Below are 144,179 nucleotides of genomic sequence, written 5' to 3' on the forward strand. Positions count from 1 at the left end.
GACAGAAGAGTGCCTCCCCGTGCTTCAGGTTTATGCTCTTATAATATACTAGATAATGGAGTGTGTGTCCGAGCGAGAACTTCTCTATGTTCATTACTCTAGGAATATTTATCAAAATATAATATTTCAATATTCAGCTATTTAGTCAGACGTCAGTCGCTACCCTGATATACCCTGTCTTTTGTTTTGTCCTCTGGTTTTGTAGTTTATATACTTTGTCGGGTACTTTATGACGGATAGCGTTTGACGTCTTTTGTCGAACAGTTTTATCCTTTTCACATTATTCAATTCCTTGTGTGCTGGTTCATATTCTGGACGCCAGTCTTTTCTCCTTTCAAATAAAATTCACTAAAAACAAAAATGAAGCTTAGAAATGGAAAAATATCAAATACTAAACTCGTTCAAAGTGTATCTACACGTCTCAATCTTCAAAATCGCTTATCTAAAAATACTACCATCGCTAACATTTTAAACAATAAAAATCGTGGTTACCCTTCTATAGATAAGTGTCATGCCATAAAATGACTTACATGTCCCCGTCTTTCAACCAACAATATGGTAAGGTCCACGTTTAATGGTCGCACATTTTCCTTAAATTTTGAAACTGATATAACTTGAAAAACAAACAGTATTATATATTTACTCACATGAAACAAACCGGGATGGGGTATTCAGTACGTAGTTGAAACTGGACGCCATTTATCTCAACGCACGCAAGAACACCTTTATCGTTTTAAAAAACCCAATAAATTCAAAAGTATCATTTATCAACACCTTAAGAAGCACAATCATCCTATTAAATATTTAACAGTTTAACCTTTAGAAGTAGTAAATAAGCAGCCTGATGAATCTCATTCAAAGTTTGTACGATCACGGAAAATAATTGAATTAAATTGGATTAAAAAATTACAGACAGTCTTTCCTCTCGGTCTTAATGATAATATCATGGGAATTGGTAATATATCAAGAACCGATTCTGTTAACATTTTGGATATAGTTTCAAAAACTGCTCGTAAAAACCGTTCTCATGGGCGAAGAAAAAATCGCAATCAAAGAAAATTTCGAACCAACCATAAAAATATTTCGGACCTAATTTCTATTTCAAAAAACAACGGCAGACATTATCTGTTAACCAAGCTATGTTCTTTACCTGTCAACAAATTACATAACATTTTAGAGGATTGCAACACAATTCCATATTGCAGTCCTAAGTATGAAATCGTTCAAATTATAATGGCATATTGTTATTCTAAACTGTTTCCCAAAATTGATCGCCCTGAAGATCATAAAAAACATTTTATTAAAATCAAGTATGTCAATAAAGGTTTTGATTTTGTAAATATTGCCGGTATTTTTGATGATCATTCTGTTAAAGAACAAATTCCTGGATATTTTGATAATACTGAACTCCCTCTTATTTGTTATGTTTACAAAAAATCTACTCGGAAATATGTGTTTAATTATAGCCAAGTGTGTAAAGATGTAAACATCAATGACAATACACCTACGTCATGTAATTGCAGTAATTCCGAATACATTTATGGCCCAAGTTCCCATGTTATAACATGAGACCTTAACATCGTTCGTGACCGAGAGTTGAAATCATTCCTCAGTAAAGGACCAAAATTTTGTCCCCCGTCAATTATTAATTGAAATAAGTGTCGTAATACCATCTGAGTGCCGTAATACCATCCACGACTCACTCTGTACTTACTGTTCGAAATGGGATAAAACGATAAAAAGCTGACAAGAAATCTTTGGACTTTTTTTTTAATTCAGTAATGAACATAGTTGATATACGTATACAACATTTTAAAGAACACTTTACTTTTAACAACAACCATAAAAACCCTATTTCTCGTATCAAACATCAACTAAAAGAACTCGCCAAGGAATTTATTTTTGTCCCGGCTGATAAAGCTGCTTATAATATCATTATTGTTTGACGTAAATTTTACATTGAAATTCTGCAAAAAAAGAAGCACGAATTCACCAACATTCCAACTGACTCCATTTTCGGAAAACAACATCTGTAACAAACATAAACTTTTAGCTACTTCTTTACAAGCAGAACCAAATACAATGAAAGTTCCAACTATGTACTGGCTTCCGAAGCTACACAAAACACCTTACAAATATAGATTTATTTCGTCTTCAAGCCATTGTTCCACTACTAAATTATCTATTCTACTTACTAGTATACTTGGTACAACCAAAAACCTAATAATAAATTGTTCTAATAAGCCCTTTGAAAATAGTGGAATTAATTACTGTTGGAGTGTCAAAAATTCGTTGGAAGTACTTGATAAATTGCATGCTTATATTGGTGATTTTGAATCTGTCCAAATTTTTTGATTTTTCTACCCTATATACCACTTTGCCTTATATTCTTATTAAGGAAAAATTCACACACCTAATTAAATAGGCATTTGAAAAGAAAGAATGCGATTACATATGTTCAAACTCTTTTAGGTCATTTTTTAGTAACAACAAACAAAAGAACTATGTCAATTGGACATGCTTTGATACTATAACTGCCCTAGAATTTTTATTAGATAACATTTTTATTCGCTTTGGAGATTCCGTATATCGTCAAGTTATCGGAATTCCAATGGGTACTAACTGTGCACCACTTATTGAGGACCTGTTTCTGTATTGTTATGAGTTACATTTTATGACTAAAATCATCAAAGACCCATCAAAACAACATCTGAAACAAAAATTTAACAATACTTTTAGATGTTTGGATGATTTGGCTCTCAAAAATGACGACTTCAGTATGTAAACTAAAGAAATTTATCCTGTTGAACTGATCAAACAGAGTAATCAATTTGAACATCAAATAAATAAGTAACGAAAATTTATATTGCTATAGCAGTTTCAAACAGCGTAATTGGTGAAGTTCTTTTGTCTTACTTAATTTATATAGTTTAGTTTCTTTTTCGATAATACAACAACATCGTATTGATAAAATTTTATGTTTCAGAAATGTCATAAAAACGTTTACGATATTTCAAATCATTTATTTTTCAGTTCGTTTTCAAAAGGGATCCATTATATGTAAGTAGCCTTGGCTTGGAATATTTTTTTATTTATGTTTTTTTAATGTTATAATTTGTTTAAAAATCTGTTGAGAAAAAAAAATGGTATATTATATGCAATTTGATGTTGTACCATACTTTGATAACTTAGTATGAAACACCAAATAGAACCTAAAGGAACAAATGCGGAGCTTAATTATGGTAAAACATATTCATTTGTATAATATTCCATGGCTGAAGCTCCACCCTATTTGTTTTAAATTATCCGCCTCTGAAATATAACGGAAAAAAAAGAGAAACACATTATGAACATTTATTTGTTTTCAATTAATAACAATACACAATTGTTCATTTTTAGACACAACAAAGTTTCGCACGTCTGCATTCAGTTAATCCCACTTTTTGACACAATTCTAACAATAAACCTTAGTTTAGTTACAACAAGCGCTCATACCATATCGTATTTCCAAGCAAAGGTTTCCGATAATAGCATCCATCATTACCTATCGTGTTAAGCTATGTATCAAACAGGTTGAATATACACATATAAATGGCCTGAAACAAATTTTAAATTAGAAACAATATAACTATTTTATGGTAACGTTTTCTGATAATAATCGTATATGTTGGTAATCTTAGTAAAGACGGAGTGATTAAAATATGCAACTCCATTTGAACAGCTGTCTTTTCTTTTATTTTGAGTATAATGCAAATTATCAAAATTGTACATGTTAGATGTTAAGTTAGCTATAAAACCAGGTTTAATAAATCATATTCTACATAAGGAAATGTCTGACTACGTCATGAAAATGAAAGTAGTTTTCAACTCATATGAGTTTGAGTTTGACATTTGACTGTTTGATAAAGAGCTTTCCGCTTTGAATTTTCCTTTTTACTAAACTTATTGGAGATGGGAGATAACTCTTGTAAACAATGCAGTTTATCGTCAGTCGTGATAAACTAAGAGCAAACACAAATATATTTTTGATTATTATTGATGTGTTTAGCATGTGCGGATTCAGAATTTAAAATTGAAGGATGTACACTTATCACCTCACTGTCATACAAGTTAGAGGTTTAGATAGCTATAAAACCACGTTCAATTCACCATTTTCCACATAAGAAAATGCCTGTACAATGTCAGGAATATGACAGTTGTAATCCATTCGTTTGATCTGATTGAGCTCTTGATATTTTCCATTTGATAAGGGAGTTTGCCTTTTGAACTCTTCTCGGAGTTCGGTTTTTAAATTATTTTACATTCTAGGACATTTCATAAAAAAAGAAAACTAAAAAAAAGTATATTTTTTTTATGTCTTGTATGGTTTTTGATATAGCCATATAATAGAATGATACTGTTGTATTCTAAAAATAAATCTGTCTTAATCATAATCTTGTCCTCTTCTTTTAAATTTGTTATTTTGAAGACCACCTTATTATCTTCGTCTGTCAATTGCAATGACTAGCACAACACATGCCAATTGTGAAAAAAAGAACTCCTTAACCTTTCGCCTACACGACTTTATTCCCGGTTTTGTAGTGGGATAATATAATCTATCTATTTTTGACATTTTTACCTATTATGTATGTTTGTTTTGTTCACCCGTCGTTGTCAATATAATGGAATTTGATGCGACTGCCATACAAGTGAGAGGTATTTGTTTGAGATTTAGATTTTACGTTTGATTAGGAAGTTTCCTTTTAAGATTTTAATCGAAGTTCAGTATTTGTTGTGATTTTATTTTTTTCTAAACAGATGTAGGACATGTTAGATATACAATACACATATTAATATTTGTCATTGTCCTTCTCGTAGTATGCATATACAAACTGAAATATACGGTTAACATTGAATTTCACGTCTTTCAGATATTATTGGATTATCGTATTGAACTTTTGATGAAAACAAAGGTAAGTACATGCTTTGTTAGTACGCCTCGTGATTTGTTTTGTATAAATATCAATGAAATTTAATCTGGATACTAAGTTTTGCACACGTTACCAAACATATATTAACACACATATTATGGTGTAAAGGACTAATATACATGCTGGTTGATTCAAGACTTTGATTTCTTTTGTTTTCAAAAGGCACGAAAGTCGTGATATGGTTTGATCAAAGTTACCTTTCTGAAGTGCTAGAAACTATTAACAAAGTGTTAAACAATTGTAACATTATTGACAAAAAGGACACATGTGCACGTTATTGTGAGCATGATATGCTTATCCTTTCGGAGCACCTGTGATAGTCCCAGTTTTAATTGTTGCTCCCTCTTTTATTTTTAAATTGTGTTTCGTGTACTATAGTTTGTCTGTAATTATTTTCTTTTTTAACCATGGCGTTGAGAGATTGAATGTCTCTTTGGTATGTTTCGCCTCTCTTGTAAACAACAAAATTAAGTTTGCTATCTGAATTGTTGTATATTTACGCCCATTGATTTTGTACTTGTTCTTTGAATATTTAGTATCACCATCGTCTGGTGTTGTATGTAAATTGTTATATTTGTAATAGTAAGTAAATGCCAACGTTTTTAAAACGTGCACATATTAATTTTAAAAATAATTTTTAGCTTGACGGAAAAATGATTCAAAAGTTGATATTTTGCTTATTATTTACAAGCTATAAATGTTTCTTCAATGCTGATATTGTGTTTAAACGTTGCAGGTTTTGGGTCAAAGTTAAATTTCAATTTTTGTAAGGTTCAAGACAACGTTTGTACATTGGCACAACCATGGCTCAGAGTATCTACATTCATTGGCTCCACATTGTATATGTGCAAAGTGGCCTTATGTTGGCCTAACGTGATGGTTAAACTTAAGCACAACGTTTTAAGGTTTTACATATTACAAAGGTCCAACGTTGGCCAAATGATGGAACAATACAGCTGATGTTGAACAAACGTTGGACCGACGTAGTAATACAATCGTTAAACTAACAATGACACTCCGTTGGTTCAGTTTGTAAACTTTTCGATCCATAGGTAGGATGAATGGCGTGTTCTCTGTTCTTTTACCAAATTGCCACAGCTTCATTGCAAAACTAGATATACAATCAATATATATATGTAGGGGGAGGGTTGAGATCTCAAAAAACATGTTTAACACCGCCGCATTTTTGCGCCTGTCCCAAGTCAGGAGCCTCTGGCCTTTGTAAGTCTGGTTTGATTTCTAATTTTATTTTCTTGTGTATATTTCGGATTTTAGTATGACGTCCATTATCACTGAACTAGTATACATTTTTTAGGGGCCAGCTGAAGAACGCCTCCGGGTGCGGGTGTTTCTTGCTGCATTGAAAACCCATTGGTGGCCTTCGGCTGTTGTCTGCTCTTTGGTCGGGTTGTTGTCTCTTTGACACATTCCCCATTTCCATTCTCAATTTTATTTTTTACAGAGTTTGTCATTAGTGCTTCGTGGAGACAGAAGAGTGCCTCCCCGTGCTTCAGGTTTATGCTCTTATAATATACTAGATAATGGAGTGTGTGTCCGAGCGAGAACTTCTCGATGTTCATTACTCTAGGAATATTTATCAAAATATAATATTTCAATATTCAGCTATTTAGTCAGACGTCAATCGCTACCCTGATATACCCTGTCTTTTGTTTTGTCCTCTGGTTTTGTAGTTTATATATTTTGTCGGGTACTTTATGATGGATAGCGTTTGACGTCTTTTGACAACCGTTTTATCCTTTTCACATTATTCAATTCCTTGTGTGCTGGTTCATATTCCGGACGCCAGTCTTTGCTCCTTTCAAATAAAATTCACTAAAAACAAAAATGAAGCTTAGAAATGGAAAAATATCAAATACTAAACTCGTTCAAAGTGTATCTACACGTCTCAATCTTCAAAATCGTTTATCTAAAAATACTACCATCGCTAACATTTTTAACAATAAAAATCGTGGTTACCCTTCTATCGATAAGTGTCATGCCATAAAATGACTTACATGTCCCCGTCTTTCAACCAACAATACGGTAAGGTCCACGTTTAATGGTCGCACATTTTCCTTAAATTTTGAAACTGATATAACTTGAAAAACAAACAGTATTATCTATTTACTCACATGAAACAAACCGGGATGGGGTATTCAGTACGTAGGTGAAACTGGACGCCATTTATCTCAACGCACGCAAGAACACCTTTATCGTTTTAAAAAACCCAATAAATTCAAAAGTATCATTTATCAACACCTTAAGAAGCACAATCATCCTCTTAAATATTTAACAGTTTAACCTTTAAAAGTAGTAAATAAGCAGACTGATGAATCTCATTCAAAGTTTGTACGATCACGGAAAATAATTGAATTAAATTGGATTAAAAAATTACAGACAGTCTTTCCTCTCGGCCTTATTGATAATATCATGGGAATTAGTAATATATCAAGAACCGATTCTGTTAATATTTTGGATATAGTTTCAAAAACTGCTCGTAAAAACCGTTCTCATGGGCGAAGAAAAAATCGCAATCAAAGAAAATTTCGAACCAACCATACAAATATTTCGGACCTAATTTCTATTTCAAAAAACAACGGCAGACATTATCTGTTAACCAAGCTATGTTCTTTACCTGTTAACAAATTACATAACATTTTAGAGGATTGCAACACAATTCCATATTGCAGTCCTAAGTATGAAATCGTTCAAATTATAATGGCATATTGTTATTCTAAACTGTTTCCCAAAATTGATCGCCCTGGTAATCATAAAATCATTTTATTAAAATCAAGTATGTCAATAAAGGTTTTGATTTTGTAAATATTGCCGGTATTTTTGATAATCATTCTGTTAAAGAACAAATTCCTGGATATTTTGATAATACTGAACTCCCTCTTATTTGTTATGTTTACAAAAAATCTACTCGGAAATATGTGTTTAATTATAGCCAAGTGTGTAAAGATGTAAACATCAGTGACAATACACCTACGTCATGTAATTGCAGTAATTCCGAATACATTTATGGCCCAAGTTCCCATGTTATAACATGAGACCTTAACATCGTTCGTGACCGAGAGTTGAAATCATTCCTCAGTAAATGACCAAAATTTTGTCCCCCGTCAATTATTAATTGAAATGAGTGTCGTAATACCATCTGAGTGCCGTAATACCATCCACGACTCACTCTGTACTTACTGTTCGAAATGGGATAAAACGATAAAAAGCTGACAAGAAATCTTTGGACTTTTTTTTTAATTCAGTAATGAACATAGTTGATATACGTATACAACATTTTAAAGAACACTTTACTTTTAACAACAACCATAAAAACCCTATTTCTCGTATCAAACATCAACTAAAAGAACTCGCCAAGGAATTTGTTTTTGTCCCGGCTGATAAAGCTGCTAATAATATCATTATTGTTTGACGTAAATTTTACATTGAAATTCTGCAAAAAGAAATCACGAATTCACCAACATTCCAACTGACTCCATTTTCGGAAAACAACATCTGTAACAAACATAATCTTTTAGCTACTTCTTTACAAGCAGAACCAAATACAATGAAAGTTCCAACTATGTACTGGCTTCCGAAGCTACACAAAACACCTTACAAATATAGATTTATTTCGTCTTCAAGCCATTGTTCCACTACTAAATTATCTATTCTACTTACTAGTATACTTGGTACAACCAAAAACCTAATAATAAATTGTTCTAATAAGCCCTTTGAAAATAGTGGAATTAATTACTGTTGGAGTGTCAAAAATTCGTTGGAAGTACTTGATAAATTGCATGCTTATATTGGTGATTTTGAATCTGTCCAAATTTTTTTATTTTTCTACCCTATAAACTACTTTGCCTTATATTCTTATTAAGAAAAAATTCACACACCTAATTAAATGGGCATTTAAAAAGAAAGAATGCGATTACATATGTTCAAACTCTTTTAGGTCATTTTTTAGTAACAACAAACAAAAGAACTATGTCAATTGGACATGCTTTGATACTATAACTGCCCTAGAATTTTTATTAGATAACATTTTTATTCGCTTTAGAGATTCCGTATATCGTCAAGTTATCGGAATTCCAATGGGTACTAACTGTGCACCACTTATTGAGGACCTGTTTCTGTATTGTTATGAGTTACATTTTATGACTAAAATCATCAAAGACCCATCAAAACAACATCTGAAACAAAAATTTAACTATACTTTTAGATATTTGGATGATTTGGCTCTCAATAATGACAACTTCAGTATGTAAACTAAAGAAATTTATCCTGTTGAACTAATTTTAAATAAAGCTAATACTAACAATGAACACTGCCCTTTCCTAGATCTTGATATCTATATCATTAACGGGAAACTCAATACCAAAATTTATGATAAAAGATACTGTGGATTCATTTATTTTCGTGGGTACCAATTTTCGTGGATGGATGAAAACCTGCATTTTCGTGGATATTTAATTTCGTGATTTTTCATTTCTATCGATAATTATCCATTTTTAGATGGTGACGTTCTCAACTTGTAAGATTCGCTCGTGTATGTAACAACGAATTAGATTTTAGCGAGAGAAATGTGTGTATTACTGAAAAAAGTATTACACCAGGGTTTTCGATATCACAAACTTGTCAAAACATTTACTAAATTTTACATGTATCATCGGTACAATGACATCATTCGTAAATATAATTCAACCTGCTGACATCTTATACGTTCAGGTATTTCACATCCAATTTTTTAATGGTAATATTCTTTACAAAGCACAAAAATGTCGGCATTCACCTCAAAAGCTAACAAAACCTTTAAACCGACTTATTAAGAAGGGATATAGTTACGATACTGTTGTCAGGTCATTAAAGATTGCATATTTTGGCTTTAATATTGATTCACTTATAGGGTCTTTGCATCGGAAATAAACACATTTATTCTAAAACCAGTTTTTGGCATGATACGGGTTATGTTCTTCTCATATATTTTATGAGGGTATAATACTAAACTCTAACGGGAAGGATTGTACTTGATATTCATATGATGAAGACATAATCTTTCAATCAGTTTAATTGGGGTCTGGAGCTGGCATGTCAGTAACTGCTAGTAGTCCTTTGTTAAGTTATGTATCATTGTCATTTTGTTTAGTTTCTTTTGTTACCTATTCTGACATCGGACTCGGACTTCTTTTGAACTGAGTTTTACTGTCCGTAACGTTGTGGGTTTGTTTTTTCTACACTGGCTAAAGGTATAGGGGAGGGTAAAGATCTAAAAAAACCTGTTTAACCCCGCCGCATTTTTGCGCCTGTCCCAAGTCAGGAGCCTCTGGCCTTTGTTAGTCTAGAGTTTAGTATGATGTCCATTAGCACTGAACTAGTATACATTTTTTTAGGGGCCAGCTGAAGCACGCCTCCGGGTGCGGTAGTTTGTCGCTGCATTGAAGACCCATTGGTGGCCTTCGGCTGTTGTCTGCTCTTTGGTCGGGTTGTTGTCTCTTTGACACATTCCCCATTTCCCATTCTCAATCTTATATACAGTAAAAAGGTAACTAGATGATATATTCACCTTTAATGATGTAAAACTGCAAAACGATAACCAGATAACTAGAAAAAAAACCAATCAAGCATAGCCGATACATTTTCAAGGGCGTTCACTCTTGATGCGACGTTAAGGGTTTATATTTTTCGTTTTTTCAATACCTTCATTGTTTATCTAAACATGTTAAACGTAGGGAAGCCTGTTTTGGTATTAATAAATAAATATTTAAACGTGTACATTAAAAAACTGTCAAACATATTCAAAGTGCATGACATAACAACAACATACACACAATTGTTTCCCTTTTTTCAAGTGTATGCAATATACTTGCAACCCTTTACTTCCAGTCTGATCAATAAATCATTAAGTCGTTTTTAGTTTTTCGTCTCCATGAACGTTTGTGGGCTTTGTGTTGTTTCTTTATATTGCAAAATATTATTTCGTCATGTTTGTCTTAAGCAATTGTGTTGTCTATGGTCAAACTTTTGACTCATTGCCTTATTTATCCGCTCGCTATTTGTTTCCTCTTTTTACATGTCCTACTTTTACATACTTTACGTATTTTTAAACATTGGTCCTGATGAATTTTATATATTTTAGATCAAGCATGATAAGTTGCTGGACTTGTTAAACTCCGCTGAGGTATGAAATAAATATGTTCTAAGGCAAGACTAATACATCAGTTTCATATAATAATAGTTAGTAGCTAACTTAATAACACCATGTTTTTTACATTTCCCAGACTGAAGGAAACTCGAATTTCCATTATTTTTATTTCAAGATCATGCCAATGAGTATATTGTCAATGCTTAGCGAAGAAAGACCTTGGATAGGACAATTTTCCATGTTTTAACTTGTAAATATATGTGTATCATGGTAATGTCAAATTTACCATTCTGATATTAAAATTTATGGTCGTCGTGTAATGGAAACAATGTAAATCATATCAACTTATGCATCGAGAACACATTTTATAAAAAGCAAGAACTTTCGCTTACGAGTACATTAATTCCACCTAATTTTGAAATTCTGTTTAGATGCGTGAATTTCGCGTACAGACAATGGTGTTTGCTTCGAGTACATGTTATATATTTTAGTTTATGATGTTCGCATTTTTTTTTAGTTAAAGATTTGGTTATAAAAGAGATATATCATTTTATCATTTGAACTAAAAAAATCAAAGGTATCGTGTCTTATCTTTTCTGTTTTTGTTTGTATAGATTGAAGTCCTTTTAGTTCTGATAGCTCCTCAACTGTTTCGGTTGTTAAGCATGTTAAATATCTCTTCCATTCAAATATTCAGCTTCTAGTGATTTTGATGAGTTGAATCCAGACAGCGCTACGGACGCATGACATTTTTTAAAACTTTGTCATATGTAGTGAACGATTTTGTTTTTATACTATCTTTTTACTTGTTGAAACCACAATGCTGTTTGACAAAACTAAGTTCGACTTATTGTTATTGCATTGAGTTACACACGTTTTACCATAAGTAATTCAGAAACTGTCGTTCGTCTTAGGCACAAAAGCTTCTCTCCGTTTTTCGTGGGGTTCTATGAAAGAACTAATGATGTTTTGAATTATTACCTTACCATCTTCTTTCCCCCGGTGTTATTCTTTTTCAGTTAAGTGGTTGCAGCAATATTTTAAACACGCATTTCGAAATTTTTTATATGAATTAAACAGGATTGGTCTCAATATCGCAAAAATTAAAATCGCATTTTACTCCAAAATGACAAAATCCCAATAATAATTGTACGCAATAATTTCTGAATTTACAGTATTTAAATGTTAATTCTTATTAATTTATGTCTTTCAGATCCCAACACACATGTGTAAAGAACTTTTTAATGAGTTTGAGGTATGTAAAAAGCTCTCAAATTACACCTGTTTATCTGTTTAATTATTTAAACATAAATACCATAGAAGGTGTTATACCACCAAATAATAGTACGTCACATCCGATTGCATACGAAAATTGGTCGAAAAAAATATTCCCTTGAATTTGACAGTTGTAGGTAAATAATCCAACATTTCATTGCAGTAAAACAGATCTTGGTTATAAACACATATCTTGGGTATTTCAAAGTTCCATAATTTTTATTTGTGGTTTCTATAGAATATTTTATAAAACTTGAGGTTACATGGTTTCTAAAGCTTGTACACAGGTTAAAAAAGGGGAAACATTTGATTGGTTAACTTTCAGCGATAGTTATTTTCTTATATGCAATGAAATGTAATATGAATTTGTTCTATAGAACTGGACAGGTTTAGCAAGCTATAATACCAGATTTAATCCACAATTTTTCACATAAGAATGTCTGTACCAAGCCAGGAATATGACGATTGTTTTCCATTCATTTGATGTGTTGAGCTTTGAGTTTTGCCATTCCATTAGGGACTTTCTGTGTGTTTTTTTGTTGTTTCACTTTTTTAAAGTTACCTTGAATGATTTATTCTTATTTAGTTTTTCAATGAGACATTTAAGTTAGGATGTGGTAGTATCAAATTGTTTCTTTTGACATGGTCATTTGTGTACGATTTCATTATAACTAGTTTTTGTCTTGTGTTTGTTCCTCAACAAATTTCGATTATATAATATACATAGCGGAACCATAACAATGTTTTTACCTGTGTATAATATGACGTATTTTTTTTTCAAAGTTGATGATTTTCTGAAATTGTTTCGCATTTCACAGCGGTATAATACTCTTGCTTTAATTATTCATCCCTTAATTTATTTAACTTTGTATTTAGATTGTATCATAGATCAAATTTATTCGTTCAGTGTATGTTCATTTGTGTTACTACTTTTTTTGATTGAGTAAAGCCATTCCAATTGATATCTTATAGTGTGTTTTCTATGTTGTGATGTTACACTATTGTTTCAGAAAAGGGAGACGGTTTGGTACCATTAAAACGTTTAATCCCGCTGCAATTGTTTGCACCTGTCCTAAGTCAGGAATCTGATGTTTAGTAGTTGTCGTTTGTTGATGTGGTTCATTAGTGTTTCTCGTTTCCCGTTTTTTATATAGATAAGACCGTTGGTTTACCGTTTGAATGGTTTTACACTAAAAGTCTAGTATTTTTTTTGGGCTCTTTATAGCTTGCTGTTTGATGTGAGCCAAGGCTCTGTGTTGAAGACCGTACCTTGACCTATAATGGTTTACTTGTATAACTTGTGACTTGGATGGAGAGTTGTCTAATTGGCACTCATACCACATCTTCCTATATCTATTAACAACTGGCATGTAATGTTCAGGTTTGTCTAGCTATCCATTAAGGTTTAGTTGTATATTCTTACTGTTTGTTTTTAAAGAAAGGTGTTTGTTTTATCAGGTATAAGGACTTTTGAATTCCTCTTTGATTAAGGTATTCTTTTTATTTTTTGTTTTTTTTTTTTGGGGGGGGGGGGGGGTTCTATAATTTGTTTTGGTAAGATGCACATTAAAAGCTTTACAGACCTCTAAACAGTATCGTTGTCAAGTAATTGAAGATGGATTTTTTGGAACTAATATTGACTCACTCATAGGGTCTTTGCGACGGAAATAAACAAATCTATTATAAAACCAGTTATTGGCATACTACGGGTTATGTTCTTCAAGTATATCTTTTGATAGTATGATACTAAACACCTCACGGGAAGTATTGATACCTGATTTTCATATGATGAAGACATACTCTGTAAATCAGTATATAGAGGTCTTGAGCTGACATGTAAGTAACTGACAGTAGTACGTTGTTAATTTGTGTTCTTCATGTTCATGTTGCTAAGTTTCTTCTGCTACCTTACTCAACATCGCACTCGGACATCATTTAACATAAGTTTTACTGTGCGTATTGATGTGTTTTTTATTCCAAATTGGCTATAGGTATAGGTGGGGGGGGGGGGGGGGGCTTGAGATATCACTAAACATGTTTAACCCCGTCTCAAGTTTGCGCCTGTTCCACGTCAGGGCCATGTAGCCTTTGTTGGTCTTATTTGTTTTTTTGATTTATTTATATGTTTCGGAGTTTAGTGTGACGTCTATTTTCGCTGAACTGGTTTACATTTTAAATTTGCCTGATGATGCCAACCGTTGGTGGCCTTCGGCTTCTGCTCCTTGGTCCGGTTGTTGCCACTTTGACACATTTCCTTTTTGCATATTCTATTTTATGTTTAATGAAAACCCTTAAATAAGACAATTGTCCTTGGTTAAGCAAGAAATCAAAGTTATACAGTGGTAGTGTCAAATTGACTGTTCCGAGATGAACAAAACTAAGAGCACATTGGAATGTAGGCTTGATGTTTACTTTCTTTACAGATGTGTGGATCTCGGATATAACTAAAATTGTGTGCCTGGTTGTACCTTTTTTGTTATTATCGCTCTTTTACGAAATTTTCTTTTGATCTTGCCGACTGATAATTTTCTTTCTCAGCGAAGTCGAGTGATTTGAAAAATTATCGCTAAAAACTAAGGATGCACGCTCCGCTTGTCAATGAACAATGAACAACGTCGTCATAGGTAAAATAGCGATAAACAGATTATCATTGGTCATCTCAACTCGATTGCTTTTCTCAATTTTGCCGTATCGGCTCAAGCGAGAAAATCAATCTTGTTGAGATGACCAACGATAATCTATAATTATATGTAAATTAAAGAAATGTCAAAATGACTATTTAATCATCTGAAATTCTAATTGTTTCAAGTAAAATATTTCTTATCCGGTGAGGTAAAGTTAGCGCATTTTAGTAATGAGTTGAACTAAAGAATCAAGTGTTTTATGTTTATATATTTGTATGACGAAACAATATATAGGGAACAATAATGTTGCATTGTAATGTTTAATTTGTAGTGACAACAATACTGTCAAAATTTTTCTTAATTTTTTCACGTCTGATTTTGACCTATCGCCGTTTGTGGATGCAGTGAGTGATTTTTCCCATTTATTGAGCAGAATCTGCCTATCTATTCAGAGCACAAGGGTTGCTGTCGTTTTTATTTCGATGTGGATCTTGTACCTCAATACATTGCTATTTGTCACGATTTTGATTCTGTGTGAATGTATTTTCTACCATGATACTCTATGTTTAAAAAGCCGTATGACATCCGCTTTTGCTATCTTCAAGTTTGCGTGGTCTCTCTAGATCTCTGTAAACCTCCTACAGAATTGAAAAAAAAAGGAATTAAGAAATTTGTTTCTTATGCACATGAATTAAACAAAATCATATATTTTCAATTAAATATTGTTGAATTTTTGTCTTTCAGGTCTCTTTGGAAGAGTGTAGACAGATTTTTAGGAAATTAGTGGTATGTTCCGTGTTTTGATAATACTCCTATTCGCCTGTTTTATTTTTAGATTAAAAATATCATATAGGGATCATAAATGTAGCGTTAGCTATTAACCATGCTAAAAGTATCTAGTATATTGACTTGACGAGAAGATTTTTCAAAGACAGTTCCACTGATCATGCTGGTCGAAAAAAAAAAACACATCGAACAATATACCTCAAACGTGTAAACTCTTTTTTTGTGTACTGATTTGAAATGTCAACTCGCTGAACAATTACTAATCACGTATTCGTTGGTTTTATCAACTGATACTCGAATATTCGTCGGGACTTTAATGCAACACGGAAACACATACAGATACTTTACAGTTTCATGATTTTGTGGTTTTTAATTCAACGGACGAAAAACAACCATCATCATTAGTGTCTTAGACAAGGAATTACACATTATGATTAATTACTCATTATCTACAAGTACTAGTTAAGTATTTGCAACTTTGTAAATTTAGTCTTGCAGACGAAACGCTTTGCTCTGACGGTACCGATCACCGGAGTTCAACAAATTTGTGAGCGCTCAACACTCCTCTAACCTGAGAGAGTGACCTAACAGTACGACATAAGTACAAACTATATGATTGGTTGATGATGTCATCAGATCGATACAGTAAAAAACATCAAACAAAAACTAAAACAGGACGTGGCATGGTACAAATCAATCACTCATCCATTACATAAACACAAACAAAGTACAAATATAATAGAACATGCCGTTACTGACAACTAGTTCAACGTCAATAATAACTAATAAAAAATCATGAATGGAAGACTAAAATATCAATCAGTATACATCCAACATCAAGTGTATTTTGGACTCCAAATGATATAGTGTCACACTCGCTTTAGATATTTTGTAATTTAATAACAGGCATTTGACCCAGTTTGCATATAATTGATGTAAAACATTGTTTTTAAACATAGATTGAAACAAATCTAAAGTGTGAAAATAAAAAAAAGATGTTTATTTCGTTGATTGCTGTTAATGTGATTGCCATGAGACCTTTGCTTGTGTTGTCTTTTATCACCAATAGTCATAAGACCAATAAAGTTTTAGATATGTTTCCTTGGCTATGATATTTTCATATAAACCTAGTTGAAACGCTGTCTGTGGTCGTTAATTCAAGAAAGTTATCAATTTTTTCGGGAATCTTCAAACTGTTTATGTCATTGTCCTAGTTGTTTATGGACGGCTTATGTGGTTAGCATTTCATGTATTTACTGATGTGTTTGTTTTTTCTAAGTGTTTGTAAATTAAACTTTTGAATTTCTTGGGGTCTTTGGAATCAGTCTATATCCTTGTGCTCGTTTGAAACATTCACGCCAAGTTTATCCTACATATTGATTACTACATTCAATTCATGAAATGTCATATGAAAAGTAGAGAGACAAACACTTCTTATTAAGTGATGCAAAGTTAGCGCATTTTAGTTGTAACTTAAAATAAAGAATTAGATGTTTCAAATCTTGATCTAACTTTATGAAAGTGTATGACGTAACATAATACAATGCTAACTCTGAACCAACACAATACCGTTACAGTACATATATTGCCGTATTCTTCTTGCAATGAGTTCCGTAGTTTTTGTCACTGCTGAAGCGAATACTGCTTATCTTAGAGTACATTAATCCCACTCCCCCTAGTTTTTTCATCTTTTTCGACATGTTTTTTTTTCTGTTTTATAGAACTGATAAATGTTTCTATTGCCCCCGTATTATCTTCTTTTCCCCGTTGTCTTTCGATTTTTAGTATAGCATTACAAAATAAATAATGACTTTTATTACTCTATTTACATGTATATGAAACAGACAAATTCAATCGTACTTGAAAGGTTGGTCTTCATGAATTTGTGTTTTTCAGATCCTAAACAGCCTAACGTATAAACTTGGTTTCGATACCTATACTGAAAAGGTATGTAAAGTGTTCGGATACTACACCTATTCATCTGTTATATTATTAAACCATAAATGTCAACATTGTTATTGTTAATTCTGTGTTAGTTAAATTATTGTCAACATGAGCATGGGCTGAAAATGTACTTTTCTTTAAAGTAAATGATTTATTATACAGTAAAGCAAAGTTAGCGCATTTCAGTCATAACTGGAACTAAACAATAAGATTAATTGAGTTTTTATCTTACTTTGTGAGTAAACGACGAAATATAATATAGGGAACGATGCTATTGCATTGGAATTTTAAGTTTAAAACTGGTCCAGTCCTGGGAATGAGCTAAAAGAGAAGAAGTCCAACAGTACACTTTTTGTCAGAATGGGATCAAGCAATCAGGTTTCTGATAAAACGTAGAATCAAAAAGTTGAAACGTGAAATATTTGTAATCTCTTCTTGATGAATTTATACTCTTCTTCACATGGACAAAGCTTCAAATGATATTGTGTTTGTATGTTAATCGTACTACTACGTGTGTCTTGTGATAGAATTCGGAATAAATGAGCGCCAACTGAAGGTAATCCCACGTACAGAAATATGTCATTTCACAAGGATGATATTTAAACGAATCATAAGTCCTTCATAGCTTCATAGTTTTGGTGGGGGTTGTGTTGCTTAGTCTTTAGATTTCTATGTTGTGTCTTGTGTACTATTATTTGTCTGTTTGTCTTCTTTTTTTTTTAGCCATGGCATTGTCAGTTTATTTTCAATCTATAAGTTTGACTGTCCCTTTGGTATCTTGCGCCCCTCTTTTGCAATGAACATACCATTCAACAGCAAACTTAGTGATCATTATAATTCAGTTTCCTATGAACAACATATTTTTTTTGATTTGAAGGAAGTCCTTTTCACAAATTGTTGACATTCCTATGGCAACGAACTCTGCGCCTACCGTTGCTGACCTCTTTTTACTTTCGTATGTCTCAGAGTTCATTCAGATACTTGTCAAAAACAAAAATATAAAGTAAAGCCAGATAATATAATGTACATTCAGATATATTGTCATTACTGATGATGTTCTTCCCATTGATTTTGCTAATGCTAAATTTTCCAGTCATGTATCCTCTAGAGCTAGACATAAAAACAAAATACACATCTTCCTTCGACTAATTTTCAAAAACGTATAACTCGAATTTGACATAAGTGGTCATATCAGTACTAGGATCTATGACAAACGATCGAGAGGACTTTAATTTTGAATTTATAAATTTCGCACACCTTAGCAGTTAAACACCAATTTCACTTGAATATATGGCAAATCCCTTTTCAAATTCATTTGGTAATTAAGAGCTTGCAGCTGTTATTCAGACTTTATAAAACGTCACCAGTGTCTGAACAGAACGTTGATGAACCAGGGTTATGTCAGAGAAATGTTCGTCCCTTTTCTAAAAAAGTTCAACGAAAGATATCAAGATATTGTTGATAAATATTTTTTATGAACTACACAAATAATACATAATGGTTCTAATGTATAGATTATAGGTACTGACGTTTTTAACCATTGAAGTGTTCCTTCAATTTGTCTATGTATATTTTTAACATTAACTGTTTAGTCCATTTTTGGTAATATTCTAATTGGTATGTCCAGGCTCTTATGCATTCCGCCATTGTTATTGTACTTTTGTGCTTTTGTGTATTCTTTTCTTTCATTTCTGCTGTTATTCTTTGTTTGTTGAGTGTCTTTATGATATTTAGTTTGTTGAAATATATAGCTGTTTTTTTTTTATAGTTATTAATATTATAACACAATGTTGACTGCTGCATCCTAATTTTTAACCTTTTTACTTATTACATCTCTTTGTTATACTCACACTTTATTGTCAATTTACTGGAATTATATTCGACTGGCAAACAAATGAGGAGTTTAGCTAGCTATAACACCATAATTAATCCCCCATTTTCTACATACGGAAATGCCTGTATTAAGAGTCAAGAATATGACAGTTTCTTTAATGTGTTTGAGCTTTTAACTTTGCCATATGACTTTTATTTTGAATTTACCTTGGAGTCTCATAATTTGTTATTTTACTTTGTTCTTGATTCTGACAATACTGAGCGCACAAGCTCCTCTCATGTTTTTTTCATTAGATTAATAAAACCTAGACTATTGCGTTCTCTCAGGTATTTTTTTTTTGTTGCTACCTTTTCTGACACAGAGCGTTTTGTTGTATAGAACTGAAAGTATTCTCTATTGCCATCTTCTTAGCTTCTTTCACCACTTTTTTCATATTTCAGTAAAGCGCTAGCATCATTTATAAAAAGTATAATCACAAAAATACCGAACTCTACGATAATGATGAGTAAATGATGATATTATTTTCTCTATTCATATGAAATAAAACAATTCCAAATTACTAATTGAAATATTCATGTTCATTATTTTGTGTCTTACAGATGCATATGGATTTGTTTGATACTGCAAAGGTTTGTATTGATTCTACACATATTCATCTGTTTTAAATTTAGACCATACATACCTTATCTGGATAATGAACTTGTCCCTGGTTCATTGATCATAGCAATCAATATCTTTCATAATAACTTTTTGGTCATTTCCGGGTAAATATTACACATGTTTTTCGATAATATACCTTAAATGAAATACTTCTTTTCATTAGACATCTAATTTTCAAGTTGTTGATTCTGATGTACTGATATATCAATGTTTTTCGGTAAAACATTTCCATGGTTTGGTCATACATACCGATGGTTTAAGGATCTTAGTTCACATAAATATAAACTCTGTGGTGTGGTATCCTGGGTGTATCCTGAACACATTAACTAAACTCTACTAATTTGCCATTGATACAAATCAATGTCTAAATAATGATTAAATCGGTATTTGATTACACGCAGGCGAAAGTCAATGTTGACACTGCTTAGGACAAATGAACAAAAAAGTAAATATTAAGAAAAATGAACTGCATTTGAAATATTCTAGGAAATACCATATGTATGAAATAAAAGGATTATAGCATGATCAATAATTTGATACTTTTCTAATTTATTCGTCCAAAAATTCAAATATTTATCAGTTTTTAAAAGAACTAAATGAATTTACTACCCCTTTCAGACTCAATAAAATCATCACACACATCATGGACTTGAAATTGTCGTTCCTAAATAAGTTGACTCTTCAAGAAAAAATTAATAAATATGTGGTTGTTTGATTGTTTGATTGCTGTTTGCTTTTCGTTCAGTGGCAAATATATAATTATTGTTCAGGTTGAATACGATTAATACTTGATATAATTAGAGGTTGATCATGGAAAGGTAATATTAACAATGTTACAAGAAAAAAGTCTACATTTGATAGGCTCAGAAATTAAGCCTTGCAATAGGCGAATGTGTTGCAGGCGTTCGTAACTGCATGGAGCGTTGCAAGAGACAACGTGTTTTACTCCAATTATAACAAGACGTAACTTGGAACTTATGCCTCCCACGCAGCCAGACGAAAGCCAAACTTTAGCAAAATATTATATTGCCGGTCGAAAGCAGACCAAGGCATTAACATATTCCTATACATAATTGAGTCTACTCATAGAGTTTTTGATTATGTGATTACTTGGCCGTTTGGATAGTGATTATTTTATTATCAGACCAAATATTTCATGATTATTTGATAATCTACGACTGTTTTTTTTATTATTTGATTATCTTTTTTGAAAAAATATTGTATGATTTTGTAGTTATACGTATTATATTTGCAAAACATTTGTGATTATATGATTACTTTGATACCCCAAAGATTGACCTCATAGTTAAACCGATGTATTTGATAAATTGATGGCAGCAATACCAAGAACAGAACACATAAACACATATATGTGCAGCTAATTTGATAGTGCATAGAAGTTTAAGATTGCATTAATGCTGCATTAACGAACAATTTATTTCCTTCTTTACTACGGAAAAAAAAGTACATCAAGTTAGAATAAAAAACATTTTTATAAGGGACCATCATTTATCTTTCTTGGGTTGGGTTAGATGTGCTTGGGGAAAGGGGAAGGTGTGTTTAAACAACACATTTAAAACATTTTGAAACCTCAATGTATACTTTATTTCATCTTCTCAACTATGTTTGATGGAAACAATAACATTTTTACTTCGATTCTAAAACAAACTCTTGTTTTTTTTTAAGAATTTGGAATCAAAATATGTATCAACAATAAAACATACGACTACAAAAGCGCGTGAATTGTTTCAAACTGATAAAGATAAGCAAAGCAATTCTGCAATGTTTAATACTATTCTATGTAACACAACTCTAACATGTAGTTTACACGTGTGAACAAATCTCCTGTTTAGTGCAAAAACCGGTGAACAGATGAGAACAAATTAAATGTTAAAACAGTGTACATCACATAAAACTTGAGTGATAAGAGGCTACAGTACACAACTTTTGATCTCAACACGACCTAAGTCATGAAACAAGTCATTGATTGACAACATACTTGTTACGATTAAAGGAGGTGTTTTCAACAAACGATCGGAATTACCATGGGAACCAACAGTGCACGCCTTCTTGTCAACTTATTTCATTTTTGAGATAAAGCCGAATTCATGCTAGAACTTCTAATGAAGAACAAAAAAAAGAATGCAGTACCCCTTAACTTCACTTTCCGCTATTTAGACGAAGTACTCTCACTAAATAAAGAAACATTTGGTAACGATGTCAACGTATCTATCTTATCGGATTTAAAATAAAGGATACAACAGATAAGTCAAGTCTGGCTTGTATCTCGACTCACACTTAGAAATTGAAAATGAGGGTCGGTTGAAAACAAATCTTTACGACAAAAGAGATGATGTCAGCTTCCAATTGAGAAATTTCCAATTCTATGTAGCAACATTACAGAATCGCCTACATACGAGGTTTATATCTTCTAGAAGAGAGGGGCGAAAGATACCAGAGGGACAGTCAAGCTCATAGATCGAAAATAAACTGACAACGCAATGGCTAAAAAATAAAAAGACCGACAGACAAATAATAGTACAAAAAAAACAACATAGAAAACTACAGACTGAGCAACACGAACCCCACCAAAAACTGGGGGTGATCTCAGGTGCTCCGGAAGGGTAAGCAGATCCTGCTCCACATGTGGCACCCGTCTAGTTGATACAATATTCCAGAGATTGTATTTCCTTGATTGAGAATTACTGTTCCAAGTGTTGAAATATAAATTATCCTTTCATAAAATTTACTCGTATTGTCATCAGGCGTTGGTTGCATGTTATGGAATACCTATTTCACAGATGAAAACGGACATGTTTTCATTATCGTTACTACAATGCCGTCTCCTTTTCCTCGAATGTGACCGACTGAATTAGACATATTACCGAGTTTGTAAAAAACGAGCAACACGAAGTGTGCCGCATGCATGGTTGGGGTTGTGTTGCTTAGTCTTTAGTTTTTTGTTGTTGTGTTCTTCACTGTTCTTTGTCTGTTTTTCTTTATTTTTTTAAGCCATAGCGTTGTCAGTTTTTTTTTGAATTTTTAGTTTGGATGTCCTTTTGGTATCTTAGATTATCGATGATGTCTCACGCTAAACATGTAATCCACTTACAATTTTATTTTATAATGCCGATCATTGTCATTCATCTTTGTAAATGCCTCATTTGCCTACCACATCGTCAATGAACGAGACTTCTGACCTTGTTATGCAAAAGACCTACTTTGGTGTCATATTTGATTTCATATGCTCCACCTCAGATTATATTTGGGTACGTCAGGGTGTTATAATACAGACATGAACGTAGATAACTTACGTAAGCGTCTTATGGTAATGTCATTAAAAGGATTGCGTTAAATATACTCGTTGATTAAGTAATAAGACAATTTTCCATGCTTTAATACGAAATTACATTTTTTGAAATGGAATCGTCAAACAGATCATTATAAAGCACTAGATTTGTGAATCATTTTTTTATATTGAATTGATATTCTTGAAATGATCATTCTGATGTTTTTAAATTACATGTATCATTTTTTTTTGTCAAGTTAAATCAAATGAGATACTATACGTGGAATGAGTTACACAACTTGTGACATGTGAAATCAGAACTTGCAATCTTTTTGGAGCACACCAGTTGGACTCTTTTTTTCATGTGATTTTTAAAACTCAATTTAATGTTTCGTTTTAGTGTTTTATTGTTTGTATGTTTTGCCATGGTGTTTTCAGTTTTTTAGAACAAAAATATTTTATTGTCCTTATGCTTTCTTCTTTTCCCCGTTGTATTTTGTCATTATGCTTTCTTCTTTTCCCCGTTGTATTTTTGTTTTAGTAAAGCGCTTCCAGGACTAGAAAAGGAATAATGATACTTGTTCTGATGCCTATGAAATAAACTACACTAAAATGTATATGATGATGAATATTTGTCTTTCAGGACTCCATTAAAGTGTATAAAAAGATTATAGATGAAGCAGAGGTATGTATATTTTTGTTGATACACCACCTTAAAGAATCTTTTTTGACAGAGCCTTTTCTACACAAATTGAATATGTAGATACACTATCCCTGTGGTAATAACCAGACAGATTTGGACAACAAATACACAAAAAGACATTACAATTCTGAACCTTTCCTTTTCAACATATGTGTTGAGTTTGTTGGATTGACATTTTTTGAAAGTGCGCATCATCGAGAAAATTTATCACTACATAAATACACTATACTAAGACTTCTTTTCGAAAAAAAGGGGCCTCTGTGGCCGAATGGTCTAGGTAGTTACTAATGTAATCACTAGCCAGCCAACACTGAGGTTGTTAGTTCGAACCCAGCTCGTGCGGGTGCACTCGACTCCAATCTGAATTGACTAGGATTGTCAGTTTTCCTATCGAAGGTTGGTGGTTTTCTCCGGGCACTCCGGCTTCCTCCACCAATAAAAACTGGCCGCCACGAAATAGTTTAAAAGCGTTGCTTAAAATGGCGTTAAAAACACATAAAATTATATAAAATAAAATCATTTCGAAAAAAATAGAGAACAATTCTGGATAAGGGAACTAGGTATTGCAATGCCATATGGTTGCAATGATAACACCAACGGATTCGGAAATGTGTCAAGTCTTGCCTTCAGTGATGTATTGTAATGAGCTTGTTTAGTACTACTGTGAGACACCAACATTACCATCGGCCTAATGTGAAAAAAAGTCTTCTAAATCTAGATCGCCCTTCTGGAATGTTAATGACCTTCTTTCACATCTGCATTATCCGCCATGGTTACATTACATTATAACATTTATTTTGTCACTGCTTGTTAAATTCTAAAATGTTTAACAGATTATGCAATTGACAAAGGATGCATAAATAGATTTTCTCAAATATACAGACTTAAGAGGAAATTTCTTTTTGTTCATTTTACCAATTAAGGAATTGATGCAAACAACATCAGCAACGTTCTAAATCACAAGAAGGTAACATCTAAAAGTCCATTGTATTTTCAAAATAGTATGTTCTTATTGTATTATTCATTTACACCAAACCCATTGCACCCAAAGCGTTGCAGGACCTTGGTTTAGAACAATACTTAAAACTCCTCTGACATATGTCCGTTCCTACTCGCCTAATATTTACAGCCCTCTTGTCATGTTATGACTACAGATCTAAACATAATTAAAAATGAACATCTTCAAAAGGTGATATATTATGATTTCTTATGTTTTGAGAACCCCAAGCCATCAATTGGAACCACCCAGACAGCATTTTTACGTTGGCACAACAAGGGCCCAACGTATTTACATTCATTGTCCCAACGTTATTTTAAGACGTTGGCTCAATGTATAAGTGCAAAGTGGTCCTATGTTGGGCCAACGTGATGGATAAACGTTGGCACAACGATGTAAGGTTTCATATTAGACATAGGTTCAATGTCGGTCCAATGATGGAATAATATAGCCTTCCAAGTAACAACTGAAATAATTCCTGGTTTTTATATCACTTCAAATTCGCGGAAGTATCATTTTTTTTAAATGTTGCAATAATTGCGTTTTACAGATCCACTGTTGTTTCTTACATCCTACCCTGAAATTTAGTATATTGCCACTTTAAATCTTCTCGAACTCGCATGAAATATTTGACACTGGACGTTTAAGCAACCAACAATCGATCAATCTTTCTCTAGGTGTACTTTAGAAAATATACCCATTTTTGAATGAATTCAATCAACATTCAGTCAGCATATACTGAGATGATGTATACGGTCAAACGCTGGGGTGTAACACTAGTTTAAAACTTTTATGTAATTTACTAATTCATGTGATGGTACATGTATTTGAAAATGTTTCACAAATAATTCATGTCTATCTTTGTTTTGAAATATAGAAAAGAGACCAGCAGTATTGTACAAAAGAATCGCGTAAGGCCAGCTTTAAAGGCTGTAGGATGTGGAAGGGACAAACACCCGAGATATTAGCTGATGCAGGATTTTTCTATCTAGGTATATTGTTCACGTTAATAAATATGTGAGGTATTAGCTGTTAAATGTTGAATTGATGGGGTTTATCATACAACTACATGTATGTTTACAAACACGTTGGTCAATTCGATCATTTAGACACAAAAATACAGTAGAAACATGAACTTCAGGATATCAACTTTGTTGACAACTTTCTTTCTTTGCTCAATGACTCCATACTTTATAATTAATTTACAATTATAGGATTAAACGCCTTTTTAAAGGAATTTATTGGTGTATAAACTCGACAATTTCACTCACAAACAAATAACAGTCCGAAGGACTTTTATGATAGTGAGTGACTTGAAACAGTAGATACCTCTATCACACGTAAATTGTATATTGTGTCATTGAATTGGCCTGGCGCATGAATATATTTGTTGGTTACCGCCAAAATTGTACTCCATGAAATTTGCTCTCTGATTTAAATTAACTACAAAAACTCTTTGTTGTTATTCAAAGGAATGTTTTGTGTTTATTATTTAATTAAACGATTAACTCAAAGTGAAAATAAATATTGTAACTTCAAGTGATATTATTGTCGCCATCTTGTTTACCTTAGTTACAAAAAAAAGTTTCGTTCAACGTCGTCCATCGTAAAATAAACAAAGTCAAGAACATCTGAAGTTCTCTCGACCAATCATATCAACGTATTCCCTAATATGCAAATCATATAAGAATTATTAAAAAAATATTTTTGACAGAAAGCATGTAATAAATACTAAATGTACTAATAAACTCTCCCCGAGGTATACGTGGATGTTTCTTAATACGAATTCATTGGCAACAAGAACATAATAAGTACACATTCAATAATGATTTTCACTAAACGCAATCTATTTACAGATATACTATCACACAGTTAAATTGAAATACAAAACTATCGTTATATGATGCATACTTTAAAGTCCTTCATGTTCTATCACACACCAAGGGGTGTCATGAATGATCAAATCGGAGGGAGGTTTTTCTTTAGAGAATCCTGACACCTGAAGTATGTTATACGACAAGAAAAACCTTAAGATATGCATTATCCTACTTATATACGGTAACCATAAAAATATTATATTTCGTAAAGATTTGCAAGATTTCCATCTATTATACAGACCAAACTAAAGTAGGATATTCTTCTCTATTGCGTTCTGGGTTTAATACGTTCTACGGCTCAATTGCAACGAGAAATAAAGCTCACTGAAATAATCTAGATATTAGCTGTAGGAATCGTTATATAGTTACAAAATTATATCACTAAATGCATAAAGCACGACTTAAATGAATTGCCACGGTGTAACAGAACTATAAGTCACTTTGTAAGTAATTGATTTTAAACTTAGTTTATGAAAGGGGGATGTTTTTTGTGTATTTTGTCGTGAGATTTGTATCGCGGAAAAACAAATAAATTTTCAAGCGTTTTTAACGAGCTGTACAAAATTATTGTTTTCACTTTTGAATGACATTTCATAAATCAGAAACTTAGTCAGAATTAAATATCATATTCCCCCAAACAAACCCTATCATAAAGCACTTGGATGTTTTTCCTTATAAATCAAAATAGTTTGTCATTTGATTATTTGATAGAGTAAACGGTATAGATGTAATAAATTCCAAACTGACACGAATAGAGCACGACATCGGCAATGTATGGTCTCCAAAACAGTGTGACTCAGTAAGATTTTTCAAAATCCTATACACTGATGTGTTAAATCTGGTTTGTTTTATTAGTGCTATGAAGAGTTTTGCATTATCATATTCATCTCAAATATCGTCCCTTCATTGATAGAGTAACTAAAATTTCACATTATTTGTTGTGAACGTTAAATTGTGTGTCCACGACGATTTTTGGTAATTCAGTCTAAAAAACAGAGGACATGATTGTTTATGTCTTTATCCACAGCACACGATAACTATCAAACGAATTAAATGTTTAGGTAAATTAAAGTTTGCATTGTAATCAAGGAAAATAATGACCTTACACAGGTCATTATTGTATGACTTTAATCAAAGTTCACTGAAGCTTGGTATAGTCCGGTTGATTCTTTAAAAAAATAGCGGTCGTTCTGAAAGAAAAAGAAAAAAAACCCACATAGGTATATAAATGTTTATAATAGTATGATAAACAAAATATAACACTTTAAAACTTGTGTGTATCCAGAGCGCTATTCTCGATTTACCTTTATCAGGTACGTTCACATTCATTAACTTAAAGCCAAGGATGAACATATAAAAGTACCTAAACATATCAAGAGATAATGACCGAACAGAAAAATCAATCTAAGGTTACGGTGACCTATAGTTGTTAATTTCCTAGTTCATGTATTGCCTAGCAACAAGCATGTAATAAGAAATGAGAAAAGAAAATGCACCCTAATCATTAGAAATTTTGACCCCTCAAACATCAGTGGATACATAATTGCCATTTGTGACAACATTTGTTCAGACAAGCCACATTTTGATGGTAAGTACAATGGTATATACATGTCAGTGATACATGCGTCAATATCTTTATATATAATATACAAACTCTGAAAGCTTCATCAGATCACAATACTTTTTTCTAATAATTGTTTTCATAATACAGATATTCAACTCATACATGTGTAACAATATTTGTTTTGCTATCAAAAGGAATGTTTTATTTGACATATGTATTTATATCTTGGTATTGAAGACAACACTAACAAAATACTTGAGAGTCATGCATGCGTGTTCAGCTACCAGTAATTTGAACAGTGATCAAGCAAATATGTTGTTGACTTAACCAATCAGAAAAATTAAGAATTCCATTTTATTTAAAGATTAGAAATCAAAATCTTAAAAGGTAACATTCATACATAAAATCAGCATAAAAATCCGAGGAGATTTTGACATTACACTTGATACATAAAGTAAAATCTTCAAAGGCTCGGTAAACGTTGAATTGGAAAAAAAAAGTTATCGAACAATAAAGTTAAACGTTTCAGTACTTAGCTATTAGTTGATACGATGTACTTAACTGTATGTCTTTGATTTTAAATACAAACAGAAATATTCTGGAAGATATAATCTAAACATCCATCCTATTACAAGATAATGCTTACAAAAACCAACAATAATATAAAGATAGTACTTAGATAGTGATTATAAAATTTAGCGTCTGCTGACATGGCCATTTTATAGTCTAAGGTAAGGCAACCCACATTTCGTATTTTAATGTTGATATGTCAACTCGTTCCAAGAGTAATCGTCTCATACTAAATATTTGCTGCTCTTCCTTATAAACTTGGCTACAGTTATTTTCACCATACAATTTTCACTCATGCACACAAAAATCATGAGAGAAACTAAAGAAGGTTTATAGAAAGAAAGTAAAATGTGTCAAAATATTTTATTTTTCTTAATTCTCAACTGTGAGCCAAAGTGTTTTATATTTTGTACATTTCAAACAGTCATACTCAATCATTGATTTTCATTGTTACTAACCATTTTTTCCATGACGTCATTTTATTGTTTTTACTGTAGATTGGTTTTATTACTAATCGGTTGACCACTGTCATAACAATGCAAAGGTTAATAACTCTGTTCATGATATCATTAAACCATGGGTGTTGACATCTAACAATACTTTAGTTATACTCTTAAAGCGCTTAATTTTCAATACATGTCAATAAACTGGATTTCTGTCTCATTGATAATTAGCTTTTGTAATCTATGAAATATATATTATGTCTTTGTTTGTTCATGTTCTATTCTGCAATTTGTATGAAATTGTTTTAGTCTGGGTGTTATTTATTTTTAGGAAAATTATGTTCTACATTTGAACGTTCTTGAGTATGAGTATATAGGAATATCGAAATATAAAATGACTAGAAAAAAAAAAAGAAATAAAAGCTTTTTTTTAAAATCATAAAAAAGGGTGTATTCCGGATGACAGTTTTAAACACTGACCTATTTTTAACATTGACGATTGTGACTATAACACAAAAGGTGTAATCACTATACCATCAATGAATTGTACATACCAGTACAATTCCTTGATAAAACAAACATCAATATGCCCATTGCATTTGTCATTAATGCATCGCTAATTTTTTTAGGCTTGCTCCAATTCAGCTACCAAGCATAACACTCGAGCCGGAGAATTAATACTACAATTTGTAAACAATAGACACTTGTGGAGATTTATTTTATTACATTACTGCTTTTCCTTATAAACTTGACTACAGTAGTTATTGTGACTATACGTGTGCACACAATAATCACACAAACAGAAACGGAAGACGATAATAATGAAAGAAAACAAAATGTGTCAAAGTATTTCCTTTATTTTTTTAGGTCTGTGATTTTGTAAATTTCAAACGGTCATATTCGATATTTTTCTTTATTTTCATTGTTAATAAACAATATTTGCATATGTAATAAATCCCAAGGGTAATCGTCCAACATCAAATATTTGCAGTCTTACTAATAAACTTCATTAGTTATCAATTGGACCATTCAATTTTCACTTATGCATACACATATAATGAAAAAAGAAACTGAAGAACGATTTATAGAGAGAATAAAATATTGTCCAAAATAATCTTTTTTTCTATGGTTTGTAAGCCCAATTATTTGAAGATTCTGTAAATTTCAAACTGTAAAATTGAAAATAAAAGTTTCTTGATTTAAAGTTTATAAACTCATGATAAACAATATTTAGTCAAGCCTTTTTTTGAAAAATTAAATTTTAAATGTTTTTTTTCTAGAAAAGTTAGAAAAATGAATATATTTCTAACCTTCTGTGAAATTTTGACATTTTAAATAAATCTAAACAATGTATTTGGTAGCAGGCTACACATATTACCATGACAATTCAGATTTACATTAAGGGGGCTCGAGGGTATAAATTTTTTTTTTAATATAGGAATCTGCTATTTTTTTTTCAATAAATCGTCGCTGGGCTTCCAAAATGTCGTATATAACTTTTTTGGCTAAAACTACTTTTTGACATAAATCGTCTTGGCAGGAGAAAATCTTTGATATTCAAAAGTATCACACAGTTAGACCAATCAAAACATTTGAAATAAACCATGTTACAAAGTTGCCAATCTTAGTTGTTTGTAAAGTTTGCTTCCAAAATGTTGTATGAAAACTTGAAAATTGTAAGGAATCAAATACTTTTACATGTCTTTAGTTCTGTGAAAATAAATTAAGTTTTAGGATAATCCAGAAATGTTAAAGTTTTTATTTCACTGCCTTTTACAAAAATGTTCCAAGTTCACAAACGACATTTTGGAAGCATGCATTTCGACCAAATTTTCAAAGCCAGTTTGTGAGATATTTTTTTTGGGAACAATTTGTGATTTACAACATTTTGGAAGCCCAGCAACGAAATGAACTTTATCATATACTTAATAGAAAAATAAAATGAAAAGGGGGTCACCGTTCATTTGAGCACACAATCCGCCTTCGAAAGAAGCATGCATTTTTGTTAAGGTACTTTTTTCTGTTGAACTAATAGAAGAAATTGAGGTTATATCGAAATGAAAAAAGAACTAAATTACAGAAATCGCATAAATTTTATAATTGTTTAGTTAAAAGTACAGCTTATTTGAAAAAAATAAAAATAAGAATAAAAAAAAAAATAGGTCATCGATGAGTTAAAAAAGATATTTCAATATTAATGCAAAAAATGGCATTTTTGCACCAAAGGGAGATAATTTGGAGCTTTTTAAATGATATAAAGTTTTTAAAAGAGGGGTGAAAGATACCAGAGGAGCAGTCAAACTCATAAATCGAAAATAAACTGACAACGCCATGGCTAAAAATGAAAAAGACAAACAGACAAATAATAGTACACAAGAAACAACATAGACAACTAAAGACTGAGCAACACGAACCCCAACAAAACCTGGGGGTGATCTCAGGTGCTCCGGAAGGGTAAGCAGACCCTTAAAGTCAACTGGGGCCAAAACGAATTGATGTTTTTTGTTGTTTTTGTACCATATAATAAAGTAACAACTAATAGTGTAATAAGTAAAATTTGTAGTGATAATAATAATGTTTAAATTTTGGTTGAAATTTGTATACCCTGGAGCCTCCTTAAACTATTGAGATCTTTTGTAAACACGATTTTGACAGAACGAACAAATTTTCTAGATGAATTATTGGGATTTCACAAAAAGTTGCATACATAGATATGAATCAGACATCAAATATATTATGCATGTTTTAATGGTTGCATTACTAACTGTAGTAGGATTATTTGCATTCAGTAAAAAGTCGCATTATTTCCGAATTTAAAGTATTCAAAACCTGTTCACATTGAGAATGCCCTGAACATATAATGCTATTGGGAATTAAAACAAAAAATCCTGTAGGAACCTGTGTCCGTCAGGGGTAAATAAAACAACACATTAAACTTGAGGAAAACCGACGTGTTTTAAGCCTAATAATACCTCTTTCGATTAAAATAAAAATTGTATACTCCATATGCCTTGCTCATTCTTTGAAAGATATCAATAAACGTAGTTTTAAATCGCCATTATATATGTTAAATGTAATTTTATCAGATAAAGCTTAACAAAAACGATACAATTTAATTTGCTTGTATACTTTTTAGTTTTGTTTATTTTCAGAGAGTTCCCAAATTTAGTGATAAATTTTCTTTATTATCAACCCTACGAGAATCATCCATATTAATTTGGTTATAATAATCCCCAACTTATTCAGATAATTTATGTTTCTTCCAGACGCAGAAGCGTGTGTTTCTATGCAACCATGTCAAGAAAACAGAAAAACCTGTTTGTTGCATCGGCAAACATATTTATTTAAAACATCAACAACAGAGAATGTCTCTCCCTTAAGGAACACAAACACAGACGATAAGCCTCAGGTAAGATGTCTACATTTTTCTGAATAAATAACCCTGTTTAAAATGTATCAAGCGACTTACTATTGTGTCTATTGTAAATCTTTGATCGTATCTATTAAGTCTTTTACGACTTTGTAAGTACTTTCACGTAAACACATACATTTTTTTTTCATGAAAAATTACACATAACGTTTTCCGTTCAAATTGTTTTCATCTGAATTGTATAATGTAGACTGTTGCTCCTGAACCGACTTCATTGTTTCCGATAAAAAAATTAATAAACTTTTGTATTTTGTAGCAAAGTAAGAAGAAATTACGTATTCTTAAAAAAGTCCGTACACAGGATTGGAAAGGAAATGCTTTTCCAAAAGGTAATACTTGTCATCTTCTTTATAATCATTGTAGATATTTTTGTTTATATGGAGCAGATTTAATAGCAAAATATAACGGATAAAACAATTATGATATAATATGTCAGTCCTAATAGCTATTTCTTAGACATGCAAGTATTTACAACTTCGTTCATTACAATATGATATGTCTATCAGTTCTGGTACAGGCTAATGTTTACATATTTTTTAAACTAGCAAACAGATTGTACTTAGATAGGGAGAGATTGCTTGATGACATTGAATCTGATATAGCTGGATGGGACATAACTGTCATGGGTTTGAAAACAAGCCTCATATTCAGGACGTATCAAAAAGGTCATACGTCCTTCAGGTTTATATATATATCTTTTCCGTTCAAACATGACTGCAGTTATTATTAATTATGTACACTATATCAATCAACACGTTAATAACCCATTGGTACAATAAGAGAAAAGAGCAATTGTTTTAGAAAATAATCTGTCATGTGTTCGACATTACTGTTAAAGTCTGTAAGCCAAATTACAGGAATGTAAACATAACATACGGTCAAATATCAAACTATGTGAATATGCAGGTATCAGCACGGTTTTGCATGAATCAAACAAACGAAATGTTTTCTAATAAAAGAAATCAATATGTAAACTGAACGCATGAATTTTGGGCAGGTTGATTAGTTGTTGTCAATAACTTTAGATTTAGGCAATCACTATATTCATAGACTTTCAATTTAACTTTAACATTATATTTCTACTTAGCTTTTAAAATTGTACATTTGAGACATTTGGATAGAACATATGTGCATATACACACAACATTGTACGCCTATAGATGTTTTGGTTGCTTTTAATGGTAACGCAACACTTACATGACAAATCATAATCTTTATCCTTATACATAAAATGCCGTCAACAAAACTGTAGTCGATCATGTATTGGCTAGTATCTTTTCTATCGTGTAAATATAAGAGGAATGTAAACGGGAGAAAATTGTTGCTGTAACCTATCACAAAAAGTGCAAAAAATATCTGGATTTACAGGTCATTCGTCATAAGAAATACCTTAATGTTCTTGTGCATCTGTTTGTGTAATAATATTCACAAATACAAAGAAAAAAAAACAAACTTTATCTTTGATTTTTTTCTTGTTGACTAAAAAGTCTATTAACCATTGCTCAAACCCAAAGCATATTTTTTTCAATTTTAGATTATTAATCAATTAACGCTATAATAAAGACTACTATCATTATTAAGTATTGATTTCGTGATGAATTATCAATCTAAATATTTCAGTAAGAACATCACCTTCAGTCGTAGAAGCGTGTCCTCCTCTACAGCAATTGCACGAACATGAATATGAACATCGGCAGAAACCCTCAACACAGGAAGATAATGCATATGGCTTTTCAAACATGACGAATGCCAACACATTTGAGAAGCTTAAACGCAGATGTCTACACGGTGTTCATACTACTTGCGGACAAGTTAGCTCCCAAGTAGAATGTACGATGACAACTGAAAATAGGCAAATAAATCAAAGCAGCAATATACCTTTAGATTTCAATACCAAAAACAAGGTAATTGTTTTTCCATTTTGTTAAAATTCCCCAAAATAAAGGAATTAAGACAGATACAACCTATGTCAGTATCAACTTAGTGTAAGCTTAACTATAGAAAAATAGCAGTTGAGAATTTTTATCCTCAAATATATATCAACGGAAATTAAATCTGAATTTAAAACCAAGTTACTTTCAGAAGATAAAACAAAAAGTAAAAATAGTTATCAAAGGTACCAGGATTATAATTTAATACGCCAGACGCGCGTTTCGTCTGCATAAGACTCATCAGTGACGCTCATATCAAAATAGTGATAAAGCCAAACAAGTACAAAGTTGAAGAGCATTGAGGACCGAAAATAACTGATGTCCGTTAACCTCATTCAACAGTTACGAGTAATTAAGTACAACCTTGTGTCAAGCATTTTCATTTTTAATAGTTACAATTACTGTAGTAATATAGCTTTAAATACTCGAACACTCCAACCATGACTTACGGCCATATTTGATCTACTTCCGACCTGCAGTAAAACCCTACAACGTAGGACATCCGTTTAGTTGTGCAGAAGGTGTTTATACACAGTCCCGTACAGTCAGAATTAACACACGTTATTCGGATGTCTCATGTGAGCACGCTTACATCAACATTTTGAGAGGTTTGCAAGAGGATTGTCGCAAGAGTTATTTTGCAGACAATGAAGTATAATTGTTCGGAACAAAATACATTGAAGCTATTTGATAATTTTTGATAAGCTGAATAGATTAGGATTGTCCTCAATCTTCTGAATGGACTATCATATTTGAAACGCAACAAGTTGGATTGTGTTTTTGGCGGAACTTTGATAGTATATATTTGATCTTTTCACAACTTTGTCAGTACCTAGACATAAAAACAAAAACGTGTTTAAATGATAGGATATGTAGATTATCGGCTCTGATTACAGAATGTATTATAAACAACATTGCATTAACTGTTGTACTTTGTAGCGGTGCACGATGAATCCAGGTATTCTAACAGAACTCCTAACACAAGATTGTATAGTTGATGTTTATCAAAAAGGTAATACTTGTCAACTACGTTGTCGTTATTCGTTGCTGCAATCAACGATTTTATGGAGTAAATTATACGATTTCAACGATAGCATAATATCTCAGTGCTAATTGGTATCTCGTAAACATTCAAGTATTTACGGATATGATTTGTCTAACAGTCCAGGCTTATGCTTACATATGTCGTACGTAATATTAAAGATGGTACGTAGATAGTGATACATACTTGGATACGTTGAAATTGAATTTAAGTTTCGTTATTGTTGGTTTGAACATAATAGTCATGTGGAAGAAAACAAGGTACGATGTCTTTTCACGTTCATCAGTTTATTTACAGTAAATTCATGACTGCATATATTATTTATACAGGGCACTTTACTGTCTCACACGACAATACTACAAAAAGAGAAAAAGAGATGAAATAAGAATCTGTCGTTTGTTCGAAGTTCGTTTTTTTTAAATGTCTGTTGGTCAAATTATCTACACTTACCTTTTTTTCAAATATTTCACACACTTCTTTCTTATCTGAAATAGAGCCTTAAAAGTCACTGCATGACTTTAATAATTGTCATCTTACCATAACCCTTGTTTTGTGACATGAAATGCATAAAACCTGTATCAAGCTTCTCTGATAACAAATTGAAAGCATTTCATAATACAGTAAAAGAACAGTTCGATAGTAAGTCATTCTATTTTTAAGATTATAGAAGGTATCCAATCCTCTCTGTATCTAGTCTAAATCTTACTGTTTGCTCATTTATCTTTAAAAGTTACCAATTTTTTCCTCAAATGGTCAGTTAAGAAATTGTGTCACAATTATTTAAAATATCTTACCATATATCTAACATAATTTGGCTAGCATATGAATAAGTAGTGTTCAAACAAAGCCATACTTTCTTGCAAAAGTTGTAAGTATAAAGTTTCCAGTTTGATATATAAATCAATTATATAAGTTTTATAGAACTGCATGCATAACTTTATATCAAGGTTTTTGTTTTCTATTCAAAAGACCTTCATAACAATAAAATCGTAGCCTTGACCGGTCAAATGATCTGTTTTTTGTTGTTTTTTTTTGTCTCTGGAACCTAAAATTTTCTTGATAATTCTGTTGTTTTTTTGTGAATATAGTATATACAGTATATGTTTAGGAAAGAACACACTATGTTAGTTTCATAGAGGTATTCTTGTATCTCTAGCTTGTATTCTCTAATGCCGCGTTCATAAAAAAAGCACAGTTGGTGTTACGGCTTACTAAAACACCAAAAAACAACACCAATGTTCATAAAAGATCAATGAGTTTTGATGAACATTATGAATATGAAGAATAACTGTTATTAATTATTAACAATCTAAATTACATATATGCATATATTATGAATTGTCTTTGCATGCTGTTAACTGAGAAATAGGCTGAGTCATCATATTTAAGACACAACACTCTCTCAATCTTCAGGAAATATTTATAAAACTATATATTTGAGTCAATTTCATTAAAATCTATAAAAATAAACCAGATTTGGTGAAGTTTTACATTTTCAATTTAGGTTTCACTTTTCTAAATAAATTAAGACACTGCAATTTCCTCTTTACGGATAAAATTATCTCTTTAAAGTTTCGTAAAGAACTGTATCCTAGAACAGACATTTCTGCAGTATTATTTTTCAAAGGTGATAACAAAGGACTGTGCGTATTATTTTCACTATTTATATGCCTTGAATTTCTATTAGTTGAAAGGTATACTTCAAATCTGTATTAACCCTCACCTTCATTTGGATCTTCCTATGAGTTTAATTTGACTGCTTTTCATGAGTATTCATACTTATGTCTAGTAAAATTCCCAAAGTGTGTCTCTATGACATATGAAACATAAAGATCACATCTGGGAACCAGCAGGTAAATGTGTAAATAACAAACAGTTGCATCAAAGTGTGCCACTTTAGAGCTACTCATGTTTTTTTGCAGGTATAGAACAAAATCAATTTTTTCTGACAAAAAAAGAAACAAAACATTTTGGACATAATCATAAATGTTTGTCAATTTACTTTTGTTAGGTCAATAAATATAAGCATAAAGTTTCAGATTCACTTTCAAGATACATTTTTACTTAGGATTCAAACATGTACATCTAATACTGTTTTGATAGAAAAACACTTCTGTTAAACACATTAGATCGCACGATTATTGACATTTTAAGCTTATTTTAAGTGCACCATGACGTCATGTTGGCTTCAAAAAATCGTCAGCCGACCATTTATTGATCCCTACCTATATCTTCGTGGAAATATAAGAAACAATAACTTGAGAACCATGTTGGTGTTATATATCCGTAGAAGTACAATAAACATAAGTTAGCTATTATAAGTCATATAAATCTTCAGCTTAAAAAAAATGAAATGTTATACATACTTGAATGGCTTAGTTTTCGTTTAAAAACAAATTCACATGAAACTTCTTGTAAACAGAAATCGTTTATATTACAAAAAATGTCATAAATGTTCTTCTCATACTCTAATTCGCAAATATTTACCAGTATGCAAAGACCTTAACAACGAGAACTTTTGTTTGAATTTCGGTTACCGCACAGCGCAAGTGCGAGTTAAAAACCGTGATAACAGAATGTGAAAAAAAACCCAGCGTACAAGTAGGTAAATAGTAATAACTGTTTTAAAAGAACAAATTTATTACACCAAATCTAATAATAAACTGTAGACACAGAGATATATTTCGCCTGTCGTCATAAAATTTAAAAAAAATAATCTGATGGTCAGCAACATAATTTATTAATTTAGTCAATAAAGTATTATCTAGTGAGCACGTAATAATCGTCAAACCATGGTCAATATAATACTTCCATGGTCAAACAGATATTTTCATACTTTAAGCGTAACTACCAGTTTCAATTCATTAACTAATTTACTTTATTAAAAAGACTATTTAAATTAACCAACATTGTTTCATAATGAATAAACAATATAACTATTTCAGTAAAAACCTCCCTTCTGTTGTAGAATTATGCTCTCCTGGGCATCTATGGAAAAAACATGGATACGAAGATGCGCAGAAACCGTCAACAACAGAAAAAGATGCATATCCCGTATCAAATGCCGACACATTTGATAAGCATAAGAAAAAATGTCTACACAGGGAGCAAACTACTTGTGAAAAAGTCAGTTTAACAATGGAACGTTCGAATAGTACTGTAAATGGACAAATAATTCAAAGCAGCATCAATCATTTGAATCTCAAAATCAAAAACAATGACAATCTGTTTACTTTTTGTCAAAGCAAACCACAGTCAACCAATGGATGCAGTTACAGGCTATGGTATTATCAATTTAGTGTACGTATGCTTTATCAATAGCGATATAACAGTTGAGTGTATTTTCATTCAGTAGTAAAGTAAGACTTAAAGAATAAAGGGAGAAACCGGTTTAAAACCAAGTAAAATGCAATTACTGATGTTTTAAAACCACGTAGACCAATACATGACTAAGAAGCATTAATATACAATAAATCTTTTACCATATCAAAATAATATATGGTGTTGTTGCCAATGAGACATTTATGTTAATATAAAAGTAATACAAACAATGTTGCAGTAGTAACCCGCTATCAATTCTCAATTACTACATGTCTAAGGACGACTAGAGAAATATGGTCACTTATGGTTTACTTCCGACCGTCACAAAACCCTTTTAAATATGGGACGTCCATTTTTTTTTATCGGGATGAATAAATATACAGCCACAGCCGGTCAAACCATAACTGTTTTCGTTTAAATTGTTCTAATAAATATATAATGTAGATTGTCGCTTATGTACTGATTACATTAAGTCCTATTGAAAACTCTGCATACATTTCTATACTTTGTAGCAGTTTAGAAGGACACCAGGTATTATAACAGAAGTTCTCACACTCGATTGGACAGGTAATGTTTATCTAAAAGAAATTACTGGTCATCTAACAACAATTAACTTCTAGGCAACGTTGCAAGGAATTTTTATTTTTTCATATACGAAAAAAAAGGTTTTTATTCAAGATATGTAATATACCGAATTACAGACATCGAAATAAAAAAGCATATATATAATATATGCATAAATAGACCATAACACAACTCATCCGAAAAATTATAGTAATTGAACTTAAATTGAACGCAAACACATAATTCCTTATGCCATAAAAAGAAAAGAAGATTTCTTGTATCTGTGCACATTTATTGCTACGAATACCACTGAAAAAATTAGAATATTCACTTATGTACGATTTGAATGCTGCAATTATGTAAACAATTGAGATGGCTTAATGTGGACATCATACAGATTCATGGCACACATGGTATGGGTGCAAAACAGTTCATACATCTGAGCGCGTAAGAACCATCATGACATTGCATAAAAGGCCTTAGAGTTATGTGTCAAAGGAAAACAGTCGAAATTTACCATTCAAATGGTACTGGCAATAAAGGAGATAGAATGCATATCTGCAAACAACTAGCATATGTGCAATCCTAATCGTCACAAGCAAAAGTATGTTTGTCATGCCACATTCTTTGCCAAAAAAAAAAAACAAAACAAACAAAGCATCGTCGGTCAGTTCAGTCATTGTTTAGGTACACGTATGACTGCTGAACAGCTATTGAAAACTTGACAAATCGGACTGACTTGAAGGGTATACTTTGACATAGATGTTTTATGCGCACATTTGTCTAGAACAGTTGCAATATAATCATTTAAAACCCGAGTCGAATAGAGGTGCCAATTCATGGCAGTGAGGTCAACAAGCTAGTAACTACTTATACTGTGAATGGATTTCTTAGACCCCTATACCATCGAGCAAAAAATACAATCACAAAAATACCGAACTCCTAGGAAAATTCAAAACGGAAAGTCCCTTATCAAATGGCAAAACCAAAAGCTCAAACACATCAAACGAGTGGATAACAACTGTCATATTCCTGACTTGGTGCAGGCATTTTCTTATGTAGAAAATGGTGGATTAAACCTGGTTTTATTCATAGCTAAACCTCTCACTTGTATGACAGTCGCATACAATTCCATTATATTGACAACAATGTGCCAACAAAACAAACAATTTGTAGTTTATTTATAAAAAAAACATGTGTTGAAAGATATATTTAAAAGTTCAGATCTTTTTTCGGATATTTTTCCTATGCATGGATAACGATGTGTACTCATATATCTTGTATCTTTCAAATGACTGGTTATCTTCTGTTAAAAATCCAAGGCCAATGTTACCAGACTTGGGGTTATTGTAATTGTAATCATTAATCAGCTGTAATTGATTACAATTTTTCAAGTAATCATTGTAATCATTAATCAGCCAAGAATCTGATTACATGTAATTTAATTTAATCAATTACTTTTCAAGATACCCTGTAATCCTGATTACTTTTTGATTACATTCTGAATACAATGAAGAAAAAAAATCTAAAATTAGGTTAATGGTCAATATGGCATGCCTTAAATGAAACTTTTTCTTATTCGTATTTAATAAATGTTTAACTTGTTAAAATAGTTTTGTTTAATTTAAGCATGTTTATTGATGCATTAACTTCAGTGAAAAAAATGTTACAGTATTGAAAGTCAACATTATATGTACATTTGATAATGAATGTAACTTTCAAGTAATACTTTCTTCAACCCTAAATTATAATCCTTTGTTAATATTGTGATTATTGTCACTTTTGAATTGACATTCTAGAAGACCAATTAAGGTCTGTTTTCATTGCAATTACCAATTGTATGTATCTGTAGGACAAAATATATTTGATAAAAGAAAACTTAGACATATGAAAATTTATATAATTAACACCTATAAAAGGTGTGACAAATATGTTGTTTAAAATAAACAAATGTTGGTATATTTATGGGCATGTAAATTGCAAGGATTTTTAATACTTATATTTTGTTTAGAATTTTTTAAACAATTCTATCACAATTGTAGAAATGTTTTTAACTGGTAACTTTATTTCTGTCATATTCTAACTTCCCATGACTGCACCCTGAAATACATATAAAGTCTGGAAGATCCGAGAAAGACAAAAACCAATCTTCTTTACAAACTTTCATTCGGCTGAAGTCCACATAATTCAGAGATTAATGTGGTAAAGAGTAATGGTTCCTAACTAGTGACAAAATGTTCATGTATATATGTTGTGAATCTTTGTGGTTTACTAAATTGACGAAGTTTGAAGTTATTATTCAATAACGTAACAAAAAAAATCCTTTCTCAAAAAGTGCTAGTTACATGAAACCTTTATTTATTTCCATCATTCAAATGGGTTATTTGAAATTCATTGTAATCAAATGTAATCATGATTACTTGCCAATGAAATAATTAATTTAATCATTTATTTTGAGAAATGATGTTATCATTAATTAAATTTAATCGTAAAATTGACACAGTAATTGGAATTTAATCAATTACATTGAAAGTAATCGGACCAATCTCTGAATGGTACATGCATATTCAGGAAGATAAAAGGTTCGAGTGGTACAGGAAGATAAAAGGTTCGAGTGGTACATGTATACAAATTAACACCTCTGTGTAGAAGGTCGACACACAACCTCTGATTTCAATATCCTAGTTAAAAAGCTTCAGGAAGTTCTACCGTAAAACAGTGGCTTAGATCAAAATAACAAATGCAAAAATTCATTGGCTATAAAGTCTGATCATTTAAAACCCAATACAGATACTTTCACTGTCTCAAATGTATAAAAACAATGCCCCAGTCTGTAGTTATATATGATGCCATTTATTCTATCCATGCATTCATAACAACGATATGTTAATAATTATTCTTTTTTTTAGTTTTCAGAGTAAGGACCTTTCAAAACAATCAACTTTTACAGACGTCAGTTGGACTTTCAATGCATTTGTTTAATGAAGGATTCAGACAATCGGACGTTGAGGACTTATGTGAAGTAGTTGTTTCCTAGGCTGGTATTTTTGATTTGGCATCTGTCAGCCGCGTATGCCAAATCAAAAATACCTTGCCAATTGAAGAAGACAGAAACTGTATACATATCATAGCGTTACCATCAGGACAGAAAGACACTGTAAAGGAGTTTCTTTTCAAATGGCCAGCCATTGTTGATTTGTCATCTGCCGCTGCAGAGCGCCAAATCATCAATCCTGGTCCAGGAAAGGTGATTCCTGCAAATAGCATGAGACTACGCTGCCAAATAGTCCAGTTAGGGAGAAGTTTGAATTACTTTAGCAAACTGATTGCTTTCTTACCTCAAGGAACAAAGCAAGCTGTCTGTTACGGTAACGATCTAGTTGTTATTAGTCCAGAGTGTGAAAATGTAACATGCACTCAAAACGACTGCGTTGTTATCTGTGAACGTGGAAAATCAATCTGGTGTTACAAAAACTCTCTTGCTATTTGCAGTGTCAAGTGTGACAACGTTTTACTCGAAAACAACGAAATTCAGGTTTCAGTCGATAACAGTTTTGACCATCAGAGCTTTATCAACCAGAATTTTGGACTTGTCCTGTAGTAAAATGGTTTTCAGACTATGATATATTCAAATATTCACTAGGATCCTATGTTGTTATGCAATAGTTTTATTGAAATTCATCTTGTATGTTTGTTTATACAAATGACCCTGTTTCTGTGAAAAAGCATTACAGGATTACGTTGGAGTAAAGGTTCTAGTAGTTGAACATTTAATCAGTAATATATATATATATATTTACAGATCTAGCATTGTTGGGCTGATGTTTAGACGAGTTGTGTATATATATATATATATATATATATATATATATATATATATATATTTATAATGATATAAATTGAAATATGTTTTATGATATAAATTGAAATATGTATTGATTAAAACAAAATTTAATTCAATTATCTGTTGTTGTTTTTCATTTTTATTTCATTTGAAGTAAAAAATGAGAGAAAAATTTTGAAGCTAAATTATAGTATATTTGTATAGATCTAAATAAAAATCATACTGATGTAAATGAGCAATGCACATATAACTAATCCTTTTAGACTAAAAAAAGAAAGTCCGGAACTGATTGAAAATCTTTCTGGTGTGATATAAAATCTATTGCTAAATGTAGTTTCCAGTGTGTACATTCTAACCTGAATAATGATATCAAGGAATAAGTATAAGACCGATTCGTCGTCGGCAAAATTGTGTGTGTTTTTTTATGAAATGGCTAGATGGTAAATACTAAGTTGGAAAAGACGGCTGCATTATTTAGGCAAACGTTTTGGGATATATGCGTTAATGCCCCTATTTATATCTAGATAACATGTCTATTATTTTAAGATGAAAAGTAAACCAATACGACGAATGAAAAAGGCTCGGTAAAATGTAAATATAATCAAATTTGTATCAACAAGCATATTATTATAAAATTGTTATGTAACTGCATGCAGTATCTCTTTTCGGTTGTGAATACCAATCGCAATCGACCGTTTTTTATTGAATTTGGTGAAAAGCGAAATTGATGCTAATTTTTGTGAAGAACGTTGGTATGTTAATTTTGAAAATTAGACATATTTCTTATCTTTTGATTGTTATAATTATGCTTCAATGTGATCAAGGTAAGTACAGAATGGTTCGAATTTTAGCTATGAATAAGGGCCATGTTGAAATCTTGAATATTTGTGTCGTTATGTTTTTAAATAACCATACCAACATCCCCCAAACATGAATCCCCCTTTTTTAAGACATTTATTATCTAATGAATGGTCAATCCTCAGATGATGGTGTTTAAGAATAGTCAGACCTTGTTTACGTTTCAAAAGTTGCATCGGGTTATCATTGTTGTCCATTTCACGGCAAATTGAATGTTTTAGTCTAAAAAAGAAACACTTGATTTTTAAATTTTATTCAATTTGCAGAAAACGATTACTGGTATAAACTATCTATCACAGTGTTGTTTCCCTGTGCCGTTTTCAATCAAATCAAAATATAATATAACAAATGACAGGACATGTCGGTCAAACGACAGCAACAAAAACACTTTCGACACAGAGTTAGAATAGGATTTCTTTAAGAAGTAACAGGGTTCCGGCAAGTTGCAGGGTTTTTACAGGGTTCCGGCAAGTTACAAATCATACTTCCGCAGATACATTTGTCTGTTACAAAGTATGGTAAGTGCTCTAGGTGTCACTTCCTATATACAAGGTGATATTAGTGCCTCTGGAATAGTTCACCTTTTCAAGCTTGAAAATATGTGAATTGGTCGGGAAAACTATCAGACATATATGATAAGGTCCAGAAAGTCCCCATAATTTCTGTCATCTTTCTTGGAGTTCCCGGTTTTGTGTTTATCAACCAATTTTCTCTCTTTTGACACTTTGGTATTCAACTCTTATAGTTTACACACCACATGAAATCCAAACAATATGGTAAAGGTAACATTTTTACCTACGCAATATATGAAAAGGTATACATTTTTAATCGCAATCAGTGAAAAGGGTGGGGTAACCGAACCACAGCGGCACCCCTTATCAATTAAGTATTGAAGAGTAAGTGTTATAGAGTTATAAGTCTGATTATATATATATATATCACATTCACTGCCACTTTAGAAAAACTGTCTTTAAAGATTAGATTGACAATTTCTGTAATGTGATGGATGTCTTTAAAAAAAAAAGCTTTCGAATATTATATTATATATTAAATATTTAACACTGATTATGCCTTTTTAATCAAAGAATTTATTTATTTTATTGTCAAGCTATTCTTTTTTGTTTGATCCTTTATATACCGTATAGTTAATGCAAATGAAATGAGTAGCTTAGTCACTAAAATTAGACGATCCTTATAAGTACAAAAAAGCTATTGGTCTATCTACAATTTTAATATTACGTAGATAAGCTAAGTTTCAACTCATAAAGTGTCTAGAATGTGTATTCATATTTTATTTGCTTCTTTCTCCAATACACTGATGATATCTTTCTCTTTTGGTCGACCCTTGATGAAGTTAACTACCGTACAAAAAACAACAAAACAAACATCCCCGCCACCTACCCCCCTTAAAGAAAATAGAAATAATAAAAAAAAAAAATAACCGTGAGAATCTTGCTGCGGGACGAAAGACAAAAATACCGACTACAGCTTTAGACAACCAAACATCTAAAAGATTTTAGTAATCGTCGTCAAATGCACATGTATGCTATAAATATATAGCACGCCTTTTACGAATTAACGTATTTAATTCACTAAAAAAAGGAGCTTTGAGTGGATTACATATGTTAATGAGTAAGGCATGGCTATATATGATTTGTAACATTAATGGACACATGTCAAAGGTTAAATGCTGACAAATAAAACGTTAACTTGACTGTACTTTTGAATATGTCAATCAAATATAGTGGCGTGATACTGCATTTGTATATCTGATTTCCAGAAAATTAATTCATATGCAGATGTCAGTTGTATGTGTATGTCAGATCAAGAAGGTTGTAAAAGAAATCCCAAACAACTTCCTTGGTCAGATAAAGGTACATTTTAAGGAATTGTTGCCGTGGGATTCAGACTCGAAAGCAACCAATAAAGAACAAACAAACAAAAATCAATATGCATAGTAAAACTCATTTTAAAAAGAATCCAATGTCAAAATAGGTAACAGGAGAAACTAAGAGAACTGAGTATGATACATAAATTAACAAAGGACTACTAGCAGTTACTGACATGCCAGCTCTAGATCCAAATTAAACTGATTGAAAGATTATGTCTTCCTCATATCAAAATTAAGCACAATCCCTCCCGTTAGGGGTTAAGTATCATTTATGTACAATCATGAAATATATGAGAAGAACATAACCTGTAAAATTCATTTAAATCTCAATATACTGTAAATTCATAAATTATTGCGAGGTTTTTATTATTGGAAATAATGCCACTATATGAGTATGGCGATAATAAGAACTCGCATTTTGAAAGCTAAAACATAGATCTGTATATAATAGATTTTTCTGAAAGCGAAATAATTAAACTCGCATTCTTGTCTGCTTTTTTTTGGATAAATCGCAATAATAAATCACGCAATAATTTCTGAAATAACAGTAGTTTGAGCCGTGCGTAAGTGTCAATGATCACACCACGATCTCTAAGTATAAATTATAATGCACGTGCATATTTCTTAAGCCATTAGGTCGTTCTTGGCTAATAGACTATTTTCATATTACCGACTTTTGACTCTGATCATATAATTTTTCGACGAGTTACCTATTCTTCAATAAGACATTCTCGTAAATGTACTCGGTCAAGTAAGAGCAACGGAAATAAGTAAAGTCAAATATAAAATCGCAGCATTATTTGAGGAAAATTTCTGTTTTCCAATGATTTTGTCGTGTATAGGAAAAATTAAACGGTAAATTTCAACCCAATTTTACCGATTGAAAGCTTGATTTAAATGCTTTACGCTGCTTTTATTTGACTCGTTACCAGAATCTCCTACCACATAGAAGGTAACCTGTCGAAAAAATATAAACTCTGGAGTAAAAAGTCGGTAATATGAAAAAAGTCTATTGTGGCACGTAAACAAATTTTAAATTCGCAGTTATTCACACTATTTGAAAGCTGTCATTCTCGACTGGTTACACTTGGCATTAATTAAGACAGTTGTAAGGATATAAAAGAAGTTTAGAAAGTCAAACTAGTTGACTTTCTTAATGCTTTCAGTTACAAATTTCGTTTGGCAGAATATGACCACCTAAACAATTCAGATTTTAAAAATCCGACCGTTTTTGAAGGACAGCATGGTGTTTGTCCTCCCTTTTCAATGTTTCTTTAACTTTTATTGAAAACTGATACTAGTAATTTTAAATTTCATTCAGGAAGTTAAACTTAAGAAATACAATGCTAATTTTATTATTTTGTTGTTCTTTATTTTCAACAGAAGTAAACTGTTTTTTTTTAAACCAGCCTTTGAAGACGAGTTTCTATTTTCTTCGTAATAGTAAAAGCTCAATGATAAGTTAATATTGATATTAAAAGACCTCCCATTTTGAACAGCCGTTTTTGTGAGGATGTCTTTTAATGTCAATATTAACTTAATCATTGAACTTTTACTGACTTACAAACCGTCAAAAACATACGAAATATTCACAAAAAACACTTGCAGAAACCTTATTCCTCTGAAATTGAAGAGTCTAAATATGTTCAACCTAAATGATACATGTAGTTAAACAGTACTCAGACTGATATATACAATTAACAGTAACCAAATTGCAATGGAAATGGAAATGGACAGATCAAATGACAGTATATCATTTAATTATTTATTTATAATAACTTTTTTAGCATTAAATTAACACCAAATGATAGTTTTACAAAATTAGGGGTTAAAGTTATATTTTTGAATCCAACTTTGCAAAATATCGATTTCTTACTAAATAAATGATGCAATCAAAACCATATACAGACCTCATTTACAACTGACCATGAATATTCTGCACAACAAATGAACAACTTCTTGTTATATATATTTGATGTTTTTGATCTGTCGGTAACCATGAAATAGATTCGTAAAGATCAGACCTAAGAGAACAGTAAGTAAACTCTTCCAAAAATTAGCTATTTAGCTTATTTCATAACTTGTAATTGAACAGACCTAGATACATAAGGTCCTTCATGATATTCGTCGGTAAATGTTCGTTTTGTTTTTTATTCTGTAATTTTTCTACACTACGTACATGCGAATGCAAAAATAATTAGTGTTATCTGTTCAGTCCAATTAATTAATAGATCTTGCTTTGTTTGTTTGTTTTTTTTTTTAAATAAACACTATGCATGCAAACTTAAATGAATAAAACCGTATTAAAAAGCCTAAATGTAACATCTATAGCATCAAGTAAGTTTCACTGGTCCGATCAAAACGTGTTTAGGCGAGATATTTTCGTAAGTTCAATGTATAATATGAAAACAAACACTTTTATTTTAGTCGTCTGTCATTCCCTTTTCATGTCTAAATGAGGCACAAACACCATTTACCTTTTTTAGTTTTATCCTTGGCTGACAAAAATTCATATGTTATATCGTATTAAAACAGCAGATAAGAACCATAGTAAATAAATATTTAAAATTTTTAAAAAATCAGTCAGTTATGTAGTAAATTGAGGGGAAAAAAAGCAACAAAAAACATAAAAAATTGAATGGAAATTGTACATTATAGCATTTTACAAGATCGTGTCTATGTGTGCTAAGTACACAGAACAATTTATGATGTTGATTGATTGTTGTTTGCTTTAAGTTCAGTGACAAATATTTCATACTTGTTCATGATGAGAACACATAAATTTTAGATACAATTGGTAGGGTGACTTTCTTCCTGTGAACTGATATCTTGTGAACATACACGTTAAAAAAAAAACGATTCAGCGTGTCAGTCTATTAAAAATAAGGGTTAATACTCATATTATCGTCCTGAATATTTATTTTATTTGCCGCTGGTCGTCATCCATTATCATCATTTATTCTACCGTTATACTATACAGTGAAGTGTTGTTCTTCTACTGGTTTATATTACGCTTTGAAAATTCCTAAATTTTCAACGAACGAAATTAAAAAAGGGAAGGTGAAATTTTTCAACCATACACTTGTGATTGTTGGGATATCTTTGACAGTAAATAATATTAAATCAAATGTGTCTTTTGGGATACATTATATTTGACGGTAAACATTATTGAATTAACTCCGTATAACTATTATTTAGTCATGGGGAGGTTTTGAACCTATTATTCTGTATACGCATCTTTCTATAAAAAAAGGACTGAATGTTGACTCTTAATGTTTTGATTTGTCTGTGTCGTTGGGTTGCTGTTGCATTAATGTATACCTTTATCTCCTTTTATTCAAAACCAAATGATTCACTTGGGTATAGAAATAATGACATCTCTGGACCTATCCCGTCTCACAGTATACCCTTGGGTGCGTTCGTTTGACTTATCGGATATATAAATACGCAGCTTTGTCCGATCGTAATAGAAATGTATATCCAATGCCCGGTGTAGTGAGAATTTCACGCTATCTATACGTTAAAACATTTTAATAAGTCTATGAGAGGGAAATACGATCTACGCACGAGTTAAATGATTGAAAAGTGTAAACAACAAGAAAGATCAGCTAAATCTTTTCAAGTAAGTCGCATGTCTGATTTTTACACATTTTTTGCTACTTTTGCTAGAACAATAAAATTATACGTGATTTTTTTTATCAAAACCGATCATCAAGACAATATCTAAAAAAAAAAAAATGAAATGCCCGAAATAAATTCAATCCTTATATAAATTCTTTTTATCCATTTTTGTTAATTTTTGACAACTTTTATAACAATCTGAAATATAAATAAACTTGAAACAGCAAATGTTGTCACTTAGACGAAACTGCCACCATTGAACTTTTCAATATATAAGTTATTGCCACCCAATGAAGATTTGTTTTGTTCTGTTCTAATCCCCTCTCCTCTAATTTTTGCTGGAAAGGATACAATGTAACCCCTGATATGATGTGGACTACGACAATAGTTTTCAATGTTAAAACAAAAGATTAAATGCAAAGAGAAAAATGATGAAAGAAATGTTAAGATTAACGCTTCAATATTCAAATATAAATACGAATGAAATATATAAAAATTGGAAAACTGTTTAAAACAATTATCAAATGAAGAAAAATGATTATTACATCACTAGATGACGCCGATTAGTTAATTACTCCCTCAATGTCCGGTGGTCAATATGTCATGTATATTCACGACGACGTCGATCAACATGAAACAAATGACTATATTTTTAGAGTTGCACTTTTTTTCGTGCGTTTGTTAGAGGTAAAACGTTTGCCGGAAAGGAATAAAGTTGAACCACGATCAAAGTCGTAAGCTCATTCCCTCGTTTTTCTCCACGGTAGACGAATGCTAAAAACAATTCGTAATAAAATTACAATCAATAACGGCCAGTATAAGTAAATGAGATATGGATTTTGTAGTGTAAATAACTTCCAATCGCAGCCAACATTTCCCAGTTCGGGACAGGATAGTTTTCCACTAAAATACCGTTTGATTATTGACCGGAGATATTAAGGCAAACAAAAGCAAATTGAATCAAAGATTTTCCAAAATTGTAAATGATGGTATTTCGCTGGGTGTTTTTCCACGATCCTATTTTGGACCCCCTGATTTTAGGAAAATCATGCCCGATTAACTTTTAGTAAATTGAATCCCAACTTAAAGACCTACACCAGGATAAATAAGTTCGAGTTACAATAAGTAAACAAAAGAAAACCTTTGTGTAATGACAAATGCACGAACAGGTTTGTACATGAAAAAAAATACATAAAGTCAAATAACTGCTAGCGGCTGACAAGTCGGTGCATAAGGAACGTTTTAATGTTTTCGACTTTAAAAGTGCGTCGGCAAGGGTTCTGAATATTCATTTTCGGAATCGAAAAAAGAGCCACGAAAGCTATTTTAGAGAGAGGAGAAAATCTGCCTTATACCAGAGATGAGTTCATTAAATATTTGGTATACATATTTGCCTTATGAACGTGAAATGTAACACTCTGCGTTCAGATGGGACTGATTGTTATGAATACTCTAAAGAATAAAAAAAATTGAAAATATTTCATCTGTATTAAACACCCCAAAAGCAGTCCTCGACCTATGAGATTGTCTTTCTAACTTTCTAAAAGAGTACACTACAACATTATCCGTATTTGTTATAAAGAATACGTAAACATTTGAAGTGTATTTCTCATGCACTGCTTAGATATAATTATATACAAATACAAATAGTTTTAAATATAAAGTATTTGACAAATGGCTGAAAAAACCCATATCTATATCTTATACCAAAGACTTATTTTCAAGTTTTAAATCCTTTTATCTAAAATATGAATTATAGGGAAAAAAGTTGAAATGCTTTTACCATTCCTTTGACACCGAAGTTGACAAGACAAGGCGAGAGAAGTTTATTAATACACGCAGGCACACATTGTGTTCAACAAAAGCAACATGATATAGTATACAAAATAATAAATTGGTCAATAAATATGACAAAGAAAACAAAACGCAACCCTTTTATCACTACGGGTGAAAAAGAGGTTTTCATTATTTGTGAAATAAGTTCAGGATAGTACTAGCGAAGAATAAAAAAGTCAACATAGATAATTAATAGAGTGAAGTAGTGGATCAAGGTGTAGGGATGCATTTTTAAAATAAATAAATTTGGTGTATTTACTGTCTTCTGATTGGTTAAAAGTATTACCTTTATTTTCAATGTTGTTAATTTTTATGGCGACACGCCCACTCTGACGTTGTGTATTCATACGCCAACATGTGTGTACGTTGCTATTGTTAATATAAATAGTATAAAAAGCTCTTTGAGCCTTATTTTTGATAGAAATTTATTTATAATGAATGGCTATTATTTCTTTTGAATTTATTGAACCATAAAATTAATTTTTGACTCTTCACATTTTACATAATCCGCTTCGCGGATTATTCAATGTGAAGAGTCAAAAATAAATTTTATGGTTCAATAAATTCAAAATAAATAATAGCCATTTATTAAATAAATTGTTTGATTTAACGTTACTGTGGTAATACATATGAATCGACATTAAAACTGATCCCAATAGTTCTACTTTGGGAAAAGTTTTGAACAGTTTTATTCCTGAACATGTTCAGAAAAAAGTTCTATAACAAATTATTGAGTGATCTTATTTCTAGCTCTTATTTAACCCCAAGTCTACACATGTTTTGAATTAAACAGATATATTAAAGATCTGAGAACAAAATACGAAGGAAATAAAAACAATTAAAATATGCACAACAACCACCCCCTCCACCAATAATAATAAAAAAAAAAAGAAAACAACAACCCATTCAAAAATATACTACAAAAAAAAAGAAACAAACAAACAAATACACACAGAACAGGAAGGTACAAATCCAAAGACATGTCCGAATTTAAAATATTCGCTTTTTTGTTTCAAAACAAAAACGTTTTTAAAGACTGCGATACATTTGTACATTGAAAGTATATAAATAACGAAACTTAAAGAAATTGGAGTTCTGTTTGGCTGTGTTGGTTGTAAAATTACAAAGTCAGGTTTGTTCAGAATGGAAATATTTAAGCTGATGCCTCCTGTAAAGACAGTGCCGCGCTCTCTGCATGATAAGATAACTTGCAAGAACTCTTTGAGGAGTCCGTAGGTTGTATGCTGCACAGAAACATTTCTGTCCATATCCAATATATCCTCATTTCAGAGGAAGTCCAAATCTGATCGACCTTTCTCCAAAAGTCTTCCATAATAGGACCTTTCTATTGTATTGTTAACTGGTAATTTGTTATCGTTCTGAACAGGCATGAAATACTTGTCACTGGACTTAAATGAAACATCAATCAATGTATGACAGGTGTGACCTTATCTGTTAGGGATTGATAAAAAGAAAAATCCACAATCAGGTGAATAAGGGGACGAACAATCGTCTGCCTCTTTGAAGGTAAGTTCCATGCCCTCGGCATATTATATTTACCATTCCAAACAACTCTCTGAAGCGTCTTCAGCAATTCTGTCTTCTTCGAAGAACCTATGTATTGCATATTATTACTTTGTTCTCGTCCTGAATGCGAAAAACATAATTGCTTCTTGACGTTCAACCTGAACGGCCTTTACATGACCTACCTATTGTAATTATAATTGGTAATGTGTTCTCGTAGTGAACATGCATGAAATATTTGCCACTGGACACTAATGAAACATCAATTATTCTATGACAAACGTGACCTTATCTGTTTGGGATTTATAAGAAAACTTAAAAATCAGCCGAAACGTGATGTTAAATCGTATGCCTCATTGAAGACAATTGCCTTGCCCTATACTCATAATCTCACCAGAGGTTGTGCTTAGTCTATACTAGTATTTTACCTGGGTAAAATATTACAATACTTTTGCCCAATCAATATTGGGAATATTAACAAAAATAGATAAAACATTTTTTTAGTCAAGAAGTCTTTTTTTTTTACGGTTGCTCTATCATGAAGCTTTATCACATAGTTCACTCGAATGTTTTGTAAACAGGCTGACATATTGTTATTTATTATAAAAGTAGCTACACGTGTTACATGTTGATTCGTCCGAAATTATCCCAAAGTGATTTATGAATTTTATGAAAATATTTTTCTCATTTTATTCTTTTTGCTCTTTTGTTGCCACTGTTTTCATTAAAATTGTATGACTATATCATAGTTCCGATTCGCACGCGCGTTAAATTACGCGGCCTTTCCATTGTTAACACACAGATGTACGTTACATTTTACTTTGAATTGTTCGTTAATAATCGCAATTCAAATCCTTCTGCTGCTACATGAACAATGTATATGCAACGCCGTTATACCCGACTTATCTTAAACATTTACATCACACCTAGACCTCAAAATAAGTTTAACTGCCTCTATACGTTGCGTTTTGCATTGAATATGGAGCGGTGTCTGTCCTTTAAAGTCTTTAGTAATTAGATTTGTTGTTTTTACAAGAAAGAAAACAATATATATGTACTTAGAACTGTAGCTGTGAAAGACGTCTTCCAAACAGAAAAGCATTTCTTTAGTTTAAAGGGATGTTGTAAACCGAGCATAACACCATGATAGTAAATATTTAAGTTATACACATAATTATATGCATTCACGGTAAAACTATCTGGCGATAGCTTTATTTTTGGCATTTCACAAGGTAATGTTTTCTGTTACTTTGAATGACGTCTTTATACTAGATCCATTGAATGTTGGATGCATACCGATTGATATTTTAGACTAAGATACAGGAGTTTCATTATTTGTTATTGGCGTTTACCCTAGCTGTCAGTAAGTGCGATTACTTTCAGATCTGTACTCTATGTCTCTTGACTAGTGAGGGATGTATAAATGCCTTTCTACGTCGGACCAGTCTGTGTTTTTGTTAGATGTTTTTTTCTGCTCTGCACCGATCTTATGGGTAAAGCATTTGTCAACATGGTTTAAAAGTTTGTTCCTGTATTGTAATATGACAGCACTGTCCCAGGTATGATGGTTGGTGCTCTTCAGACATGTTTAAATCCGCCACAATATGTATGTGTGTGTCCCAAGTCAGGAACCTGTAGTTTGGTGGTTGTAGTTTGTATATGCTTGTCATTTTAGTTTTTCGTAAATTGTTATATAGTTAATCAGCCCGCTAGTTTTCTCAATTGCATTGTTTCGTAATTGTCATGCCTCGTTTAGCCGACTATACGGTATGCGTTTTTCTCATTGATGAAGGCCTTACGATTGCCTTTAATTACTTTGATCCACTTTATTTGAACTTTGATGGATAGTTGTCTCAATGGCAATGATACCACATTGTCTTATCTTTATATAAAGTGGTATAAAATGAATAGCACAATTCAATGTTTTGTCTAAATACTAGTATCGTTTGAATCGATAAATCGATTGTTGCTTACTTTACGTTTGGTTTTATATATTTAATTTGTTCGTTCAGGACGGAACAATTCAAAAAACAAAAAACAAAAGGATGATTTGGCATCGATATGCATTACATTGGGATGTCTCTTAATATTTGTTTTCATTAATGGTTACTGATAGTTATTAAACCATTATTCTATCCTAATTCTGCGTAAGGTCAAGGAACGACCAGAACCGGTCAGGAATATTATAAATTTCACATGTGGAAAGGTATTACCTTTAATTTTATTGTGTATATATATACTTGTCTATTGTTCAAGACTGTATGTTGACCCTTGGTGTCTTTCGGATAAATTGTTCCGTTCAGTGGTTGTCTCATTGACGTTAATCCCATATATCCAACCAACCAAATTTACATTATGATGTTTATTATAAAGGTAAGTATTTCATGTATTTGATAAGTTTCTATTTTTTTTATAAACCTTGCCTGAAAATATATAATTCTGCTTATAATTTATCATAACATGTATCTATTTTGTATTTCATAATTTTGCTTTACTTCTTTTCATCTCCAGTGTCTACCATAAATTGTTTGTCTATTTCTTTGTTGCGATTTTCCCGCGCATAAGAACGTGCTATCTTTCCACTTATATCGCACTGATTTACATTGCACTTTGTTTTTAATAATTCGCTTACAATCGACGGATTATCTCCTTCGGCTGCTATATGTAACGCCGTTTTACCCGAGTTATCTTGAATATTAACATCGCATGCGTTCTGTAATATAAGTTTTACTGCACCCATGCGTTGCTCCCGGCATGCAATATGAAGCAAAGTCTGACCATTCAAGTTTTTATCATTAAGATCTCCTTTCTTGACTAGCATGGTAAATATATCCATATAATTTGAGCTCATGGTCATATGCAATGGTGTTCTGTCTAATTCGTTTCGAGCATTAATTGCGCAGTTTTTTCTCAATAAGGTTCTCACCATTGATATGTCATTATTTTTACACGCAATATGCAATAAATTCCTCCCCGTGTTATCAGGCAGGTTTATACTGCATTCCTGACTTTTTAATAGTTCTTTTACTATTTCTAATTTGCTACAACGATATGCATGATGTATGGCTGTTTCTAAATATTTATCTTGCATATTAATGTTGATTTTTGTTTTCATTAAAAGTTTGACGGCTTTTATATTGTTGCCAGTCACCGCGTGATGTAGACCGGTTCGACCTAGCACACTGTTCACATCATTTACGTCAAAGTCGTCTTTGCGTTCTAAAAAAAGTTCGATAATATCTCCATTGTAATTGTTTTCACATGCAACATGAAAGGCTTTTCTGCCCTCGCTATCATATCTATTCAAATCGCAACCGCTTTCAATTAAAAGTTTGACCATATCTGTAAAGCCAGTTGAAATCGCTGACATTAATGGTGTTTTCTGTTTCAAATGAGTTAAATTTATGTCACACTTTTCATTGCACTCTGAATTTAGTAAGATTTTGACAATGTTAATATTTTTTCTAAAAACGGCAAAATGTAGAGCAGAATAAGAGTCATCATTTTCATCATTCTTAGCATTCACGTCGCAGTTCTTATTATTCAATATACTTTTCACCATATCTTCATTTTTGTTTTCTACAGAGACATGTAATGGCGTTCGACCGGCAATGTCTTTGATATTAACATCTGCATTACGTTTTATTAGAATGTCTACTAATTCTGTATTATTATATTGACAAGCACGAAAGACCGGTGTTTCATTACGATCATTATAAAGGTCAATATTGCAACATCTGTATTTCAGTAGAAATTCAACACAATTTTTATTGTCGTTTTCACAGGCTGACAAAAGAAATGTCTTTCCATATTTGTCTTGTGTGTTTATCAGATTACATAGATGCATTTTTTCATGACTTGTATCAGCATGTTGACCCAGACCAGTAGTGTCAGATAATGAAATTGCTTGAAACAATATTTTGATTATGTCCTCTGAACCGTTGACGAACGCTAAATGCAATGCATTTCTACCCTGGTTGTCTGTTACGCTAAATTTATCTGAGAATAACGCGATTCTGCCCTGTTCGTCTGCTTCGCTCAATGAACACTTCCACTTGTTTAATAATAGATTTACGACATTTGTATGACAATTTCTGCAAGCCATATGAAGAGCTGTTAGACCGTTAACATCTTGAATATCAATATCGCAGTCGGTTTCGAGCGATTCGTGACTGCCGTCATCCTCTTTTTGGATTGTATGCCTAACAGTACTTTGACAACCTCTTCTTTTCCACGTAAACATGCTAGATGAATGGGTGCTTTTTGCATAGAATTTTGATAATTTATATAATATTCGAGGTGAAGAAGCAAATTAACGGCACGTACGCTTCCGCATAAACATGCAAACATTAAAATAATCTCCTCGTCGTTATTCGATAATTCTAATTTCAACAATTCTCGATCGTCATAATCGATGACGTCGAAATCATCTTGTCTTGCAACCACTATTTCTCGGGACAAACTCAATTTCTCGCGTTCTTTCAAGATAAGGTCTAAGAATTCACTGAAATCATTTTCTACGGACAAAATCAATGGCAAGCAGCAAGAAGCTAATATCTGTAGAACTTTATCAGACGTTTTTACATGCCGAATCAATTCTTCTCGATACGCAATGTTTGCCACATGCTTATTCCGGAAAGCGTTATCAAATTTCTTCTGTTTGATATCTTCTATCAATCGATTAAAATATAATTGTGCATAGTTCTTGGCCAAATTAGGATCTTTTGCGAATCCTTCAAGTTTTACTTGAGTTTGTAGAAAATCATTACTTCCGAAAGCAATTAAGGATACTGGAATTTTCTTTATAAAATAGTTTAGTAGAATATCATAAATTTCAGGATGAACCATAGAATATGATACTACCTCGTCTATTATATATCTCCCAACGACTTTATCAAGCTCTTGTTGTATATGAGATAACTTCATATCATTTTTGAATAATTTACATTCTACACACAATTCCTTCACTAACTTTTCAATATTTTGATCAGACAGTGGTTTGCTCAGTTTTCCATCAAATATGGTAAGAAGGGCAAGACCAATATAACATGGTTCACTGAGTGTTCGTATTTCTTCAAATTCCTGTTCGAACACAGAATTAGGATCTTTAAAGAAATTCATATTTTCGGTGGTGTGATGTAGCTGTGAGTATAAAAGACAGAGAGTATAAAATCTGTCTACTTTTTGAATATCTAGTTCAGCAAAGAGTAATTGAGTTGTTTCCGGGTTCATGTGACACGATGCAATATCTAGCTTTTGATCCATGGTTTCCCGCAAATCGCTGGATACGTTATATTCTGAATACTGATATAATGTTTCCAATGATTTTAACTGATCTGAATTTCTAAATTCTTCTCTGCATGTTACCACGATATAGATAGAATCGGTCTCATTGCTTGGGCAAAAATAATGTTCATAGAATAATTGCTTCCATGCATTTGTAACTCGTTTGTTAACGGTATGTCTCCCGAGAAAATCATCAATTACAAATATTGTTTTAGTATGATTAGTTTGGATACCATGCGATTCATCAAGTGTAAGGACCTTTTCTTGTTTTGTTTGTTTGTTATGTTTTTTCTTCGTGGCAGGTTCATTTGTGATGTTTTGTTTTTTCTTTTTGTGATGATCAGTTGCCACGGGCATCTTTTTGATTTTAAGTTTATGTGTTGTAATATTCATCTGAGATCTTAGCGCAAGGTGATTTTTTATAATATCTGGGTTGTTTGCAGGAACAATAGAAAAATCGTTGTTTTTGTTAAGATGCAAAGCAACATAACGAGCAAGAGCTGTTTTTCCTGTTCCGGGTTTTCCTGATACTACTACAAAGTGGTGTTTACATTCATCAAATGCTTCTGTGATCTTTTTGATAGCAGCCGAATTAGGAAAATATCTATCTGTATCTTCAATCCAATAAAGATATTCTTCCTTGTCTGGTTCTGCAATTAATAATTGTTACAAATGCTTTAATGCTGGATATGTATGCTTCATATAACTTAATTCAACAATTTCAAATGTTAAAATCCATAGCTGTATTGTTTAGATACTTCAAGGTGAAAAAATGCAAACGACAAAAAATACTACTAAAATAATAACCTAAACTTTCATGTATCTCGCACGATTTTATATTTAAATGTCTTAATATCTAGATAATATCAGCCATTTTAGTATAAAAATGACCTATACCATTTCCTTTATTCTTTTTAATACCTGTATACTGAATCACAAGCGACTATTATAAATTAAAAGGTTTTTTTAGATCGTTTTACTGCAACTGATTTAGACGAACAAATAATTTTTAACTTGTTGAAACCATCAAAGAAAACGTTAACGTAATAAGTGCGTAAAATTACCAAAGAACATATTTAATTTGCCATATATGAAAAAAGCTAATAGCAATTGCTATATTATTGTACTTTATAAATTGATATCGTACACTTAAACTAGAGTTACCTCGGATACTTTTCGCAATCTTTTTGATTTCTAACTGTAAATCTTTCTCGTTGTCGTCCAGTGGACTGCTTTTGAGTTGCATACACGTCTCTCTATAGTTTTCACCACCAAGTTTGCAAATCGCCTGAAAGATGTTTTTTAATCATTGCAATATCTAAATACATTTTGAATATTTGATTATGAAATACATATATTTGTTTACCCTTTATCATAAACACTCTACTTCAGATAGCAAGATAATTTAACCAGTTCAATAGCCAGTACCTTGGTAATAATATGAAAATACGGACATTGTGTGATTGAAATGACTATAGTTGTAATATGACTAATGATCTGCAACTCATAGCTAGAAACCGACATTAATTCGTTCGAAATTTGAAAACAAGCTTACACTTACGAATAATACAGGATTATTTTCATTTGCTAGCTAGTAAACAGTAAAAATACTAAAACACCGATCTCCAAGGAAAATTCAAAACGAAAAGTCAACAATCAAAAGGCAAAATCAAAAGGTTTACACATCAAACGAATGGATAACAACTGTCTTATTCCTGACTTGGTACAGACATTGTCTTATGTATAAAATGGTCGATTAAACATGGCTTTATACATGAAGCTATTTAAACCTCTCAATTGTAAGACAGTCTATTATATTGACAATGTTGTGTGAACAAAACAAACATACATCAACGTAAAATGCAAAAAAGGGGTACAGTAACAACATTTTGATATAATTTTAATCACTGTAAAACCAAAAAAGAAATATGCAAATTAAGAAAAACAAAAACTCATATAGATAAAGCACATTTGCAAGAACGAAACACAGGAATGCAAAAACTTACCATAACACAATAAAACGATGACGGGATGTTTAAGTACCGAGCCACGTCAGATGAATATATTTCAAATAGACTAAACAGTGAAATTAATAATTTACAACGACAAATAAAAGAACACTATAACACGTAATTAAGATGATGAACAACGTAAGTGCCTATAATCTATACTTTATATTACCATGTATTATGACTCCTTTCAGACGGACACGTACATTGATTTTGTTGACAACTATCCGAAGTTCTAAAAATATTTCTTGTATATTATTTTTGAAAATGGGGGCGATGGCCATGCTATTCATGACAATCAGATGTACACCCAAACTATTTCTATATACCAAGTTTGGCTGATCCATTACTTATATGTGCATTTGTATCACTTTCTTTTCATGCTATGGACAAATATATAAATAATTCATCTGCTATGTACTCGACACTGACTGTTCCATTGTAAACCGTTGACCAATAAGTCATTCAACGCGAAAAATTTAAGAAAAATTTAAGAAAAACAAAAGGAATTTAAAACAAATCAAGGTGGTAGATGATCTAAACGAAACAAAATTGACGCTTGGTAAGTTTGGTTGTTGATTTGTTGTACAACTTGTGTATGAATTCTGGTTCTAGTTCATTTTAGAAATAAAAAGTATTTTGAAATGCACAACCAATTCTGAAAATATTTTTTTTGTATAATCAAGATTTTTAAAACTTACATCAGTAATATGTTCCCAGTCTTTCTTGAAGTCCTTGTCAGACAAAGTGAATCCCTTACTATGTACTATCTTATTTCGATAATGTTTCAATCTAAACAGACTTGCAGCTTCACTTGTGTCGGTTTCCGCAGGAAATACCTCTGATTCTGATTCATATTGTTCGGTAATGTTTTTCAACAGACATATCATTAAAGGAAGATCAAAGTCTAATGATGACGGTGCTGCTACAACAAAGAAATAGGTAAATCTAATATAATCATCGTTAATTCACCAACATAAATTTCATTACTTTAATTGATGGAAAAAAACAATATACATTTTCTTATATACCCTTACCTAAAACGCAATAAAAGTCTTAAAGAGTTATGACGGAAGAAAACATTTTGGGGTTCCTGTTTCTGTTATGAAACCGAGAAAATATGTTAACTAGTAAGGACTTAAATATTATATAGAAATAATTGATAAGACCACATTGAGTCCAGATAGTAAAATTACAGTTATATGTTTACAGCAATGTGCTCCAAACAGTAATTGAAATTTATAAATCATGGCACTATTCTTCTCTTTTGGATGCTTATAGTATTAAAACGTTTTGATTTTCACAACATTGGATGCATTTGACTAAACATTGGCTTATTTGACAGGTTTTTATGTCTCAGTAAAGTTGATATGTATAAAAGTTATTACTATTTTGAAATACCCGTATTCATTGTAAGCATATATATATATAAGTCAACTGTTGAAGTTATATTTGTTAAGTTATTTTCTTACAAATTTAAAGTAAATCGGTTTTATTTAACAATGCTTGAATAATAAGAATAATTGATTTTAATTTTGTCATTTCAGCAGGTCGAGTTCGTGTTGTTCTGATTCATTTAATACCTTAATTGTAGTTATATTTTTGAAATGAAACTGTTAAGAGAGGGCTAAGCGCTCATACACATAAACATTCTCGAAACATTCTTTATGTGCACTGTAGTTCAGTTGTTGTCTTTGGTTTATGTTTGTCATAATATTTTTTTTTTCGTGAACTGTTTTGTTATAAGTTTAGTAAGCCATTAGTTTCTCAATTTATTTTAGTCATATTTTTCTTGTCGAGGATTTTAAAAGCCGACCATACGGCATGGGTCTTTTTCAATGTTGAACGCTGTACGGTTGTCTATAATTGCTTACATCCACTTCATTTGAAACTTGGTGGATAGATGTCTCGTTGGCAATCATAAAACATCACCTTATATTTATACTTATATATACAATCAAAACTCTATAGAGAAAATTAAAGATTGAGAAACAACACAACCCAAAGAAAACCTAGACGAATTTAGATGATTCGAATCCTCAGTGGTAATCGTCGTATATATCTTTGCAAGGAGAACTTCGGCGATGTCGGTGTCAAGGAAAAGATGTTGGAATTGGTAAAACTGATATCAAGGTGATAATAAGGGAATCACACACCGTGACCGATGATGATGATAATACTTAACATTTTGTAATTGCTTTCCATCCATTCATACTTTTTATGAAATATTTTATATGAGTTTCCAGTTTGACATTGAAACTGTTTTTGTAGGTTGCGACATTGACGACGTAGGTAAATGCATTCCTTACCATTATTGGGAAATAACAAAGTCCATTGATAATGGTTGATGACTCTTTGTTTTCTTAATTTTTCTAAGCTAATGCGCTTTCTGTTCAGGGTTGATTTTAATACACTGGGGTGAAATTGTTTATCAAACTCATGTCTAACTGCTGGAATTGCAGCTCTATGTAGAAGTCTATTTATTCGTGCAAAGTTCGCTTTTTCTTCATTTGGCATCGACATACTTTTGGATTCGTTCATCAATCTGAAAAGAAATATAAAAGGGTTATGTTAATAGTATGTACAGCTTGGACATGTTGCTGAATACCTACTTTACTTGATTTGAATAAAATAAGAAACTCCTTTTGTGGCTTCAACTGTACCACTTCTACAATGCAGTGTCATTAAAAATTATATCCTACAATCGTAAGATCAAATGCACTTCAGAGCTGTTCGGCATAGTTTCAACATTTTAATGCCCCAAGCATCTAACTGTTTAAACTTATACTAAAATTCTGTAAAATCCATCGTTTCAGTTTTAGTGTTCCTCAGAATTTAAGTTGGCCGCTATTCATGTTTGTGTATACTGGTAACCTTTCCAAGTTATGTCGCTATGAGAAGAAATATAGAGATCATGCCTGTGAACCAGATCGTAAATAAAACAAAATATCAATGAATAGTATATATCTCACCAAAAGAGGCGTTATTTGTGAAATAGCTGTATTTACAAAGTGCAACTTATATGAATTTTTTTCACCGAAAATTGGTAGAATTAATATTGGATAGAACAATTAGAAAGCCTTTCCAGGGTAAGTAAGAAAAATCATACATCTTTTACAAATTATTAGTTGTACGACAATTGGTTCTTTCCTTTATTTAAACATAGATTAGTTTCTTGTTGGTTGGTAAATTAATTGCCAAAATGATTGCATAGCTTCAATAAACAAGTTCTACATATTGATTGGTGAGTTGATTGATAAAAAACTGAGTTATGACCTGAAAATCCTTAATTCAGGCGATTAGAGGTCAGTGCAAAATTTGTTTGATTTGTAGAAAAGATGGACCAAATTCTGCTGTAAAATATTTCTAATTAATTCGATTGTATTTTCTAACAAGCAGTTCTTATAAACATCTTAGACTTTCTAAGTCCATATCAGGATGTTAAGAGGACCGCATGTGTATAAACATGCATAAAGTGTTAACGGGAAAATAAGTTTTATTATTCTACTGTTCTGCTGTTGATAAATTTTACACTCAACACTTTATGATTAATTAGAAGTTTACACGTTTACATATTATTTTCAATAAACTAGATTAAAACCAAATATTGTGGACCTCTTTTCCAGATGTTTGTACATTAACAAGATTGTAGTTTAACAGCTCGGGATAGAAGGCGATTTCGTTGTTATCAAATTAGATCCCTTCCCGAAAAATGCAAAATATTTATATAAATATAAATGGTTGATTGTTTACTTGATGGCTTAAATTTACATAAACACTGTAGCTGCAAAGTTTAAAATTATAATTGGGTAATTCACAAATATAAACATTTAAGTGGAACTGATTCTATAACCAGTAAATTTCATAAAAAAAACACCACAATTACTCAAAGAAAAATTAACGTAGGTTTGCTGAAAAAAACATGTCTAACAAAAAGTCATGTTATAGTTTCCACTTTCTAAAAAGTCAAGTTTGTAATACTTTTATATGGACAAAGATAATCAATTTCCACAGGCAGAGAGGCAGTAAGATATTTCCGGTTCATGAAATATTACTTTTGGTGTAATATGAAAGGTTATTGTAAACTGATTTCATTCGTGAATTTTTCTGTGATAATTTATATAATAAGCTAGCCATTCACGATTTATCGAAGGTTCTTTTAGGGATCTTGTAGAGGTAAGCGTACACTGATTACGACATTAAATGTTTGCTAGGCTGTTTTCTTTAATATAAGTACAGAAAGAACTATTTCCGATTTAGACAAGATCACTTCCGGTTGACCTTCTGTCTCTCATGCCCTGAATTAGTATGTATGTACCTGATTAAAGTTTTTATCAATGAATCTAAAATTATTACATTTCAAGGTCTATAACTTTCATAAGAACTAATAAATACTGACAAAATGTTTCATTTCTTCATCTCAACAACTTAAAAGTTTAAACATATTTCTTTTATTTTTATCATTTAAATTGTCAGAGTAGATTGCACACAAGCAAGGATCATAATTTAACCCTTAACCCTGACCCCTTTTAAATCTAAAACATCATTTTGAAAAGTGACCTTGATCCTCCTTATTCTTATTCAGAGTAGAGTTTGAAACCCTATGTTTTTATTTCTTATGGATAACTGTGTCACCTGATCGTTTCGGCCCAATCAACCTAATTCATTTTGAGGATATAACAAACACTTTAAAAATACAATTTTATCGATATGATTGTTTATTGGAACGAACTGTGCACACAGTGTTTGGGGAGATAGCTCTTCCAAAATCCCGTAGTACTGCGTTTCAACGTGACGAAGTTTATAACTAAACCCTTTAAACAAATTTGTGTTTGATTTTACCAATACTACCACATAGACATGTGTATACCCAAAACAGAAGTAAGGACGGGTTTATTTAACTACATTCTTTAACACATTTTTTTTTAAAGAATTTGCATACAATTTATTTTATCAAGTATGACAGTTAACTGAATTACTATTCGATATTCAGTCAGTTTAATATCCCAAAGTAATATGCAACATTTTACCAAAATCTAAAACATCCCATTTACTGTCCATTGACCCTTAAACATGAAGTTGTTTTTGAAAATACTCAAATATTGTAAGCAATTACTGCAAAGAATCAGCGCCACAAGGATTATTTTAGACAAAGTTTTATAATATTGTTCACAAATATGACAAATTTCTCGAATTAAATGTAATGTTTGCTTATACATGCAATCATCTTATATGACAAGAAAATACACCGACAACGTTCACGGAAAGAATGCTCTTGTGGCAATAACGTTATAAGAAAGTATCAACATGAACAAATACAACAAAATATTAATTGATAACTATATGACCACGCATTAATTGTTTTTTTCCAAAAAGAATGAACTATAAACCCAACATTCCTCTCTGTCGTTAACTTATAGTTTTTATTATCCACAAACTGACATAAATTTATTGGACTTTAACTTTGCTAGCACGCGAACAACAATCAGAACATGCAGAATAACACTTGAAATATTTGTGTTCGTCCGAAGTTCCTTTTTGGATTAAACAAAGTGAAATTTGGAAAAACAAAGGTGAATAGGATCTAAAAACTTGATGAGCTACATTGTATGTGGTCAAAGGGACATAACATTCAATATCCAAATTACAGTAAGATAAACATTCTATGAGGAGTTGACAATTTAGTCTTTAATGAATAAAAAAATAGCAATGTAGAATAAATAATTTGTTTATATATCATGTCAGCACCGTATTATACGATACACGTAAAATTACAAAAATGTTTGAAGGAATACAAACGACGTACTGTTGATTTTTTAAGCTTTATATAAGGGTAGAAATTTGTAAAAACATTTAACAACTTCCTTGTATAAACTATTCATTACTGCTACAAAGGGTAAACCATGATTACATGGTTTTTCCACAATTTCCTTGTCTGCGTTGATTTTTATGACACATATTCTATTACGTACATACGTCCACATTTAAATCCTTTTTTCTCTTTATATAGGTAATTATAACATTATAATGTTTATACCTTTTATGGTATGCCTTGCATTTAAACTACAAACTTGTTTTATTTATATATTTTTTTTGACTTTGCTTTCCAAAAAAGAAGAAGACAGAAGAAAAGTGTAATCTGTTTTTAAAACATGGTTTTGTGTGGTATATTTCATAGATTGAAAAAGTAAAGTCACGAAAATACTGAACTCCGAGGAAAATCTAAAAAGGAAAGTCCATAATCAAATGGCGAAATCAAAAGCTCAAACACATCAAATGAATGAATATTTTTATACTGTCGTATTCCTGATTTGGTATAGGCATTTTCTTATGTATTTTCTTTAATATATAATAACAAGGAATGGTAAACGTGCTGTGTTTGTTTTGTGATCAAGTGCCATCACATATATTTAAAGAAATATAAATAAAAATGGCAATACAAAGATCTCTCTTTTAAATGCGTACAGTTGGTCCAATATTAATTTTTCATTATTAGTTCGTTCTAATTTCATAATTAGAACATACGAAAATATAAGTCAAACAACAAAAAATCAGAGTACTCATGGTACTAGTATAAAAATAAATAGGAAACAAGCAATGAAGCACATAATTTGGTTTGAAAAATCATTTTAAGTAGCATAACTATATACATTTAGTATTAGTTTTTATGCATGCAGCTTTAGTAAAATTTAGAATGAAAACAGGCAATGTCTTAAAGACACAACAACCCGAACAAAGAGTGGAAAACAGACAAAGGCCACCAATGAATCTTCAATACAGCAAATTATCCTGCACCCGGAGACGTTCTTCACCTGGCTACTTAACAAACATGTGTACTAGTTCAGTGACAATAGACGTCATTCTCAACTCCGTAATAGACAGTAGTAATATATAAAACAGAGAACAATTGATGTAGCTACAATGTGTTTTAGCAAGGGATAACATGTATGTATTTAATCCCTACCCCATTCCCATTACAACCCCTCCCTCCCCCCCCCCCAAAAAAAAGGGATACAAACAAAAGTTGGGTGGTGTTCATATTGTAAGATTCTGTATTACATACAATGTAACTTATCCGCATGCTTTAATACAGAAAAAATACATTCGTCAATACTAAACTGCTCCAACGCAATAAGACTAGGCGTACCTGTTATATAGAGATATTTAATATAAACACACGTGACCTACATCTCCCTTTATACATTGTATTTAGATATATTTAATGAATTTTGGGTTAAAAAAAAACGTGTTTTGAAACAAGCAAAAGCTTTTTGTCAATAAAATATCACGTTCAGCGATTATAAATTCAAGGACAACAATTTGAATCGTCTCTAAAAATAAATAAATTTTACTTGAGGACAAAAGTATTGATATTTAGAAAAATTAAAACCAGATTTTTTTAAGTGTTGATATCAAAGTTAAAAAGAAATTAAAGGTCCAAGTCTTTCAGAAAAAGTTCACCTGAGATGGATTTGGTATTATACGAAGGTAAATTTTCGTCATAAAGCTCTCCAATATTTTTGGTTCTTATACTTCCTTGTCTTTCAAATGATTAATTTCCAGTGTTCCAGATGAGGAAGCATTACATTTATAAAGTGTTATTTTCATTTTTTCCCAAGGCGATAACATGTCTATTAGCCGCTTGAATAGGTCCGTCTGTCCTTTTGTCCGTTTGAAAGACCTTGGGTGGAACATTTTCGTCATTTGTCTTAGCTTGTATGGAAGAGAATGATTCAATATTTGGTCTACAGCTTGAAAATGTCGAGTTGTAGCGAGTAATCATTTCTTTAAGTCCGCCGTGCATTCACTGAAGTTTGTACAAGGACAATTTCTCTCAAATTTCACTTGGCTTTTATGAAAGGGAAATAGTTTCATGCAATGGTATGTTGAAGTGATTAAGCAACTTATACACAATTCGTACATATACCTCTTATTTTGCCGATCTTTGAAATTTTACAACACTCATTGTACAAAGAAAATTTTCGTCAATCTTTTCCCTGGTATTATTGAAGGAAACGATTTGATATTTGGTCTGCAGCTTGGTAAGTCGAATTGTAGCGAGTAACAAATTTTAACGTCCTGTTGCCGATAGTTTGAAATAAAATAGCAAGTCATTGTTCTTCTTTTTCTTTGTTTTGAGGTTTATGACCCCTTCTGTAACCCTGTGTATTGCGGTATTTACAAAGTGCAATACTATAAAACAAAAGCTAGATTCTCAATGATAGTAATGTGCCATTTTGTACATATACCAAAGGAAAACTTTGTTCAAAGCAATATCATTGACTTTGTTATTGCATGTAAAAAAATAGGATTTTGTGGCCAATAAATCAAAGACTTTTGCAGAAAATCAACAGATTTTGAAACTGAGATGATTTGTTTTAAAATCTTGAATATAGATTAATCATTCGCTTGTTAATGATGTGCTAGTGTTTATTGATTACAAAGAGCCCTATCATCATTTGCATTCTGAAAAATGTCGTACATGTTTCATTAATCAACTGTATGCAGCGACACATGTCAAGAGCCGTTATTGGTCTTGTTTACAAGGAATGAGCAAGTGTTTTTAATCATTTCAATTCAGGGTCATTTATGTTTATATAGATATAAGAAGATGTGGTATGAGTTCCAATGAGACAACTCTCCATCCAAGACAAAATTTATAAAAGTAAACCATTATGGGTCACAGTACGGTCTTCAACACGGAGCCTTGGCTCACACCGAACAGTAAGCTATAAAGGGCCCCAAAAAATTACTAGTGTAAAACCATTCAAACGGGAAAACCAACGGTCTAATCTATATAAAAAACGAGAAACGAGAAACACTTATGAACCACATCAACAAACGACAACTACTGAACATCAGATTCCTGACTTAGGACAGATGCAAACAAATGCAGCGGGTTTAAACGTTTTAATGGTACCAAACCTTCACCCTTTTTCTGAAACAATAGTGTAACATCACAACATAGAAAGACACACTATAAAATATCAACTGAAATAGCTTAACTCAATCAAAGGACATATTAACACCATTGAACATACACTGAACAAATAAATTTGACCTATGACACAATGTAAATACAAAATAAATAAACTAAGGGAAGAATAATAAAAGCAACATGTTATATCGGTAAGAAATGTTAAACAATTAAAGAAAAACAATATGCTCGAATTAAAATACCATCCATTTGCAATAACTTTAAACACAGGTAAATGAAAATAATTTTGTTGTTAGGTATACCTGTACAATACCAATAGAGAAAGGAAATATGCTTATTTATACATGTATGCAGTATGGTCATCCCTTTTACCGATCATTATCAATTAAAATCTCCACAGACCTAATTGGTATCATTTACATCAGACACATTTTCTTGAATTTTAATAATGAATATTTGGGTTATATCACAGATGCAGGTCTACATGTAGGTGGTGTCATAGTTAAAAATGAATGATAAAAAAACGAATACACATAAATAGCAGTAAAAAAAAACTTTGCAACATGAACACAATAAAACAAAGGGAATTATCTTACAAAATATAGGTACATCAGAAGGATAAAGCCATTTAATGAATTACTAAAGAGTAGCAACACATATTTATTTCAGCTTCATAAAAAAAGAGAAATATGAGATAGACACTGTTAAAAAACACAAAACTAAATAAAATCGCAATATGTGTTTCGTTCAAAGCTTAATCAGTTTTAATATAGTGAGGCAGTAGCAATATGAAAACAGAGAGCATTTGTTGTAACTGCAATTTATCAAAAACGCAATATGAATCGAACAAAAGCCTTTTACAATAAAAGATCTCGTTCAGTGATTACATATTCAAGGACAAAACTTTAAATCGTCTATACAAACAATTGTCTAAATTCTTCCGAAGGATAATTATTTTGATGATAAGAAAATTTTAAACTCTTTTTTTTTAAATTAAGGACATAATTTTACAAATCTATTCACTATTTAATTAATATAAACTTTTTAAAAATAATTGCAATATTTGTATTGTAATGTTTAGTATAGTTGGATTTCCTGAAGTAAAACAAAACCTTTTTGGTATAGTAATGGGTTGTTGTCGCTGCTGATAATTTAAACATATTTATTTATACTGGATTGTGGAACAAGTTAATGCAACTTATATTAATCGCTTTCCACTTTGCGGGTACGAGTGCTGCCTTGTAGCGGCATTAGCCTGCTCTTTTTCGAAATCTACAAGGGTGTCTTTTACGTGCAAGAGATATGGCTCTCTCTTAACACGGGTCAGCCATTTATCGTACCCTTCCGAAAGGACTATCATCGTTTCCTCAAGACCATACTCGCAAACGGTGTCAAGGGAGAGCCGAAAATTCAGTCCCTGAAATTTTCTCCCCGGAACGGGGATGGAACCAGAAACCTTTTTGTTAGTAGTCCGATTCACTAACCACTACACCGCGGCCCTCTATACGGGATCACGGGTCGCTGCTGATGAACTAATAGTCCCCGGGAGTACCATCAGCTCAGTAGTAAGTATATAAAATTATAAAGAAAAATCCAGCTTACTCAGTCAAAGTTGACATGATATGGATTTAATAATAGCACAAATTTCATGTTTGGTAATAATGCCCTCAACTCGTTTCTGTTCTTATACAACCTTGGGTTTCAACCAATTGATTTCGAGTAATACCGACGAGGATGCATTATAATCCTTAAGGGTTGTTTTCATTTTGAAGGTAGAGGCAAGTTTAGTTACCGCTTATATATAAATATATATATATTTCGACCTGTTAGTCAAATGCGTTTTGTTAAAATATACTTTTTCACTTTTTTGGTCTTTTGGAAAATGTTGTTTGTGCTGTATTTAGACCCCTCTATCAAGACATTTGTTTTGCATGCACACGTATAAAAATTGCGGTTTTTATCCAACGCAATCATAGGTTTGAACGTCGTTTTCAATTTAGACTTGTTTATATTTTTTCGTTTGGGCTTGTATTATATTTTCCTTCGGGTTTATATGATCCGTTCATCCTATTTCGACTCTTTAAAATTCAAGAGTCTATCCTAAATTGAGGTAAATTTTATGGCCTTCCAAATACTGTTTCGACGCCGAACATCACTGAAGTGACATTAATTGTCGAAATCCGGATATGGTGTACTAATTTTTGCACCTTTTGTTTGCGGTATACCATCTTTTCCGCAAGTTTATTGTTTTCTGTTTGGTATTAGATATTAATTTTTAAAGATCCATTTTGTTACATCTTGTGATCCGTTTATTTGGCAATCGCCAATGGCAGTCAACAGGGTTAAAGAACATCAGTTGTTCGACCTGTTAGTCAAATGCGTTTTGTTAAAATATACTTTTTCACTTTTTTGGTCTTTTGGAAAATGTTGTTTGTGCTGTATTTAGACCCCTCTACCAAGACATTTGTTTTGCATGCACACGTATAAAAATTGCGGTTTTTATCCAACGCAATCATAGGTTTGAACGTCGTTTTCAATTTAGACTTGTTTATATTTTTTCGTTTGGGCTTGTATTATATTTTCCTTCGGGGTTATATGATCCGTTCATCCTATTTCGACTCTTTAAAATTCAAGAGTCTATCCTAAATTGAGGTAAATTTTATAGCCTTCCAAATACTGTTTCGATCCCTAACATCACTGAAGAGACATTAATTGTCGAAATCCGGATATGGTGTACTAATTTTTGCACCTTTTGTTTGCGGTATACCATCTTTTCCGCAAGTTTATTGTTTTCTGTTTGGTATTAGATATTAATTTTTAAAGATCCATTTTGTTACATCTTGTGATCCGTTTATTTGGCAATCGCCAATGGCAGTCAACAGGGTTAAAGAACATCAGTTGTTCGACCTGTTAGTCAAATGCGTTTTGTTAAAATATACTTTTTCACTTTTTTGGTCTTTTGGAAAATGTTGTTTGTGCTGTATTTAGACCCCTCTACCAAGACATTTGTTTTGCATGCACACGTATAAAAATTGCGGTTTTTATTCAACGCAATCATAGGTTTGAACGTCGTTTTCAATTTAGACTTGTTTATATTTTTTCGTTTGGGCTTGTATTATATTTTCCTTCGGGTTTATATGATCCGTTCATCCTATTTCGACTCTTTAAAATTCAAGAGTCTATCCTAAATTGAGGTAAATTTTGTGGCCTTCCAAATACTGTTTCGACCCCTAACATCACTGAAGAGACATTAATTGTCGAAATCCGGATATGGTGTACTAATTTTTGCACCTTTTGTTTGCGGTATACCATCTTTTCCGCAAGTTTATTGTTTTCTGTTTGGTATTAGATATTAATTTTTAAAGATCCATTTTGTTACATCTTGTGATCCGTTTATTTGGCAATCGCCAATGGCAGTCAACAGGGTTAAAGAACATCAGTTGTTCGACCTGTTTGTCAAATGCCTTTTGTTAAAATATACTTTTTCACTTTTTTGGTCTTTTGGAAAATGTTGTTTGTGCTGTATTTAGACCCCTCTACCAAGACATTTGTTTTGCATGCACACGTATAAAAATTGCGGTTTTTATCCAACTCAATCATAGGTTTGAACGTCGTTTTCAATTTAGACTTGTATATATATATATATATATATATAGATCAGATTTAACTTATGCCTTCACGAAAATAACAATGATAGTTAATGTAAGTTTTTGAATTAATTCTATAAGTGAACAACCACCAGTAAATTACATATAGCCCATTATATGAGATAGACACTGTTAAAATAACACAAAACTAAGTAAAATCGCAATATGGGTTTCGTCTAAAGCTTAATCAATTTTAATATAGAGAGGCAGCAGCAATATGCAAACAGAGAGCATTTGTTGTAACTACAATTTATTGCAGGAAGGAAAACATGTAATGTACAATGTATCTCATCCGATAGAATAGATGAAACAGGATGACAATAACATGCATAGTGCATTCATGAACAAGTTGTTTTGACGTTCATATCATAAGCTGATAAGAACATAATACTAGTTCTTACCTTAATGTCTTACAGTTTTGTCTTGATCACATTATTTATCCGTGTATTTAAATAACGAAAACGAAATCAAGGCGAACCTTTTATATATTAATATAAAAAACACGTGATCTTCTTTTCCTTTTGAAACATTTTATTTAGGTATTTTTAACCGATATTTGAGTTAAAAACGCAATATGAATCGAACAAAAGCCTTTTACAATAAAAGATCTCGTTCAGTGATTACATATTCAAGGACAAAAATTTAAATCGTCTATACAAAAAATTGTCTAAATTCTACCGAAGGATAATTATTTTGATGATAAGAAAATTTTATACTCTTTTTTTTTAAATTGAGGACATAATTTTACAAATCTATCCACTATTTAGTTAATATACATTTTTTAAAAATAATTGCAATATTTGTATTGTAATATTTAGTAAAGTCGGATTTCCTGAAGTAAAACAAAAATCCAAAAGGTTTTTTTTTCATTTTCAAGGTAGAGGCAAGTCTAGTTACCGCTTGAATGCGTTCGTCCTTCCATCGGAAAGACATTTGACAGAAAGTTTTTCTCAATTTTTCTTTTCTTGGATACCTTATAGATGAAAAAAAAAAGTATGTTTATCTTAATTGCAGCCTTATTTCAAGTTCATGTACTTTCCCCATAGTCAACATGGCAACGTTTAATTGTATTTTAACGGCGTTTTGTTGCTACAGTATATTATCGGCGTGTCGCTTTTGATTTTAGTAATGTATTTAGTCCGGAAAAAAGGATGACTTGAAAACAGTTGTCTGGTGACAAACGAAACCTTATGAAATATCTTCTGTTTTGTTCGTAGATCGTAAAAAGATATGATATGTCAATTGATGAACTAATATCTAATAACAAAACATGTTCCGTAAACTTATCTACTTAAAAGTTTTTACATACATCACGCAAATCATTCACTTCAACTTTATTGTTTATATTTTCTATAGTAAAATTGTTTGTTCATATTCACCTTGTTGACTGAATTGAAGATCTATAAATATTTTTACACGCAGGTACAAAGCAATCAAGGAACAAAATCGTGAATGTTATTGTCTTGATTGTTGTAATGACTGTCAAGTATGTCAGGACACAAATTTGTTTTAAATTCGGATTTACAAAAAAGGTATGTAAAGATATGGTTTTGTAAAACGTGTAAACGTTTATGATATATGCAGTAAACAAGAATTCTACACAACAAAAACTTGTCGTCGTTAAATACTTTTTTTTAGTTCATTAAATCTGACTGACATCAACTCATCAACAAAACCTCTAGGCTACAAATGGGATGTCATGAAGATGTATATTCGCTCTCTCTCTCTCTCTCTCTCTCTCTCTCCCAATATATATATATATATATATATATAATTTATTTGGCAATCGCCAATGGCAGTCAGCAGGGTTTAAGAACATCAGTTGTTCGATCTGTTAGTCAAATGCGTTTTGCTAAAATAGACTTTTTCACTTTTTTTGGTCTTTTGGACATTGTTGTTTGTGCTGTATTTAGACCCCTCTACTACGAAATTTGTTTTACATGCACACGTATAAAAATTGCGGTTTTTATCCAACGCCATCATAGGTTTGAACGTTGTTTTCAATTAAGACTTTTATATATTTTTTCGTTTGGGCTTGTATTACATTTTCCTTCGGGTTTATATGATCCGTTCATCCTATTTCGACTCTTTAAAATTCAAGAGTCTTTCCTAAATTGAGGTAAATTATATGGCCTTCCAAATACCGTTTTGATCCCTAACATCACTGAAGAGACATAAATTGTCGAAATCCGGATATGGTGTACAAATTTTTGCACCTCATGTTTGTGGTATACCATCTTTTCCACAAGTTTATTGTTTTCTGTTTGGTATTTAATTAATATTAAGATCCATTTTGTAAGATCTGGTGATCATTTTATTTGGCAATCGCCAATGGCAGTCAGCAGGGTTTAAGAACATCAGTTGTTCGACCTGTTAGTCAAATGTGTTTTGCTAAAATAGACTTTTTCACTTTTTTTGGTCTTTTGGACATTGTTGTTTGTGCTGTATTTAGACCCCTCTACTACGAAATTTGTTTTACATGCACACGTATAAAAATTGCGGTTTTTATCCAACGCAATCATAGGTTTGAACGTTGTTTTCAATTAAGACTTTTATATATATATATATATATATATATATATATATACAAAATGACTGAATAATAGCCAACGATAAATCTTACGGGGCGATGGATCATATAAATATGATACAGTACACTACACAATATAATATATAACCAGTCTGAAAGGGTACATCACCAAAAAAATGACAATAAACGAACAAATGTAACTGTAGTACCTCGGGGTAGGGTCGGTGGTGCTCCACTGGCGGAGGAGACAGATCCTGAAGACAGAGAACCTCGTTCCGGATCTGTCAATCGAAAACTGGAATCTGAAGCAACGCACTGCACGCCTTGAAGTCCAGCCGATTCCATAATCGTTAAGAAGCGTATAGATAATAAGTTATAGTCAAGGTAAGTTGGTAAAAAGCTTACATTGGCGCTGCGAGCATTTTTCGTACTAATTCACTCGGGGGAGTTGAATTCTTAAGCGAAGAATACTTCAAAAAAAGGGCCCAAACAGCACCTCTATTTTGTTTTTAGGGGATCCCTGACAGGTCACCTATTTCTAGTTTTTGGCTACCCACGGTTTCGCTGGTCTAGTCAATTCGGGAGGGAAAATCAAAGCACAGGGAAGGGAAAACTTTTGTGATTCAGTTTCAGTCACGGATTTGTAATTTTAGGGATTTTTCACACTTGACCGTCTGCGGAGCCCTTGTAGGGAATTGTGTGAACCCCATATTTGTTCTGAAAAACCCTTGTAGGGAATTGTGTAACCCCTGAATCCAATTCAGCCGCGCATTGCACTACGTGTTTTTCAACAGTGCAGCAGCAGTTATAAAAGAAAAAAAAAAGGATAAAAATTGTAAGTGTCTAACTTTCAAACATTACACACATACACTTAATTCCCATTTGCATAAAAATACCTCTGGGGTCAACTTATAAGCTTGATCCCCAGTTATAAAACTTGTTGTTATAAACAATACCAAATAAAAAGGCCCTTCAGTAGAGACACTGGTACAAGCCCAATTTTAAATAGTTCATTCCATAGTTGTATTACGTGTGACCATGGCTAGAGTGCATGTAAACTCAGCTACTTTTGAGGAATTGTTATCAATTCCAGGGGTTGGGGCAAAAATAGCAGCAAAGATTTGGGAATTGAGGGATGATAAGGGTATCCTAGAGTTGGAGGATCTCCGGTATGTCCAATATATGAGAATTACGGAAGCAGCCATGGATACCATGGATTTTAGTACCTCCTTGCCATCCAACAGGGGGGCTGACAAATTTTGCAAGGAGGAGATAGGGCACCAAGAAAAAGTTCAACGTATTAATAATCTAATACAGGCACGCCGCAGGGGCCACACCACCCATGACTACCCCACCCCAGCAGGAGAAACGCCAAGGGCAAGGGCGGCTAGGTCACCTTCCCCCTCCCAGCACATAAACTGGCAAGATGGTGGGGAACTTAACCGGGGGTTCAGGGAAGACGGGGTCTACCAGGACAGAGGGGACAAGCCCATGCCTCAGTATGGGAATACCAGAGACTACCGGTATGAGGAAACACCTCGATCCCGGTATAGCAATGCAGGGAGCACAGGCAGGGAAAAGGGGGGGGGGGGGGGGTTGGGGCTTAGCTAACCGGTATACCGATAGTGAGGGCCCAAGGTTTAGAGACGCCCATATCGAAAATGAGGCCCCAGTGACGAGACAGGCCAGTAGTATGGGGTACCCAGGGGCAGCAAGACTGGAAACTTGGGACTAAAGGAGTTCTCGTAGGGATGCATATGACCACCAGGAGGCTATGGCGGGGTCGGATACCCAGAGATTGCAAGACAGGCTAAGGGGGCCAACTGGGGGCAAACCACCAATCCTACAAAAGAGTCTCAAGTACGATGGGAAGACTAATTGGGTTCTCGCGATTGTGCCAGGTCAGTGGATGGTCTCAAGGGGAGTGCAAGGACCAATCGTGCTGGTCCTTAGATGGAAAGCCTACTGAGTTTCATGCCTTGCTGGTGAAAAGAAGGCATGATTTGTCCTACGAGGATTTAGTGAGTAAGTTGGCCAAACGGTTTGGGTTCAATGAGTTGCCAGAAACCGCTCAGGTTCAATTTAACATTGCCAGGCAAGGGGGGACGAAACCCTAGAGGACAGGGCCGACAGAGTCCTATTCCTCGCCATAAAAGCCTTTCGCCACCTGCCAGAGGATCACATGTACCAACAGGCGGTCATGAGATTGTGCCAGGGGGCCTCAGACAAGGAGGGAGGAAAGTTGGCCTCCAATGCTAAACCCAAGAGTATTGAAGAGGCGGTGGACAAAATCAGGTGGCATCAACATAACCACCAAGCCATATATGGCCGTGCCGCCAGAAAGGAGGTTAAAAGTGTCAGCCCTGATACCAGAGGTAAGGGTGGGGACAATTATACCATATGCTCCACCACGAGGTCCGAAGCCATTAGTTCAACCCCCCCAAGGATGTTCAGGAGTTTAATGCTTTCAAAGGGGAGGTAACAGGAACCCTGGGGAACATTATGTCGGAGATCCAAAAGTTGTCCTTCGCAGTGCGGAACAATGCAAGGCCAGCATCGCGGAGTCCCTCCCCTAGGCCTGCCAATGGTGGCTGTTTTCACTGTGGTGAAGTAGGTCATTTTAAAAGGGAATGCCCTAAATATCAGAGATCTAGTTCTCCTAGACCAGGGGGCAAGAAAGTAACTTTCCAGGACAACAAGGGTCCGTTAAACCCCAACGGGTCGACTCAAGAGGTCTGAGTCTGGCCCCTAAACCAATGAATTTAAAGGACCTCGTAATAAGCCACAAACCACCCCTCCCGTCATACCTTAATAGGGAGGGTACCATAAGTCAGATCGGAATGGCCCATGGGGACCAATTGGCCCTCCTAGAGGGGTCTTCTTTTAAGGAAGTCACTGATTTTCAGAGACTGCCAAAACAGGACATAATTGTCGAACAATCCCCTCCACAAGAACCAGGGTAGAGAAATTCACTCCCACTGACCCACCAGACCCTCACTCCCAAATCAATGTGGATCCAGCACAAACAGCATGGCCATTGGGGGGGGGGGGGGGGGATCTGAAAGTGAGCCCAACAGGCCCGCAACACCAGAAATGTCTGAATCCGAGTCACAGGGTGAAGAGTCGGGGGAGGAAGGGGAACAAACACTGTGCGAGGACAGCCCAAACAGTATTTGGGAAGGGGACCTTATAGCAGAGGGGGAGAAAAAAATGGTAACCATAAGCCTGTTAACAAGTGGGACCATGTATAGGGTGCCTGTTGTAGTCCAGGGTCAAAAGGTTTATGTCGTTGTGGACACCGCGTCTCAGGTTACTTTAATATCTGAGGAACTGTATAAGAGTTTGAAAGAGCCCCCCACCCGATCCTTAAAGAGGTGGTCATGAACACAGCAGGAAAAGGCCTTCAAATGAACGGTTTTGTCGCGGGGCCTTTTCATGTGGGGCTTGGAACACAGGAATACACCTGAGACATTTATGTGGCTCCAATAGGGGATCAAATGCTATTGGGAATAGACTTCCTCAGGGAACAGGGCATATCACTTGACCTACATAGGAATCAATTAACCATCCATGGGGAGGTCGTACAGATGTCATTGGGTCAGGCTAGGTTGCTGCCCCAAACAACGGGGGTGCGGGCGGGGAAGAATCACATGGTCCCAGCAAATTCGGTTAAAAGAGTGATAGGGGTGTTCGCCGAACCCATGGGTCGGGAATATCTCATCGAGGCAAAAGCCGAGGGCAATCTGCTGATACCCATGACTTTACATGAGGTGGGTCAAGACACAGTGTTGTGTGTGATCAACCTCTCAGATAGCCCTCTCGCAATAACAAAAGGGGACTTACTGGCCCAGGTTCAGGAAGTTGAGGTGGGGGGGGGGGGGGGGGAGGCACCAGAGTCCGAAGGTATGCAAGATGGAGGTGGCTGAAAATTCTGAGAAAAAGGAGTTGCCACAACACTTGAAAGAGATGTTTAAGAGGTCTTGTGCCGATTTATCGGAGGGGGAGGAGGAGACCCTGTGTTCCCTGTTAAAGGAATTTCAGGATGTCTTTGCCTGTAGCGATCTCGATCTAGGCCATTTCACTGCCCTGGAGCATAGCATTGACACGGGGGATCACCCGCCTATTAAACAGCGAATGCGGCGCACGCCCTTAGGGTTCGCCCAGGAAGAAGAGGCTCAGTTGGAAAAAAATGTTACAGTCGGGGGTAATCCAACCATCCGTATCGGAATGGGCCTCCGACCCAGTTCTCATACGTAAGAGGGATGGCAGCGTGAGGTGGTGTGTGGACTATAGAAAGGTCAACGGGGCCTGTTCCCGCCAAATTTTCCCCTTGCCCTTAGTAGAAGAGTGCCTAGACACCCTTGCCGGTAATGTGTGATACTCAAACCTGGACGCCAATTCGGCGTACTGGCAGGTGAAGATCAGGGAGGACCGGCCCAAAACCGCCTTTATCACCCAGTACGGGTTGTTCGAGTTTGCACGCATTGCCTTTGGGCTATGCAATGCCTCAGCCACTTATGCCCGGGTTATTAGCCTTGTACTACGAGGGTTGACATGGAGGGTGGTGTTAATTGGCTTTTTTGGACGATATCCTTGTCCTGGAGAGGGATTTTGGGGACCATCTGGCCAATTTAAGAGTGGTATTTGAACGGTTCCGAACGTACGGGCTCAAACTAAAACCACGAAAATGCGACCTGTTTATGAAGAAAGTGGAATATCTGGGGAGGATTGTGGGCCCAGAGGGGATGGAAATAGGCCCAGGATACGTAAAAGATGTTCAGAACTGGCCAAAACCCCGGAACTCAAAAGAGGTAGAACGGTTCTTGGGGTTCGCGAATTATCACCGGGCGTTCATAAAGGGCTATACGAACCTAGCCTTACCGCTTCAAGCCCTGACCGGAAAGCGCCTTTATTCATGGGGTGACGAGGAACAAGATTCTTTTGACAAACTCAGGGAGGCCATGGTTTCAGCCCTGTCCTATCATTGCCCAATGCCACAGACCCTTTTATCTTGGACACGGATGCCTCTGATAAGGCCATTGGGGCAGAATTATTGCAAGTCTAAGGGGGGCAGGAAAGAGCCATTTCATATGCTAGCTTCACCCTCACCCCAGAACAACAAAAATATTGTACCACCCGAAAGGAGCTGCTGGCTATTGTCAGGTTCACTAGGCTGTTCAGGCATTACTTGCTGGGACGGCGGTTTGCGGTAAGAACTGACCATAGCAGCCTCACCTGGCTAACTAATTTCAAGGAAACCCAGGGGCAATTAGCCAGATGGCTGGAAGAAATCAGTCAATTCGATATGGAAATCAAACACCGGCCAGGGGCTAAACATCCTAATGCTGACGCTTTGTCCCGTTTGCCCCAGGAAGGCCCGTGCACCGATTTCCGAGTGGAGCTGGGGTTAACCGACCTGCCCTGTGGGGGGTGTACGTACTGTACCAGGGCCCAACAAAATTGGGGGCAGTTCACAGTGAATGTCGATGATACGATACCCTTGGCTAAAAAATCTGCCCGTGTTAAAAAACCCAAAGGCACACAGGAGCAAGTTGTGCAGATATCTCGGGTGTCTGTGTCTAGACTGGGGGACAAGTTGGCCATATGAACCGAAGGCGAGGGTGATATATGGGTGCAGGAAATAGGGGAAGACCCAGGGGTTAACTTGGGAGTCAGTCAGGAGGAATTGTTGGGGAATCAGGGCAATGACCCGGAATTCAAATGGGTGGTTCAATGGAGAAAGACAAAGGAGGAGCCCTCGGAAGGGGAAATTTCTTGAGCAGCCCCGCGACCAAGTATTATTGGTTAAATAGGGAATTATTTGTCTTGGGGTAAGATAATGTCATTTACAAAGAGAGTCCCTCAATTGATGCGGCAAAGGCTAATGGAGTTGTGTCACGATATTCCCGCAGCGGGCCATCAAGGGGGGGAGGGAACGGGGGTGGACCGAACATACCAAAGAATCAAATCGTCTTATTATTGGAGGGGGATGAAGAAAGAGATTGAAAGGTATGTAGCAAGTTGTGCCCTGTGTAGCTAGAATAAAAAGGCTACCCGTAACAACAGACATCCCATGGTAAAACATCATGCAGGGGCACCCATGGAAAGAGTTCACCTAGACTTTGTGGGACCCCTCCCAAAAACGGAACGAGGTAATGAACACATCCTCATATGATAGACCAGTTCACCAAATGGGTGGAATGTATCCCACTCCCATCCTAGGGCGCCGAGCTAACTGCTCGGACAGCAGTGAACGAATTCTTCTCTCGTTTCGGGAGTCCCTTTCAAGTATTCACTGACCAAGGAAGGAATTTTGAGTCCCATCTGTTTAAAGCCATGTGTGACCTACTTCTAATACACAAAAGTAGAACAACCCCATACCGCCCCTCATCCAATGGGCAAGTAGAGCGCTGCAACCGGACCTTGATGGCCTCAGTGCGGTGCTTTGTGGGAAAAAATCAGAAGTCCTGGGATCTATTCCTCCCGCAATTAGCCGGGGCGTTCCGAGCGTCCGTCAGTAAAAGCACAGGGTTTACTCCAAATCATCTCATGCTTGGAAGGGAGGTCAATCAGCCGGCGGAGTTGATGTTTAAGGGGCCCCAAGGGGGACACATCAAAGATAGGGAGCAATATGTATCCGACCTAGAGGGGGCGATCCAAGGGGCCTATGAATTGGCCCGTGCCAATCTCAAAGCGGCACAAGAACGTCTCGAAAGGGACTATGACCTGAAGGTGGTGGTCAAGAGGTTTCAGGTGGGGGACCTAGTGTATCAATTGGATACAGCAACCATTAAGGGAAAATGTAGGAAATTAACGCCTTCATGGAAGGGCCCGGGGGTGGTGTTTGAAAGTCTCACGCCCTACCTGTACAGGGTCAAAATGAGGAAGGCTATGGTAGTGGCACACCATGACCGGATTAAGTTGTGTACAGATAGGGAAGTCCCTAATTGGTGTAGAAAATTACAGCCCCAGGTGATAACACGGAAAAATTGGGAGGAAATAGATGAGCTGGGGCCCAAGGGAAAAACAGAAACATTTATTGTTCGTGTAGGGGCCCAGATGATGAGGGTCTGATGATCATGTGCGACGAGTGCAGGGAATGGTTTCATGGACGATGTGTGAACATCACTCCTGAGGAGGCCGAGCAAATGGACGCCTACCAGTGTCCGGGATGTTCAACCTCCATGGGAGTGCACGTGTCCATGGTCACCCTGCACTCGAAGGTTTACTTATTTCAGATGGATCAGAAAGAACAGACAGAAAGACAGGCCTCGGGGGATGGCAGCCCGCCATCCACCCCGCTGCAGCCCTCCATCACAGAGGAGCTGCGGGGGCTTGACCCCGAGGTACAGGGGGATTTGGGGCTCCCAGTCAAAGTAGGTGGGGGAAAGGGGACCCAAGGGGAAGATGGGGAGTCGGAAGGGGGGTATGAGGGTGCCACTGGGGGAGAGGCGGAGAGTGAAGTGGGGAAAAAGAAGAGGAGTAAAAAGAACAGAAGAGACAGGACCGCCGTCGGCGGGCCGCCAAGAAGAGAAATAAGTCCGAGGCAAACTCCTCACCTCCAATGCAGGCAGCCTCACCGCGGGGGGACAGGGTGGAGGCTAAAGGTCAAGGTTGGGTGTGTCGGGGCCAGCCTGGTTTCCCAGCACTTAGTGAGGTGGAAACATCTCGCTTTGTGGGGCAGGGTGGAGCGGTCGGAGTTGAACTGTCTTGTCCAGTTTCCGGTTGTGAATCCCGGGGTCAGGCCTGGAAGGGCACATTCTGGCGGAACATGTGGCCGCAGTGTTCCGGGACCTGGGGGTGTGTGACCCAGGGTTAGCTAGGGTGCGTCTCACCTCCCTGAGCACACTCTTCCGGGCCCTAGGGGTTTCTGCTGTGGGGAAACCCATCCAGTGGGTGATTGGACAGCTAGAGACTGTGGTGCTGACCCCAGAGGACCTGAGTGCTGAGTGGGTAGCCATGGCAGCGGTGTGCCGATTGGCACAGTGGGAGGTCCCCCGTACCTTCTGTCTGTCGCCGATAAACTCACCTGCAGTGCTCATGCATTGGAGGGCGCAGGTCGAGTTGATGGCTCTGTTACAGGATGGTCAGTGCCGGGCCTTTCTGGGGCAGGTTCACCTCAGCTCTAGTGAGCAATCCCAGGCGAGCTCCTCCAGTGAGCAGGGGAGTCCCCCAGCCAAAGCAGGAGTTTTCTGTAGGATGGGGGCTCCAGTTTGCACACCAGAGTCTCCCAGACCCATGGGGCAGGTAGGGGTGTTAATTTCAGTGGTTTTCCTCCCAAGTCCGTTCCCTCCCTCATGTCCCTTCCGTGTCCCAGTCCTACCAGGGCACTATCAGGTCTAGAAGTTCACCTCTGTCTATGGGGTCACGGGGATCGCCGCCGACGGGAGATTCGTCAGGGAGTAGGGAAGTGGAGTCCCGATTGTGTAGGGATCTGCCAGAGGCCTTTGATAGCCACATGCACCTGGATAGATCCCTAATCAAGATGGGAATGCCTCCTCGGACACCCTTGTGGATTTTCTTACGGCTTAGGTTGATCCCTGCTCCAGTGGATCCAATCAAGCTGGCAGGAGGGGTGGCAGTCTTCTGTGATCCCAAGACCTGGTCCCGTGTGCCGCTTAGGCTGGAACGGGGATGGGTGGGGGCAGTGGGGATCCACCACAAGAGTGCCGGGCAGTTTGAAGATGCCACTCAGCACCGGTTTCACCAGCTGGTAACTCACCCCAGTGTGTCCGCCCTTGGAGAGGTGGGGATGGATTTCACGGTTGAGGAAAGATTACAGGTCCGCCAGATCTCGACCTTGAGGTGGGCGCTCCAGTCGTGTCGCTTTAACCAGCCTGTGGTTTTGCACATAAGAGGCGACCGACTGGACCGGGTTCACGCCCGGGCTCATCGTGAGGTCTTGAAGGTGATGACGGGCCTGGCAATCAATCCGGTGCAACTCATCCATCTTCATTGCTTCCAGGGGGGATAGACCATGTGAGGGAGTGGCAGAGCTCCTTCTGCAATGCATATTTTGGTTTTGGAATGGGCGTCCATTCCTTCAACCCGAGCAGAAGGACGCCATGAGGATGGTACCACCGCATCGAATCCTCCTGGAGAGTGACGCACGACATGGCCACCCTCATCACTTGTTTGAGGTGGCTAAGGCAGTGGGGGAGGTGAGGGCAGAATCTCCACGGGAGATACTGCGGTTGGCACGCCTCAATGGTGGCTGTCTGTACGGAGTTACCACGTAGGCTGGCCTCTGTCCTCCTGTGTATATAGTTAGAACAAGAAGAGCCCGTTGGCTACCGTTAATGAATTTAGAGCCCGTTGGCTACAGTTTATGAATTATTAGCCCGTTGGCTATCTGTAATGAATTCAAAATTGAATTTAAATTGAGTTTGTATATAGTCTGCTCCAGGGGAAAATTACTAGAGGGTTCCATGGTCCTAGTGTTATCGGGGGGTTTCCGTTTGTAGTAATTAAAGGGTCCCCATGTTTATTGTACCCCCCCCCCCCCCCCAACCCTTTTTTATCCACACCAGTGTGATCGCCACCGGAATTTACCCCTTCCCCCCCTCTCTCCCCTCTTTTGATTCACTCCTTTTTTATAAAGTCAATGGGAGTGTAGTACCTCGGGGAAGGGTCGGTGGTACTCCACTGGCGGAGGAGACAGATCCGGAAGACAGAGAGCCTCATTCCGGATCTGTCAATCGAAAACTGGAATCTGAAGGAACGCACAGCAAGCCTTGAAGTCCAGACGATTCCATAATCGTTCAGAAGCGTATAGATAATAAGTTATAGTCAAGGTAAGTTGATAACAAGCTTACATAACTATAAATATTTCGGATAACAGATATCCTTCATAAGTATGAGCACAATGTTAAATGAATCAGATCAATCTATTCTGATTATTAAACTATAACAATCTTGAATTCTATACAATAAAAAAAGTGTAACAGTTTTACCCGAACATCATATGTAGAGACGCTAATAATTTTTTTCTAAATTTCCAAAAAAAGACTCAAAGACATGCCTACAATGAAAATAGTAATTAGAGATATGAACTGGCACAACTCAAAAATTCCAAAATGACGTCAGTTAAGATGTTACAACAACTGCGTGTAAATACATTCCCCAAAAAAAAACCAAAACTGATCGATATAAGCTGGTACAATTTGTCAAACAGAGGCTGCGTATTTATCATCCCAAATAAATAGCAGTTTTATAATGAAAAGAAAAAATAATAGTAAATTTGGGCTAAGGTTAAATGATTGGACGTGGATGCGTACTTGTACATCCGTACCAAATGAAAAGAACCCTGGTATTTAAACTATTAAAATTCTAAAAATTCTAAAAGAATCCTTAAAACTGTAAGAGTCAAGTAAGGAAGCCGGAGTAACTGGAAACAAATGATGTCAGGAAAATGAGTGATGGTAGGGAAAATGAGTGACTCATTCTATGTTTTTTTTATTTATGCCCTCTGGGGAAACTGTCCTTAGCTTTTTTATCCAAAACCTTTCCCTAACAAGTTTTTCGGCCCTTGACCAAACCTCGTTGTGGTCTATGATTGTGATTGTAAGGTTTTTGAGATCAGCTTGGGCGTGCCCAGGTGATCTCAACTGACGACTTACGGGGAGGTCGGGCTTGCAGGTGTAGTCACTTCGATGACCATTCATGCATTTGTTGAATGGCTGTTCTGTCTCGCCAATATACTGCATGCCACATCGACACTGAAGAAGGTATACAACATTTTGTGTTTTGCAAGTTACATAACAAAATATAGTGTACACAGACCCAGTGGAGTGGCAAGTAAATGTTTGAGTATTCAGTATTTGTTGGCAAGTCAGACATCGTCTGTTACCACGCGACTTGCACCATCCTGCAGTTGAACAGCTTTTATTAGAGGAGACGTCAGCTCTCACAAATACGTCTTTTAGACTTGCTGGTCTCCTAAAAGCTAAGACAGGAGGATTGGGAAAGATCTTTGACAATTTAGGGTGGTTGGCAATAGTTTGCCAATTGGCACGGATCAAACGTGAAAGGTTAGTAAAGGCGGGATTGTATGTTAAAACAAACGGAACTATTTTGCTGCGCCTCTTCTGTTTGTACTGTAATAGGTCATTGCGGTTGTTGTTATTAGCACGCGCAAATCCCTTATCTATGTCCAATTTCTTATAACCTTGTTTGGTCAAAAATCCGCGAAGTTCCTGTAACCGTTTAGTGACAGCCTCCTCAGAGGAGCAAATCCGCTTTACTCTGAGAGCTTGACTGTACGGGATACTTTTTGTACAGTGTTTGGGGTGACAGCTTTGGGGAGAAAGGTACTGATGTTTATCTGTAGGTTTACAGTAGAGATCTGTTGATATAACACCGTCCTTAATAGATGTAGTAGTGTCTAAGAAAGATATTTTGGAGTCGGAAATTTCATATGTAAATTTAATTGACTGGTGTGCGTTGTTTGCATGTCTGATAAAATCATGCAATTTTTGTTGGGATTCAATCCATTTCATGTCAACATCATCGATGAAACGGAACCAAGACAGAGGTTTGGATAAAGATGTTGAAATAAAAAGTTTCTCTAATTTTCCCATGAAAATATTGGCGTATGACGGTGCCATTTTCGTCCCCATCGCTGTTTATCTGAAGGTAATGTTCACCATTAAAGGTGAAATTGTTGCATTTCAGAACCAGAGTGAGCAGCTTGACTAAACATTCGGTAGGTGGTTCTTAGGTGTTGCGAGAGTCCCATATGTCCTTACACGATTGTATTCCGTCATCATGAGGTATGTTGGTATACAATGAGGTGACATCTAAAGTGACAAGGAGGGTTTCCGGAGGAAGAGGGTTCATGGATTCCATTTTACGAAGATAATCTGTTGTGTCTTGAATGTGAGAAGGAAGATTTTCTACATGAGATCTTAAATGAAAGTCTACGAATTCCGAAATTTTCTTAGTCGGGTGGCCGTTTGCGGATACAATGGGTCTACCAGGGTTGTTAACCTTGTGTATTTTGGGAAGAAGATACAATCGACCAGGCTTGGCGTTCTCTGGTTTTAAATATCCGATTGTATCCTCATCTATGTGACCGTCATCGTGCATGGTTTGTAACGCAGTAATAATTTTGGAACTAAACTCGGAAGTATGGTCATAGTCAAGCTTCTTATAAAATCTCTCATCAGAGAGCTGACGCTCTGCTTCCGCGTTGTAGTTAGCTTTGTCCGTTATCACAACGGCACTTCCCTTGTCTGCTGGTTTTATCACAATATCATCTCGGTTTCTCAGCGATTGTATGGCTTTTTTTCTCGTCAGAAGAGGTGTTATAAAATGACGAGTACTTGTTGCTAGCTAGATGAACAACATCCAATTTGATTTTGTCGATAACATCTTCCAGTGTAGCAGATTTACTAGGTTTTGGAATCCATGAATTCTTCTTTTTAAAATGCGGAATTCTGATGTCTTCCTCCGAGTCAGACGTGTCTGAGTCTTCCTCATTATCCTTGTTACCAAAATATTCTTTGATTCTGAGGGTTCTGGCAAAGTTATTAAGGTCGTCTTCCAGTTTCATATTATCTATGTTACTGGGAGTAGGGCAAAAATTCAAACCCTTAGATAAGACTTTAATTTCGTCCTCAGTTAAAGAGAGTGTTGATAAATTGACAACCGTGTTGTTGGAATTGACCGGAATTTGACTTTTTCTTCGAAATCTACGGTTGCGAGGCTTTTTATTTTTATTTGAATTTTTTGAAAGTCTGATTAAAGGGTGATTAATTTGCACACCATTAAGTTTAAATTTGTCTATCTGTTTGACGTGGAGTTTATGTGATTCAATACGTTTGAAATCACTAAGACGTACTTGAATTTCGTCAAGTTCAAGATCAGACAATTGTTCACGAGATCGGCAGTGCAAGTTATCACGAAGTTTATATAAATAATTCACTTGATGAATTGCTTCTTGGCGTAAAAGATCCATCAGACTAAACAAACTGTTGTATAGAATGTTATTCCATCTATGGAAAAATCTGTTTGACTTTTCTCCTGTTGTAAGTGGCGAAGCTTTTAAAACTAACCCTTTCGGAATAATTCTTTGATCAATGCAGATTTCTAAATTTGAAATATGATGTTCTGTTTTGATAATTTTGATAGTAAAAGATCTTAATTTCTTAAAATAAAATTGCAAATGCATGATGGAATAGCAATCGGATATTTAAAACCAGAGAACGCCAAGCCTGGTCGATTGTATCTTCTTCCCAAAATACACAAGGTTAACAGACATGCAAACAACACACACCAGTCAATTAAATTTACATATGACATTTCCGACTCCAAAATATTTTTCTTAGACACTACTACATCTATTCAGGACGGTGTCATATCAACAGATCTCTACTGTATACCTACAGATAAACATCAGTACCTTTCTCCCCAAAGCTGTCACCCCAAACACTGTACAAAAAGTATCCCGTACAGTCAAGCTCTCAGAGTAAAGCGGATTTGCTCCTCTGAGGAGGCTGTCACTAAACGGTTACAGGAACTTCGCGGATTTTTGACCAAACGAGGTTATAAGAAATTGGACATAGATAAAGGATTTGAGCGTCCTAATAACAACAGCCGCAATGACCTATTACAGTACAAACAGAAGAGGCGCAGCAAAATAGTTCCGTTTGTTTTAACATACAATCCCGCCTTTACTAACCTTTCACGTTTGATCCGTGTAAATTGCCAAACTATTGCCAAGCACCCTAAATTGTCCAAGATCTTTCCCAATCCTCCTGTCTTAGCTTTAAGGAGACCAGCAAGTCTGAAAGACTTAAATGTGAGAGCTGACGTCTCTAAAAAAAAAGCTGTTCAACTGCAGGATGGTGCAAGTCGTGTGGTAACAGACGATGTCTGATTTGCCAACAGATACTGAATACTCAAACATTTACTTGCCACTCCACTGGATCTGTGTACACTATATTTTGTAATGTAACTTGCAGAACACAGAATGTTGTATACCTTCTTCAGTGTCGATGTGGCTTGCAGTATATTGGCGAGACAGAACAGCCATTCAACAAACGCATGAATGGTCATCGAAGTGACTACATCTGCAAGCCCGACCTCCCCGTAAGTCGTCATTTGAGATCACCTGGGCACGCCCAAGATGATCTTAAAAACCTTACAATCACAATCATAGACCACAACGAGGGTTGGTCAAGGGCCGAAAGACTTGCTCGGGAAAGGTTTTGGATAAAAAAGCTAAGGACAGTTTCCCCAGAGGGCATAAATGAAAAAAACATAGAATGAGTCACTCATTTTCCCTACCATTACTCATTTTCCTGACATCATTTTTTTCTAAGGATGGAAACATAAAAGATTGTAAAAGAATTCGAGTTATCTTTCATTGTATATGTTGTATGCAATGCAACGTATCTATTATTCAAATTTTAAAATTGAAAATGGAAATGGGGAATGTGTCAAAGACACAACAACCCGACCAGTGAGCAGACAACAGCCGAGGGCCACCAATGAGTCTTCAATGCAGCGAGAAACTCCCGCACCCGGAGGCGTCTTTTAGCTGGCCCCCAAAAAAAAAATATGTTAATTAGTTCAGTGATAATGGACGTCATACTAAACTCCGAATTATACACAAGAACCAAACATTAAAATGCATATACAATGTTTACACGTTATTTAAAGTAATTAACAATTTTAATTCAGAAAAGTTCTAGTTTACATGGTATATAAAGTTTAATTTGAAAAATATTGAAATATAAACAATGTAATATATGTTTGTATCTTAAAATGGGTCAGTGCATACTAAATTAATACTGACGTGTGGGAAAACAACTTTCTTTTTCAGCATGGGATGTTCATGTCCTTGGGGACAAGTTTGATGAATCATTTTTACCATATAATATGGAAAGTGATGGCAATATTGTATTTAAAACCTTGAAAAGGGACTATGAGGAAATGAAAAAAGATGGTTTTAAATCAATTTGAATTTACACCAGGAAAGAATATATAAAGGAATAAATTTCATTAAGGATGTTATGTCAAAAAACATACCAGAGAACAGATATCACAAAAAAAACAAAAAAACACTTATTGTGTCTTTATAACTTTGTTGGTTTATTTCCAGATTATGTCATTGATATATCAGACAAATGAATATGCAAAGGTGTAAGGTTTAATTGCACATCTATACTATTAAACGAGAAGACCTCATTTTGTGTGTCGCTTCTCTTCCTTCCCCAATAAATTAATCATCATGCCTCTGTGTCCTATAGGTACCATGCATAGTCGCATTTGTCATCCATTCTTATGATTATTCAGTTTGGGTTATTATGGGAGAAAAACGAAGAAAAAGGCGTCCGGATATTGTTTCCGTCATCAGACCGACTTTTAAGTAATAAAAGCAGAACATTTGTATTTGGCTTGAAAGCTTATTTAAAGCCATTTAATAAATTTCTACAAAGTAAAATGTCATCTCTTTGAATCACGCATGAAGGCAATAATGATAAAGTAGCCTATCAAGACACTCATTGTTCTCTTAATAGAGTCCCAAATTCTTTAAAATTGTAATGCATACATTAAAAATGTGCTAAATAAGGATTCATTTGAAAAAATAGATTTGGAATTTTGTAAATGTTTAGTAACAATCAGAAATTAAAGAAGAAATCCAATCTTGCAACTATGGCTAAATTTGAGACTTATACTAGGTTCCTCAAATACTGTAAATTTAGAAATTGTTGCGTGTATTTATCATTGCGATTTTGTCATCTTAGACTAAAATGCAATTTTTATTTTTGCGATATTGAGAAAAATCTTATTAAATTCATTTAAAAAAAAAGATCAAAATGCGAGTTTAAATTATTGCTATTATAACCCTGTCGCATATTTTGCAATAATAAAAACATTGCAATAATTTCTGAATTTACAGTAATTATATCTAAAGATATTTGATCCTGTTTCCAAAAAAAAAAAAAAAACGTTGACATACTTGTAAAAAATTTGACTCAGAAGGTGTAAACTCCTGGTTCATATTCTATTTGAACTTAATTTAGATATCAGATCAACCCAACAAGATGAAAGTTCCAGCCTGTTTTTATTTATTTTTTCAATTATATCAAAATAAATAGTTGGAATTGAATTTAACATTTAATATATTGTAAGATGACCTTTGACTTCAAGATCAAAATATATGATTTCTAAGAAATAATCCGAATCAAAAACTTTCCTTTTCTTAATGTATTTAAAATTTTTTCGTCTGTTTATTTATCAATCTTCATTTAAAATTCATAAAAAATACAGTTAAAAATTGAAATTTCCGAATTCGCACATTATTATACCAGGCTTTTACGAGCATTAACCTTTTTTGTGTGTATCAGTTAATTCATTGGAAATGTCATTTTGAAAATTAAATTTACCCAACCTTATATCGTTCTAGAAACAGACGTCATACATTTTCATTTTATTCATATTCAGATAAGATGAAAGCTTTAAGGAAATGTGGAAGACGTTTGTAGTATCTGTACATGTTTTACCACACTGACACTTTGTACTTGTATAGTTTACTAACTTCAGATGGTAATACAATTAACCAGGTATAAAATGACCGCCGATTTCATGTTTGAAATATTTGATGTTCTTAAAATGACAACAATGTCTTCGTGGTATTGTAAAATATACAAAACTAAATACAAATCTATGTTTGGAAAGAAAACGCTATCATAGTTCCATGCATTAAAAACAATTTTATTACGTATCTGCCGATCTACCTTAACAATGTATATACACATAAGAAGTAAAATACCGAAAACATAACTTTTAGAATTTTTACTTTATTCTCAATAAAAGGGACAGCAACTTCGACTGCCTTGGACAAAGGGAGGATATTCACCAAGGAGAGAAGTAAAATCAGAGTGTTATTTTTTTTTTATTATTAAATTTACGTTCAGAAAAACAAGTGCATTTAAATCGATGAATGCAAAAGAAAGTACATGTTTATAAAATCAAAAATAGTTGTTTGACAGGTTTTTATTTTGTTTGTGATTATATTTACATGACAAAACAAAAACACAAAACACGAAAGTACATTTCAATCGAACTAAATTTAAAAATAGTTGTTAGATTTTTTTTCAAATCTACAGATGTAAAACAAACACATTCATTGTACCAGTAACAAATGTTCTTAACATTCTAAAAAAATTAAAGGGGGAGTTATTGAAGTACATATGTTTCCCATTAGTTCATGAGGAACAAATAATACATCGTGTTAAAAATCATTGAACATGTAATTTCTAGTGAGTATTTTTTATCACAATTTATAGCAATGAATGATTTTAACAAAGATAAAACAAGAAGAGGAAGATACTATTGGTAAACATTTAAAAAAGATTCCACATAACAAAATTAGATGTATAGCAAACTAAAGAACACTGACGGTGTAAAGTTTCCAGACTAAGCAATATAAAACAAACAAAAAATCCAAGTCATTTTAGGTTTTCCAGATAGGTAAGCAGATTCTGCTCATTTGCAGCCATTGTATAGCTCATAGTTGGTACCAATGGCGTTAAAAAGAAATTTCAAACCTATGGTGAACAAAAAGATTTTTAAATTGAAAATGAATAAGAGTCAATATTTAAACATTAAAGTATTTTTTCAAACTTGTCCGATTCATTAGCAATGTTGCTTTATTGTACAAATTTGAATTCCATTGCATATTTCTGCTTTGAGTACACATACATAGAGCAAGATCCGTCTAAACTGTTCGACATTATTTATTATTTGTTGTTTGCTGAATATCAAAGTACAAAACATTTCAAGTAATTTTCATACAAGTACAATATTTACACTCGAACGTTTGGGACAGAGTAAAGGCTGCTCTGTCAGAGAGTGATTTGGATATCGGTAGAACGTAAGAATTACTGCACGCCACAATTAATCACAACAAGTACATTTCAGCAAATGTTTTCCACTAGGCCAAATACAGCATTCTCCAAATAAGCGATATACATGAAACTTTAAAAAGGCAAAAGTCAAAAGGTACCACAAGGAGAACTCAAACCCATGTATCGGTTTAACAGAGACCAACAAAATCATTTAAAATAAATGAAAAGTGACGACTTTAGGTATAGTCTTCTAGCTTAAGACACAACATAAAAAGTAGTAAACTGAGCACTTTTGCCTTACTCGAATAACTGGGGTATCAGTTATTATAGGGGATTCTATGAAAAGAATATGCATGATATGATTATAACGCTAACTTATGGTTGTATACAGTCAATGTTCATAAATGTTTTTTTTTTATGGGTTACCATTTCAATTAATTTGATCACCTATATCTCATCTTACTGAAACAGAGGATCGACACCATGTATAATGTGAGCCATCTCTTCTACAGTTTCACTGTAGTTTAAAGAGTTCTGGTCAGATATCTGAAACGTACATTACAAGCAATCATAACTGTTTCACTATTCTTAAAATTATAAATTTTTTAACGGAATTGGGGAACAACACATGAGGAAATACTCCATGTGCTCTCATGTGGATGGTTGTTTCATTGGCAAACTTATTACATTGCCTTATCCTTATTATACTACCCCAGGCCGGATTTCGTTTAAACCATAGTTGGCAAAGTTTCTGATAATATGCCTAATACAAATAATTTCACCTTCATAATTGGTTTTTCCTTCGAGCACCGTTCCTTAGTCTATTATAAATTTATGTTAATAAAACGTAGATTATTAGCAATAGATTTAATCCCAAGCATTGATTACTTTAGAATGACGCGAATAATCCTCGTTGCTTGTTTCTGAGTTTACTACTAAATAGCAAGATAAAGCATGCCGAAGTTTAATGCTTAGTAATGCATCTATCTTCCTTTGGTTTTTAGTCAAATCCTTTTTTTTGTGAAAGGTGTTGTGAACTTTTGTCGTCTTTTTTTAAAATATAGTTTATATTTATTTTTATTTGTCTTATCAGTTTATAAATACTGTCTCGATGAAATAGGGATTGTTCCCTATTTTTATGATAAAAAGATAACCTCCCGTTCTTACATTTGATATTCAAAATTAAAAAAAAAACAATGTCTATTTGATAAATTTAAGTGCTAAATTTCTTAAGACATACATAATATTATCATGTACTTTTGTATCACGCAGATTCTACATGTCAGGTTTGTATAAAAAAAAAACATTTGTATATACAGTACACTGTTATTGATTTATGACTGTACATAGTTCACATCTGGTGACCAAAAATAGTTTTTGCAAATCTATATCGTACGATAACTTACACTCTTTAATTGTTATTTATCAAGCTTCTTCACTTTCTGAAGTAAATCGTTTAGAAACTTTCCTTTTCAACTTAATCTTTTGTAATAAAATTCCCCGAGAACAAAGATTGTGTAAAACTTGCAATGTTTTATTCTCAATTACAAAGTAAACGAAAATATCAGAAAAAACCTATACAATGATATATAATTAGATAATGTCCATTTCATTCATTTCTCTGATAAACAATTATTATTTATGTATTAAACCCCGCTGCCTTCAGACGTGTTAGAATTGTTGCCTTCTTTTTTTCAAAAGGTCATTAGAACTGAGGGCAGAGGTTTCATTGTAACATGGCTATTACATATTGTAATATTGTAAATTTATAACTTATGATTTGAATGTGTTTTTTATATACTGTTTTGTTCCTTTTGTTGTTTATTATTTGTTTAAACTTGTATTGCCAAAAATATTGCAAACATTAAATGACAATACAATTTAATTGAATAACATATCAATTGTAATCCGGAAACGTACATTGCTCCTTCTCCAAAAATGTTAACCGACTTAATTACCTTTGCCAGCTCAGGCATACTACTGTCATTATTACTGTAATACATTTTAAATAGCATTGACTCAAACTAAAATAATGACGCAGGTTACTTGTGTCGTCTGGTTGCTGTCTCGTATAAATTTATACTCTAACATTTTTTATACTAACTGAAAATTTGTCTCGTAAATATTACTAGAAATATACTTTATCATTTATCTTTTTTAACTATTTTAATTCCAGCGTCACTGATGAGTCATGTGTAGAAGGGGGAGCGTCTGGCGTACACAAATTTAATCCTGGTATCTAGGACGTTTTTGTACAAGTCTGGCAGTGTATGTGTGTAAATAAAAACATATATACGACCAAATAACAACTCATTTGTTTGAACTATACACAATACTATTTAGAGTATAATAAGCTGAACATTCATCGGAGCAAATAATGACAAAACTACAATGGGTTGAAAAAAAAAGTGCAAAATGTATAATAATTGAAAAATAGAAGCAATAGTTTATGCACCAGATAAAATATATTCCTGGCAATCAGAGATTTTTATAAGTCATACTAATGTCAAAATGTTCCTCGTACAGTTAGAGATGCATTTTGCAATTTATTGGCATTCAAGAAGTTGATACACTACTTATGAAAAAAAGCTTACTAAAAAATAGTCTTTACAACTTTTCTAAATCCATCTCCAGACCAATAAGAAAATATTTCCTTGCCATATAAGTCAGGAAAAGTGTGACAACATTTCCTTTGTACAGTGAGTTTGTAAAATGTAAAATTATGGACAGACAAAAAGTGGTTGCTCTGCTGATAAAAATTGGCTTGCTTACACAATTTACTTATTATAACCAACCTCCAGACCAACTATAACATAACTCTCTTCTACAAAAGATAGGAACAATTTGACAAACTTTTCTGAAACTATAGGCAAACAGGAAGTGGGTACACGTCCAATGATAGAATTGCCTGCACGGCATTATTACATAAACTAGTCAACAAAAGAAACGATACACAAGTTTGAACTAAAATTTATCATAAAATATAATAAATATTAAAAACTGTAAAAGTATCCAATGAAAAACATTCATTCACAAAGCAAATGCAAATGATTATAAGAATCTGGCCAAATTGGAAAATTAGAAAATACCGAGTTATTGAACATAGGGGTCCACTTTATTTTGCGGAAAATGATGACAAAAGTCGGCACATAATTTCGAAGGTGAGAATAAAGTATTCAAATATATGCAAAGGCATTCAAAGTTTTAAGCAGACCATGTTTTAGTTTAAAAGTTTTAAGTTCTTCTATCGATATAAGGTTAGATAACTGTTTTCATCGTGTCGAAATTAATAATATTCTAAAAAATATATGTATTTTTCTCATTCTAATTAAGATATAGATCTCTGATTATATTATACTATCATATGTAGTATAACAAAATCAAAGATCTATATTTTAATTAGTTTGGTAATTTTCTCTATCTTATAAAGGTCTATATCCGTGAATTGATCATGCTTCAAATATTTGCCACTGGACTTCACATGCATTCAACATCTAACCATTGAAATCAATTAACCGATCTTTTTCTATTTCTTTGTAGTGGAAGAATATAATTACCTTCATAATTGGTAATAGAAAATGTTTCTTTTTTATCACAAAATTAAAAATCCTTTGAAACAATACGTCCGTTTCGGGTCTGAGGACGGATAAACACGTCGAATAATATTTTGCAATATTTTTAAACCCCTCACACTCCTTTTCCAAGAATTTTTGGGGAGAAAAAATATTCAATTACACAGACATTGCATTTAATTCCACGGCAACAATTTATTTAAAAGAGGGGCGAAAGATACAAGAGGAACAGTCAAACTCATAAATCGAAAATAAACTGACAACGTTATGTCTAAAAATGAAAAAGACAAACAGACAATTAATAATACACAAAAAACAACATAGAAAACTCAAGACTGAGCAACACGAACCCCACCAAAAACTGGGGGTGATCTCAGGTGGTCCGTAATGGTAAGCAGATCTTGCTCCACATGTGGCACCCGTCGTGTTGCTCATGCTATTACAAATCCGGGAAATAGTCTTATTCGGTAGGTCACATTCATGAAAAGGGAAGGTGATTGTAGTTACGACGTAAGAAAATATCCGATATCATCTGTGAAACGGTTATTCCATAACGGTCAACCAACTCGTGATGGCGTCCGTAAAATTTACGAAGGGATGATTTCAACTTCACCATTTGGAACTCTTGGTTTAATAGCTTCCTTGTGAGCAGCAACCCTCTATCAAGAAAACCATGATAGGAAATTCAAGCGCGGGAATATCGTATCAATTGGGAGATATATACTCCGTATGCAGGCGCTGCTGGAATGTTGCTACAGAGAAAAGGAAAGTTCGCAATTTGGAAGCTGAAATCATCTCGTTTGTCGTAAAGTTTTGATTTCAATCGACCCTCATTGTCAATTTCTAGATGTAAGTCAAGATATGAGGCAGACTTAACTGTAAGTTAACTTTAAATGTACCTTAATCTGACCAAGGAGGTTATATGGGATATCTTTTAAACCCTTCTTGATCTGACATACTCATCTAACTGACATCTGCTGCATAATTTTCACATTATGATTGAGAAAGAATAAAAGTATAATTTATATAGGCATCGGAAAACACAGATTATCAGAGGAAAAAAAACGTTTACTTATCGTTGTCCCATGTAACAAACTGGGAAATTACACAAGTTATCAAATAAATTGAGATACATTTTCAATTCAAGACAATGGGTTTACAATGTCTTGTGCAAATGTCCGAGTTACAATGTCATGCCTTCACAAAAATGTTCAGGCAAAAAAAAAGTTAATTTCATGAAATTTATTTTTCGGCTTTGAGTGCTTTAAAAGCTGTAATTGGTACACCAAATTGTAATAAGATCACAGAGTATCAGTAATAAACACGGATTAATGAAAATATCTTGTAATGTCGTCCATAAACATTATTTGACGTTACCACAAGCGTAATATACTAGGGAAGGCATGAACTGCACTCGCGGATTCACTCCTCCGCTTACTGTAAATGTCCTGCGTTCAACAAAACGACATGACGCACATATTACAAAGTACGCACACCTATAAGCCCATCAAAATAAAAGTAAGAAAACTTCAGTATCATAACTGTATCTTCTTGTAGGACCGATTGAATAAAATCATATTCGATGTGGTTTGAATATATAATGCAGCAGTACTCCCCAAATACCACCAAATTACTGCACTAAAATCAAATAATCTATGAAAATTATAAAATCATATTAGATTGGAATCTCACGACATTTATACTTGTGTGTTATACTTTGCATTTACCAAACAATGAAGGCAAGAACAATTATATAGTGCACGTTTCCAGTTTAAAGTCATGATTCTGTTACACTAAATGGTAGCAATATCTGACGTTGGGTCATAGCCCTACTCATTAACATATGTGAATTAATACATTAATTCGTAAAAGGCGTGCTACAAAAATGTATATATATAGAGAAATATATAACATACATGTGCATTTGACGATGATTTCTAAAATCTATCAAACGTTTGGTTGAATAAAGCTGTGGTTGGTATATTTGTATTTCGTTCCGCAGCAAATTTTCACATTTATCTATTTTTTTTATATTTAAAAAAAAAAAAAATAAGGGGGGAGTTTGCTTTTTTTCTTTTTTTTTTTTACGTTAGTTAACCTCACCAAAGGTCGACCAAAAGAGAAAGATATCATCGATTTATTAGAGAAAGACACGAAAGAAGCAACTAAAATATAAATACATATCATAGACACTTTATCAGTTGAAACTTATCTCATCTACGTTATGTCAACATTTTGAATAGAGCAATAGGTTCTTGGTACTAACAATGGTCGTTTAATTTTGTGACTACGCTATTCACGCCTCCGGGTGCGGGAATTTCTCGCTGCATTGAAGACCTGTTGGTGACCTTCTGCTGTTGTCTGTTCTATGGTCGGATTGTTGTCTCTTTGACACATTCCCCATTTCCATTCTCAATTTTATTTCGCTATACAATATTATATTCGAAAGCTTAATCTTCTTTTGAAAAGATATCAATCACATTAAAGATGAGTGGCAATCTACACTTTAAAGACATGATCGATTTCTAAGTGATCAATTTATAAAGTGTTGTTTAACAGTGGCAGTGACTATAATTTGTATAATCGGACTACTAACTTGGTAACACTTACCCTCAATACTTAATCGATAGAGGTGCCGCTGGGGTTCGGTTACCCCGCCTTTTTCACATAGATTTAAAGATGTATACCTGTTCATATATTGCGTTGGTAAGAATGTTACCCTTTCCGAAACCCTGTGAAAACCACGTAGACTGCCGGAATCCTGTAACATCTTATTCAAATTCTATTCTGAATCTGTGTCGAATGTACTTTTGTTTTGTCGTTTGACCGACATGTCCTGGCATTTGTTATATTATATTTTGATTTGATTGAAACCGTCACAGGGAATTAACAAATGTCACTGTAATAGATAGTTTATACCGGAAATCGTTTTCTGCAAATTAAATAAAAATTTAAACTCAAGTGGTTTTTTTTTAGACTAATACATTCATTTTGCTGTTAAATAGGCCACAATGATAACCTGGTGCATCTGTTCAAACGTTACTTAAGTCTAACTTGTCTTTTAACACTATCATCTGAAGATTGACTTATCATTATATAATGAATGTCTTTCAAAAAATGCGGATTTATTTTTTGGTGGTTTGGTTATACAAAACCCTAAGGACACACATATTCAATATCCAAACATGTCACTTATTTATAGCTAATCTTTCAAATCAGTATGTACTTACTTTGATCAAACTGAATCATAATCATAATTATAACAATCAACAGATAGGAAATATGACATACCAGCGTTCTTATTTTGCCTCAATTTCGTTTTTTCACCAAATTCAACAAAAATAATGGACATGATACCTAGGGATACATAAGGTTATTAGCGCATATTTTCCAAAATATTTGTCTAAAAACTGAAAAGCGGGCGTCTTTTTCAACTTAGTATTTACCATCTAGCAATTTCATGAAAAAAAAAACACACATAACTTTTGTCTACGATGAATCAGTCTTATACTCATTCCTTAATATAATAGGAAATACAGTTAGAATGTACACACTGGGAATTGCATTAAGAAACAGATTGTATATCAAACCGAAAGGTTGTCCATCAATTCTGGACTTTCCTCTTTTTGAGTGGGATTAGTAACACATGTTATATATATATATGTGTATTGCTCATTGAAATCACTGTAATAGTTACTTAGTTTTTTATATATACTATAATTTAGCATTATAATTTTGCTATAATTTTTCTTTTGTTTCAAATAAAATAAAAATAAATAACAACAACAAATACTTGATTTAAATTTTGTCTTCATCAATACATATTTATACTTATAACATACAACACAATGATATTACAGATCAACTTTTTAACCACTAGAACCATTAAATCAACATAATCATGAAATGCAATTTCCCTGAACAATGGTCATCTATATAAACAAACATACGAATATATTACAAAATTCAATAAAATTATTGCATAATAACAAGGAATCCTAGCAGATATTTGAATATATCATAGTCTGAAAACATTTTACTATAGGAGAAGTCCAAAATTTTGGTTGATAAAGCTCTGATATTCAAAACTGTTATCGACTGAAACCTGAATTTCGTTGTTTTCGAGTAAAACGTTTTCACACTTGACACTGCAAAAAGCAAGAGAGTTTTTGTAACACCAGATTGATTTTCCATGTTCACAGATAACAACACAGTCGTTTTCTGTGCATGTTACATTTTCACAATCTGGACTACCAATAACTAGATCGTAACCGCAACAGACAGCTTGCTTTATTCCTGAAGGTAGAAAAGCAATTTGTTTGCTACAGGAACTTCTGCCTATTTGGACTATTTTGCTGCGCATTCTCATGCTATTTGCAGGAATCACCTTTCCTGGACCAGGATTGATGATTTGGCGCCCTGCAGCGGCAGATGACAAATCAACAATGGCTGGCCATTTGAAAAGGATCTCCTTTACAGTGACTTTCTCTTCTGATGGTAACGCTATGATATGTTTACAGTTTCTGTCTTCTTCAATTGGCGAGGTATTTTCGATTTGGCATACGCGGCTGCCAGATGCCAAATCAAAAATTCCAGCCTAGAAAACAACTACTTCACATAAATCCTCAACGTCTGATTGTCTTAATCATCCATAACACAAATGCATTGAAAGTCCAAATAACATCTGTAAAAGCAGATTGTTTTGACAGGTCCGTACTCTGAAAACTAAAAAAGAGATTGATAGATAACCTATCGTTGTTATAAATGCATGGATAGAAATAATGGCATCATATATAACTGCAGACTGTAGGCATTGTTTTTATACATTTAGGACGATTTAATGAACATCCTTCAGTAAAAGAACTGTGAACGGTCAGACATCATAACCAGTGTACTAACTCGTAACAAATATGTATTGTTAACGGTATATCTTCCTGTAGCTTGTTAAACTAGCTAGGTTATTGCAATCTGACTCTGTGTGTAGACCTACTATAAAGCAGTTTTTAATTGTATACATGTACCACCCGAACACGTTACCTTTCTGATTATACTTGTAACATTGACCTTATACTTTAAACAGTAGAGGATATAGAGGTTTTAGCATAAAAAATGATCAACAGGATACGCTTCTTCTGCTTTGCATACATCATCAGCAATGCATATCAGCATTCAGCCATGACCAAAATGTCACAATAGAAAAAAACGACACTTTAGTAAATTGTGAAAAAATCTAACTTGAATAGAAGCCATGAATATTATCAACCAAAATTGCGATTTTAATTTCAAGCTATAACATATTCAGTATGACTAATTGTAACCACATGTAAAAGTTAATTAACATTAGAAGCATTAGTTGTTGATGTTATTAAATAAATATTAAGATATAAGCATCAATATTTATCACAGATCACCAGATTTGATACTATATACAGTAATGTATATCGCTGTAGATTTATACCGATGGTATTGAAATGTATTTTTATTCACCAACGCTGGATCTATGTGATCATTCAGATTTGGAGATGGTCAGAATAAGAAGTTGTACTAGTTATGTGTTAAATGACTTGCAGAAACTTTATATAACATTTTGATTAATTAATGCCAAATTTTGTCATGTTGTTTGCCCTTCAGGGCATACGATACAGTATCATGGTCATATAATAACGTTTTCAAAACTTTTCGTTTGGTTTTCGCGACGTTGTTGATCAGAAAGTTGCAATTTCGTGATGTTTCTAATAAAAAGACTTCATTTCGAAACGTTGCCTTAAATGTAGTCACATTTTGCGAAAAATCAACTGACGTCATAAATTATGTTGTGCAAATTTGAAAAAAAGTACCTGCTAAGAAGATCGGCCATATCACGAGAATTTTTATATTTATTCATTAATAACGAAGTCAACAGTATTAACTTGAATTGTTAAAAAAAAAACAAATCTACATTCGTAATTTTGTATGTGTTTTATTTCATGTAGGCAAAAGATATGTAAATAATTTAAATATGTCAATGAGACAGAAACCCAACTACAAGAAAAAAAAAGTAATTTAGATATCAACGTACTGTGGTGATCAAAATATAGTATCTACACCATTTGGCAAACTATAAATCGTAAGAAAAATTGTACGGGTAAATTTAACACAGACCATCAACAAAATGACAAAATAACATACATGTAACAATTAAAGACAACGCCTCATACTGTTCCCGACTTTGTATAGGTACATTAAAAAATTTAATAGCATTTTTAGAATTTAACCCAGTGGAATATATATGACATGCATGTGTATGAAGAAGAACTGTCAGATTAAAAAACACAGTTATGTGTACCGTAATTAAAAAAAAAAATACCCTGAAGACCAGCTTGGGTAACTTATATATCTTTTGATACACATGATACAAAAGCATGCAATTTCATGCTCTGATATCGACTGCTGTACTTCCAATGTCATGTCATACTACACTGTAATGGACTATATTGAGACAATTACGACATGAATTTGCTTGGAATAGCTTTTAATATTCATGTTTTTAACATGTTCAGAGAAGTTTCTAATCTGACCCGAGTTTGTGTGGGTATGGTTTTGGGTTCATACAATGCACCAAGAGCATGTTGTTGCTTTTCTTGTTTAAATTGTTTCACATTTTCATGTCGGGGCTTTTCAAAGCTGACTATACGGTGTGGCTTGGTTGATAGTTGTCTCATTGACAATCATACCAAATTTTCTTATTTTTATAGTATCCCACTTACTTTAGAATTGTTTAATATTTTGTCATGTCGGGGCCTTTTGAATAATTAAAACTATGCTCATGCGGTGTTGTCTTCATGAATTGTAGGATTAATGTAGGACAGAGATGCAAATGATTTTTTTTATCAAATTTATCTTTTTTTTGTTTCCGAACATTTCTTTTCTAACAGAAATTACTTTTTCTGTCAAAGTTTCGTAACAATTTATAAAGGTTTTTCAAATATTTTATTTTGTTTTGCGAGTAACTAGCTTTATAAATTTTGATGATAAATATCAAAGCTTTCGAAAAAAAAAACTCGGCTTTACCACTAAACTTGACAGCGGAGACGTGAACTTCTGAAGAGATTTTACGACGTTGTTGCAACTAAAATCTATTTCAACGTAGTTTACCGCCTTATTGACAACCGTCCCGTTAAGGACCAAGATTTATTCCTTTTAATGAAAAAAAAAAAAAAACAAGCACATGGACCCCCAGTTGTTTTATTTTGCAATCAACCAAGTAATGTTTGAAGAACGCTCCGCTAAATTTTCAGAAAAAATCAACGATCAATTTTTTCTGCAATTCTGAATAGACTAAAAAATATTGTCAACTTCTTCATTTTACTAATGGCTATATAAATTCAGAAAGTAATAGTTAATTAAGTTTAACATTAAATGTGTCACAGCATGTTGATGCCATTGATAAAGGAAACATTCGACAAAAAAAAAAACGTTTAAGTTATGACTGTTAGTTTAATAGTATTTTTACTTTCCTTAAAAATCTTTATTTATGAAATTTCAGGGTTTTTCCTTTAAATATGCAAATTTCGAACCAAATCATCTCAAATTGTAAGTTATGAAGGTATATTTTTGTTTGCGTATTTTGAAAGTACACATTAAAATTGACCTTCGTCCAAAATTTCAAGTAAAAATCAAAGAGTGATCTCTACTGTATCGTATCCCCTTAAATTAGAAAAAAACAAATGGTCGAATAGCTTCTTTATTTTAGATATATATTTGCATATAGTTCCTCTGAAAATAAAAATTATGAATATTGGTCAACGTGCTATTTTTCAAGCTACAGATTGTGTGAAATTGCACAAATTTACATGATTGTTCATGAAAAAAAACATTTTTCATTCACACGTTTTTGTGAATGAAAAAAATATAGGAGATACAATTTTGGAATTAAATATTAGAAGAAAATAGAAAAAAAAAGTGTCACCGAACATGCTTTCTCTCTACACGAACAACAACTAAATTTCACTATCATTACAGTATGAAACTGTTACTATAAGAGTTTTCTCCCTGTAAATGGCAAAGTTGAAAAACTGGTTCTTAAACATTTATTCGGAATTTGTTTTAATATTTTGGATAATGCATAAAATCACTTATTGTCTTTATATAATTAAATACTCTTACACATGAATTGCAAATGTCACTCAAAATTTACATATAAAGGCGAATCCCTAGACCAAATATTTACTTTAATTGGTGAATGCCCTGTAGCCAGTACCATTTGAATGGTAGATTTTGAGTGTTTCCCTTTGATACATGCCTTTTGGCTTCCTCGAGGCCTGATGATGTAAGTTCCTTTTAGTTCTAACGCTCTCACATGTATGAACTGTTTTGCCCCCAAATCCTGGGTTTGTAATGTCCACATAACACCATCTTAATTGTTTTCACTATTGCACCATTAAAATCGTACACAATTGAATATTGCAATGAATCTGCGGTATCCGTAGCAATCAATATGCACATTATATTTTATTTTAATGGCATCAAAAATTATGCGTATGCGTTAAGTCTAGTTCAATTGCTATACATTTTCTGATGAATTGAGTTGTAGTCTATTCATATATACATGCTCTTGCTATTTAGATTTTTGTAACCTTGTTTATTACATATGTTGGATTAAAAAAAAAAATTTGTATATGAAAAAATAAAAGCCTCTTTCAACATTGCCTAGAAGGTAATTGGTGTTTGATGACCAGTAATTCATTTTATGTAAGCATTACCTTTCCAATCTTGTGTGAGAGCTTCTGTTAGAATACCTGGTGGCTTCTTAAACTTCTACAAATGATAAGCGACTATCTTCATAATACTATTCACTTAGAACAATTTAAACGAATACAGTTATGGTTTGATCGGCCGTGGTTGCGTTTTTATACATCCCGAACAAACGGAAGTCCCACGTTTGCAAGTGTTTAATGGCGGTCGGAAGTAGCTACTGACCATGATTGACCATATTTCTCTGGTCGTCCTTTGGCATGTAGGAGTGAAAAGTAAAATAACAAAAATACTGAACTCTGAGAAAAATTCAAAACAACGGTCATATTCCTGACTTGGTACTGGCATTTTCTTATGTGGAAAATGGTAGATTGAACCTGGTGTTATAGCTAGCTAAACATCTCACTTGTATGACAATGTATGACAGTCGCATCAAATTCCATTATATTGACAACGATTCGTGAAAAAACAAAAAGACACAATAGGTAAAAATGTCAAAAATAGAGGTACAGCAGTCAACATTGTGTTATCATCTTAATCACTTTAAAAACAAAGAAATGTAACAAAGAAGCACAAAAAGGCATGCATCAAATTAAACATCCTCAATATGCTTTACTATCATGCGATCTTTTTTATATATGTAAAATCTACTCACAAAGGATTGCAATAATTTATGTACTGGAACCGAATCCTTACCCTGACAGACACATGGTTACTTTGACGTAGAATCGCGCGTTTGACGTCACACAGGTAAAATAAAATAATTTTGTCGTTCAATGTTTGACGGGAGGCATTAGTACAGAGTCACGTCAAATTGATATCACAAAAAAAGTGTTAACAGTAAAAGTGAAAAAGCATATATCAAATGTAAAAACCTCATATTGCTTTTTTATTATACGATTTAATTTATATATGTAAAATCCACCCATAAAGGATTGAAAGATTTTAAGTACTGGGACCGAATCCTTACTTTGACAGACACACGGTTAGATTAACATTAAGTTTGACGTTGAACCGCGCGTTTGACGTCACACAGGTAGAAATAAAATAATTGTGTCGTTCAATATATGACGGGATGCATAAGTACAGAGTCACGTCAAACGGATATTACCAAAAAGCAGACTTTACAGTAAAATTAATATTAATAAGGACAAATGAAAGAATACTATAACACGTTATTAAGATGATAAACAACGTCAGTATAGAGAACCTATACTCCTAGACCATCATGTATTATTTGTGAAGTTGAAAAGAAACATTTATCAACAAGGTCTTGGTACCTTCCGATGACCTTTTTTTTAGAAAAAGGCCCAGGCGTTCATTGACATACCCCTGGTTCATCAACTTTCTGCCCAGACACTGGTGACGTTTAACAAAGTCTGAGTAGTAGCTGCAAACTCTTGAATACCGAATAAGTTAGGAAATGTGTATCCTTTATGCAGTTGAAGTTGGTATATTGCTACTAAGGTGGGGGAAATTGATAATTTCAAAGAAATTGATAATTTCAAAATTAAAATCGTCTCGTTTGTGATAGATTCTCGTACTGAGATCACTGTGTATGTCAAATTCGGGATATAGTCTTAAAATGAGGCGGAGGATGCTATTCTGTTGGTTCTTTAATTTCTAGTTCTGGGGGATATATTGATGGAACCCAGTCAGAAAGAGTGAGTGAGAGTTAATAGCTGGTTTAAAACTGTTATTATTATATCACTTTTGAATTAACATTGTTGTCTCATTGGCAATTACACCACATGTTATTTGTATATGGTAGACACATTATTAAATCTTACTGCTCGCTAGACATGTTAGTAGTCTATGAGGTTTTAAAACATCAGTTATTGCATATTGTTTGGTTTTAAAACGGTTGCTCGCTCTAGTCTTCTTGAATTCTTACTTTACTTGAAAATGAAGATACTCAGCTGTTATGTCGCTATTGATAAAGCATACGTACACTAAATTGATGATAGATTAGCCTGTAACTGACTTCATTCGTTGACTGTGAGCAGCTTTCACCAAAAGAACACAAAGTGTCATTGTTTTTGGTTTTGAAATTCAAAGGGTTGATGCTGCTTATTTGTCCATTTACAGTACTATTTGAACGTTCCATCAGTGAACTGACTTTTTCGCAAGTAGTTTGCTCCCTGTGTAGACATTTTTTCTTATGCTTATCAAATGTGTCGGCATTTGATACGGGAGATGAATCTTCTTCTGTTGTTGACGGTTTCTGTCGATCTTCATATCCGTGTTCTTGCAATGTATGCACAGGAGAGCATGATTCTACGACAAAAAAAGATAGTTCTATTGTTTATTTATTATGAAAACAATGCTGGTTAATGCAAGTACTCTCGTTGATAGATTAAATCAATCGAGGAATTGAGACTGGTAGTTGCGCTTTAAGTTTAAAAAACAAATGTATCAGAAAAAATATAAATGACAATTAAAAACCAATTGTTCAGAGAACAATTGAAGGTCTTTCCACCCATATAAATCTATTTTGATATGAAACTATTAAAATTCGGTTTAAAATGTAATCTTTAGCGTCTAATGATAGCTTATTGTACGCAGATTCAATAAATATATGGTTTCTTTACATTTTTTTCTAAATAAGGGAGATAATCTGTTACTTCCGGCTTGGAAAATGTCACTTCCAGTATTATTTGATAGTTAACTTGACACTGATTCTAAAAATAAATGGTTCAATATACTTTTACATTAAATAGGTACAAAAGAATAGCTACTTCCGGTTTACACAAGGTCACTTCCGGTTGGTTTTTTCATGGTCAAGTGGCTTGCAACTAATGCAAAAAGTCCCATGGCTTTATCATGTGTACCTATGAGGTAAAAGCAAAGGTCAAAATCGAGAACGTCAAATTTAACTGGACTTGAGGTCAAATTCAAGTTTATAAACCAAGGACCCTAAATTAAAAGATCCTAGGTCTTAATTATATATGTTTAACGAGTTATATCACCATATGCCTAATTTTAAATATAAAAGTGGAGGAGCCTCTATTTTTATGTAAGCGTACTCTTTCAACCAAAATGTATGTGTTAAGACAATTTAGTAAATATATGTTGTGATTATCTAATACGGTTTTTGAAAAGAAGTGGAAATGAGCCAACATCAAAACTTAAAATATGACCTTGACATCTGACCTTGACCTTATTTTCTTTTCTTTTTTTGCACCAAGGACCTCTAATCAAAATCCTAGATATCTATCACTTATGGTTTGCAAGTTAGAAATGCATATCACTTATATCAATGCATAAGGGAAAATAACTCTCAACTGGAGTGTTCGTATCGCTTTTATCAAATTAGACAAAACATCCTGAGGATATAAAGAGCAATGTGGTAAAATAAATTTGTCGCTTTCTTCTACGGGTACGGAGGATATGCACTCACAAGGAAAACAATGTTCGGGGAGAAACTCCTACAAAGAAAAGTATTCAATTAAGCAGGGTCAATTTCAAAGGCGCATACACTGTTCGATGTCATATACCTAACATCTAAGTGACATCTTTCGTAACAAAATTTATACGCAAGAACTAAAAGTGGCGGAAGAAGATAAAAAATAAAAAAAAAACAATTGTTCAGAGTACAATTGAAGGTTTTTCCACCCGTAAAGAACTATTTAGATATGAAAATATTAAAATTCAGTTTAAAAAGTAATTTACAGCGTCAAATGATAGCTTATTGTACGCTGATTCCAAAATATATGGTTTCTATATAAAAAATAAATAAGGTAGATAAGTTGTTACTCCCGGTAATATTTGAATGTTTACTTGACACTGATTCCAAAAATATATGGTTCTATATACTTTTATATTGAATATGTACAAAAATAGCTACTTCCGGTGTACACAAGGTCACTTCCGGTTGGTTTTATGGCTTGCAACATAATGCTAACAGTCCCATGGCATTATCATGCATACATATGAGGTTAAAGCAAAGGTCAAAATCTAGAACGTACTTATGACCTTGATTTCAATGTCAAGGTCATAAACCAAAGACCTCAAATCAAAAGACTTTAAGTCCTAAACATAATTTATGGTTAATGAATTATATCACCATACACGTATTTTTAAATACAAAAGTGGACAAATCTCTAATTTAATGTTAGCATACCCTTTAAACCAAAATGTATGTGTTACGACATGTCGCAACTAACAATTTAGTAAAAATATGTTGTCGATATCTTGTACGGTTTATGAAAAGAAGTGAGAATAAGCCAAAATCAAATTTTAGAATATGACCTTGACCTTTGACATTGACGTAATTTTCTTTTTTTTTTTGGCCAAGGACCCCAAATTCAAAGACCCTAGGTCTCTATCACTTAGATTACCAGTTATAATTGCAAATCACTTATATCAAATGCATAAGGGGAAATAACTCTAACATGAAGTAATCGTATCGCTTCGATCAAAATTGGACAAAACATCCTGAGGATATAAGGAGCAATTTGGTTAAATAAATGTGTCGCTTTCTTTTACGGTTACGGAGGAGATGCACTCACGAGGAAAACAGTGTTCGGGGAGATAACTCCTACAAAGAAAATAATTCGGTTAGGCAGGGTCAATTTCAAAGGCGCATAAATTGTTCGATATCATATACCAAATATCTAAGCGACATCTTGCGAAACAAAATGTATACGCAAGAATTAAAAGTGGCGGAAGAAGAAAGAAAAAATAATTAAAAACCAATTGTTCAGAGAACAATTGAAGGTCTTTCCACAGCAGTTTTCAAATTTATTGAAAATAAGCTAGTTCGTGTTTAATTAAAGTTAAAATTGGCATCTTATTATCAGTTTTTTCATACTTATGCGATAAATAAATGGTTTCTATATACTTCTGAGTAAGATAAGGGAGATAATTAGCTACTTCCGGTGAAGTAAATGTCACTTCCGGTCTCATATGATAGTTACTTTCACACTGATTCCAAAAAAACATAGTTTCTTTATACATTTGCTTGTAAACCAGGAGATAAGTGGCCACTTTCGGTTTATCGAAAGTCATTTCTAGTCTTTAGTGATAAGTTAATGTATTAAAATTACAAAATATATGGATATCGAGAACTTTTCCATGAAGAAAGTGCAACAATGGCTACTTCCGGTTTTTTTAAGGTCACTTCCGGTTGTCATTCTTCAAGGTCATATGTCATCTAACCTGTTGTAAAAGTTCATATGGCTTTATAATGAACCAAGTTGAAGTAATAATCAATTAACCTTATAATTAGACATTTCAGGGGCACTTACTCCTATAAGCTGCCATTAAATTGTTTCAGACCAAATGTAACATATCTTTATTACAATAAAGCAAACATTTTTCACTTGTTGTTTCATATATATCTTTAAAAGTGTTTGAGAAAATGCAAAAACAAGAAAAAGTTAAAATTGAGAACTTGACCTTGACCGTTGACCTTGACCTCATTTTCTAATATAGGACATAGGGACCTCAAATGAAAAGATTCCAGGGTTATACGGTTAACAGTTTATGAGTTAAAAAAACATACCGACAAATTTATTTAGTAAAGGTAGATAACTCCTTTAATATTTCATCGAATGGCTTCGATCCAAATTAGCCAAAAATGTCTAAGGATGTAAAGAACAATTTAGAAAAAGATTTTTGACGATATCTTTTTTTTTTACAAAGGAGATGCACACACTTAATAAACAGTGAATAGGCAGATAACTCTTCCAAAAACAAATTGTTCGGCATAGAATGAGTGAAAATAAAAAGCGCATAAACTGTATGATACTATATAAGAAATAACTTAGCGACATATTGCGAAACAAAAATTATACGCGATAACAAAATTTGGCGGGAGGAAAAAAAAATATTAATCAGAATAAATACAATTGGTCATTCCACAAAAAAGTGGAAAGACCTAATTAAAAACTGAAGGTCTTTCCACATCAATTTTCTGAATAATTGATAGGAAGCTACTTCTGGTTTACTCAAAGTTATTAATAGCGTAAAAAAATAGGTTTCTTCACACTGATTCCAAAAATATATAGTTTGTATATATTTATGCCTGTAATAAGGAAGATAATATGCTACTTCCGGTATATAAAATGTCACTTCCGGTCTCAAATGATAGGTTAATGTATGATCAATCAAAAAATATATGGTTTCTAGGTACTTTTCCATGAAAAAAGTGCAAAAAATACTACTTCCGGTTCACCAAAGGTCACTTCCGGTTGACTTTTTTCAAGGTCATATGTCAACCAACAGTTTGCAAAAGATCCTATGGCTTTATCATGTACCAAGTTAAGTAATAATCAATTAACCTTTAATTGAATCATTTCAGGGACAATATCTCCTATAAGATGTCATTGGATTGTTTCAGACCAAATGTATCATATCTTTATCACAATAAGGCAAACATTTTCCACTAGTTCTTTTATATATATCTTTAAAAGTGACAGAGGAGATCAAATAACAAGGAAAAGTCAAATTTAGAATATGACCTTGACCTTTGACCTTGGCCTGAATTTCATTTAAAAGAACCATGGAACTCAAATCACTATATCTTAGGTCTCTATCACTAACCATTCATGCTATACATTTATATATACCTTATGTCAAATACAGAAGGGGAAATAACTCTCATATGGAGTTTACGTATCGCTTCGGTCAAAATTGGACAAAACATTCTGAGGATATAACGAGCAATTTGGTAAAATAAATTTGTCGCTTTCTTTTACGGTTACGGAGGAGATGCACTCACAAGGATAAGTGTTCGGGGAGATAACTCCTACAAAGAAAAGTATTCGGTTGAGCAGGGTCAATTTCAAAGGCGCATAAACTTTTCGATATCATATACGAAACATCTAAGCGACATCTTGTGAAACAAAATATATACGCAAGAAATAAAAGTGGAGGAAGAGGGAAAAAAAATAATTAAAAACCATTTGTTCAGAGAACAATCGGAGGTCTTTCCACATTAATTTTCAAAGTAATTGAAAAGAAGCTAGTTCCTATTTACTCAAAGTTACAAACTAAAACCGAGAGAAACACATCAACTATAAGAGGAAAACAACGAAACAACAAAGCGAAACAAAAAACAAACGACAATTCAACATACATAAAAATAAACTATTAGAAAACAACTGCCATATTCCTTACTTTAACCAAGTTGATGTACAAATGACATAAAGCAAAATATATATTTTGGGGCCCTTTATTGCTTGCTGTTCGGTGTGAACTAAGGCTCCGTGTTGAAGACCACCCTTTGACCTATAATCGTTTACTTTTATAAACTTTGACTTGGATGGAGAGTTGTCTCATTGGCTCTCATACTACATCTTCTTATTTCTATATAGTAAACAGCAACAAACGATAATCGCTTAAGCATAGGCACCTGATGATTTAATGTTTCTTTTCTCAATGAAGGGAGTATTCGATTGTGTGAACGATAAACTGGGATAAAAAAGTATATCATATTGCTTACTCATAGTTTTACACAGTCAATATCTACACTTAGTTCATTTAATTGTGAATTATATTTATAAAAAAACAATGTAAAACGTTAAAATGTTTTTGATACATTTTTTACTACTTCCTCCTTTGGTCTCTTTTTTTTTTAAAGTGGTCTCATTGGCAATGCATGACATTTTTTTCTTTTCATAACCATCAAACACATTTTTCAATTAAACTACAGGAAGGCAACAAACAGAAAATGACAAAGACGAAACAGGAGATGGATTTCGATTGATAGTTTACTTTACAAGCACATTTGGACATATATATTTTTGATTTGTACGCAGGTTCTTAAAAAAGATTCGAAGTTAATATTGTTTCTGTTTAATTATATTCCGGTTTCAAATGACAAATATTTCACTGATAAACCAAATAAAAAGGTTTCTATAAAGGTGTGAACATTAAAATTGTGAGTGCAGAAATTTTGACATCATCAGCAGCAGGCAAGTTGAGTCCCTTAAAAAAGAGTTGCTACAAGAGTCTTTTGCATACAAAGTGCACAACATTTTCAGAACAACAATCTTCTTATTGTTCAACCTTTTGTTAAAACGGTCCGCATAGACAAAGTGTGTCCACTCTCCTAGGGTTCTCGATTAGCAAGCATGTCACAGTAAGTTTGGTATCAGAATCATAAAACGTGAAACATCTTTATATCGCAAGTTTAACTTTAAGAAACCTATAATTATAGCATTTGAAGTGGGCTTGTTTTTGTACTGAAAGACAGCAAGTTGGGTGAGTCCCTTTTGAGCTATCTAATGATTGCATCAAACTAGGATTTCTTCCATCACTGTATTGGATACCTAAACTACATAAGTGTCCTTACAAACAACGGTATATTGCTGGGTCATTTAAACATTTATCAACAAGGTCTTGGTACCTTCCGATGAACGTTTTTTTAGAAAAAGGACGAGACGTTCATTGACATACCCCTGGTTCATCAACTTTCTGCTCAGTCACTGGTGACGTTTAACAATGTCTGAGTAGTAGCTGCAAGCTCTTGAATACCGAATAAGTTAGGAAATGTGTATCCTTTATGCAGTTGAAGTTGGTATATTGCTACTAAGGTGGGGGAAATTGATAATTTCAAAATTAAAATCGTCTCGTTTGTGATAGATTCTGGTACTGAGATCACTGTGTATGTCAAAATCGAGATATAAGTCTTAACATGAGACGGAGGATGCTTATCTGTTGGTTCTTTAACTTCTAGTTCTAAGGGATATATTGATGGAACCCAATCAGAAAGAGTGATTGAGAGTTAATAGCTGGTTTAATACTTATATCACTTTTGAATTAACATTGTTGTCTCATTGGCAATTACACCACATGTTATTTGTATATGGTAGACACATTATTGTATCTTACTGATCGTTAGACATGTTAGTGGTCTACGAGGTTTTAAAACATCAGTTATTGCATTTTGCTTGGTTTTAAAACATCAGTTATTGCATTTTACTTGGTTTTAAAACGGTTGCTCGCTCTAGTCTTCTTGAATTCCTACTTTACTTGCAAATGAAAATACTCAGCTGTTATGTCGCTATTGATAAAGCATACATACACTAAATTGATGATAGATTAGTCTGTAACGGACTTCATTCGTTGACTGTGAGCAGCTTTCACCAAAAGAACACAAAGTGTCATTGTTTTTGGTTTTGAAATTCAAAGGTTTGATGCTGCTTATTTGTCCATTTACAGTACTATTCGAACGTTCCATCAGTGAACTGACTTTTCACAAGTAGTTTGCTCCCTGTGAAGACATTTTTTCTTATGCTAATCAAATGTGTCGGCATTTGATACGGAAGATGCATCTTCTTCTGTTGTTGACGGTTTCTGTCGATCTTCATATCCGTGTTCTTGCAATGTATGCACAGGAGAGCATGATTCTACGACAAAAGGAGATAGTTCTATTGTTTATTTATTATGAAAACAATGCTGGTTAATGTTAGTACTCTCGTTGATAGATTAAATTAATCGCGGAATTGAGACTGGTAGTTGCTCTTTAATTGTGAACACAAATGTATCAGAAAAAATATAAATGACAATTAAAAACAAATTGTTCAGAGAAAAATTGAAGGTCTTTCCACCCATATATATTTATTTTGATATGAAACTATTAAAATTTGGTTTAAAATGTAATTTTTAGCGTCAAATGATAGCTTATTGTACGCAGATTCCATAAATATATGGTTTCTTTAAAATTTTTTTCTAAATAAGGGAGATAATTTGTTACTTCCGGTTTGGAAAATGTCACTTCCAGTATTATTTGATAGTTAACTTGACACTGATTCTAAAAATAAATGGTTCAATATACTTTTACATTAAATAGGTACAAAAAAATAGCTACTTCCGGTTTACACAAGGTCACTTCCGGTTGATTTTTTCATGGTCAAGTGGCTTACAACTAATGCAAAAAGTCCAATGGCTTTATCATGTATACCTATGAGGTAAAAGCAAAGGTCAAAATCGAGTACGTCAAATTTAACTGAACTTGAGGTCAATTTCAAGTTTATAAACCAAGGACCCTAAATCAAAAGAATCTAAGCCTTAATTATATATGTTTAACGAGTTATATCACCATATGCCTAAATTTAAATATAAAAGTGGAGAAGACTCTATTTTTATGTAAGCATACCCTTTCAACCAAAATGTATGTGTTAAGACAATTTAGTAAATATATGTCGTGAATATTTTATACGGTTTTTGAAAAGAAGTGGTAATGAGCAAAAATCAAAATTTAAAATATGACCTTGACCTCTGACCTTGACCTTATTTTTTTTCTTTTTTTTTGCACCAAGGACCTCTAATCAAAATCCTAGGTATCTATCACTAATGGTTTACAAGTTAAAAATGCATATCACTTATATCAATGCATAAAGGGAAATGACTCTCAACTTGAATGTTCGTATCGCTTTTATCAAATAAGACAAAACATCCTGAGGATATAAAGAGAAATGTGGTAAAATTAATTTGTCGCTTTCTTCTACCGTTACGGAGGATATGCACTCACAAGGAAAATAATGTTTGGGGAGAAACTCCTACAAAGAAAAGTATTCAATTAAGCAGGGTCAATTTCAAAGGCGCATACACTGTTCGATGTCATATACCAAACATCTAAGTGACATCTTTCGTAACAAAATTTATACGCAAGAAATAAAAGTGGCGGAAGAAGATAAAAAAAAAATAAAAAACCAATTGTTCAGAGAACAATTTAAGGTCTTTCCACCCGTAAAGATCTATTTAGATATGAAAATATTAAAATTCAGTTTAAAAAGTAATTTACAGCGTCAAATGATAGCTTATTGTACGCTGTTTCCAAAATATATGGTTTCTATATAAAAAAAATTAAATAAGGTAGATAAGTTGTTACTCCCGTTAATATTTGAATGTTTACTTGACACTGATTCCAAAAATATATGGTTCTATATACTTCTATATTAAATATGTACAAAAATAGCTACTTCCGGTGTACACAAGGTCACTTCCGATTGGTCTTATGGCTTTCAACCTAATGCTAACAGTCCCATGGCATTATCATGCATACATATGAGGTTAAAGCAAAGGTAAAAATCTTGAACGTCAAATGTACCTATGACCTTGATCTCAATGTCAGGGTCATAAACCAAATACCTCAAATCAAAAGACCCTAGGTCTTAATTATATAATTGATGGTTAAAGGGTCATATCACCATACACGTATTTTTAAATACAAAAGTGGACAAATCTCTAATTTAATGTTAGCATACCCTTTAAACCAAAATGTATGTGTTACGACATGTCGCAACTAACAATTTAGTAAAAATATGTTGTCGATATCTTGTACGGTTTATAAAAAGAAGTGAGAATAAGCCAACATCAAATTTTAGAATATGACCTTGACCTCTGACATAGACGTAATTTTCTTTTTTTGGCCAAGGACCCCAAATCCAAAGACCCTAGGTCTCTATTACTTAGATTACCAGTTACAATTGCAAATCACTTATATCAATTGCATAAGGGGAAATAACTCTAACATGAAGTTATCATATCGCTACGAACAAAATTGGACAAAACATCATGAGGATATAACGAGCAAATTGGTAAATTAAATTTGTCGCTTTCTTTTACGATTACGGAGGAGATGCACTCACTAGGAAAACATCTTGCGAAACAAAATTTATACGCCAGAAATAAAAATGGAGGAAGAAGAAAAAACAATAAGGTCTTTCCACATTAATTTTCAAAGCTATTGAAAAGAAGCTAGTTCCTGTTTACTCAAAGTTACAAACTAAAACCTAGAGAAACACATCAACTATAAGAGGAAAACAACGAAACAACAAAGCACTGAAGTGAAACAAAAAACAAACGACAATTCAACATACATAAAAACAAACTATTAGAAAACAACTGCCATATGCCTTACTTTAACCAGATTGATGTACAAAAGACGAAAAGCAAAACATATATATATTGGGGCCCTTTATAGCTTGCTGTTCGGTGTGAGCTAAGGCTCCGTGTTGAAGACCATACTTTGACCTATAATGGTTAACTTTTATAAACTTTGACTCGGATGGAGAGTTGTCTCATTGGCTCTCATACCACATCTTCTTATATCTATATAATAAACAGCAACAAACGACAATCGATTAAGTATAGGCACCTGATGATTTCTTTTCTCAATGGAGGGAGTATTCGATTGTGTGAACGATAAACTGGGATAAAAAAATATAGCATATTGCTTACTCATAGTTTTACACAGTCAATATCTACACTTCGTTCATTTAATTGTGAGTTATATTTATAAAAAACAATGTAAAACGTTAAAATGTTTTTGATAAATTTTTTACTACTTCCTCCTTTGGTCTCTTTTTTTAAAGTGTTCTCATTGACAATACATGACATTTCTTTCTTTTCATAACCATCAAACACATTTTTTAATTGAACTGCAGGAAGGCAACAAACAGAAAATGACAAAGACGAAACAGAAGATGGCTTTCGATTGATAGTTTACAATACAAGTACATTTGAAGATATATTTTTGATTTGTACGCAGGTTCTTAAAAAAGATTCGAAGTTAATATTGTTTCTGTTTAATTATATTCCGGTTGCAAATGACTAATATTTCACTGATAAACCAAATAAAAAGGTTTCTATAAAGGTGTGTGAACATTGAGATTGTGAGTGGAGAAAATTTTGACATCATCAGCAGCAGGCAAGTTGAACCCCTTAAAAAGAGTTGCTACAAGAGTCTTTTGCATGCAAAGTGCACAACATTTTCAGAACAACGATCTTCTCATTGTTCAACCTTTTGTTGAAACGGTCCGCATAGACAAAGTGTGTCCACTCTCCTAGGGTTCTCGATTAGCAAGCATGCCACAGTAAGTTTGGTATCAGAATCATAAAACGTCAAACATCTTTATATCGCAAGTTTAACTGTAAGAAACCTATAATTATAGCATTTGAAGTGGGCTTGTTTTTGTACTGAAAGACAGCAAGTTGGGTGAGTCCCTTTTGAGCTATCTAATGATTGCATCAAACTAGGATTTCTTCCATCACTGTATTGGATACCTAAACTACATAAGTGTCCTTACAAACAACGGTATATTGCTGGGTCTTCCCAAGTGCTCCACGAAACCTCTATCTTAATTATTAACATCTATTTTATCAGCAATCAAATCCGAGCTTTAAAGTTATTGTGAAACTGCCTATTCTAGAGGTAGCGTGAATCAGATGTGGATACTAAAAAATTCCAAAGATCTTTTAGAGTACATACAATCTAAGACTCTTTCATCTTGCAATAGTATCAAAACATTTGACTTTTCTACACTTTACACAAGTATTCCCCATTCCAAACTAAAAGACAAATTGAAAGAGTTGGTTTTACTTTGTTTCATTAAAAAGAATGACGAACGTAGATACAAGTATCTTGTCTTGGGGAGGGATAAATCCTACTTTGTAAAGAATCACTCTGATTCAAACAAAAAATTCTCTGAAACTGACATTATCAAGATGCTTGATTTCTTGATTGACAACATATTTGTTACGTTTGGAGGACGTGTTTTTCAACAGACTGTTGGAATTCCAATGGCAACCAACTGTGCCCCTCTTCTTGCCGACTTGTTTCTTTACTATTATGAGGCTGACTTCATACAGGAACTTCTTAGGAAGAAAGATAAGAAGTTAGCAATATCCTTTAACTCTACGTTCCGCTATATAGATGATGTTCTCTCACTTAATAATACAAAATTTGATGACTATGTTGAACGAAACTATCCCATCAAACTAGAGATAAAGGATACTACTGATACAGTAAAGTCTGCCTCATATCTTGACTGACATCTAGAAATTGACAATAAGGGTCGGTTGAAACAAAACTTTACGACAAAAGAGATGATTTTAGCTTCCCAATTGTGAACTTTCCATTTCTATGTAGCAACATTCCAGCAGCGCCTGCATACGGAGTATATATCTCCCAATTGATACGATATTCCCTGGTTTGTGTTTCCTATCATGATTTCGTTGATAGAGGATTGCTGCTCACAAGGAAGCTATTAAGCCAAGAGTTCCAAATGGTGAAGTTGAAATCATCTCTTCGTAAATTTTACGGACGCCATCACGAGTTGGTTGACCGTTATGGAATAACCGTTTCACAGATGATATCGGATATGTTCCTTATGTCGTAACTACAATACCCTTCCCTTTTCACGAATGTGACTTACCGAATTAGACTATTTACCGGATTTGTAATAACATAAGCAACACGACGGGTGTAGTGTCTTTTTTTTTCATTTGTTTTAAAAACTGCACCGTAGGAAATGACTACGACCACACAAATAGTCAGATTAAGGTATTGGCTTCCAAAAAATTGAGTAGTCACTCCACTTAAAGCACAAAAAATGACTGGATAGAGAATAGAAAGCAGCATCGGGTTATGCACTTGCCATGAACACCAAAACGTTAAACACTACAAAAGAAGGGACATCTTAATCTACTGGACACTACAATTAATTCCCGATGTTTAGATGCATCTGTAATCTATATGTGTGCTACATTGTATGTCTGTTGTCTATTTATCTGCAGGAAATGTCCATTGTTTTTTGTCTATTTCTACTAAATTTGCTCTTTTTACCAATTCACTTAAATGCGAATATCTTAAAGGTGAGAGCTATCCAACCACATTTAATCGGCTATTTTTTTACATAAGAAAATGCATGTTCCAAGTCAGGAATATGTAATATGGCTGGAATACAGTATATTCTAATTTCTGCAACAAAAGACCACACATCATTTTCATTTTCTTTTATTTGATATTTTACACACATCGTTTGTTAGCCATAAATATACGGTCCATTTTTCATTAACGAAGTATAATAAGCAACTGCTGAATACACAAATGGTTTTTCAGCATTACAAACATTATGAATCTACGCAGATACTCCGACAAGAACACGATTTCCATTTATTTCACATGTCAATGGTCCACCAGCATCACCCTGAAAATAGAAATACAATTACAATTTTATAAATTTCAAAACATATTTTTATATATTATTTTCATAAAAATATAGAATTTCATATAAATAATGTAGAATGTAACATTAAGTATTATCATTGAATACGATACATACATATATATATATATATTCATGTATATTATTTGATTATGAAAACATTTCAAAATTGTGACGTACTGTTTTATTAAAATTTTTTCTCGAATGTGACCTATCAAATTAAACTCTTTACCGGGTTTGTAATAACATGAGCAACACGACGGGTGCCACATGTGGAGCAGGATCTGTTTACCCGTCCGGATCATCTGGGATCACCTCCAGTTTAGGCTGGGTTCGTGTTGCTTTGTCATAAGTTTTCTATGTTGTGTCTTGTGTACTATTATCTGTCTGTTTGTCTTTTTCTTTTTAAACCATGGCGTTGTCAGTTTATTTTCGATCTATGAGTTCAAATTTCCCTCTGGGATCTTTTGCCCCTCCATTACAGTTATACACAGAGTCGTTGATACATTTGTAGTTGCGGTCTTCCTACTATTGGCAACCGTATGGATGTCGGTGTTCTAATTGTGATCAATGGATTGTATCATTGAAAAGCTAAAACCAATATATTAATTCTTAAAAGCGACATGTGAGTAAGATGAGTTGGCTATTTATTTCATGTCGTAGGCCTTACATCAAATTCCATATAATATGCATGTACCTTTGACTATAAATTATCAAAATGTACACGAATACATAGTATTCAAGCATTATTATTGATTGGTTCATTGTTTGATTTGTGTTTAAGTAACCTTTAGCACTGTTGGCGATTTTGTGGCAAAAAGATTTCATTGGTGGAGGAAGGAGGAGAACCCTGAGAGAACAACTGACCTTATGTAGGAATAGTTATCAAAGGTACCAGGCTTATAATTTTATGCGCCAGATAAAAATCCTTAGTCAATTAAGATTGGAATTGAGGGCACCCTCCAGGTGTAAAATCTAACGCACAATCTCAGAGTTGATTGGCTAGTGATGCAGTAGTTCGAATACTCAGACCACTAGGCAACCAGAATTCTGTTCGAATCTCACTTAGAGTATCTTTCTTATATTATTCCATTTAACGTTCCGAAAAAGCTCATGACGAGTTACGAGTTATATCAAGCTACTAGAATATACACTGATGAAACTACCCAGTATTTAGAGAAAATACAGCTTTGATTAATTCTATGCATATCAATCAGTGTCATTAAACAATGCTCAAAATGTACTTTTAATTTGCTGAAGCTTAAGTTTAAGAAAATCCTGTTTCATATGACATTAAAGTATTTCTACCAACATTGCAGGCTTGTTGTATATTCTCGAAGTCATAAGCGCATATTTGAGAATTGGGAACTGTAGGATCTGCTAGTTCATTACATTTGGCATTGGATAACACTGATGTATCTGCAAACTGGAGAGTTTCTGCCTCTGTTTCTGTGCAATAAATTATCTCATAATGAACTGTTTAAAATTGAAAAGAAACATGTGTCGAATATTTTATAGATTGAGTAAGTTTGTTTTTATTTGAACTCATTACAGACATTTTCACTCGGTTCAAGTTTTTGTAAAATAATGTATTTAAATACACTAGTGTAGATATATATAAGAGTAGTTGAAAGATTGCACAAAGCATTATTATATTCATAAACAATTTTTATTTTAATTTAAAGTAACTTAGGAGAATTGAGAAATAACGATAATATATACCAAAGGCTGTTATTAGTTTTACTCTTTTATCTTTTCTTATAAAAAAATTATTATATGGACAATCTAGCTTATTGCTTATTTACGTCATTGAGAACTGTTCCACTCCAGAACAGTCTTTTACAGATATACCCTAGAACTTTCAGGATATTGTCCCTATAAGAAAAATGTTTATAAAGAAAGGATGAAAAAGTAAAACTAATAACAGCCTTTGTCATTTCGGGGCCTTTTATAGCTGACCGTGCGGTATGGGCTTTGCTCAATGTTGAAGGCCGTACGGTGACCTATAGTTGTTAATTTCTGTGTCATTTGGTCTCTTGTGGAGAGTTGTCTTATTGGCAATCATATCACATCTTCTTTTTTATATTTGGTATATATTATCGTTATTTCTCAATTCTCCTAAGTTACTTTAAATTAAATTTTTTTATTGTATATATATAATAATGCTTAAGCAGTGGGACAATTTATACGTAATTAATTTTTAAACTTATCTTGACAGTTCTTTATATAGACATTATCTGTCATTAGATATGCTGTGAATTAAACATATGTATTCAAATACCTGACATAGATATATTCAAATATCTGACATCATTACCAAATTCTCTTTAGGAAAAACATATCAAAATATGAAAAAAAACAACCGAAAAAACAACTCAACAATGAACCGCAAACAAAGATAAACAAACAAATAAACAAACAAATGAAAACAAATCAATACGAACGTTAGCTATTAGAGGCTAACATTATTCCTGGTTTAGGAAATACACATTTACATGATACCTGTTTTAACAACTATTTGAGGTACACAAAGATGAAGATGATGAACTAAACCCCTACCTTTGAAATTTTAGAGTGTACAACAAAAGGACCCACAGATACTATGCAATCTGCTTATTCATTGTACACTCTAATATCGGCCGCTGTTATTCAGAGCATATTTCATACATCAAAGTCATCAATATTGTAAGTGATTAATATCGTAATTTATAAAAAAGTCAATATATAAAACGTCATTTTCTTCCAAACGGTTTGGATATAAGCTTCTGAAAATGTAGTCCAAATACACGCAAAGGGCGCAAGTTCCATATCAGGAAAGCCGCCTCCCATTAATTATGATGTTTATAATCCAAATACACAATGGATGTAGATTAGCAAAGGACGTTGATGTAAGCAATTACAAGAATGATTTAGAATCTGAATCGGCATATTGATTGGGCAATTTTCCATTAAAGCGCAATGCAACGTATAGTCAAGAGCTCAACTTTACATCCGCTTGTCAATAATGAAATACAGAAACAGTTCAATCTTACTAAAAGAAAAAGAAAGAACAGCAAACCGTTGGATCTAGATCAGAATTGGGTTAATGACTATGCCTCATTGAAGGCGAGTTAAACGCCTTCAGCAAGCGAAAGAACCCTTAAAAAAATTATTCATTTGTTCTCGTAATGAATGTGTAAGACATAGTTGCCACTTTAAGTTGAGCACACTGAAATCATTATCGTCTAAGGATTGGACGTTTATAATGTTTTAAAAGGGGACTATATAACGACAATTGACGATTTAAAATGAAAAATAATGACTCACTTGGGTAAATAAGTATTAAGAAAAATAACAATCTCCAAGGAAAATTCAAAATGGGAGAAGTCCATAAAACCAGACAAAATCAAACGTTAGACGACATTTGTATATCGACCAACGGAACAAATGGAGAACACATGTCAAATATCCTGACTTGGTACAGGCATTATCCGAAGAAAATGTTGGGTTTAACCTGATAAGCAATTTTATTAATCATGAGATCTATTGATTTTTTAGTTTGTCCTCTGGTTGCTCTCTCAATAACGTATATTCCATATCTCTTTTGCCAAGCAGCTTGACATAATGTTAATTGTGAATAAATATATATTTAAAAGTGTTTATTACTCTGATATTATCACTTATTAATCTTGATTGAACTTTTTTTTTAATTTCACTTTTTACTCCCTCTGTTGCTAATGTTTCCAGAAAAATAGTTTGACTATTTGTCTGTTGTCATTTTCACGTATGTAAGATAACGCTGTCTTTCCATTTTTACGATCGACGATTTGCGTCCTCCAGCTCCTATATGCAACGCCGTTTATCCAGATTTATCTTGAATATTGACATTGCATGCAGTTTGCGGCATGCAATTTGAGGAGATATCCAGTTATTCATTTTTAAGCATTAGGATCGCTTTTAATCATTAGTATAATGAAAATACCTATGTAATAAACGCTCTTATATACATGTACGTTTTTTCATAAATAACGGCTGCATGTATACTCGGACCAGGCCTGTCTGATAGTGAAATTTGCTCGAAACAAAACTTTTCAATTAAACCTGCTGAACCGGCAACTAATTGCAGTACAAGTCTACCCTGGTTGTATGTTACGCTTAATTTATCCTTTAATAATGCAATTCTGCCCTCCATGTCTGCTTCCCTGAATAAACACTTTCGTCGTCATATTTGTTTCCGGAGGATTGTATACAGTTTCGGTTGTTTGTGTTAGTTTTTTGATTTTCAGTTTATGTATGATAATACTAAGCATGTTAAGTGCAAGGAAATTTTTGAATAATGTCTAGATTGTTGGCAGATCGTTGTGTTTTTCAGAAGATTGAAGCAACATAGCGAAAAAGACCGGTGTTTCCTCTTTCAGGTTATCCTGATACTACTTAAAAGTGGTTGTTCAAATGCTTCTGTGATTGTCTTTAATTACAACCGTTATAGGAAAATATCTCCCTGTGTGTTATATCCAATTTTCTTCTTTGTCGGGTTCTGCAATAAATAAACATTATTGACGCTTAAATGTATGATATTTGTGTGTGATAGAGGTAAAAGCAACAATTCCAAATGAAAAGCATCGTAAGTTAAATTCCTAAAGTATATAATTCAAAAGCTTTTAGAGACAAGGAATATAAAAGAACGTCATAAGTAAAGGATTATCATTTATTAATCTCAGTTGTGTTCATGGTAAACTGAATTTATATATATCGATGTTAGATTTACATATGAAGTATATGAATTTTATTGTTGTCTGATAATTTCTGTTACCCATATCTTTCATCTTTTATTTTAGATATACTTCATCACAGGCGACTAATATTCAGCAAAGTTCTCGAAGGATCCTTACATCGCAACAGATTTAGATATAGCAAATTTTTTTTTTAACTTTTTCAAGGTATAATAGACAACAACGTAGCAAAACACTTTATCGATATTACCTAAACTAAAGAAACATTGAACTACGATGGTGTGTACAGCGTACTGTAATGATGGAAAAAATTTAACAAACCTATAATTAAATTTAATGAAAACATAAACGTATGACGTAAGTGAAATTAATAAAACTGACACAATTTTTGAAATAATATAAAACCTTGTGCTATCTCAATGTATTTTAAAAATGATTAGATATCAATATTTCTTACAGGAAAACTGAAATTACCTCGTACACTTTTGGCAGTCATTTTCATATCTTTTTTCCTTTTCGTCCGGTTGACCGCATTTAACTTGCAAACACATTTCTTTGTAACTTTCACCACCAAGTTTGCAAACCGCCTGTAAAATGTTTAAACCGATGTAAAATCAAAATACATGTTAAAGAATGACTTTGAAATAAAATATCCATTATTAATATAAGAACATTATTTTTTTTATGATTAGATATCAAGAACATAATGTAATTGTTTCACATCTTCATACTACTTTATATGTACAGACATAATCAATTTTCGGTACCTGCGGATACAACTTCGACAACCACCTTTGCATACAATGGCCCACGACATGTTTTGATATGACAAAAATTTCGAATAATTATTAAGAATTTTAAAACTAAATTTCTAAAAGGAGGTGGATAACGGATTAAATTTCAGACAAGAAAACTCATCTGGAGTAAGTATTACGAATAGACAGTGTCTACTACTTTCTATGTTTTTGGAAAAGTTCATGATTTGCTATGGGAAACACTATATGCCATTTTCGTAAAAATATAAGACACAATGTTTGTCGAATCTGTTTAAAAGTTTATGACTTACAATGTAATATTATGTTGTCTGTATTTGAAATGATAATCTATTACACATGTATATGTACATGTATATGTGTCAAGAAAATCAACTGCAATCAAGGAACAATCAAAATGAGGTCAACATTTGCAGTTTACTTTCATTTTATTAACCAAATTTATCAATTATTGATCTAAAACTGATAGATATGATACTGAACATAGCATGATAGCTCGAAAACATAATGTTTATCATTAAAATTTGAAAATAAGTTTAAGCTAAAGACTTTTAAAATGCTACTGGAGCATGCGCTGGTGATATTTTAGCCCCCGGGCGTATCACAAGTATAATAGTCCGTTCGTTGGTACTGACATGATTACATTTTTTTTTTAAGAATTCATTGTTGATAAATTTAAAAAAATATTAAGAAAATGATATAACAATTTCCTCAGGAAAATCTTACTGTAAAGGAATTTGGCTATTTTCGGTTCCATTTTTTCAAATAGATCTTAACGATTCTATGTATTATTCATGATATGTTTTCAAATATACAGGTTTGCGCTTTCCTGATGAAAGTTTATCACGAGAAGCGCATCTGACGCACAAGGTGTATCAAATGTTATTTTCTTTTAAGGTCAGCTCAATCCTGCCAAACTAAAATGTACACTTAAAAACGCTTCTGTAGGCACTATATAGTTGATTTTTTATTTGTAGCTACTGTGAAGAGAACATATTTTTCCTTTTCAAAGTGTCGGAAGCATACAATTCTAAACGTGTTGTTTTCCTTTTTACAACACATCTCTATAGTATACAAAATTGATGTTATATTCTTAATTACTAAGGCAATGAACAAAACAAGTGAAATTAACTTAATTAAATTAATGATGATCTGTAAACCATGAAACATAATCATAGGCCGGTATTCCCTGTCAGAAGACAATGTACATCGGACAGGGATTCAATACATAAAGATATATTTTTTGTTATACTACTCATAATACCTGAACAACTAACCTAGGTAATTGAATATCATTTGATTAATTAACCTTAAAATATGGCGAATGCCAGGAAATTCTTGACACAAGGATATGTTCATACAACTATTCTACACAACAGTTACTCATATTACCTTCTGTAACATTTAACAATAAAGAATCAGACCAAGATGTAGTATATTTCCCTGCTAAATATATTTACATCAATATCGACACTTACCATGCTCATTGAAAGAGGTAAATCCTGCCGGATAGACATATACAACTAACAACATTGATGACTAATTGGTTCAAGGTTTGGAATAGTGACCATGTTTAAAATGAATTCTGATGTAGGCATAGAATGCGAATGCAACAAAAACTATAATCATGGCTAGTGACATATATCCCGAACGTGTTCATTTATATATTTCGGAGTTTAGTGTGACGTCCATTTTCACTGAACTATTACACATTGTTGTTAAGGGGACAACGGAAGCCGGCTTCCAGGTGCGGGATTTTCTCGCTGTGTTGAAGACCATTTGGTGGCCTTGGGTTGTTTTCTGCTCTTTGGTCGGGTTGTTGTCTCTTTGAGACATTCCCTATTTCCATTCTCAATATTTTCAAAGGTTGATAGATGTTCTAAATGGAACAAAGTTGACCACATTAATGATTGTTTGGTTCTTTTCCGGACTCCTCGTGTATGTATCCTTCGTAGAATTAGACCAAGTCTAGTTCTAAATTTTTTCTAGAATGTTTTAAATGATAACTTTTGAAATGCACAACGAATTTTGAAATGATTTTTTTATATTCTATATTGCGAAAACTTACACAAGTAATATGTTCCCAGTATTGTTTAAAGTCTTCGTCAGACAAAGTAAATGTCTTACTATGAACTATGTTGTTTCTGTAGTGTTTCAATCTCAAAAGACTTGCAGCATCACTTGTGTCGGTTTCGATGGGAAATACATCAGATTTATCTATATCCGTAAAATTTCGCAGCAGACATATCATTAAAGTTAGGTCAAAGTCCGAGGATGATGGTGCACCTATAACAAGAAAATGTATAAATGTAAACATCATTAGTTTATCAAAATAAAATTTGAGAGTTGTATAAAAACAAAACAAAAATGCTTATTATTATATACTAGCAATTAAAAATAACAATGAAAGGTACCGAAAGTTGTGATGAAAAACATTATTATGTCTTTCTTTTGGATATTATTGATCATGTATCTTGTATTCTGATCATGTTGATGTAACAGATACAAATCCTATATCTGAAAAAAAAACAAAACAAATGGGCTTATATTTTATAAAGAGCAGCTTGAAGAGAACACATCGTGTCTATATGGAAACATCAAATGTGTATATCAAAAACGACATTGGACACAGTTATGTGCTGGGAACAGTATTTATGTTTTATACATTATGGCCCAGTGCGTAATTCTGCCCCTTTGGTTTCTTATAGCATTCGAAACCTTTGACTTCTACAAAATCAATTGGCATTTGATTGACAACTCTCACTACGAATAGGAAACGAATCCTCATTTCAATATGTTTTAGGTCTAAGCAGAAGTTAGTATGTGTAAGAGTAAGATCAGTCAAAATCAGTTTTTATGTTTGTTAGTTCCATTTTGGAAGGCAAAGGCCAGTCTTATTTGCAATCATACCAGAGCTTCTTATTTGAATAGTCAAGGCCATTTTCTAGTAAATAGATGCGAAAAATTCACACAACACTTCAAAAGAAACGAACGATTGAAAAACACGAGCCCCACATAAAACCTGGGATGACCTCAGCTGCCTCGGAAGAGTTGGAAGTTGTTGCTCCTCAATCGTGTAATTCATTGCAAGAAAAATCACAATGCTGTCAGACACTACAACACAATCTTTCATTTACAAAATAACGGCGACGATATGATGATGATGATGATGATGATGATGATGATGATGATGATAAATATTGTTATTGCTAATTATATTTTCATATTGTGTATCGAGACCTACATGGGAATTAAATTTGGTACACAGGAATAATAAGGTATTTATGAGGTAGTGTAATAGTTTCTGTATGTTCTGACTTTGTCGATATCAGCGAACGACCAATTAACTTGGAGTGGGGTGAGGTTATGTGTTTTTACATTCTGAACTTGTTTACATCCCACGCAAGCATCAACTATTTTTTAAAAACTTAACCTTATATAATTCTTGGCAAATACGTTCAAAAATCATATCTGGTTTCCTTTGCCCTAATCTATTAATCTTTTTTTTTAAAGAACAAAACATAACTCTACTATCTCACCCTTCTTCCAAGGTTAAATGATCGTTCACTTTTTGATTGTGTACTTGCGTATTTCCTTACCATTTTTAGGGAATAACAAAGTCCATTGTTGCTGGTTGATGACTCTCTGTTTTTTCAATTTTGCCAATCCAATGAAACTTTTATTAAGTGTTGATTTTAATATACTGGGGTCAAACTCTTTGTCAAACTTTTGTTTAACTGCTGGAGTTGCTGCTCCTTGAAGAAGTTTATTAATTCTATCATAGTTATCCTTTTCGATATTTGCCCTCAGCATGATTTTAGTTTTTGTCATTAATCGAAATAGGAAAAGGATAACAGGTCGTTTAATAACTAATTCTGCTTTCAAGCAACTTTTCCGGTTGATTACTGTAATAAAAATAATGAATACAAAATTAGAAAATAACTAAACTTCTGGATACACAGAATATGCAATCAAAGAGTTTTTTCCACGGAAGGATGGAAAGACCTTATAATATTTTAAAATTAATTTGTATATGATTGGTTGTATGATTGGTTGGTTGGTTTATTGATTGATTGACAAGCTGTTTGCATAGAAAAAGTTCTTCATATCGATTGGTTGTTTGTTTGTTAAATAAATACATGATTGGTTGGTTGATTGTTTGATTGATTGATTGAAATTATGCTTACTGTCAATGTAGATTAATAATACATTCATTTAATGACTGAATGGTTGATTTAAATGGTTGGTTGGCTTTCTGGCTTATTGATTATATGGCAGTTTGGATTATACATTAAGACGCATATGTCATTCTTACTGATTAGTTGTGTGTTTTGCAGTGACAATCAACACACATTCTATACTCCGAGAAACAACCTTTGTCTTTAACTTGCAGACTTGTGACCAGTTTCTTTATCAAATACACGAGACCTAGTTACTAGAAAGCGAACGAAAAGGACAGAGGTATGACCTGGATACACGTAAATGACACTCTTGCTGGTCAGTGCAAAATGTTTATTTATATTTAGATAAGGGTATTTTAGGAACTTTCAAGGGTTAAAACCCTATTTCCCTTCCACTTTTCTCCATCTAAAAATATACGTCTTGCGTGTTTCTTTGTTAATTTCATTAGGAACACGCACAGATGTAACACCAGAAAATAAACAAATATTTGCATCTTCCTTTCTTTTCTACGATCAACGGAACTTTTATCATTTTTTATTTGCTGTGAATACACTTTCTTTTTTATTTGTAGGAAAATCGGACTTAAGTTTTAACTTTAATTCTATTTACTGTCTGATATCAAAATCTATTTGAATTCGGAAAATTACTGTTTCATTTAAAGGAGCATGCACTAGAGATGATTATGACTCATTTAGCTGTTCTAATATATCTATTACCAGGTCGAGACGCGCATGTGGACATACATATTGTTAACTGGATTATATTTGCTCATCAAAGATACCTGGCTTATAATTGTGTACGCCAGACGCGTTTCGTCTTCAAAAGACTCTTTAGTGATGCTCGAATCACGAAAGTATAAAGATACAGTTATGTTGATTGTGCAATCCATTGTGTTCTTTAATTTTACACTCTCGTACACGATAACACGCTTATCTTTTTACAAAAAGCACTTTAAATTGGATGGAGCAGAAGTTTGCATGGCGAATTTTATCCTTGATGTAGATTCATAAACACGAATGTAGTTTTAGTTAAATTTAGGGTGCAGGTTATTGTATCGTATTTTTTCCCGGATAATTTTCCCAAAAATTGGTTAAAATTTAAAACATGACCTTTACCTTAAACAATGACCTAAATTTTTCAAAATCTATGGTTAAATGATAAAAAGTAACTGCAACATGCCATTTTTTTGTAAATAGCTCAAATAGGATTACAAAAACAAAAGTCACTTGATCGCTTTTGTCAAATTGACCGAACCGTCCTAAGGATTAAACGAAAAATACCGAAAAATAATGTTGTCCCTATCTTTTTTTCTACAGAAGAGATGTGCACACAAGAAAACAATGTAAGAGCAGAATAATCGTATACTGAAAAGTGTTTGATTTCACAAGGTGAGTTTCCAAACGCTCATTTCCTATGCAATATCATTTACCAAACATTTTATTGATATTTCATGAAAACAAAAGTACAGCACAAAAAATAAATTGGGTGGAAGAAAAAAAAAATGCTCACAGAACAATTACAAGTATTTCCACCTAGGAATTTAAGTTTGTTGATATCCCTGATTCAACAAAAAGAAAGTGTGTAATACTTTTATTTAAATGAAGATAAATAGCTATCAACTTCCGTTTGACATCAAAGTATTTTCGGTATCAGATGATTGTGTTGTTAACAATATTTTAATAATAAATGGTTCGTATGCACTTTCACTTACAATAAGGGATATACTAAGCTCCTTCTGGTTTATTAAAAGTTACTTTTGATGTTATTTCATATTGACCTCATGGTTTCTAGGATATTTTCTTTGAACTGAGGGAGAAAAAATGAGAATCCACTTTCGGTTAAAGTGAGGTCCTATTTCTGTCCTACGTAGTTCAGTTTTCGCTTATTTCGAAAATGTATGGTGGCCAGACCTTGGAATATTTGGACCAACAACAACTTCTACCTTAAGATAAAGTAGCTTCCGATTGGCCATTAACAAGATCACATGCCACCAATTGTACACAAAAAAGACATCATGCCTTTATAATGTACTTGATTGAAGTAATTATCAATTAATCTTAATCTTAAACAATTCAGGGGCAATAACTTTAATAAAAGTGATAGGTACACTTCTGACAAAATGTCTCATTTCCTCGTCTCTACAACACAAACATTTTATAATATTCCTGTTATACTATCACATATAGTTTCAGAGGAGATGTGCTTACACGAAAAGTTTAAGATTTAAACATTACCGATTACCTATACCTTTGATCTTGAAACCCCCTTCCCTTTTTCCATGTCAAAGCTCAAGGATCTCAAATCAAAAGACACTAGATGTTTACGGCTAACACCAGCATACCACTAATTAAAATAATGAAAGGTAGATAACTGTATTAAGATGTCATCGAATCGGTTCAGTTTAAATAAATCGAAGTTTGAAAAGAACAATTTAAGAAGATAATTTTGTATAAATAAAAAGAGAAGAGATGTACAAACAAAAACAAAAACAAAAACGCAGTGTTAGAGAAGACAACTATAACAAAGTGTTCGGGTGAGCAGGGCAGTGTCAAAAGCTCATTATCTGTAAAATATGCCAAATATGTTATCGATTTGTTACAAAACATCAATTATATGCAAGAAAACAATTTTGGCGGAAGAAAATAAATTAAGAACAACAAAACCAATATATCTTCTAAAATATTAGAAAATAAATTCTTTAAAAAGAGATAAACATTTATAATACAGAAAGCGCATCAAGTTTAATAAAATCATATTTTATTTCATCTGGAACAATCGAATAGGAAAAGTGAAAAGAACATTTCCACGATGTTACAATGTTTAACCCGTCTAAATATAACAGACAGTTTAAAACAAATTAAATCAGTTCAAACACGATGGGTCAAAAGAATAACACCTCATGCAATATGTAGCTGGAAAGTAAAGCATATATTGTACGTATTCAATTATTTTGGAAAACATGTTCTTATCTTCATTATGAACATAGAAAATACAAATTTAATACCTTTCATCAATAAGTACAACATTTAAAACTTCTATTTTAAAGATAATCAAAACAGGAATAAAATACACAAAGGGAAAAACTACAAAACCTGCAAAATCTTAGACTAATTCAACAACTGATTATATTGGGAATAAATATCTAAAGGACAAAAGAAGGAAACATTGTTTTTTTTTTAAATACCATTGATAATACCATAATTATATAAATGATTAAAACAATAACGGGAAAGTCAAAGAAGAACATGAGAAATTAGCATAACAAAACTAATTGGATAGGTAAACAGCTAAAATGATAAAAAGCTATAATTCCAACAATTTGGAAAACAATTCTTGAGAGCGAGAATTCAGTTAAGACTGGAGTTTTACAAAGTCTGAGACAATTTCAACATGTTTAACCAATGTCACATCCAATTGTTTTGAAGAAAAAAGGGACACCCTATGTAACATAGAAATATTTTACAGTTTTATATAGTTATATATTTTCAGAATATATTATTAGCTTATACATATCTTGTATGCTATCTAACAATAGAAATTAGAACAGGACATTGTCTGATAGGACAAAAACAAACTATTTCAGTGATTAAAATAAACATTAAATACAGGCAGATTATTTATCCTTTAATTGTAGACCTAATAGTTATTCATTTATACATTTCCATTTTTCTTTTTTTAAAAAGAAATAAATAATTCTGAAAGGCTGGAAAACACACAAGATTGCCAAGGAATTAGAGTTATCCTTCATTGTATGCAATGCAACGTATCTGTAATTTCAATGGTAGTATACATGTACATGGTGTACATGTACTTGAAAGTTTACAAGTGTAATTTAGTGAAATTTTTAGTATATATAGGTTTATTTGAAAGATCATTTAAATATTAACAATGCATTATTTGTTTTTATCTTAAAATGGAGTCAGTTCAGACCAAAATAATAATGATTTTAAGAAAAAAAAACTTCCTATTTTTATTGGATGTCCATGGACTTGCGGACAAGATAGATGATGTATTTTTTTTAAATAACATTGAAAGTGATGTCAATATTTTATTATCAACCTGGAAAGAGGAAATAAAAATAGATGGATTTAACTCAATGTTAACTTACACCAGGAAAGAATCTATGAAGGGTATACATTATTTTAAGGATGCCATGTCAGAAACATACTTCAGAACAGATTACATAAAAAACAAATAACTCATTGCATCCTAATACTTTTGATTGTTTGAATTTGCTATATCCAGATTATGTCATTGATAAAACAAACACATGATCATGAATTGTCCAAGGTATTCAGACTAAAGTGCACATGGTACACTTATCTTAGATCTCTGCTTGTCCCTAGGGGTACGTTTATTAAATGGAATAGTATTATGAGACTCGTTAGGGTATTATATTCATATGTTAAAAAATGGTTTCAGAACTGTTGGTTTCGCTTAAGTAAGTCAGATTCTCCTGTCCTCATTATAAAATTTCAAGAAAAATAGCGGTTAAAATTTTGTACGCCGGATGCACATTTCGTCCAAAAAGGACTTATGATTGATTCTCTAATCAAAAGAGTTTTTATAGACCAAATAACGTACGAAAGGAAGCCACGAAGGTTCAAGAATTCCGGACGGTTGTGCCAAATTCAGCTAAAGTAATCTATGCCTAGGATAAATAAAGGCAACAGTAGTATACCGCTATTCGAAATTTATAAATTGATTGAGAAAAAAAAAACAAATCCGGGTTACAAACTAAAACTGAGGGAAACACATCAAATATAAGAGGAGAACAACGACACAACAGAAACACAACACTATCATGCAACACACACAGAAACGAACTCTAATATAACATTGACCATTTTCCTGACTTAGTACAGGACATTTTACGAAAAAATGGTGGGTTGAACCTGGTTTTGTGGCGAGCCAAACCTACATAAAACATACATAGTATTTCGCGAAATGTAAAGGTTTTTCTTTCAGCAGTTAACATATAAGTATGACAATATTAATGATAATTCATGTCAACACAGAAAAGCTGACTACTAAACTAGAACCATCATTTGTTTATTTTTAAAATGTATTAAGGATATATCAGAATATTCGTTTTTAGGGGCATTACTTAATTGTAATACCAACCTATCTCATAGCACTGCAGAAGTGGTAAAAAGCCAAAACATCTATTATTGGTTTGAAAGCTTATACAAAGCAAGTGAATAATTTACCAGTCAATGTAATATGCTACCTCTTTGATTCACTCATGAAAACAATTATGCTGCTCACAAGGAAGCTATTAAACCAAGAGCTCCAAAGGGTGAAGTTGAAATCATCCCTTCGTAAATTTTACGGACGCCATCACGAGTTGGTTGACCGTTATGGAATAACCGTTTCACAGATGATATCGGATATGTTCCTAATGTCGTAACTACAATACCCTTCCCTTTTCACGAATGTGACTTACCGAATTATACTATTTACCGGATTTGTAATAACATAAGCAACACGACGGATGCCACATGTGGAGCAGGATCTGCTTACCCTTCCGGAGGACCTGAGAAAACCCCCAGTTTTTGGTGGGGTTCGTGATGCTTAGTCTTTAGTTTTCTATGTTGTGTCATCTGTACTATTATTTGTCTGTTTGTCTTTTTATTTTTGGCCATGGCGTTGTCAGTTTGTTTTCGACCTATGAGTTTGACTGTCCCTCTGATAAAGTAACCTTTTTACACATATTTATCTCTTAATAGAGCTCTGAATTCTAGAAAAGATGTAATGTAGACATTTTTAGATTTGCTCAAAAAGAATCCAGTTAAAATATTTTATTTGGAATTTTTAAATATTTTACTTACACAAAGAAAGAAGTAATCAAATCTTGCAACTAAACCTGAGTTATAGAGAATTCCCATAAACTTTGATTAAATAACAAAATTTAATTATATCTAAAGAGATTTGAATGATGTATACTGCATATTCTTTTGCAAAAAGCTTATAATTTTGGTGAAAAATTAAACACAGAAGGTGTATACTCCTGGTTTACCTATGCAAAACATATTCTATTTGAACCTAATTTAGTTAGCACACTAATGCAACAAGATGTAAGTTCTGACTTAAATAGATCATTTAAATGTTATATGTAAACAAATACTAGATACTGCTTTCAAAATTTTATGTATACTGAGATGCAAAAAATTAATGCAAAAGGTAAATTTTATTTATATAACAACCTTAAACAAAATTTATATTTTGAAGACTATCAAGGGGGCATTAGCGAAGAGATATACGTTGATATTTATGTTTATATCGGATTATATGACCGTCGGCAGTATTCGAAGGTCATCTCGATGGTTAATAAGATGACGTCAAGACAAAAAACACACGAAATGTTGATATACATTGTTATATGTTTATTTTAGACTGTTTGTAATTTTTAAATATGTTTTAGTATGTTATAAATCAAATATGAGACTTTGAGTCAAATCGGCAAAGATAAATTTGACAGCTAATGCCCCTTTAAAGAGCACCACACTTTATGTATAGAAAATGTATGACAAAAGCAAAAATTATTTACCATAATCTTAATGTAGAAAAAGGAAGACATTCTAATATGCATAAAGAGCAGATATTATGCCTTAAATGTAAGATATTAGAGGATAAAAACATTCTTTATTTAAAGACTGCGAATTGAATAGGGAACTGCTGAAGAAAATATGATTTGAATGCTCAAGCCATCAACACCACATCAAGTAAATAAGTTTGTGTCTTACATTAAAAAGTCATTAGAACTGAGAACAGGGGAGTCTGGGCTAGATTTACTTGTTAGCAAATGATTGTATCCATATACGTATATATGTATGTGTAGATTTTCAGTCATACTGTAGACCGATGTTGTGCTTGTCGCTTACTTACTGTTCAAAGTTTATATGGCAATATACAGTTGAATTAAATTGAATAAAGTTAAATTAAATAGTCGTCCCGAATTTTTATGAAACAAGAAAATGTTTGTAAATGTTTTGAAATCTCGGAAATCGTGAGACCACTTGGCTTCTCAAAATGGGACCGTCTATTAGAAATGGATATTTTAAATAATAAAACTCAAACCATTTTCAAAAACATTCACTTTTTTCTGAGAGATAATGCACTGAAATTATTTAGATTGAAACTATTGCATGGTAGCCTAATGAGTAAAGTTTTACTGAGGCAATGGAAAATCTTTTACTAATTTTGATTCGACAATTGATCATAACCCATTGTTCAAGATATCAGTTTGGTTTTTGTTGCGTAAAGCGAGATAACTCTGTTTATTCATCAAATGGTTTTTGTCGTACATTGTATTTGTACAATGATGTACCAATAAAAATACATATACACTCTCATATCCATACGTAAATGTATCTACACAATAGTTAGGTTAAACACTCATGCATAAACTATATAAGATAAGTATATGATATTAGATAGTATAAGCGACTATTGTGTATACGTATGACATTTATGAATAGGAGAGTGTATGTGTAATTTTTGTTGGTATATGAATGCACAAATAGAATGTATGACAAAGGACGTAATAGTTTAGAAAAAAAGTGTTTTATCTTTCGAAACAAAAATCAAACTGATTTGTTCGCACAATTGGCTACGATGAATTGTCGAATTAAAATTAGTAAGCTACATGTCTAGATTAGGAATACATCTTCTTAAGTTCAATTTTGATGAATAAAAACAAACAAGTTGAAATATCTACTTTCGTTTTAGGTTTGATTGAATGATTAGTTTAGAAATATATTCAAGATTGAAGGATTTTTTCATAAATAAATAACATAAATAAATCGTACATACTTAGACATATTTACCATAGTTTGCACACTTTTTATATTTTAAACTTACCCTGATAATTGATAGATACGTGAAGTCAAAAACAAGTAGGTTATAAATAAATTACTGTAAATCACAAACCGTAAAAGGAGAAAACAGATATCCGCAAATATATAGTGACTGATATATTGTACGGTATACTTATAACAGCAATTCACATATTTTGTAAACCTTTGAAATATAGATGTTCAAAGCACGTTTCTCAAATGCAAAAAAATACCAAGATGTTAATGATTATTTTGTAAAGTATTTTGTCGGTTAAAACACGCTGATTTCTATTCTATAAATTAAAACTTTCTTCAAGTGAAAGGAAAACCTTTTAACTTTGTTATTTTTCCTTTTCCTTGGATAACGCAGTTTGCTGGGTGTTAGTTATTTATTTACACAAAGTAGCTATACAGATTTCTTGTTTACGGATTGTTAGTACCAAATATCATATACTAGTGTTATGGAAGATACCGATCAATAAGCAATTCCAAGAAGTCAATATTGCTCAGTCTTCTTTTTTCCATAAACTCCTTTTCACCTTTTTGTAGTCACAGATTCTGAGATTTCTGATACAAGTTTCGGGAAAAAATTATCCGACTTATTTTATGCAGAAATGAATGTTTGTCTCTGCTTTCAAGTCAAAATTTCATGGTTTTGAAATTAATTTTGTCTCGAAATGTAACGTATCCCATGGGATGGTAGGTTTTGTATCTAACAGGAATGAGGCATATATTAATCTAAAAGACCAATCGTTTTAATAACATGAGTCAATAAAGTTTACAGTATTATCTATATTCATTATTGCCAACCAGGTTTACCGATATTATGCCATATCTGTTCATTTTCATACTTGTAATCTCTAAAGTTTCGAGATCTTTCTTTTTCTGAGGACGTATTCTCACACACTGTATGAATATTTGGGAAATCTTGACTCATAGTCAGGTAAATAAAGTGTTAAACGATCAACTGTTGTCAGAAAAATATTACCGGATTTGTAGACATTGCTTAGCGAAGGAGCAAACAAGACTCGTATGCATACGATGGGTACTGTTAAAACATTAATAAAGAAGACGACCAATACATTCATTTTCCAGCTTAACTTATCTGTATGGTATGTCCCTTTGTGTAAAGTTCCTTACATGTAGTGCGCTTATCGAAATTGACCTGCAAAATGTGTTTATGTCTATCCCGAACGAGACGCAACATCAGCAATCAGCATGTGTCTTATGACCTAATTTTAGCAAAACGCCTGTGAGTTAGGGAGGGCATTTGCAAGTCTGATTAAGAGTAATGGATTTGAAATCGAAAGTTTTCTGATTTTGGTTATAGATAAATTCCTAAAGGAGAAATCTTATTTTCATGTCGCCATACATTTTGTAAAAAGGATTGAAAACACAGAATAGGCAAGATTGTCTGGATATACCTTTAACTTCATACCGAAGACCAACATAAAACGTCTTTGAAGAGTGAAGGCTCGACGGCCTTCTCTAGTTTGTTGATTTTTTCTATTTTTTTCAACAAATATTCAAGATTGTCTTTGTTTATTAGTATATCCAATTGCCACTCTTTACCCGACCATTACATGACACGAGTAACACGACGTATACCACTATAGTGGTAATAATTTTGGTTACCGTGTCGTAAATCATGTTGTTGCTTACACTATTAAGTCATTACCTAGGATAGTTGTCTCTAAATACATTTCTTATTTCTGGTTGTTTCAAATGGTCTGTTAAGATTGAAGATTGTTGTTTTGTTCGGACGAATATGTATTATGTCGGTTTATTAAAACTTTAAACTTTTTACTGAAATGATTTTAATGTTGCAATTGAGGTATTAGAAACAAATCGATCGGTCTCGTTTCAGACCCGGAATATGGCACAATCGTAATAAATATGAGAGCCATAAGCTAAAATAGCCTTTTCGAGACTATAGAAAATCGGAAAGAGCAAGTCTATTTAAATGTGTTGCATGGTTATGTCGCCCTAAATCACCTTCGGTGTGATGATTACAAACAATGTTCTACCGTTCGTGCCATAAACTATGCACCAGCAAGCACAACTGCAGTTATTTCAAAGCTGAATTGGCAATAGGTCTGTCTTAGCAAACCACTGAAGGCAAGGAAATATATGTGCCAAGCATGCATGTTCAATCTGTCTGCCATGTTTCAAGTCGGTATGTTTTTTTCCTATGGGAGGAATAAATTGAAAATAGATTAGTAGATTCAAAATATATAGTCAGCTTTAATAGGACTCGACAAGACAAATTATGAAACAATTAAAAAAAAAAAAAAAAAAATAACGGTCTGATGTATGACAAAACATATATTACATAGATACTGTGTAAAAGCTCTCTTTTTCAATGTTAATCAGAAGATAACCATTGATACTATTATGCAGTGACATGGGTAAGAATTTACCATGAGGACCATACAAGTTAACGCAAAGGTAGTATATAAGTGTTCAGATCTCGTTAATCAGTCAACATGAGACAAATCAAAATAAAAAAACAAAAACCGAAGTACTCACAATTCAAAAAAGAAATAAGAAAATGTTCCTTAAAAAAATTTGGTTCATTTTAGAGAAATCTCATTAAAACTTAGAACCCAATTCATTAAAGAAAAGGAAATTAAAATGTAATTTGTCACATAATTTCATTCAGATAATACTTTTGACTGAATAAATTTACATCACGCATTATATCAGCAAAAATGGAAAGATCTCAGCTGCAAGTCAAAATCCTTTTACAAAATCAGGGTATCGTTTGTTCTACTTTCAAACCCAAAACCTGGATCTTCTTCTACAAAATTTTAAGAAGGTCAAAATACCAAGTTTTAAAACCTAGCAGTCTTCCTGGGAGTGAAGATTAGATCAAATTGTGATGAAGTAAAACATGCTGAACTTGTAGTTTTGTTGAATTGCTGTCTTATTGATGTTTATTTTACATTTAATTTTATCATATCCAAATGTTTTTGTGGGTTCATGTTCTTTACTGTTAATGACTGGAGACATGGCGTTGGTATGCTTATCTCCAAAGAGTATAGAAACTCAGCAAATTTAATTTAAAATTTAACAAGTTACTAACAAGAGTCCACACGCTGGAATATCTCGCCTGTTATCATGATTTATATTTTTATGCCATATACCGAATGTAATAAATCTATTGCTTATTATATCTAAGACATAGACCTTATTCCAAAACTTTAACAGTCACATATGAACCATAAACATGAACACCATGAAAGCATTACATACACTAAAAATAGTTGAGATATTACTCACTAAATAAGTCAAAATTTGGTGACTATGTTGAACGCATCTATCTCATCAAAACAGAAATAAATAATACAACAGATACAGTTAAGTCTGCCTCTTATTTTGACTAACATCTAGAAAGTGACAATGAGGGTTGGTTGAATACAAAACTTTACGACAAGAGAGATAATTCAGCTTCCTAATTGTGAACTTTCCATTTCTATGTAGCAACATTCCAGCAGCGCCTGCATACGGAGTATATATCTTCAAGTTGAAATCATATTCCAGGGCTTTTATTTCCTATCATGATTTTCTTGATAAAGGGTCTCTGCTCACAAGAAATCTTCGTATCATAAGGAATCTGCATACATTGCATGAAGCATTAAGGTCTTCTACATTTTGAAATATAATTATCATGATTATGGCGTTATACAAATACTTTACGCCGTCGCCTCCGCCGTCCCTGCTGGATTGTACACCCTATGTCTCGCATTCTGTGACTTTCATCGCAGGCGAGACAAAAACGATATTACATAATACATGTTAAATCATATAATGTGTATGATCAACCTGAAAAATGTGAATGTCTTTGTTACTATGTGTACAAATTTAAAAACCACAAAACGTCTAACCTCTCGTCATATCATAAAACCAGATGTTTCTTGGTACATAGCACCCGTGGTTAATAAACCCACCAGACAGGGTACGGAACAAAACAATCCATTTTACTTCGTTTTGCTACAGTCAATTATTTTTTCTAGATTTACATCCAGAGGTGAAACAATAGGTATTCTGTCGTTTGATATTAAAAGTTACTGAAAAACACATTACCAATGTAAATATGCGATAGATTTTTCATGACAATCTTATGGAAAAGGCGTACGTACATGAGAAAACATTTCAATTATATTATTGTGATTATTTAATGATGTTTCTTGGTATGACGTGGATCTAACTGGTCACATATTCATCTGAAGTATTGTTCTGTATGAAACAATGCGATCCAAACAGACCAGGATCCGATCCATAAGGAACTGTAATCTTAACCTTAAAATTAAGTACAACATCTTTAACTATTGCGAGTTGTTATAGGAAATAATTGTTACTAAAATAGTAACATAATCAGTTCCTCTGTTGGACAATGAATCCCTCCTGATCTTTGATTGATCCTTGATGCTCATAAAGATAGATTTACGAAGTAAAGATTTTAGAACAAGACAATCTAGATACTTTTATCAACCTAGAAATTTGTACCCCTTCAATCCCAATACGGGGCATTGAAAGCAAAATTTTCCAATATAAAGGTCATGGTTGTAGACGAGGCGCATATCTAACGTACCCAAATGTAATCCCCGTATTGTATATTTTCACTTCAACTGTATACTGTAATTCAGACTCAATTGTGTCTGTTTCAATTTAACACAAGCGTTCATGGGTGACCATATCTTCAAGCAATCACAATATCAATTAGACAACACGCACCAACGAAAAGCCCACGTTGGGAAATTTGGTTTATTGTTTTGTTAGGTAGTTTACTTCTCGACCACTCTTCACTGTCGATTTATATGTAAAGAAACATATTAAAGATACCAGGATAATACTTAAGAACACCAGACGCTCATGCCACATTCATCATTACTGCTCGAATTAAGACAAGAGGATGACCAAACAATTAATCGATGACCATCGGTCTAATGTTAATGATCCTAATTACAACAAATTTCTCTACAAACATTTTAATCAGCCTGACCATTCTATTGTTTCAATGAAAGTCCGGATTATAAAAAAAAATTATCATTAAAAAAATGACCCCATATTGAGCACACCATATCGGTTACAAAGAGAAGACTTTTGGATAAGAGAGTTGGGAACAGCCATTCCATATGGATGCAATGACAAAATTGATGGTGTAGGTATTTTGTCTAGTCCCAGGTGTAGTACTGTCAATACATTACAATTATTTAACACTTCTGTTCGACGAAATAAAAGTCGTGGTAACAGAAATTATACACAACCCGCTGTTCACACCGTGACAATTGATTATCTGTTATCGTCTGTTCAAAAACCTTTAGAAATTCACCATATCAGAACTAAATTATACTCCATTCCATTATCTAAACTTTTTTTACTATTTCAAGAGGCCCAAAATACTTCCGTTATTGATTCTTATTCTGTTTTGTATAGATTAGTTGCAATAATCATGGACATTGCTAACCATAGACTATACAAACCCGTATCCACTACTTCCAAAGATGAGGAAAATCGTAATTTTTTTTAAAGTAGAATTCGCCAAATAAGGTTTAGATTCTATCAATATTAGCAATATTTTCCACCAGAAATTTGTAA

At 33.2% G+C, this 144,179-nt stretch overlaps 3 protein-coding genes across 5 annotated transcripts; 1 reads left to right on the forward strand and 2 right to left on the reverse strand.

Annotated features, from left to right (window-relative positions):
• Window positions 1–11,110: 11,110 nt before the first annotated feature.
• LOC127712763 (uncharacterized) lies at window positions 11,111–43,824 on the forward strand. Its single transcript, XM_052219383.1, has 14 exons — window positions 11,111–11,148; window positions 12,326–12,367; window positions 15,756–15,797; window positions 17,694–17,744; window positions 20,175–20,204; window positions 24,168–24,209; window positions 26,102–26,216; window positions 32,945–33,087; window positions 33,365–33,437; window positions 34,729–35,012; window positions 35,979–36,051; window positions 39,050–39,381; window positions 39,915–39,969; window positions 42,876–43,824. Exons 2-14 carry the CDS (start codon window positions 12,338–12,340, stop codon window positions 43,001–43,003), a joined length of 1,398 nt encoding a protein of 465 aa, XP_052075343.1. The 5' UTR covers window positions 11,111–11,148; window positions 12,326–12,337; the 3' UTR covers window positions 43,004–43,824.
• A 12,063-nt stretch (window positions 43,825–55,887) lies between these two features.
• On the reverse strand, window positions 55,888–73,924 carry LOC127712757 (uncharacterized). Its single transcript, XM_052219370.1, has 5 exons — window positions 73,822–73,924; window positions 63,145–63,380; window positions 61,537–61,760; window positions 59,991–60,114; window positions 55,888–59,476 (listed from the first exon to the last, which is right to left on the reverse strand). The coding sequence occupies exons 2-5, from the start codon at window positions 63,374–63,376 to the stop codon at window positions 57,657–57,659; spliced, it is 2,400 nt and encodes a 799-aa protein (XP_052075330.1). The 5' UTR covers window positions 63,377–63,380; window positions 73,822–73,924; the 3' UTR covers window positions 55,888–57,656.
• A 46,989-nt stretch (window positions 73,925–120,913) lies between these two features.
• Window positions 120,914–138,691, reverse strand: LOC127711531 (uncharacterized). 3 transcript variants are annotated; one of them, XR_007986782.1, is made up of 5 exons: window positions 138,604–138,691; window positions 130,158–130,463; window positions 128,686–128,844; window positions 126,260–126,372; window positions 123,679–125,589 (listed from the first exon to the last, which is right to left on the reverse strand). XR_007986782.1 is itself a non-coding variant. In XM_052217611.1 (4 exons), the coding sequence occupies exons 2-4, from the start codon at window positions 130,387–130,389 to the stop codon at window positions 120,987–120,989; spliced, it is 519 nt and encodes a 172-aa protein (XP_052073571.1). In that variant the 5' UTR covers window positions 130,390–130,463; window positions 138,604–138,691; the 3' UTR covers window positions 120,914–120,986. The 3 variants fall into 3 exon arrangements, 1 of the variants encoding a protein (XP_052073571.1); XR_007986781.1 differs by having other exon boundaries at window positions 128,627–128,844; XM_052217611.1 differs by lacking the exons at window positions 123,679–125,589; window positions 126,260–126,372 and adding an exon at window positions 120,914–121,055 and having other exon boundaries at window positions 128,627–128,844.
• Window positions 138,692–144,179: the final 5,488 nt, after the last annotated feature.

Source organism: Mytilus californianus, unplaced genomic scaffold (assembly GCF_021869535.1).
Source record: "Mytilus californianus isolate M0D057914Y unplaced genomic scaffold, xbMytCali1.0.p SCAF_8, whole genome shotgun sequence".
Classification (NCBI taxonomy): Eukaryota; Metazoa; Mollusca; class Bivalvia; order Mytilida; family Mytilidae; genus Mytilus; species Mytilus californianus.

Excerpts from the sequence above, each read along its gene's own strand:
- LOC127712763 (XM_052219383.1), top strand. The coding sequence starts at position 12,338 with ATGTGTAAAGAACTTTTTAATGAGTTTGAG. Across the intron at positions 12,368-15,755 it reads AACTTTTTAATGAGTTTGAG|GTCTCTTTGGAAGAGTGTAG; the intron begins GTATGTAAAAAG and ends TTTGTCTTTCAG. Across the intron at positions 36,052-39,049 it reads AGTTGATGTTTATCAAAAAG|AATTATGCTCTCCTGGGCAT; the intron begins GTAATACTTGTC and ends CTTCTGTTGTAG.
- LOC127711531 (XM_052217611.1), bottom strand. The coding sequence starts at position 130,389 with ATGACAAAAACTAAAATCATGCTGAGGGCAAATATCGAAAAGGATAAC. Across the intron at positions 128,845-130,157 it reads TTTGTTATTCCCTAAAAATG|GTGCACCATCATCCTCGGAC; the intron begins GTAAGGAAATAC and ends TTCTTGTTATAG. Across the intron at positions 121,056-128,626 it reads ACTGGGAACATATTACTTGT|GGTGATGCTGGTGGACCATT; the intron begins GTAAGTTTTCGC and ends TTCTATTTTCAG.
- LOC127712757 (XM_052219370.1), bottom strand. The coding sequence starts at position 63,376 with ATGAACGAATCCAAAAGTATGTCGATGCCAAATGAAGAAAAAGCGAAC. Across the intron at positions 61,761-63,144 it reads TTTGTTATTTCCCAATAATG|CAGCACCGTCATCATTAGAC; the intron begins GTAAGGAATGCA and ends TCTTTGTTGTAG. Across the intron at positions 60,115-61,536 it reads ACTGGGAACATATTACTGAT|GCGATTTGCAAACTTGGTGG; the intron begins GTAAGTTTTAAA and ends AACATCTTTCAG.